Raw genomic sequence first — 144,179 nt, 5'->3', positions numbered from 1 at the left:
ATATTTCTTCCTGACATAATTAGCCACCCATTGATGCATGCGCAATGTTCTCTTTCTTCGAATGACGATGCATGTAATACGTATTTAGTTTGAGCAACCCTTATAAAGCCCACTGTACTTGTCCTCTGCTACACTAGGAGCTCAGTAACTGAAATGTTGCTGCCCCGATCGTTATTCAACAAAACATCTTGACTGTTGAATCTCAAGGTCAATTTCTCGTTTCAGTTCACCAAATATTATCAGAATACAAATATACGAAGGGACAAAATCGTGTTCTCTTCAGAGTGAGGGTTCATGATGCCGAGCATTGTCGAATAAAGTAATGATCTCTCTGGAAGGTAATAATGTCACAGCTATCAGTGGTGGCTGGTGATTATCCTGTAGGTAGTGTCAGCAAATTCGAAATCTTTCAAAGTTGCAAGTACACACAGTGCATATTTACCTATGTTATTAGTTACATGAAATCTGTGCTATTGTACAAGAGCGTTCTTTTAAAGTTTTTCTTAAAATTCTAGTTTTAATAAATTTATTAAACAATTTAACATCTTCTCTGGGAAAAAATGAAGAAAACAAAAGTGTTTGTTCCAAAATCTCCAACGACTCCTTCAAATGGACTAATAACAACGGTACTGAAATAAACGCGTGTTTACCTCACGTAGAAATACACTGACTGACAGAGCAAATGCAACACCACCAAGGAGGAGTGGTTCGAAAGGGATGAAAGTTGGGAAAAAAACAGAGACGGCACGGACGAATAATTGATGTTTATTTCAAACCGATATGCAGGTTACACAATGCGCACGGCATCGACTCAGTAGGATGTAGGACCACCGCGAGCGGCGATGCACGCAGAAACACGTCGAGGTACAGAGTCAATAATAGTGCGGATGGTGTCCTGAGGGATAGTTCTCCATTCTCTGTCAACCATTTGCCACAGTTGGTCGTCTGTACGAGGCTGGGGCAGAGTTTGCAAACGGCGTCCAATGAGATCCCACACGTGTTCGATTGGTGAGAGATCCGGAGAGTACGCTGGCCACGGAAGCATCTGTACACCTCGTAGAGCCTGTTGGGAGATGCGAGCAGTGTGTGGGCGGGCATTATCCTGCTGAAACAGAGCATTGGGCAGCCCCTGAAGGTACGGGAGTGCCACCGGCCGCAGCACATGCTGCACGTAGCGGTGGGCATTTAACGTGCCTTGAATACGCACTAGAGGTGACGTGGAATCATACGCAATAGCGCCCCAAACCATGATGCCGCGTTGTCTAGCGGTAGAGCGCTCCACAGTTACTGCCGGATTTGACCTTTCTCCACGCCTACGCCACACTCGTCTGCGGTGACTATCACTGACAGAACAGAAGCGTGACTCATCGGAGAACACGACGCTCCGCCATTCCCTCATCCAAGTCGCTCTAGCCCGGCACCATGCCAGGCGTGCACGTCTATGCTGTGGAGTCAATGGTAGTCTTCTGAGCGGACGCCGGGAGTACAGGCCTCCTTCAACCAATCGACGGGAAATTGTTCTGGTCTTGCACATGCTGAAGAATGGCGGTTGACGTGGCGTGCGGGGCTGCCACCGCTTGGCGGCGGATGCGCCGATCCTCGCGTGCTGACGTCACTCGGGCTGCGCCTGGACCCCTCGCACGTGCCACATGTCGCTGCGCCAACCATCTTCGCCACAGGCGCTGCACCGTGGACACATCCCTATGGGTATCGGCTGCGATTTGACGAAGCGACCAACCTGCCCTTCTCAGCCCGATCACCATACCCCTCGTTAAAGTCGTCTGTCTGCTGGAAATGCCTCCGTTGACGGCGGCCTGGCATTCTTAGCTATACACGTGTCCTGTGGCACACGACAACACGTTCTACAATGAATGTCGGCTGAGAAATCACGGTACGAAGTGGGCCATTCGCCAGCGCCGTGTCCCATTTATCGTTCGTTACGTGCGCAGCACAGCGGCGCATTTCACATCATGAGCATACCTCAGTGAGGTCAGTCTACCCTGCAATTGGCATAAAGTTCTGACCACTCCTTCTTGGTGTTGCATTTGCTCTGTCAGTCAGTGTAAATACCATAGTTTTCACCAACACACCCGCGAGCACAAGCACTTGATCACAATGTGGCAGTAGCTGCTAAACTGAAATTTGCAAAATACCTTACCTTCAGTTTCAATGCCACTTTACACACATATACAAATTTGGAAGGGATAACCGCTGCACCCTATAAGATTTCAAACAAAAATAATTTAACGACGCTATTCATAAACACGCAAAATAAATACCAGAAAAGTTATCAATTTTGATATTTTGTGATTGCGTTCTGGTAGGTAGAGGTAAGTGTGTCGCCAACCTACATTAATGATACAGAGGAAGAATTCATCGGAAAATTCCCTGAATGGTACATACAGTAACAAAGAGAAAGATTTATCTCTATAATTTATACGAATTTTAAGAAAATTCGCTAAGTGTCTATTTATCACGAGAGAATGAAAAATATCTTGTTAAGTAGTCGTCAAAATCGGAATATCGATAACGCTGGGTGTTGTGCTTCCCGTAGGGAACTATGGCGTTACGAGGGTATTTTCTTTTTAATTTTGGCTTTCGGTCTTAACGGCCATTTAGCCAGCTAGAATTTTGTATGTTTTTGATTATTAATTACGAACTGACAATTTTTGTATGTTTTTGATTATTAATTATGAATCGACTTTGATGAATTGAACTTATACATTTAAGACGAACACAAACAACCAGTCCCCGAGCCGGAGAAATTAATCAGACGAAGTTAAAATCCCCCACCCGATCGGGAATAGAACCTGAGACGCCAGTGACCAAAGGCCAGCACGCTAACCATTTAGCCATGGAACCGGACTTCCGAGTGGTTGAAATACAAGGCAGTTTTGACCTGCGTGTGTATTCTAGCGGATGAAATTGAAGCGTTGCGTCCTGCGGCCAACAACACACCTAAAACCCAAGCCAAACCGAGCCATGCAGTCGTTTGTGTCTTCTGTACGGAAGCGGTGCCCGTGAGATATGGCTCACATACGCAGAAAAGCGCCGTCAGAATGCATGTCAGCTTGCGAGCTCGTTCAAATGATTCACCTCACTCACCTCCTCCCCCTACTTACTCACATTGTCGGGCCTCAAAAGAACCTTGTTTCAATTAGAATGGCATGTATTATAAGTTACGGACGGATACTAACATCATAGTGGTGGTGGTGGTGATTATTTTTCGGGACAAAACAAAAGGATTTTAGAATTAACCTCGAACTTCCCATAAAGGGCAAAGGCCTCTTTCAAGTGATGAAATGTGGCTTGTTTGAACAATCTCGGGTAGTCGTTTCGGGAAATTTCAACCTATTATTCAAACAACGTTCTTGACATGTCTCTCTCAGTCCTTTTCCTGTTTTTCCTCTATTGACCAGAATTTTATAAGTATATTCTTCAGCTCGCCTGACCATTTCATCTTTTTTTCTTCCTACTTTCGTTCGCCCGATCCGTAGATCCCAGCCGGTGAGTCTGTGTGCCTCTCCTGACTGTGCCCAGCCCACCTTCATTAGGTACAACTTGCTGAAATCACAACATCATGAATACCCATCCTTTTTATATCTTCCGTGTTTCTTATTCTGTCCTTCAAGGTGGTGCCTAACATTTACCTCTCGCATATCCTCAGCGCGTCTCTGTCTCTTCGGTTAAGGGCTGAGTCGTTGAGAAGAACTGGCAGGGTGCATATATACAGTACTCTTCTCTTCCCAAAATCTCTCAAAGGAGTAATTCCCCCCGAAGAATGAAGGTGTAAGCTAAAGAAAGGAAAGGGTCATAAAAGTCAGGTTGTTGATTAGACTGGGTAAGTCTCATAATCCTCATGTTGGAGATGCGAAAAGAGAACAAGGCTGTAAGCACCTGAGTGAGTAGTCCTGTGAGATATAATATCAATATTTCACTACCTCCATCGCATTTAACAGTCAAGTTGTTGTGTTTTCTTCGTGCGTGACAAAGCAGTCTACCGTTCCGAATACTGAACGTGAAATATGTCTGATAACTAGCGTTGACGTAGTATCCACGGTGGTGTTTTCAAATCATTCTATCTCAAGATTCTCATCTCTAATGTTCAGTGAGCGGCCTCACGCAGTTACACGACCAGGACAGGTTGATATCCTTCTACCCAGTGGATTTAATAGCACCGAACTCTACAGTGTGACAATCTAAGATGTGCTCCTTGGAAGGAGTGATTTGATTCGTGCAAATATTTGACTTCATTCATTCTCCTCGAATCGATTGAAGATTCTTTCAGTGTTTAAGGTTTATTTCAAAGGGATTATTCTGGGACTACCGAGCTCGATAGCTGCAGTCACTTAAGTGCGGCCAGTAACCAGTATTCGGGAGATAGGTGGTTCGAACCCCACTGTCGGCAGCCCTGAAGATGGTTTTCCGTGATTTTCCATTTTCACACCAGGAAAATACTGGGGCTGTACCTTAATTAAGGCCACGGCCGCTTCCTTCCCATTCCTAGGCCTTTCCTTTCCCATCGTCGCCATAAAACCTATCTGTGCCGGTGCGACGTAAAGCAAATAGCAAAAATATATATATTCTGGGACTATAAAATTACCATGTTTATAGAGATCGTATTCATAAAACAGATTTTACTTTATTTTTGTATTTTTCTTCATTCTTCTAAACTTGCAATTCCCGTAAACAGTAACTTCTTTATTATATTTGCTTTACGTCACGCCGAAACAGAGGTCTTACGGCGACAGTGGGATAGGAAAGGGTTGGGAGTGGAAAAGAAGCTGCCGTGGACTTAATTAAGGTACAGCCCCTGCATTTGCCTGGAGTGAAAGTGGGAAAACACGGAAAACCATCTTGAGGGCTGCCGTCAGTGAAATTTGAACCCATTATCTCCCGAATGCAAGCTCACAGCTGCGCAAACCTAACCGCACGGCGAACTTCCATGGTGTGAACAATAACGCCATGGATCCAACCTTCGTTATATAATTCAAGAGATTTATTTATTTATTTATTTATTTATTTATTTATTTATTTATTTATTTATTTATTTATTTATTTATTTATTTATTTATTTATTTATTTATTTATTTATTTATTTATTTATTTATTTGCAGCCCTTTGTTGTTGGATATTGTGCTTGCTCTAACCTGGAGAGTATTGACCCTGACGGTATTAAAAGTGTGGGACCTAGGGTGCTCTTCGTGGGCCTTCCTCTTCTTTCACCAGTACCGTATTTCTTCGAAAGACCGGACATCTTCCAGTTTTCGTCTGATTTTTTTGGTATTGCTATTTGTTTTACGTCGCAAGGTTTCAAAACTCTTCATATATGGTTACGAGGATAATTAGGGGTTGTAGTAAGAATGTAATGGACAGGGCTTGTATGTTGCTCGCTGGTGAGATTAGAATTAGAGTGTGTGTGTTGTTTTTTTCTTGCAAGTTGTTTTTCGTCTTATGGCGACGATGGGACAGGAAAGGGCTAGGAATGGGAAGGAAGCTGCCATGGCCTTAATTAGGGTACAGCCCCAGCATCTGCCTGGTGTGAAAATGGAAAAACACGGAAAACCATCTTCAGGGCTGCCGACGGTGCGGCTCGAACCCACTATCTCCCGAATACTGGATACTGGCCGCACTTAAGCGACTGCAGCTATCGAGCTCGGTTTTCGTCTAATTAGCAGCAAAAGAGGGCGGGTTTCTAGTTGAACTTCGTCTTAAAACAATAAATCACCACCGTCACCACCACAATGTCATTGGTTTTATATTTCACTAACTATTTCTACGGTAATCGAAGACGCCAAGGCTATGTATTCTTTCCTTCAGGTTTTCTTGTACGTGCCGGTAAATGTACCGACACTAGGTTGGCGCTTCCTTCCCACTCCTAGGCATTTCCTATCCCATCGTCGCCGTAAGACCTATCTGTGTCGGTGCGACGTAAAGCAAACTGTATAATAATAATAATAATAATAATAATAATAATAATAATAATAATAATAATAATAATAATAATAATAATAATAATAATAATAATAATAATATTGCCTGCTGCCATTTCATGATGTATGCAGTACTTTTGTATTCATCTCTTGGCACAGGCCAGAGTAAAGTGTAGCTTTCACCGAAGTCCCAGTCTCATCCATGGCTGTGACAATATGGAAGCTGCTGGGGTATGGGTGGTGCCGAGTAATGACATTCAGGGCACGACTAGTGCATCTGAGTGTTATGAAAGGTGTTGCTCATAGGGTCACTTGTGCTGCAGTAGCACTTTCTGACCCAGTGAGGAAAGCAATGGCAAACTACCTCACTCCTCGTCTTGCCTAGTACGCCTCATTTTGGTGCTGCCATTGGTTTTTGCGATTTCCTTATAACCGCATTTCCTTTGGTGGTGCTATTTGAGGGTCCAACCAGCCTCTGGGCTGATGACCTGACAGACAGACAATAATAATAATAATAATAATAATAATAATAATAATAATAATAATAATAATAATAATAATAATGTCGAAGTACTAAATGGACCGTCACGTAAAAGTTCCACTCCTTTCTCATAGAGCACGCGCTGCACCGCTAGGTGACAGGTGAACAGGACTTTAATCCTTGAACCAACGTCAGGTGGAGCAATTTTCTGGGCTTGGTTGGACTGGGCTGCCCGCTCACTGGAGGATGACATACGATGCGGAGGAAAGTAGCGACACTTGGCTACTTTATTGGCTCTTCCTTCCTAGGATGGTTTGATAGCGTGCCCGCCGGCCACACGTTCTTAAATGCATTGCGATAGACCGCTCTTCCGTCCACTGGTCTCGCAAAAAATTACCGAGGCGTCCACTCTCTCGTGCTGTTTATGGAGCAGGGATGTCCAGGAAGAACTACCAGTGAGTTATAAAACTCGGATTATTTTTATCATGGGTTCACAACTACTGAGACATCTGTAGCGATATGGTCAACTCCTCTTCTGCAATCCTCCTGTCCAGGGCCGTATTAACACTTTGTTGGGCTCCCGGCCGGAACAGAAATATGAGCACCTCTAACACATTTTCTTATGTTAAATAAATAAATAAATAAATAAATAAATAAATAAATAAATAAATAATACAAACGGTTGAGCATAAGTTATGACAACAGTTTTCTTCCTCACATTTGCACGGTCCTGCCACACAATTGCACAGGTTCTACGCACAGGATGATGGGGCTGCAGTAATGAGTCAGAGTCCGTACATAATGTATGTGACGAGTTAATTTTGGGCCAGGACGTATGAACCAGAGCTCAGAATCCAGTGTGCAGCAGGGTGACATACAGGATCACCACGAGGAAAGAAGTTCCGGCAAAACCCTTCCCCCTTGAATTTGATGGCCATTGTGGCTTATGATGTCAGAGGTGTGACTGCGTGTCACTTCGTTCCACATGGCACAAAGGTCACAGCAATATACTACAGAACTTTCCTGAAGAGACATTTACTTCGTACCTTTAGGGACAAACGCCTGGATCTTCTCAACAATGCCATCCTTCTCCATGATAACCCCAGACTGTATACAACAGAAGCTGCATGAAGGCAACTTCAGCCCTGGGGTTGGGAAGCACTGGAAAACCCACCATACTCACCGGACTCGTCCCCGTGAAATTTATACCTCATTCCCAAAGTGAAAGAACAATGGCTTGGTGGACTGTTTGGGGCACGAGAGGACATCGCCAACGCTGTGAAACGTGAGACTGCAAAATTCACACTTGGTGAGACGACTGGTATCCGACGTTTGCTGCATCATTCGGAACGTGTTGTGGACAATCTAGAGGACTACTTTGAGGTTTACTGTAAAATTTACTGTACTCTCTGAGAATAAACTTTATGAAGGACAAGGATTCCATGGCTGACGATTTCCCCGCTTTATATCCTACACCTGGTAAACCTACCGGTATTATTCACACATTTCACAGCACCTGAGGCTCCCCACTCCCATATGTATTTTTCCATTTGTCGGATTGTTCCCGCATTCGTGAGGAAAAATAATAGTTGCTATGACGTTTCGCCCATCCCTCGTAATAATAATAATAATAATAATAATAATAATAATAATAATAATAATAATAATAATAATAATAATAATAATAATAATAATAATGCCGACAGTGTAGCCATGTTGGAATATCCGATCCCCTGAGAACTCCGAAATTAAACAACTGCTGTCGAACCTCCAGTGCCCAGAATTTCTCCACCCACACCCAAGTTTTCCTTCTGTCTGGCCTCCTATAATTAATTTTATCAGGCTGTAATTGTAACATTGGAAGTTGTATCCCTAAAAGGCTTCTTTCCTGGATTGTGTAACGCTTAAGAATTTACATGATTTTCCGGCACCTCCTCGTTGGTGACATCAATGATCAGCGTCCTGGCCTTCGACCCTCGGAACCCCGGATTCAATTCTCGGCCGGGTTGAGGGATATTAATTCTAAATAATTCTCTCGGCTGGGGTGACTAGGGACTTGTGCTGTTATCAGTATCCTTGCAATTAATATAGGCCTACCACACATAAAAGCCTACAATCTTCCACCATACTAACATGCAGTTTATTATTATTATTAAATTATTGCTGTACAGAAGAACTGGTTAACTTTTGAAGGTTATCCCTGTATCATTGTATCAACGTTTTATTGAGAGATTGATTAAATTTTTCTCCAAAAGCATGACGGAATATCGAACTTATGTCCTCCCAGTCGATGGGATGAACTTTACATAGAGTCAGTAGGAACTTGCAGAACACACGTGGCATCTGTACAAATAACGCTCATCTTTTATCCACCTCTGTTAGTTTACGGGTCAGCAACTGAGCGTAACTTCGGGCGATGTATATAGGAACAGCCCATGAACGTGTCAACATGCCTCATCAAAAGTTTTGTATAGTCCTCTCTCTGATTTGTTAGTAGTTATTTAAAATATCCTCTATTTCGGGATCACTAATGTGAGCAGACGATCTCTATATTCTAATCGATAACTTTACGAATGGGGTTTCCTAATTTCTGTAAAATTAACTTTCAAATGGAGCACATCTGACCTAATAAATTTCTGACAACCCATAGCTGTGATGCCATAAGTTATCACCTGAACTTCCATCTCTCAAAGTCGAACTTCTAAAAGCGGAATTAATTACAGCAATAAACCATGAACACCATTTTGACAAATCTTAGCAGGTGCCAAGAACTGCGTATTTTTCCTTCAAGGAAAGTTTCGTCTCAGAGTTTGACTTTCAAAATATTTATTATACACTCGCATAAACGTTTTGAGTGTCAAACTGATGAAAACAAGGTTAATCATTAGCTGGGTTGTCTCATAAAGTAAGAATGAATATATCAGTATTTGTATTTGTTCTAGAAATACTGTAAGTAAGAAACCATGAGAATGGAGTACAATTTTTCAATGTGTAAAAGCGCTGACCACTGCAAATTTTACTCAGTGAGTCAGGAAAAGGATTGGTTCAAGTGCTACTGTTGATCATATTCCTTCTCTATGACTTGCTATGCAAATTCTAGGTTATTTTTCCAAAGGTTACTTTTAGTTATTTTACTTTCCAAAAGGTGATTCATGAGCAGATAGTGCCACTTACGAAACTAATTTCTAAAGTTATTTAAAAAAATACCATATGAACCTGTGCCATATTCTCAATTATTACGAAGAATAATTTGGGTTCGTTTTGTAAATATATTTGTATTTAGTTCTGTTATTTGAAGGGTAAAATTAAATTAAATAAACTCTCAACAAATAAACCTAATCATTTGTGTTACTGGCTCTAGTTCTAAAACTCAAAATATGTTTTGAAATCAAAGATAACCACGACCGTGTAACTTAAAAAAATCATTTCCACTGTGTAAGACAACATTAATAATGCAACATGTTACTCGTGCATAGATTGGATATACATTGTGCAATTCATAATTTTCATTAATCCATAGCGTCGCCTACGAAATACTATTACGTAGGCGACGATCCATAGTTAAACATTTGAAAATATACGTGCGAAACAAATGAAGAATATAAAAAACAATGTTAAATTTCAGAACGCGAGCCATTTAAATAAAGGATTATTTGTGGAGATTTTATTTTACTCTTTCAAAGAAAGGAACTCAACAAAAAAGCTTTACAAACAACTTACAAATTATTTTAACAATGTACGCTAAGTATTGACAGCAGGATATAGGTACATGCTGAAAATTTCTTTAGCAATCAACTTCATAAGTGGCGGTAATGAAATGAAATGAAGTGGCGTATGGCTTTTAGTGCCGGGAGTGTCCGAGGACAAGTTCTGCTCGCCAGATGTAGGTCTTTTCATATGACGCCCGTTGGTGACCTTCGCATCGTGTTGAGGATGAAATGATGACGAAGACAATATATACACCCAATCCCCGTGCCAGCGGAATTAACCAATTATGGTTAAAATTCCCGACCCTGCCAGGAATCTCAATTTAGGACAAAATGTTCGGAACCACTTTAAAAAATATATTAGCTGCAGAGATATTAAATATATATAATTTTATTATTCTTTTTGTTCTTTCGTTTCACCCTCTTTGGGGTGAGTTGAATCAATCATTTCTCTGTATGTTGTTCTTTTCTTAGTGCCCAGTATGTCTTCATTCTTTCTGAACTGCGTTTCCTCTCGTCTTCCGAGATAACATGTTTGGCTTTTAATGTAGATATTCTTGGAACCGAATATTTCCGTCTTTAGTTGTTAGTTATTACTTTACCTGTTCGATGGAATCGTGAATTTTCTGGAATTTTTAATTCTACTAGGCCTTTTTTCAGTTTCTATAAATCAGTTGGTTTTTGTTTTGCGGATACAGAAGAAGTCAATGATTTGTTTGGTTGATCTATTAGAGTTCATTCTGAGAAGATGATCGTTAAATGTATTCTTTTTCTAATAGAATCTGAGAGTTTTTCAATTTTCCTGTAGATTGTTTCATTCTCGGTGTATATTATCCTGAAATTTTGGTCCTATGATCTTTCTTAAAATTTTCCTCTTTTAGCTCGAGTTTCTCCATCTGGCCTTTGAAATGCATGTTTAGTGTTTCTGCTGCGTATTTTCCTATTGCTTCTGGTTTAATCACTGTTTTTAATGTTTAATTTTGGACCCCCAGGAAAGGGATTTCTTGTTGGATGTAGCCTATTTTTTGTTAGTTGGAAGGTCAGTTCAAGTTTATTTTTCCATTATTATTATTATTATTATTATTATTATTATTATTATTTTAGTTGTTGTACTTCTTCTTATTATTACTATTATTATTATTATTATTATTATTATCTATACTTACTAATAATATTATAAAGAGGAAAAATTTGTTTGTTTGTAACGAATAGACTCAAAAACTACTGAACCGATTTTTAAACTTACTTCACCAATATAAAGCTACATTTCCAGTGAATAACATAGGCTGTTTTTTATTTTCAAAACAATTCAAGGTGGGGGCACGGGGGGAGATATAAAAATAATAGGCTAATGTAGGCAAAATATCGATTTTGTCGTATACGGAGGGGACAAAGCTCATTGTAATCCTCTTGACGCAAAGAATAAAAGTCGGTAAGCCCTACGGGACCGAAAAACATGTTTTAAGGCCCTAAAACCAACCGTTACGGATATATTGGCACCACACTACCCCTTCTCTAGGAATCGGATAAAGTAATGAACTGCCGTAACCATGGCAACGTCAGCTCCAGGATTCTACAGCAGCGAAATTATCTACAATAAATCACGAAAACCTAACATGTTATAGACATAAAAACTGATATTTGGAATCCCCTTTAAAAGTAAAAGAACACAAATATTCGTTGTCAGAAAATCCACTTAAGGGAGGGAGGGGGGGGGGGTGAAAAAAGTGAGGAAGGAGTTCAATTATTTATATGAGGATACACATAGCCTATCTTAAAAAATGAAGATATTACAGACTTTAAAATTGGTACTTGGAATCTCCTTTAAAAATGAACACACTCTTTTTGAAAAATCCACTTAAGGGGGTGAAAAGAATAAAAAAGAGGGTGAATTTTTAAAATAAGTATATTTTTCTTCTGTCGCTTTACCCCCACCTGTAGGGTTGCGGGTGCGAACTGTGTCACACATATGTGTATTTGACCCTGTTTTACGGCTGGATGCCCTTCCTGAGGGCAACCGTATGTGTAGGGGTGTAATCTATACTTCCATACTAATGTTATAAAAAGGAACAATTTCTATATTTGTTTGTAACGGATAGACTCAAAAACTACTGAACCGATTTTAAAAGTTACTTCTATAGGAAGCTACATTACCAGTGAGTAACATGGGATGTATTTTATTTTCAAAACAATTCGAGGGGGGGAGTTATAAAAATATTAAAATAATAGGCTAATATAGGCGAAATCGAATTTGTCGTAGAAGGACGAGACAAAGCTCATTTTAAGCCCCTTGACGCAAAGAACAAAACTCGGTAAACCCTTCGGGCCCGAAAACCGTTATGGAGATATTGAAACCACACTACCCCTGCTCTAGGATTCGGATAAAGAAACGAACGGCCGTAACCATGGCAACGTCAGCTCCAGGATTCTACAGCAGCTAGATTATGCAAGTACGTTTGGGCATAACTTCCAACCAAAATTGATACACATATGACTTACTATCTGGAAAAAATAAACTGTTGTGTAAGACGCTCATAGCACTCCTTTGGGCGGGGATGGAAAGGGAGTGAAGTATAAAAATAATAATAGCCCCGGAGATCTCCGTAGTACAGCGGTTGCCGACGGGCCTCCGTTTTTACCTACTGGCTTAGGTTTCAGCATTTTGCGGAGTCTGTTACCTATAGTTTAAACTATTTTCTATTAGATCATGGAGTAGCAGGATCACTGATGTTATTAGTGCCGATATTTGGTCCACTTTTACGATCACTGTAACCATGAAAACAACTGAAAAATTTCCCAACATTTATACTCAGATTCATTATATGATATGCGACATGAGTGACAAGCCCTGAGAATTATAATTCTAGATATTTATAGTAGTTTCTTTTATGCATCGCGTATTTCCTTGATCATTTGTAATAGTTACGAAATGTCGGATCAAACAAATACATTCAATAATATTTATATTTGTGGTACTATATAGCGGAGGTATACTTACACTAAACCTGCAGCTTTGTGAAAGGAGCAGGTATATCTAGGTGGGAAAAAAGGAAAAACATGGTAGCAAACGATCTTAGAGGTCGACACTAATTAGGAACTAATATTTAGAGGCCCCGTGAAGAAAAGAAGAAGAAAATACACTATAATTCCAAACATGACAAATAATTTCTACGTACTTAAGTAAATACACCAGTGATATAAATATCTAATGAAGTCAGTCACACCGATAGTATGAGTAACTGAAGCCATTTTCTGATAACCCGTACGAAGAACGGGTACTTCTGCTAGTTATTATTATTATTATTATTATTATTATTATTATTATTATTATTATTATTATTATTATTATTATTATTATTATATTTTCGTTTACGCCATTAGAGACCACGTTAGGTAACAATTACATGTTTCTGGAAGCCTTCTTCACAGCCCAAAATTTTAGCATCCTTCCTCTGGCAGCCTGTCTTCTTTCTTCCGTCATGGAATCCCTGGAATTTGTCGATCATATTATTATTATTATTATTATTATTATTATTATTATTATTATTCTTTCTTTCTTTCTTGCGAACCGGCCAAACTTAGGACCACGCCAATACCACTTCACTTCCTTCTAATCAATTATTATTATTATTATTATTACTATTACTATTATTATTATTATTATTATTATTATTATTATTATTATTATTATTATTATTATTATTATTATTATTATAGTGCTATTACTGCGTAGTCACTTCTGGCTGTCTGGCGAGAAAATTTAAGCCGGATAGAGAGGGGTGAATCAGTTACCTTCGTACAGAACACTAATGTATTCGAAGCGTCGGCTGCCTGTAGATAATGTACAGTCGCTTAAAAAAAGAATGACGGAGTAAGTGGCTGCGCGTTTCGAGTCACGTAGCTATCAGCTTGCACTCGGGAGATAGTGGGTTCGAATCCCACAGTCGGCAGCGCTGAAGATGCTTTTCCGTGGTTTCCTATATTCACAAGCAAATATCTCAATTAAGGCCACAGTCACTCCCTTCCCATTCTTAGTTCTTTACTGTCGTCTCCATAAGAACTATCTGGTGCGAAGTAAAGCAAATTTAAAAAAAATAACAATGGGGAGGGTTGAGTTGCTGAGAAAGTTAAAGCGTTGGCTTTCTGATCACAGGTAGACAAAAGATGTCTTATGGCGACGGTGGGATAGGAGAGGGCTAGGAGTTGGAAGGAATAGATTTACAGCAGACACCCAAGGTTGACGATATCTTCCTCGAGCTTTTGGTTGAGTAAATTTGTCAGCAAAGGACCTGACTGGTCCGCCTCTGTGATGTAGAGGTTAGTGTGATTAGCTGCCGCCCCCGGGGGCGCGGGTTCGATTCCCGGCTCTGCCACGAAATTTGAAAAGTGGTACGAGCGGGGTCCACTCAGACTCGGGTGGTCAACTGAGTAGATGGGAGTTCGATTCCCTCCTCAGCCATCCTGGAAGTGGTTTTTTGTGGTTTCCCACTTCTCCTTCAGGCAAATGCCGGGATGGTACCTAACCTAAGGCCACGGCCGCTTCCTTCCCCCTTCCTTGTCTATCCCTTCCAAACTTCCCAACCCCCCACAAGGCCCCTGTTCAGCGTAGCAGGTGAGGCGAGGTACTGGTCATCCTCCCCAGTTGTATACCCCGACCCAGAGTCTGAAGCTCCAGGACACTGCCCTTGAGGCTGTAGAGGTGGGATCACTCGCTTAGTCCGAGGTAAAAACCGACCCTGGAGGGTAAGCAGATGATGATGATGATGGAGAAGAAGGACTTGACTGTGAAAATCTTCCAAACTTAGTCGTTTCTCACTTCAACTCCACCAACCCACCTCAGTACTATCACCTCAGGAGCATGTAATTTATCCACATGTCGCTTCTTTTCAGACTGGCCGGGCTGAGTGGATCAGACGGTTGAGGCGCTAGCTTTCTGATCCCATTTTCGCAGATTCGATCCTGGCTCAGTCCGGTGGTATTTGAAGGTGCTCAAATACGTCAGCCTCACGTCGGTAGATTTACTGCCTATTAAAGGAACTCCTGTGGGACTAAATTCCAGCACACCGGTGTCTCAAAAAACCATAACAAGTAGTTAGTAGGACGTAAGACCAATAACATTATTATTATTATTATTATTATTATTATTATTATTATTATTATTATTATTATTATTATTCGTTGGGACCATCTAGACCACGTTAATTCTTATTACGTTTGACAGTTTACTTCGTTTCCTTTTTGAGCCCAGAATTCTCTCATTTTCTGTGAGTGGGCCAGTTTGCGTTTCTCTGTCCAGGTGGTACCTTGTCTTCCTTTCGGTTGCTTCTCTCGGTTTAGCCCACTACATTTTTGCGGAAGAGATCTCTAATGAAGGCATCTTAGGGTTTTATATGCAGCTTTTGGAGGCCTTATTTAAAAACAACGACATTGTGGTTTCGTGTTTGGAGTAAAAAAAGTGAAGGATCTGTTTAATCAGCCTGTTTCTGTCCATTCGTTTTTGAGATGACCGTAATATCGTGCCCGTCTCTTAGGGATTGTTTCTGTAATTTTCTCTATTTTGCTGTATACTTCCATGTTGGAATTTTTTGTAATGGGTGCCATTCTTGTAATTGGATCCCATGATTTTGCGCTCTTTTTTCTCCAGTACTTCGAGGAGTCCTTTTTTAGAATTTAGCGATAGGATTTCGGCTGCATACGTAACTATTGGCTTCAGAACATGTAGTTTAGTATTTTGAGATACGCATTTTTTGTTGTAGATTGAGCGCGAAGTTTGATAGACTTTTTCAAGTTTGTGTACTCATTCCTTAAGTGCTTCTTTGTCCAGTCCATTTTTCATTATGATCTCACCCAGATACTTAAATTTTTCTACTCGGTTTATCTTCCCGCATTCTATCTGGAGTTTTGCTGGAGCATCCTTAATATTAGTCATTACTTTGGTTTTTAAAAAGATATCTGCAAGGCAGTTTGTTCAGCGATTTCTTTTAGAAGGTCGATTTGCATCCTAGCAGTTTCTAAATCGTTTGCTAGAACGGCGTTGTAATCAGCAAACGCTAAACAGTCGATCATGATCCCATTAGATTTTGTTCCCATTCTCCGTGGATTATAATCAGGTTCTAATAATTTTGTTCGCCAGGTCCTAATGATCTTTTCGAGCACGTAGTTGAAAAGCATAGGAGAGAGCCCATCACCTTGTCTGAATCCTGTTTTGACTTTGAAGGAATCTGATCGGCATCCTACTTTTGATTTTGTGTCAGTCAGGGTGGCTCTAATTAATGCCAGCAGTTTCAGGTCAATCCCGAATTCGTTGAGGATGTTTAGCAGAACCTCGCGGTCTATCGAATCGCAGGCCTTCTTTAAAGGACTTTTTCTAGTAGACGGCCTATTAGGCGACCTGCATGTCTGTGAAGATGTGGGCCCTGCCTAGGATAATTTCTAATGTTGAATACGCCACACACACCCAGCCCCCCGAGCCATTGGAATTAACCAATTAAGGTTAAAATCCCCGACCCGGCCGGGAATCGAACCCGGAAAGCCAGTACAATGACCATTCAGCCAACGAGTCGGACTGGACCGAGATTACAACGCCTGATGGTCGTTTTGAGGTTGTGATGTGTTCAGCAGTTGAACGACCCTTCCTGAAGCCCCCTTGGTATTCGCTTTTTTTATGCATGAATTGGACTTCTAAATGCTCCAGTTAGCAAGTGAGAGAATTTTGTAAGTTGCCGGTACCAGGGATATTCTTATGCAGTTGTTGACGTCTTTCATGCTGCCTTTTTGTGTGTGTGTGTGTGTGTGTGTGTGTGTGCGCGCGCGCGCGCGTGTGTGTGTGTGTGTGTGTGTGTGTGTGTGTGTGTGTGTGTGTGTGTGTGTGTGTGTGTGTGTGTGTGTGTGTGTGTAACGGATGGATCAACGCCGTTTTCCACTCAGGCCTCGGCAGCTGGCACAATTCCTATCCTCGCCGCTAGATGGGGGCTTCATGCATTCCATTCCTGATCCGGGCGAATGACTGGAAACAGGCTGGGGATTTAAATTTTCACTCCGGAACGTACAATATAACTCGTTTTATTGCTGTTTTAAAAATATTTTGTTCATACAGGAATTCTCCTCTCGCATAATTCCCTAGACAGGTCTCTGCATTTCGTGTACCCAGCGTTCATGCAATATGTTGTAATGATTTCGTCTATGGGGATGACTGATCCGAGATATCTAAATTCTTCAGCCGAGCGAGTTGGCCGTGCGGTTACGGTCGCGTAACTGTGAACTTGCAGTCGGGAGATGCTGGGTTCGTATTCAACCGTCGAAAGCTCCTAAAATGGTTTTCCTCGTCGTCATAAAAACTATCTGTGAAGGTGCGACGTAAAGCAACTAGCAGAAAATAATATGGTTTTCCGTGGTTTCCCATCTTCACACCAGCCAAATTCTGGGGCTGTGCCTTAATGAAGGCCATGGCTGCTACCTTACCATACTTGCGTCGCCGGAAACCTCTGATGTATTAGTGTGAAAAACCCCTACCGGCAGCTAAAAATAATCTTCGATTTCTTCAAGCGGAGTTTTTTTAGGTGTATGTTACTTTGCTTAGGGGTGTTGGTAACGTTACAGCACATGCACTCAGTCTTCTGCGAGCTGATTTTCAGACCATTTGCTTTTAAAGACCATTTATATCCAAACCCGGTTAACTAGATGGATCTCAAAATGAATATTCTTTGCTACTGCTTGTGCTAGAGATCCTTCCTGAGCCATCGATCACGAAGCAGGTGGTGATATTCTTCAATGTCGTGTGGCTATTACTTGCCGCCAAGTAAAATGCCGTGATATAAATGGGAATAATTTGTATCCTAACAAAGACACGAGATAATCTGTGTTATTTCCCACGTCACTTCTCATGCGTTATGAGGTCATATCTAACAGCGTGGATGGAGGCCTGTCAGGGAGCGAAACAAGAAAGAGAGTTTGTTAGGAGGGCTGCGATGGTCGAGGGAGAACAGCAACAACATACATTGCGAGCTTTCAAGAGCAGTCGGTGCGTGCCCGAGATAAATGTCACCACCACCACCACCACCACCGCCCTGGTACAGTACAACCCCTGCCCCATTAGCAGCACCAGTCGCTGGTTGCAGCGACTGTGGTTTACTCGTTAACTCTCTGTTAACTGCAGCATTTGTCACCCCATTGCTGTATTAACCACCCTGTACCACGTGCTTCCCCTAATAATTAGAAGGATTAATGATAATAATATCCTTGTAGCTTATTGAATTTCCCCAAATAATTGTTCTCATTTTACCCATTCGAAATAAACTTTAAAAACAAAATGAAATTGAATGGTTTGCAAACAGTGGACCTCGAGCCGAATATGGTTCACTATGAACTAGCCTGCCGGTCATGGGTGTTTTAGAAAACTGTGGTTCCTTTTGAGAGAATAAGCAATTTGTATATTATGGTTGGAAGTGTGCTGTGTTGTGTATATATGAAGAATTTCGTACTGACAAGGAACATTCGTAAATAGACATAAATGATCCGCTATATGGCAGAAACGCAAATTTTAGCTGCCCGTACTGACTCGTTCATTTTTACTCTTCAATAAAATCTGTTCGTAATTCCGGATAAACACATACAGGTAAGGTTGCCAGGTGTTGTTGGGTGTCCCGTATCCCGAAGAAAAAATGGGACTTCATTAAGATAAGTTCCAGATATCAAGTACATAAGGATTTTTTTTTTTTTTACAAGTTGCTTTACGTCGCACCGACACAGATAGATCTTACGACGACTATGGGTTAGGAAGAAAGAGGCGTGGCCTTAACAGCTCCAGCATTTGCCTGGTGTGAAAATTTGAAACCACGCAAAGCCGTCTTCATGGCTACCGACAGTGGGGTTCGAACCCACTATCTCACGGATGCACGCGTACCAAGCTCGATAGCTGCAGTCGCTTAAGTGCGGCCAGTATCCAGTAATCGGGAGATAGTGGGTTCGAGCCCCACTGTCGGCAGCCCTGAAGATAGTTTTCCGTGGTTTCAAATTTTCACACCAGGCAAATGCTGGGGCTGTTAAGGCCACGCCACTTCCTTCCTAACCCATAGTCGTCGTAAGATCTTTACCTTAATTAAGGCCACGGCCGCTTCCTTTCAATTCCCAGGCATTTCCTATCCCATCGTCGCCGTTAGACATATCTGTGTCGGTGCGACGTAAAGCAAATAGCACGGATGCACGCTCATAGCTGCGCGCCCCTAACCGCACAGCCCGCTCGCCCGGTCATAAGTAGTTAAACAGAAATGAACATCAATATTTGAGTATGATTTGATAGAATCTGATGATTTTATTTTAAGAACGGGACAGTCGAAACTGAAAAAAGATGCCTTCAGATATTGCAAATTATTGAAAAATACACATTTTAAACTTTTTTTGTGGAAAACGAAACAACAAAATAATGTAATAAAGTTTTATGTCTACAATGCAATTATAGCACAGTAAATTATATCTCAGTGTTTTCTTGAATTAAATGTCGTTATGTGGTATTGACATGACCTGTCCCTTAATGGCATTTCAAAAACCTGGCAACCCTGCATACAGGTAACAACCACTCAACCTGGCAAGACCTTCCTTATTCAACCTCTGGATATATAGTTTTATTCTCAAGATAAGAAGTTTGTCAAACGTTTGTGTGAGAGAAAAAATGAAATGGCGTATGGCTTTTAGTGCCGGGAGTGTCCCAGGACAGGTTCGGCTCGCCAGGTGCAGGTCTTTTGATTTGACTCCCGTAGGCGACCTGCGTGTCGTGATGAGGATGAAATGATGATGAAGACGACACATACACCCAGCCCCCGTGCCAACGAAATTAACCAATGATGGTTAAAATTCCCGACCCTGCTGGGAATCGAACCCGGGAACCCTGTGACCAAAGGCCAGCACGCTAACCATTTAGCCATGGAGCCGGATTTCTGTGAGAGATTTTCAATCGATAACGTTGCTTTCGACCTCCAGAGCTGTAACATTTGTCATCAACCCTCATGCGCTTATCCATAAGAAGTTCAGTACCCTCGGTATTCAATCATACGATTAAGCATGCCTGCATGAAAGCTACATTTCCAGTTGAATGTGATCCATTTAATGATCCTGACAATGTTATCTGGGACACTGAAGATTCGAGTTGCTCAACTACTAGCTGCACAAATTCATCATTCCCCCAATGTGCTTATTGTCGTTTACATTTGTGCGTCTTTGCAGGGCGGCCGGGATGAGTGGCTCAGACGTTTGAGGCACTGGCTTTCTGACCCCAACTTAGCAGGTTCGATCCTGGCTTAGTCCGGTGGTATTTGAAGGTGCTGAAATACGGCAGCCTCGTGTCAGTAGATTTACTGTAAGGTGGAAGAAATCCTGCGGGACTAAATTCCGGCACCTCGGCGTCTCCGAAAACCCTAAAAGTAGTTAGTGGGACGTAAAGCCAATAACATTATTATTATTATTATTATTATTATTATTATTATTATTATTATTATTATCATCATCATCATCATCATCTGTTTACCCTCCAGGTTCGGTTTTTCCCCCGGACTTAGCGAGGGATCCCACCTCTACCGCCGCAAGGGCAGTGTCCTGGAGCTTCAGACTCTTGGTCGGGGGATACAACTGGGGAGTATGACCAGTACCTCGCCCAGGCGGCCTCACCTGCTATGCTGAACAGGGGCCTTGTGGAGGGATGGGAAGATTGGAAGGGATAGGCAAGGAAGAGGGAAGGAAGCGGCCGTGGCCTTAAGTGAGGTACCATCCCGGCATTCGCCTGGAGGAGAAGTGGGAAACCACGGAAAACCACTTCCAGGATGGCTGAGGTGGGAATCGAACCCACCTCTACTCAGTTGACCTCCCGAGGCTGAGTGGACCCCGTTCCAGCCCTCGTACCACTTTTAAAATTTCGTGGCAGAGCCGGGAATCGAACCCGGACCTCCGGGGGTGGCAGCTAATCACGCTAACCACTACACCACAGAGGCGGACATTATTATTATTATTATTATTATTATTATTATTATTATTTTTAATTCGTTAGGGCCATCTATGGACCACGGTGCTTGTGTTTTAGCTGTTTCTTGAAGTCATCGTCGTTGTTTGCCACAATTGGTGTTCTTAGCGGCTGGTTTGGCAGCTGTTTTCTTGTTGGTACCTCGAGCTTTCCTGATGGCCCAGTAGTCCTTCATTTTCCGGCTAAATTCAATCTTACGTTCCTCAGACCATTTCCTGGTCTCGTCTTTTGGTCTGTGGGTAACTTCTGTGAGGGATGTTACAAAGGATTTAGTTTTAAGAGTTGTATGATAGTTACTCCGATCAGCTATGTCGTTTTGATTTATGTGGAGTTCCGAAAGGTCCTTCTCCACTTGCTTCATCCACACGAACCCAGTAGCTTTGCCCTTGTTAACAGCCTTGAAGATCCTATGAGATAATCTATTTGAGTCCATTCTGGATAGGTGTCCGTAAAAAGCCAGTCGCCTTCTTCTGATGGCATCTATGAGATTTTCTTGGTGTTTATATAGCTCACGATTTGGTTGATACCATCGGCTTCCATCTGGTAAAATTCTTGGTCCCACTATCCGTCTCAGGAACTTTCTTTCTTGTACCTCGAGGGCTCTTAGTGGGGTCTTCTTAGTTAAATATAGACACTCTGCTGCATAGAGGACTGACGGTCTGATTACTGCATTGTAGTGTCTTAGTTTGACATTCATCGACAGATTTTTTGAAGCATACAGCTTTCTACAGGCATGGTAAGCCTTATCTAGTTTGAGTCTCCTGTGTTCAAGAGCCATTGTTTCGCTGAGGTCCTCTGAGAACCATTCCCCAAGGTACTTTACACTTTTGACTCTCTTGATGTAGATATTATCACTGACTCTCATCTTTCCAGGGGCATCTTTGATGTTAGTAACAAACTCGGTCTTTCCTATGTTGATCAAAAGACCCGTTTTAGCCGCTATTGAGTGCAGTGTTTGGAGCTGAGTAGTAGCCTCCTGTATGTCATTTGCCAATAAAGTCAGATCGTCTGCAAAGGCTAGGCATGGTATCCTCAGGTTGTCTGCTTTAATCCCCATCCGTAATCCAGTGTTCTCTGGAAGGAATCTCATTCACTCTCTAATTATCTTTTCCAGAACGCAGTTAAATAATATACATGAGATGCCATCTCCTTGTCTCACCCCTGTTTTAATGGCGAAACTCTCCGAGAGTTGTCCTCTAAACTTTACTCTGGCTGTGGTATTGTGCAAGGTTGCTTGTACCAGCCTGTTGATCTTGTCGTTAAGTCCTAGTTCTCTTAATGTATTGTAAAGAGTAATTCTATCTACTGAGTCGTATGCTTTCTGGAAGTCGACAAATATAGCTACCCATTGTCGAGCTCTTGATTTGCTGTATTGAAGGATGGTCTTCAGATTTTGTATCTGCTCGGTACAGGACCTCGATGCTCTGAACCCTGCTTGATATTCTCCTAACTCTTTATCCAACTGTCTTGTGACATGGCGTTCCAGAATCTTGGAAAATATCTTATAGGTAACAGCAAGGAGTGATATTCCTCTGTAGTTACTGGGATCTGTTTTGCTTCCCTTCTTGTGGATTGGATGGATAATGGCTGACGTCCAATCATCTGGGAGCCTCTCACTAGTCCATATGTCCAGAATTACTTTATGTATGCTCCTGAAGGTGTGTTCTCCGGCATGTTTTAGCATTTCTGCTACTATCCCGTCTTCTCCAGAAGCTTTATTGTTCTTGAGTAATTTAATTACATCTCTGACTTCTTCATACGTTGGAGGAGGGATAAACTCAGTATTGGGGTTAGTTGGTTCTGTAACTTGGAGACGTTCAATAGGTTCTTCTGCATTTAAGAGTCCTTTGAAGTAGTTAGCTAGGGTCTTGGTACAATCGCTGTCATTAAGACACAGCGATCCATCTGGTCTCTGGAGATGTAAAGCAGGGGAAGCGAATTTGGTTGTTTGTTGCTTGAGGCCCTTGTATAGATCTCTAGAGTTGTTCCTTACAAAATCCTCCTCTGCTTGCTTAATCAGTTCCTGGTTGTGCTTCCTCTTGGCCCCTCTTATGATGCTCGACGTAGTTTTCCTCTGTGCAATGAAGGCTTGTAAATTAGCTTCGTTCTTATGTACATTCCATTTGATCCACGCTAGCCGCCTAGCTTCTATAGCTTTATCACATTCGCTGGACCACCACGGATGCTTGTTCCCTTTAGGTCTATTGGGGATTGTTTCCTGAGCCGCTACTGTTATGGCATCCCTAAGTTGATCCCATTTTGTAGATGTGTTAATCCTGTTGGTATTATGAATCAGCCTCTCTTGGTAACTAGTGCTGTCTTCTTTGAGTTTGGTGATATCAAACCTAGGGATCTTCGTGTTTTTTGCTAACATACCCGTGGTCTTTATTAGTGGTTTCAGGTTCGTTTTAACCAGAGACAGGTAGTGATCAGAGTCAATGTTGGCTCCTCGTATCACTTTGACATTCATAATATCCCTGTGGTGCAGCTTGTCTATTGCTACGTGGTCAATTTGGAATTCACCCATCATGCTATTTGGGCATCGCCATGTCATTGCCTTTCTGGGAAGGTGTTTGAAAGCTGTAGACATCAAAAGTAATCCATACTTGGTGCAGACACTGATTAAGCGTTCCCCATTTTTGTTGGTTCTCTTATGGGCAGGGTATCTTCCGACAATCTTCCGGTATTTCTGTTCTCTACCGATCTGGGCATTGAAATCTCCTAACAATATAGTCGTATGATGATTTGGTACTTTATCAAGGGTTTCTTCAAGGGCATCCCAGTACTGGTTTGTCATTTCTGGGTTTTTCCTGTTAGAGTCATTGGTAGGAGCGTGGAAGTTAATCATTGAGTATCCCCTATTCTTGCATCTGAAGGAAAGCACCGATGTTCTATCGTTTGGTGATGAAAAGTCAAGTATGCTTTTAACCAGTAGATGGTGTACTGCGAAACCAGTCCCAAGGAATGGTACATTTTCCATTACTCTATTACCAGGTTTCCCTTTATATATTCTATATCCTTGAGACTCTATGGCTTCTTCGTCCGGAAACCTAGTCTCTTGGAGAGCTGCTATACTGATGTTCTTGTCGTTCAGTACATCAAGTGTATGCTTAAGCTTTCCGGTCTTGATCAAGGAGTTTATATTGATTGTGGCTAGATACGTAATATTTCGTTTCAAGTTTCGTTTAGATCCGACTGGGTCACATGAAGGTGTAGGTCCCCCAGAATCCGATGACCTACTTGTGGATCGTCTACCACCTGAGGTATTATGTTCATTAAGTTTGTACTTCATGTTTGATACAGTCTATCACACAAGTGATTAGGTTAGGTCACCCGAAGGTAACAAGTTTTTAACTATCAGGGTTGTAAGCCCTGAAGCCCCCAGCACTGATCGGTTCACTGACCCAGTTTCCGCTGGGATTGGTTACCCAACCTCCACTGGGTTGCTCAGTTTAGCAGGGACACCTCGTGCAGGTTACGTGCTGGAGTTGGAGTGAAAGAGGCTAGTTGGATTCTCTTGCTGAATCCAATATGTTATTATTATTATTATTATTGTAATGACAGCTAAAATTAGTAGAATAATCATGTTGTTGATTTTCCTGTCGTATTCATTATTATACCAATATCTTTCTAGGCTCATAAACATGGACAATTACCGCAAAGGGCAGCTAAAATTGGTACAACAAGCAGTGATTACACCTAAAACTTCTTTCCATTGTATTTGATTTTGTACCATTATTTGATTGTATACCATTATCAGTCAGGCACTTCGCTAATGTTCCTTGTGAGACAAACAAAAACACCCAGTGCCCAAGCCAGACGAATTAACCTAACGGGACTAAATTCCACACGGCTAAAATCCCCAGGACCGCCGAGAATCGAACCCGGATACCTCGAATTGAAGGCCGTGATGCTGATCATTCACCCATTGAGCCCGCCCGGATTAACAAACTGCTCAAATTTATTAAAGTAGGAGTTCTCTTCTCGTCTGTCACGTGTGCAAGCTCAGTGACTCTGCCGCTCATTTTTCGCTATTCGGACAAGTTTATATCCAGAGCAAGGTGTGCGAGAGTTTGAAACTTTGTCACTTCTACTTAATGCCGTCGTTCACATAGCTTTTTATTATAATATTTTAAAGTCGCATAAATCTAACAACGTAAGTCTTTCCAGCTGTTACCTAAACTTACCCAAAACCTTCGGCATTTTTCTTTTTCCCTCCATTTCTAAAATTCCTTATTACAGCTACAGAATGGTTTCCTTGTCACCTGATCTAGCACTCCAAAGTTTATCCAAGATTTCAGACATGATAATCTTTTGGGATATTCGGTGATGTCCAAGAAATAAGGAGCAAAAATTCTTTACGTTTCACAAAGTCTCGCCTCCGCGTCTTCAGAAGAGAACCACGTCTGTCCACGACTAAAAATTCTCCAATCTGCAAAGCGTAAAGGAATTCTACTCCTTGTTAACTGACCCTGTAACCATTAAGAGGGGAGTTCCTTAAGGCACTATTATTGGACCTTTATGTGTCTTATATACGAGCGGCGTACTATATTGTTTTAAACTTTGTTTCTTGCACGTCCGGGTATGGTTCACATTTCACTTTTGTATCTAGTGTCTTGTTCCAACGTCTGGTAGCAGCACACGCGCAGCGACCAACGAATCCACTCATCATAGCCATTTCGTATTCGCAACAACACTGTCAGCGTAGGAGCAGACAATATGGAAGGCAACCGTAAGGGACAGCGCTATACGACTTGCTTCCTATGGATAGAAGGCGCGACCACTGCAGAAATATATAGCGCTTGGTGGCAGTCTGTGGAGAACATGCCCCGTCACGGAAAATTGTTTACAACTGGGTGGAAGGTTGCAAAAACAGGGCGCACATCGGTGGACAGGTGAACCAGTTCTGGAAGGTATGTCACAGTGTCAAAACCAGCCAACATAGCCCGGGTCGAACAGGCCATCCAAGGAAACAAATCCATCACATTCACGGAAACGGAGGCAGCCACGGGAATTAGCCGAAACACCCTGCAGCGGATCGTGCACGGCCACTTAGAGTTGGGGAAGGTGTCATCGATGTGGGAGCCTAGACTCTTGTCTGCAGACGAAAAGCAGAGGCGTATGGACGTGTACAGAGAACTTTTGCAACGCCATGATCAAGATCCAGCCGACTTCATGGCTAGGCTTGTGACTTGTGATGAGACATGTCTCCATTATCATGAGCCACAAACGAAACAACAATCGAAGCACAGAGGCAGTCCAACGCCAAAGAAATAAAGAATGGTTTCAGGAAAGTCTGGAGAGACTGACAAATCGAGACAAAAGTGCATACAGTTACAAGGAGATTATGTTGAGAAGGTGGGCGTAACAAATGATACGTAATGTACTTCATTTGGGTAGAAAAAATAAAGAGTAAAACAATAGAGTACGCCCTTCGTATACGTATAAATGATACGAGTAAAGAACTGGAATCAGAGGTAAGGCTTTTTGCGGATTATGTTATACTATATAGAGTAATAAATAAGTTACAAGATTGTGAGCAACTGAGAAAAGACCAAAATGAAGTACATTACGCATATTTTGTTACGCCCACCTTCTCGACATAATCTCCTTGTAACTGTATGTACTCTTGTCTCGATTTGTCAGTCTCTCCAGACTTTCCTGAAACCATTCCTTCGGAGTGCTTCGTATGATTCCATTGTATGGGACCCTCACCAGGATTACTTGATTCGAGAACTGGAAAATATTCAAAGAAAAGCAGTTCGATTTGTTCTGAGTGATTTCCGACAAAAGAGTAGCGTTACGAAAATGTTACAAAGTTTAGGCTGGGAAGGCTTGTGAGTAAGGAGACGAGCTGCTCGACTAAGTGGTATGTTCCGATCTGTCAGTGAAGAGATGGCGTGGAATGACAATAGCAGACGAATAAGTTTGAGTGGTGTTTTTAAAAGTATGAAAGATCAAAATATGAAGATAAAGTTGGAATTCAAGAGGACAAACTGGGGCAAATATTCGTTTATAGGAAGAGCAGTTAGGGATTAGAATAATTTACCAAGGGAGATGTTCAATAAATTTCCACATTCTTTGCAAATATTTACGAAAATCCTAGGTAAAAACAGATAGAGAATCTGTCACCTGGGTGACTGCCCTAAATGCAGATCAGTGGTTCATGCCACGCAAATGCTGGGACTGTACCTTAATTAAGGTCATGGTCAGTTCCTTCCCATTCCCAGCCGTGTTCTATTCCATTGTCACCACAAGACTTGTCGGAGTGGGTGTTACGTAAAACCACTAGCAAAGTAAATTAATAATAATAATAGTAATAACAATAATACAAAATAGTATGGAGTGTACGCATGTATGTACACCCCTTGTACCGTTTGTTTACGGAGTCTAGTGTGAAGTGAAATGAATCTTCGTAGCGAGTTTTACGACCGGAAGCCCTTCCTGACGTCAACATTATTAGAAGAGTTAATGAGATGAAAATAATTGCTTGAAATCCGGTGCCGGCATATAGCCTACTCCTGTTGAATAGCACCAAGGGGTCTGCTCAAGACTTAATGTCCAAATCCGACGGACGTATCACCATCAGCTGAATCATATTCCCTCACTCCATACGAACATTGCAGTGAGTTTTGGAATTGAATCCAGGCTTTTGGCACGCACTCTAGTGATTAGAAATTGTACAGCACTACCTCTGCTACCCTGCCGGCCAATATTCCGATGAATTCTGGTGAACTTTTTCGACCGGCGGGAATCGAACCGGCTAACTATGGTGTTAGACCATATAGACTTAACACCTTAACGATCATGGCCACCAGGGCGGGCGTATAATAATCAATCATCCGACTGCCATAAGTCTTTTAATTCATGCTTTAAGAACTATTGGTGAATTGGTCAGTACTAGCCGCATAAGCTCAAGGAATGCCACAACTCAGCATATATTCATATCTTCGCACCAATCGCAACTAGTACCAAGTTTATCAGGACAGGATATTAGGGCACTCAGATGGTGACAATCGCACTCGATTTAGGATGTGACTGCTGGAACCTAGATTACGAATCGCATTCGACCGATAAAGCTAGGATCTTTGAGCACAAAGATAAGGTTGGGATCCCTGCAAAGAAATTTGAGCAGAAATTTGGACCAACAGGAAGGAAGGAAAGAAGGAAGGAAGGAAGGAAGGAAGGAAGGAAGGAAGGAAGGAAGGAAGGAAGGAAGGAAGGAAGGATAAATCACCATCCAGGTATGCTTCGGCAAGATTACCGGTAGAAATGTAAGCAGTTGATGTGGAAAAGATATATATATCATTTGTAGAAAAAAGTATGGATAGCCGTGCGGTTAGAGGCGCGCAGCCGTGAGCTTGCATTCGGGAGTTAATGGGTTCGAACCTCACTGTCGGCAGCTCTGAAGATGGTTTTGCGTGGTTTCCCGTTTTTACACCAACAAATGCTGAGGCTGTACCTTAATTAAGGCCACGGCCGTTTCTTTCCCATTCCTGACCCTTTCCTATTCCATCATCGCCATAAGATCTGTCTGTGTCGATGGACGTAAAGCAACTTGGAATAAAAAAGATGGATAAAAGTAAAGAGGGTGAGACCAGATGATCATAAACTGTGGTACATGTACCCTAGGGGTTCACAAACAGATGTCAAGGGTAAGTTTGAAGAAGAAAATGAACTTCACCTTCATGGTTCTATGAACAATGACTTCAAAGTGTATTATCTGGGTGTAACTATTACTATCTTCCTGAAAATTTGGACAGCGAATTCTAGATGCGAAACTCTTTTGCTGTAGTAGAAAACACCAGGTTGCCAGGCTTCTTTTTAACGACAGGAAAAGAAGAATGTATTGGACTGTCCTGTGATGAAAACCTCATGTCTTTGACAGACTTCTAGTTGCAGAGACTGAGTTAATTTTCTCTTATCGCTGACCGTGCAACCAAGTTTACGATACATTTCCGAACAACGCATATACGTAAGAGCGGGTTTGAATGCATGGTGTAACTAGGTATCGCAGTAAGCTAAATTTGAAGCCGAACTTCCGCTTGAAGACATCAGAAAACACTGTCAAGTCATGAGACACACCCATCTCATTGAAGAGTTTGTATATTCATCATCTCTGAACCCCAGAATTAGAATTATAACAATGCATTCTTAGTTACTGTCTAACCGAGCGGGGTGGCCGAGCTCTTCATTCGGGAGACGAGTGGGTTCGATATCCGCCGTCAGCTGTCCCGAGAATGGTTCTTTGCAGTTTCCCATTTTCTCTTCCAGGCAAATGCCGTGTCAGCAGTTCCTATTCATAGGCCACAGCCAATGCCTTCCATCTCCTTACCATTTCGTTCATCATTATTCATTTCAGCTTCATTACCTCCTCAACTGAGGGTATCTGACCGTCAAACACGTCATATAATTTCATCCTACGTCGTTCCCGACCCCGTATCGGGAAGCACGACTAGGGCTAGACATACATTCTTAGTTATTGTTCCATACTGGAGATAATACAGTGTGTTTTGTTAACGTTCATATAAACAGAGAATGCTATGTTACCTTTACATCACTTCATAAAACCTGATAAGACGCAAACACTTAAAACACCGAGCTCGATAGCTGCAGTCGCTTAAGTGCGGTCAGTATCCAGTATTCGGGAGATAGTGGGTTTGAATCCCACTGTCGGCAGCCCTTAAGATGATTTTCTGTGGTTTCCCATTTTCACACAAGGCAAATACTGGGGCTGTACCTTAATTAAGGCCACAGTCGCTTCCTTCCCAGCCAGCCTGAATGGCTCAGACGGTTGAGGCGCTGGCCTTCTGACCCCAACTTGGCAGGTTCGATCCTGGCTCAGTTCAGTGGTATTTGAAGATGTTCAAATACGTCAGCCTCGTGTCGGTATATTTACTGCCACGTAAAGGAACTCCTGCGGGACTGAATTCCGGCACCTCGGCGTCTCCGAAACCCGTAAAAGTAGTTAGTGGGACGTAAAGCAAATGACATTATTATTATTATTATTATTATTATTATTATTATTATTATTATTATTATTATTATTATTATTATTATTGCTTCCTTCCCACTCCTAGACTATTCCTGTCCCATTGTCGCCGTAGGACCTATCTGTGTCGGTGCGACTTAAAGCAACTTGAAAACACTCTTAAAACTATTGTAATATAAAACTGTACTTTCTTCCACGGCGTTGTTATTTACAATGTATATTTTAGAAATATCCTCATGAAGTAAAAACTGCCTTAATAATTTGCCATGTACTCTAATTTCTAAACCTGTCATTCAGCGATATTTCCGTAGGAGTGTGTTAAACTTTTAGTCATGACTGAGTACTTTCTTAAATTAGTTTGAGAACTTCTGTTTTAGGCCATTTAAGAGTTGTCAGAATCAAGCCTTTATTAAGTGTCAAGACAGTGAGAATTATTTTGAGAAGAATAGGCAGTTAGACTTATATTTTGTTGATCTAGAGACAGCATAAGACAGTTCTAAGAGGAAAAATGCGTTGAATATACAGTTGCTCAAAAAATTTGCGCATGATATTTTATAATTTCTCCTCAGGCACAATTTTTTTCAGAAATAATTGAACCTATAGATATTATGTTTGTTGTGTGTATTCACAGGGATTCTATCTACATTAGAGGTGAATTATACTTTGATAATAACTAAAATGAAGTCTGATAAAATGTGAAATGTGGGGAACATACAATACAATGTGCTAATTCTTTCACTTTTTTTCTGCGACTGTACGTGTTCGTCAGAATCACAAAATCGTGAGAGTAGACTTCAGTGCACTGATCACAAAAGCTTTCTCCGCATATTTCAAAAGTGAACTCCTTCAGAGCGTTAAAATTGTCAAGACGATGATTTGTGTGACCGCTGTTGAGGAACGCATATTACTGAATCACCACGCTGTACAAATAATGACCATCCCAAAAAGTCACTGACCGAGCTCGATAGCTGCAGTCGCTTAAGTGCGGCCAGTATCCAGTATTCGGGAGATGGTAGGTTCGAACCCCACTGTCGGCAGCCCTGAAAATGGTTTTCCGTGGTTTCCCATTTTCACACCAGGAAAATGCTGGGGCTGTACCTTAATTAAGGCCACGGCCGCTTCCTTCCCACTTCTAGCCCTTTCCTGTCCCATCTTCGCCGTAAGACCTATCTGTGTCGGTGCGACATAAAACAACTAGCAAAAAAAAAGTCACTGGTGTTTTAACACACACGCAGTGAGGAATCTCTTCGGGACCAAATGTAGAAATACGATGTTATTTGTGAGAGAATAATAGGCCTGATTTTCTGTTATGAGGCTATTAACAGTCGTAGGTATCTACAATCAGAATCAGAAACGTATGTCGAGTTCTTCGAATCCTGACCACCAAACAAACGAAAACCAAAACCCCATGACTCAACAGCCTCGAAGAGCCATGGCCTACTAAGCGACCGCTAGTCAGCCTGGTGGCCTGCAGATTATGAGGTGTCATGTGGTCAGCACGACGAACCCTCTCGGTCGTTATTCTTGGCTTTCTGGACCAGGACCCCTATCTCTCAGCCATATAGCTCCTCAATTGTAACCAATCACGTAGGCTGAGTGGATCTCGAACCAGCCATCACATCCAGGTAACAATTCCTGATCTTGCCGGGAATCGAAACCGGGGTGGGGGGGCATCGGGTAAGAGGCAGACACTCTACGCTACACCGCGGCCTGGCAACCAAATCAGTTTATTATGGTGTATTTGGTCATTTTTCATGCCGGTAGACAGTGCCTTATTTCTGGTACTGAACCAATCTATTCCGACTCAAAATTCCTTAAATTATACATCCTACAACGGATATAAAAATTACGTTATTTTACATGACTTTCTTGCATAGTAAAGTACAAGGGCCATGCTATTCTGTTATTTCCAGCCTTTCAGGTAACACACAACAACAAGAAGTCCATTCATTGTAGGAGGAGTGTTTTAACCCCCTGAGAATGTCACATGATAAACCATCAGTTATCAACACATGGCGATTCGTGACGAATTTGTTAAGCCCTATTTCCATTGTACGTATTCTCCCCTACTCGATCCTCACAGCTGTGTGTCTTTTTGTTCCCCTTTCTCCCCTTCTTTGGCTTCTCCACTCCTCACTCCACCCTCTTTTTCATTAGCAATGACGAATTTTTGAATTATGACTCTTTAGCCCTTCTTCCGAGGCTGTCAGATACGGATGGCCGCTCCCAGTATTGTCGGGTAGCTGTGAAGCGTTCCCTGCCGACTTGCTGACTGTTGGTATCACTGCTGGGAAACACTGCAGGGTGCAAACTGGGGGAAGTCCATGCTTTATTGTCGAAATACTGTTCAACATGAAAATATTCTGTCTTAACACCTTCATCAAAGTAAGAAAAATTAAGAAGGAAGAAATATTACTGGTCTGTCCTTCCAAATTCGAATTGTGTTATACGATCTAAAAACGTATTGTAAGAAGACTAAACAGTTAAAATCTAATCAGTGACTCCCTAATCACTGAGTCCATCGAGGGAGAATATTATTACAGGAAGCTTTATCCAGTCTCCGTGGCTCAGGAGGCAGCGCGTCGGCCTCTCACCGCTGGGTTCCGCGGTTCAAATCCCGGTCACTCCATGTGAGATTTGTGCTGGACAAAGCGGAGGCGGGACAAGTTTTTCTCCGGGTACTCCGGTTTCCCCTGTCATCTTTCATTCCAGCAACACTCTCCACTATCATTTAATTTCATGTGTCAGTCATTAATCACTGCCCCAGAGGAGTGCGACAGGCTTCGGCAGCCGGCACAATTCCTATCCTCGCCGCAAGACGTGGGCTTCATTCATTCCATCCCTGACCCGATCACTGACTGGAAAATAGGTTGTAGGTTTTCATTTATCCAGTCTCCATGCCAATCTACATCAGTTATTAGATATATTATGTATGTGCAGAAATTACGGGAAAGGAGTCGATTAAATCCCTAAACTATACCGTATATGAAATAACGACAGCATTAATCCTGAGAGATTCGTATAAACCGGTGCCTGCCTAACCGAGAAAATACAGACGTGATCATTTTAGCCAGAAGGACAAGAGATCTATGTCCCCGTCAGGACATCTGGAAATTTAGAAATGACATTTCCACTTCTGGAGGCCTATGGCTCTGAGGATAACTTTTCCTACACCAAAAATTACTACTGGATTAGTTTATGGGGCCAAAGGTGGCTGGCATAGAAATGACCACTCTATCCCACTTGGTGCCGAGGTAAATTAATTAATTAATTAATTATGGCCACCGGCGAGTCCTGGTGCAGGTCTTTCGAATTAAGCGTATAGGAGACCAGAGCGTCTGAGAGGAATTAATGAATTAAGGTCAGGAATCGAACCTAGGAACCTTCGGACCAAAGGCCAACACGCTAATAATTTAGTCATGGAGCTGGTCTGTATGTAAATGTGTATTAAGACGACCAAAAACACCCAACTATAGGATTAACCAGACGCCGTTAAAATCCACGGCATAGCCGCGAATCGAACCCGGAGTCATATCAACCGAAGATCACTACGCTGACCATTCATCCAAGGAGCAGGACTTAGCATAGTTATCATATTTACATACAGTTCAAGTTTAGATTGGGCACTTTTGATTCGGAGTTGATGACCAAGGTGCCTCGAATCTCTTACAGGAAACAAGAACAACACTTTTGCACCTACAGTTTGATTGGTAGCGAACAGTACAAAATAAAACGCATTTAATAATGAACGATTTTGTCGAATTACGATGATAGCATTATAATAAGAGTCTGTTAAAATGTCTTCTATTTTTGACAGTGATTATATCAGTTTATATTGTGTGGGGCTGACGACCTACATGTCAGGCCCCTTTAAACAAAAAAAGAATGTTTATATTATGCTGGGAGAACGAGGTTTTAAATAAATCGAATTTAATCTTCTAATCCAGGGCCTCTCGGGGTGCATGCGTGTGGTGCATGCACTGTGCACGGTGCATTTAAGACGACTTCGCTTGGTTGACCAGAGTGCAGACCCCCCACTCCTCGATTTGGAGCGATAGCGCTTGCTCTCTCTTTCCTCATGCCTGTCTTGCTCGCTCCCACTGCCTCCCTCTTACCCACTTGCCCCGTAGCGCTCCATTTCCGAGCTGAGTTGAGCCGAGTAGAGCCGAGCTTAGCCGAGTAGCCCAGAGACGAAGCGTTGGTCGGAGCCAGCCGAGCGGGACCGATGCACAGTGCACGGAGCTCTTGCGCCTCGATTTGCACCCGTGAGATTTTGGGCGTTTGAGAGGCCCTGTTCTTATCAAACAGCAACATGTCCTGTTATGAAGATATTATTATTATTGTTATTATTAATATTGAAAATTTAAATCCACAGCCTGTTTCCAGTCATTCGACCGGGTCAGGAATGGAATGAATAGAGCCCCAATCTAGCGGCGAGGATGGGAATTGTGCCGGCTGCTGAAGCCTGTCGCACTCCTCTGGGGCAATGATTAATGACTGACAGATGAAGTGAAATGATATTGGAGAGTGTTGCTGGAATGAAAGATGACAGGGCAAACCGGTGTACCAGGAGAAAAAAAACCTGTCCTGCCCCCACTTTGTCCAGCAAAAATCTCACATGGAGTGACCGGGATTTGAACCACGGAAACCCAGCGGTGAGAGGCCGGCGCGCTGCCGCCTGAGCCATGGAGGCTCATTATTATTATTATTATTATTATTATTATTATTATTATTATTATTTATTATTATTATTATTATTATTATTATTATTATTATTATTAATAATTATTATTATCTTACGGAGATTTCCGTGGTGGACAGAGGTGAAAGAAGGTGCGGGCATGAATAGGTCGGTATAAGACAATCAGAGACCGGGCGAGTTGGCCGTGCACGTAGAGGCACGCGGCTGTGAGCTTGCATCCGGGAGATAGTAGGTTCGAATCCCACTATCGGCAGCCCTGAAGATGGTTTTCCGTGGTTTCCCATTTTCACACCAGGCAAATGCTGGGGCTGTACCTTAATTAAAGCCACGGCCGCTTCTTTCCAACTTCTAGGCCTTTCCTATCCCATCGTCGCCATAAGACCAATCTGTGTCGGTGCGACGTAAAGCCCCTAGCAAAAAAAAAAAAAAAAAAAAAAAAGACAATCAGAAGATAATTTAAAACTTTATTATTAGAGCTATATTTCTTTCTCTGCTATCTTTTGGTTTCTTTTCAAAGTCTAAATTTCACAATTCAGGTACAAAAATTCATAAGATTGGGTAACAATTTAGAAAATCGAATAATAACTAACAACTTTGAGCTTGAAGCTCCCTGATTATACATTCCCCTTGAGCGCTGCTTCTCCTTTCAACAAACAGTCAAGAAGCAGAATCTCCCAATTTCTTTTACATCAATAGTAAGAACATAGTATCCAAAATATACAATCTTAAAAGAGCACCTTTGCTCCACTAAATTATCCAGGAGACTAGTCTCCGAACATTATAACATTACAGCCTTCCAAAGGCAACATTCAACCTTTACATTAATAGCAAGAGCTTCTTTGCTCTCCAAATGTACATTTGGGAAGCTATTTCCAGAAATGTCCAGGCCTATCAAAGGCACAACCTAGGTTAAAATATTCACTGTATTGAATGCTCAACAATCTGAAATCTTTAAAGTGAACGACACTGATTGTAACAGGGGTAGCACGTGCCCATACTACAAGGTCTTTGGTAAAAACAAAAGGTTAACTTACTGGCCCAAAAACCAAATTGGAAAGGAGGCGATCACTTGCACTCCTAGAAATTTAAAATAGAATGCATAAAATCCTATTTGGGCTTATGGCCCGACGTTATAGAGTCTAAGCCTATATTACTGAGGTGACTAGATGGCGAGAATATTTAAGTTACGGAAATGACAACGTAGAAAACATTACAAAATCATAGTCACCTCAAAAAAATTTTGAAAGGGAATTCGAGAGGGTATCTCACTGTCTATTCCCTGATTTCGGCTAAGTTCTTTCGACTTGTTTGAAAATTACATTTAGAGTTTGAAATTTACATTTTAGAAATTGAAGTTACATTAATAAAGGTTTGAAACCTTCCCCTCGAGCTAGTTTTGAAAGACTATAAGATTTTAATCAGGATCTGCCATTACCTTGAACTGGTGGACCTCTCTAAGATGGACCCGGTGCCCCGCCTCCTTTGCAAACACACACACTAGACTAGAGCGAAGAATAAGACAACCTAGTCCGAAAATGTGCCAGCTTTTATACCCGAGGGGAAAGTTCGAGAAAACCCTAGGCTAAGGCCTGACACACCCCCAATTCTTATTGTCTAATTAAATAAATACCAGACAATGTTGATTGGATGAAAAATAGATATACAAAATTTTCTATTGGTCAACACCTTAGGTTGGCGGGAAGAGACAGAAGTGTTGTAAACTTTAACACACCAAAGACAAAGAATAACCAGTTCAGTTTAAGAAACCTTTACATACAAAATTACCTTAGAATTTTAGCAGTTCATCTCCATACTAGAGGGCATAACTTAAGTTTATAGCAGCGAGATCTCTCGAGAAAAGTCCAATCTTGTTGTATTAGTTGTTGCAAAGTTCATATACTAGATGGGGTTCACCAAGGCGCTTAATTTAAGTGAACGGGGCGGGTGTACCTCCGGTACAAATATTATTATTCAATCCGAATGTAGCAAACTATGGAGCACACAGGTCTAATGGTGCCTGATCTATTTCTTCTTCTTCTTCTTCTTCTTCTTCTTCTTCTTCTTCTTCTTCTTCCGCGAAACTCTTCACTCTTTCGCCTCTGATCTTTCTCTGCTCTTCGGATATTATCAATTTGGGCCCACATTTTTGTGGTTTCTCTTCAAATCTGTTTATGCCAATTCGGCTTCTGAACTCATTTTGTTGTTGGTTTCATCTGCTGTTAAGTTCAATTTTTCTGCATCCCTCTTGACCTCTTCCACTCACTTCGTTGTGGTATTCAATCCTACCATGTACTTAAAGATCTTCGTCTATCGGTTTCCGTTATTCTCACCAGATGTCCACAGAATTTAAACTTCCGTTTCTGCATTTTGACAGTGATGAGCCTCCGTGGCTCAGACGGCAGCACGCCGGCCTTTCACCACTGGATTCCGTGGTTCAAATCCCGGTCACTCCAAGTGAGATTTGTGCTGGACAAAGCGGAGGCGAGATAGGTTTTTCTCCGGGTACTTCAGCTTTCCCTGTCATATTTCATTTCAGCAACACTCCAATATCATTTCATCTCATCTGTCAGTCTTGCTCTAGAGGAGTGCGACAAGCTTTGCAGTCGGCACAATTCCTATCCTTGTCGCTAGATGGAGGTTTCATTCATTACATTCCTGACCCGATCGAGTGACTGGAAACAGGCAGTGGATTTTCATGTTTTTCATTGGGACAGTGATATTTTCAGTGTGTCTCTCAGTCGTCCTAGTTCCTGCAGTTTCTCTTCTTATTCAGTGTCAGACACTCCGAGCCATACAGACCCTCTGGTTTTACAACTGTGATGTAGTAACTGAGTTAGTCTTGTAGGATATTGCTCGCTTGTTTTAGCTTTTAGCCTGTAGGTCTGTCTGTATTTCAAAAGGATCAGAATTTTCTCCGAAGAACTTGGCTTTCGAAATGGTGTCAGTCAGGTTTTATTTTTATTATTCCTCTTGTTTTTCTATCAATCCCAAACTCCTCTAAAGCCTTGAATAAAGTTAGAGTGTCAATTGAGTCGTGTACTTTCTTGAGGTCAACAAATATTACCATGCTAAGCTGGTTAAGAGGTAGGTCTTCGCGTGGAAAGATGTAAATTTTACTCGACATCAGGAAATACGACGCGATGGCGAACAGAATCATTCTAAAGCTATGTGTATTTTTCGACATTTCACGCTCTCTGGTCGCGTTTTGGTTCAAAGGTATATTGTCGGCCTCCGTATCCCAGTATCGCCGGTTCAGTCTCGACGAATGTAGTCGGATTTTTGAAAGGCTGAAAAATTATATTGGTACGCCATGCCGAACGATGTCGGCCTGTGAAAGATCTCTGGTGACACTCCTAGCGTTACCCAGACAAAATTAAGTAAATCTCTACCATAGGTCGTTCAGCAGAAGTCTAGTTTACTCCACCACCTGGTGGAGTAAAACGGGCAGCTTAGATGCCATCAAATTAAAATGCCTGCTCACGGTAGCAGAGGTCATGCGATGATGATGATGATGATTATGATTGTTATTATTATTATTATTTATTTCTCCGCAAAGGGTCCTCTAGGGACCACGCGCCAATTTTAATGCTTCATCCTTTGTTGTTGCTTCTTCTTCCTCCAATACTGCTTCATCTTCTCACTATGTCTCCCTTTCCTCTCCCAGGATCATTTTGAACCTGCTTTATTTCCCTTCCGAACTCGGAATCCTTTCATTTTTAACACTTAACACTAACACTAAAAATCTCCTTCTCTGTTGCTTCTTTCTCCCTTATATTGTTTCATTCCAAATAACTTTTCACTTTAAGAATTCACGTTGTTGTTGACTTCTTTTGCGATAGATACTTGAAGATGTGTTTGATTAACCTGTTGTCATCCATTCTGTAAATGTCAAAAGAAAAATAGCGATCGCCTCTTACGTATTGTTCCTGACATGTTTTCTATGTTCCGGTACATTTCATCATTATTTCCCGATTTCCTGAATTATGTAGTTCTTTCACAAGTTGCTTTATGTCGCATAGACACAGATAGGTCATTGGCGACGATGGGACAGGAAGGAGCTGTGGCCTTAATTAAGGTACAGTCCCAGCATTTGCCTGGTGTGAAAATGGGAAACCACGCAAAACTATCGTCAGGGCAGCCGACAGTGGGGTTCGATCCCACTATGTTCCGAACTTTAGCGATTGCAGCTATCGAGCTCGGTGTCTGTAGTTCTTAGCGGACCAAGTATTTTCCACATAATTCTTCTTTCCAGTTATTATTATTATTACTTTTTTATACATCGAGTTGAGCCTCTATGGACTGCGTGGTAACAAACAACTTCATTTGAGTGTCTAGGTCTTGTTTTTGTTCCGCTTTAACTTCCTGCCAGTATCTTCTGAGCTCAGCGACGCGTGCCTGTTTATGCTCTTCAGACAAAGGTCCTCTCCGTCTTCTGGAAGTTGATGCCATATTATTATTATTATTATTATTATTATTATTATTATTATTATTATTATTATTATTATTATTATTACAGTAGTAGTAGTAGTAGTAGTATCGGTCAGCGAATTTTTACAAATCCGATTAAGCAGTACCTGGTCGTGTTAACCTAAACATTTAAGCTGGTAAATCTTGATAGCCCCCAAGACGATTGTCTATGAGTGTTGATTTTCAAGAAGATTTATGTAGGTTGAGATTAATTATTGAAATACAGTAATTACTCGTTGTTTAGTTGACATCTGAATAATATGAGCTTCACTTTCACGTAGGAGATTGTTCCTAATCTTCAGTGACAAATAATTTTAAAGCAAACAGAAGCTACGAGAGTTTGCGAGCAGTTATTGTGGTTACATTATGAATAGATGAGCAGTGGTATCGTCAATCACGGGAACGCTCTGGGCAGGGAACTAATTTCACTCGCGATCTGGTTAGATTATGAATGATACTTAAACATGCCGTGTATGATTCATCTGTCGGAAGCTGTCTGTCAGTGCCATATGGCAGGGGGCCAAAAGAGTCTTACACCCACCCCACGCCACCATTACCAGCATACTCCAATTCGATCCTTCTGACATAATGGGGGACTTTGATGTGTATATCTTATTCATTTTCTTTGTGTGACTTCACTGCCTCAGGCGCCAGGCATGACCAGCTTCCTATTTACCGTCTTACTTTGAAGCAGCGTCTAAATCTTAAGGTTTGATTCTTTGAAGATGTATATGCCAGTAGCGATAATTCCATATAGGATGTGAGGATCATCCTACACTTCATAATTTATCGACATAATTGTTAATCTCATTTGTAACTTGACAAACAACAAACTAACATCATTTGACCAACAGCTTGGCGATAATTGTAATTTTAGAAAGAAAACATGTTCCACTGCGTTTATACAATCTGCTTTACGTTGCACCGACACAGATAAGTCTCATGTCGACGATAGGATAGGAGAGGGCTAGGAGTTAGAAGGTACCGAGCTCGATAGCTGCAGTCGCTTAAGTGCGGCCAGTATCCAGTATTCGGGAGATAGTAGGTTCGAACCCCACTATCGGCAGCCCTGAAGATGGTTTTCCGTGGTTTCCCATTTTCACACCAGGCAAATGCTGGGTCTGTACCTTAATTAAGGCCACGGCCACTTCCTTCCTACTCCTAGCCCTTTCCTGTCCCATCGTCGCCATAAGACCTATTTGTGTTGGTGCGACGTAAAGCAACTAGGAAAAAAAAAAAGGAGTGGGAAGGAAGCGACCGTGGCCTTAATTAAATGTATTGGGCGCTGTGATAAAGGCCTCCCCCCTATTTTATTAAATTCGGAATGAAAATGGCTTTAAAGTTAAATTTGGGAGCCACTGTAATCAAATTACAGAAAATAAACATCATTTAAATTGAGCATGATTTTTTTTTTCATGTCCCAGGGCGTTCGATCATGAGCTGACGAGAATCCAACTCTGCTGGTTTAACCTTACCTGACACTCATTAGACCCTGAAAATAATAGAGTAATATGCCAGGTATGACTTCCACTAATAAAATAAACCTTTGACTGATAACTAATTGCATTTACTCTTCTAAGAATACTAGTTGAAATAGCTCATAATTATCTCTCACAATCACACATACAGTATACAAATAACACTGTACATAAATTATAAACTCAGCGTGACACTCCCATAACACTGTTCTCAATACTTCCACACATCTACGTTACCCATCATATTTATAAAGAATAACGATATTTGTAAAAATGATTACAATACAATACAAGGAAAATAACAACTACTTCTTTGTCAGTACTTTTGTTTATTCTTCAGAACAAGGAGTTCTCAACTACCATAACCACTTAGGAGCCAAATATCTTCTCCTTTATCTGTTTACTCTCCAGGTTCGTTTTTTTTCCTCGGACTCAGCGAAGGATCCTACCTCTACCGCCTCAAAGGCAGTGTCCTGGAGCTTCAGACTCTGGGTCAGGGGATACAACTGGGAAGGATGACCAGTACCTCGCCCAGGCGGCCGCACCTGCTATGCTGAACAGGGGGTTGAGGAGAGATGGGAAGATTGGAAGGGAAGGAAGCGGCCATGGCCTTAAGTTGGGTCCATCCCGGCATTTGCCTGGAGGAGATGTGGGAAACCACGGAAAACCACTTCGATGATGGCTGAGGTAGGAATCGAACCCACCTCTACTCAGTTGACCTCCCGAGGATGAGTGGACCCCGTTCCAGCCCTTGTATCACTTTTCAAATTTCGTGGAAGAGCCGGGAATCGAACCCGGGCTTCCGGGGGTGGCAGCTAATCACACGAACCACTACACCACAGAGGCGGACGAGTCGAAATATCACCGCAGTATTAGTAACATTAACTTATTTGTCCTTGTCATTAAGCAAAATCATAGTCAACTCATTAGTCTCCGTTATTAATAATCACAGTCACTATCAGAAAAAGAAGAATCGCATCGAAACGACCCAAGCCGTTATGAAGCTCATCAGCCACGTGAACAGTCGTTTGATGGACATCATCTGTAACTAAGAGGACTATTAGCATATTACAATCTGCAGTATAACGTGCAGTTTCAAATTCAGATATCTTATAGCTCTAATTAGCTACTAAGACGTAAATATACAATGCGCTAGGCGCTACTCATTTGTTTCCCATTGATGAATACACATCTATAACATAAACATCGGAACATTTTCAGTTGTTGCTACGGGAGATGACGCACTCTACATGAAAAATCCAACCCAGCTAACGGTCATTCCAAATATACCTCGAAGCTTTCCAAATTTCAACATCTTGAGCAATACTGTATCCCATCAGACTTCCACGAACATGAAATATACTACCATATTATAAAAAAGTATTGTATGATATTCATAGAAAATCCCTTACTCTAAATTGTGTTTACATGCTCAAAATGTCATCGGCTAATATGATAACTTAACCTAATAAAATTATATCAGTTCATCGATAAACAAAAAATTAGTGGAATCTTTATATTTGTCAAATCTCGAAAGTCGTACTCTCATACGGTTATACATTCTTTATTACAATTTCATGAATGGCCCGGGCGATGTCTATCTGCTGCTGAATGGGTGTCTTAGAACTTTCTCTATAACCTGGAGACAATACTTAGTTTTTACTACTTGTTTAACGCTGCACTAACACATCGAATGTTTTCGGCGACACAAGGATTGGAAAGGACTAGGATTGTGAAGGTAGCGTTCATGTCTTTAATTAAGGTACAGCCCTAGCATTTGCCTGGTGTAAAAATGGGAAACCACGGAAAACCATCTTCATGGCTGCCGACGTTGGGATACGAACCCACGAATGCAAGCTCATAGCGACGCAACTCTATCCACGCGCCTAATATACTCGATAATGTATAAACGAAATTGTTCAGTAAATGATTCGGTGTTGAAGGGCTTTCTTGTTCTCGTTTGTTCTTTATATGTAACACAATCTTATATATATATTTGCAGACAATGCCTAGACATTATATAAGAACACAAATAGAGATCAGTGGAGTGAAGAAAGTCTCCATTGAACAATGGACCATGTAGAATCTGGTGGCATGAACAGTTTCCGAGCTTTTCAGGAGCACGACATTCCATATCGGACCTCGAAAAGGCGGATAGAGGAAAACAAAGGCAAATAACAAGGAATGGGACCTCAAAGTAAGACATTTCAACATGTCATTTATTTGTGTGTAAAACCATAAATAAATAAATAAATAAATAAATAAATAAATAAATAAATAAATAAATAAATAAATAAATAAATAAATAAATAAATAAATAAAAGTCAGAACTAATAATAATTAAGATCAAACAATATTACTTTTTAGCAATAAATATTGTGTTTTGTTTCGTAGGTTGCCTTGCAGCAGAAAATGAAAAACAATTTGTATTCTACATTAAGAGACTACAGACTTCCGGATTTCCTGCTACTGGAGAAGGTTTGCGAAAACTAGTATTTCAATTTGCCGAAGCGAATAATATTCCTTATCACTTCAACAAAGGATGCTTGCACGGCAGGCTGGGATTGTTTGCATTCATCCTTGAGACGTTTCCCTGATCTTGTGAAGAGGAAACCCCAAGGTCTTTCCATCGATAGGGCCATGGGACCCAACAGAGAAGACACTGTAAATTATTTCAAATTATTAGAGGATGTTCTCTTGCAGAATAATGGCTTTCAACAGCCTACTCGGGAACTGTAATTAGTGCAAGTGTTGCAGCTAAACCAGGGACCTCGTTTGAAAAGATTGCACCGATACCAATTTTGGAACCACTCGAGAAAAGAAGGAAGAAAACTGGATCTGTGCTGACAAACCAGAAAAAGCTAAAAAGGTTTGAAATAAGCACAACACAGAAGGACCGGCCCGAAATAAAACACTCCTACCAGCAAACAAGAGAGGAAAGGAAAATCGACTGCTGAAGACAATGACTGTGTTGTGTGCAAAATAAACTATTACGAAAGAAACGAACCACAAGTGGTCTGAATTCAGTACTTTCACTGTAAGAAATGGCTTCATGAAACATGCACAGATGAAGCAGATATGTGTAACGACTGCGCTGAAAAATGGCAAACATCAACCGTAGAAGGGTTGGTAATTACAATGTATTATTGTTATTTTGCATTATTTGACAATAAATCACATACTAAAATTGGTAACATTCATATATTTGTATTAAATTTATTTTGCCATCTTACCCCAGTCTTCGGGGTGAGATGCCTAGTACGCTGACCTGTAAAAAATATTGCGTCGTCCCACGTCCAAAGTAAGGACGCATAAAGATCCAGGCTAGCTTAATTCGCAATCATGACGGCTACCATATACATCTATATGGGCTATGAGTTCCGAATGATGAGAAGGGTACGTCAAATTATATCTAAGGAACCTCTAAACCGCGTCGAAGGACGTCTCCTACACTCTACTGTCTAGAATTCCTTACAATTAATTAAGTTGTTATGACATAAATACTCAAATCTAGGTCGCTATTCTAAAATACACATTAAAAGAAGAATTTATACTTTCACGTACCACATTTATTATACATTCATCTCATTCCATGAATTGGACATTATTTCATTCTCCCTTGAATTATAATTGAAAAATTTGTAGGCTTCATCTAGGTATTATACTCATTCTCGACGGGATAAGTTTTAAATTCTTAAAAATATTGCACATCACCTGTCAGAATATCTGATGAAATGCCTAAATGTCCATTTAATCTCCTCTATTACAAGTAATTGGCCTAGAACACCTTTGCTTCTGGTATGAAAGGAATTTAAGAAATGTCAGTATCGGACAAAAATGTTGGGTGAAGTTCACCACAGATGCTTAAGTGATTAATATGTCCGACCTCAATAGTGCCTACTGAAAAAGTTGCCATTCAAATTAAATTATTCATCAATAAGAATATTGAATCAGTAGTACATCAAATAATTAAGTCTTGAATGGTCGAAAAATTGATTGGATAAACAATTAAATTAAGCAAAGATCATTAAGGTAAGTAAGATAAATCGGATATTACTCAGTTAGGATTCTTAAATCAGAAATACATGATTATTATCATTAGATTAGCATTATTAGAAATATTAGATTAAACATATTAGATTAAAAATATTAGATTAAAAATATTAAATTAAAAGTATTAGATGCAACTAACGAGAAAACAATATTTACATTATACTACACTATACACAAAGTTGTAGATTGAGGGTGGTTTCAAATATGCAGGACGCAATTTCTATGTCTGGAATCAAATCTTATGAATTGGAATCAAAGTCTTCCTACTTTACATTGTGAAACCTTCGACTTAATTGTTCTCTTTCAGTTCAAGCTTATGTTGACCTACTGAAATATGATAATTCTCTTTTCTTTTAGTTCACAGTGTTAGGGATACACAATCAGATTAACTTGGGAGAATATTTTCATGGTATTATAACAAGTAATCGACATTATGTGGTGCGAATGTTTATGCTTCTTTATTTCACTGCGTGAATACTGATAAGTCCCTTTTTAAATTAATGTATACTTGCAATAAATGATTCAACATTTGTATCTGTAATCTTAAGTACACTACTCTTAACTTGAGCATATTTATTACTCTAAGTGAGTACTCGTGCGATTGCATTATGTTTCCTAGTGGATACTATCCTAATTCCATATAAAATATATTGGCCTGTGTGGTCTACTCTGTGAAGATTCTATCGTAGGGTCATAACTCATATACCTACAGTCAGCCATCAGTGATATTGGATATCGCCTAAGAAGTAACTCTACCATTCCATCCACCTGAGAATAATTTCAGAATCGGAAAATATCTGTGAAGGTGTGAACATAATCGAATTTACCCTCCTAGTCGGGAAATCATTGGTACTTTCGGGTATACTTGTCAACCAACAGGTGTCATTCCAATTATATACCAACCTATCTATGCTTGCTCGCAAGTGAATAATTTAAAGAGACACAACGGACTCACTAACATTCCGCAAAGCTCAACTTGGAAACAATTATGTCCACCACTACATAACCATGATCGTATTCACGAAGAAACGATAATTACTACTATTCCTATCCACCAACCTCATATCATCAGTTCTTTAAACAGCCATTATTTCACACATTAAACATATAACACATTGCATTTACCTTACGTATTTCATTCTCCTCTCACATAGAGTATCTATCACTTCTACCATGGCTTGTGGACTTATTCACTGCATTATAGTTTCGATTCTGTCATAACCCTAAATTAATATAAACACATGTATTTATCTGGCAAGCACTTCCTGCGGATGGTCTCTAATTTACCATTTTTTTTATCACAACCATCATACACACATACTTGAGTTCACCTTTGACGTCGTGTACGATTTACCAACACCTTAGAGAAAACAACTTTTCTCACACTACATTGACAATATTTCGAGCGTAGGCTTTAATCACTGACTGACTACCTACATATGGATCTGACATTTAGGATGTAAAGATTACCTGACCACCTTTAACCTAATTCGTAATCCACTATTTGCATCGTTTCATTATTTTCGCACAGCACAACTCAGTACGTTTCTAATAAGCAAAGAAATAAATATTATTCATTTAAACATTACTTTAAAAATAGACTTATCTCATTCCGCAGTTCTTGTAGTTGGTTTATGTCCGGGTGACAGGACATATGGATACGCCTCCTCTCATTTCCCTATGTATTTTGGGAAGGCTCGAGCACGTCTCCTCTGGACTCGGTCATCTTATGGCTGCCAATGACATCCTACAGCGCTCATTTGGGCAGTCTCGCCTTCCATCTTCTTAGAACATCTCGTACATATCTTGACTAGTTGGAACAGAATAACATGCAGTTTTAATTAGCACCGTCATCTTAGGAAAAGGTTGAGTTACTATCTGCTTATAGCGAATGGTTGTTCTTCTTGGAAGAGTTGATGTTATTGACAACTGGTAACCTGGGATAACATAATTGCTTATAACGTTCGAAATGAATAGATTATGTTTATATATTCTTTCTAAAGATTACTGTTGGAATTCCACTCCTTTGATTCTTTAAGTCTGTTGGTATCAGATAATACGTCAGCAGAGACTGTCGTGACGTATGCGTGTTGTAGTCTTTGTACTTGGGTTTTAGCGTATTTAAATTTCGCGGAGCGAAATAAAAATCTTCGGCTAATAATCTATAGTGTAGTTGTCAATAAAGTCCTCTTCTTGTTTCCGCTGGATGAATCTAATGTCGATACCTTCTTTTACGTAGTAGACGATGTCGCTTTTCGTATGTAATTAAATGAAAAGTAGTTCTCTTCCAACTTTTTTTTTTTTCATTAATTGTTTGTAACAATCCTCACACTTCGTTCCTTTTCACTGCCTTCTATACCTTAGTCCCTTTTACAAGCGCCTGATGAAAATACTGTCATCATAGCTCGTGGTATCGCCAGACGTTTTAATATTCCCTATTCTCGGAGGTTTGGACTCCATCTTCGCTCTAGTTCCGGACGGAACTTTACGTAACAGTGAAATGGCACAATATTATACTACAGGATACAGATATTATGCTTTTAACATATACAGTGGTTTTCAGTTTGAGAAAACCTTGTCAAACATATGCGATAAATCTCGTTTTGAAAATCTCAATATTTCCCGTCCTAATTTCATGTGGAACCAAAAAGTATGGCATCTTCCCCCGATGTACTGCTGCTTACAATTAAGAATACTTTCTAATCATGGAAACTAGTTTTTAATGTAATGGAAGTGTTCAGTTTATATGAATAAGTTTCAGTTATCTTTTACTGGCCATTTTGAAAGTTTCTATCATACAAAAATAGTAATAAAGAAAAATCAAATATATTCCACAAAAGATATGCACAAACAAAATTCTACTCTTGTTTTCCGTCTGGTTGGCTGTTCTTAGTCACTATCTGTCCGCCTCCGTAGCGTAACGGTTAGTGTTATTAGCTGCCGTCCTCGGGGGTCCGGGTTCGATTCCCGGTACTGCCAGAAATTTAAGAATGGCAGGAGGGCTGGTATGTGGTTGAAATGGTACGTGCAGCTCACCTCCAATGGGGGTGTGCCTGAAAAGAGCTGCACCACCTCGGGATGAGGACACGAGTTTGCTTGCAGTCACTATCTGATTCCTGACACACATCACACATAAAATAGACATTATCTAACACTTTCTGGCACTTCACATGGTACCAGGCATTACAAAACTGGCACTCGATCCACTCGGCTCCGTTCTTCTTCTTGGCGTCATCCGCATAGGAACCACCACACGCACCATAACCATCATCATAATTTTTCTGCGGTTTCGTTTTAGGCCTAGACTGATTTATTGTTTTTATGGATTTGCCCCTGACGTCGTTGGCTTGTTTTGGCTTGGCGAAATTACTTTCGGAGAAGGGTCACTTCTTCGTTCTTTACGCTCTGTTTGGCACGCTGGGTGTTTCAAAATGTCTTCTAGAGTAGCCGTCAACTTTTCAGATGATTCCTGTCTCTGTCCCTGCGTAACAAAGGAAGTAGCAAGTGCATCATCGGAAAAAGCATCTTTGTAGCAGGGAAATATCCTAGTCTTTGCGAAGCTGTTGCAGATATAGGTGGCCTGAAAGGCGTCTTGGTAAGCTGTAGCCGGAAGTCTGTTGAAATCATAACGAACTGGTTTCTCTCCAGGATGATCAATCAAAAATCTAGCCAACTCTTTCATCCGTGATCCCTTAAGAGGTTTATACACTCCGGCGTCCAGAGGATGGAGAAGGTGAGTTGTGTGGGGCGGGAATGTCACAATGTTGACATCATTCCCAGCTGCCAAAAGCAGAGTTTCTGGGGTCATATGGCTTGCATGAGAAGCCATGTACTGCACGGGATATGAAAACGTTCACTGGCCTTGTATTCTGCCCATCCTTCTTCCTTCAACAACCGCAACGCTTTTTTAAGTGTTTCAGCTGTGTAAGAGCGTACCACTTTATCCCGCTTTGGCGCCATCTCAGCGTCCAACCTAAGAAAAACGAACCCATTGCTATGCTCACACACCTTCAATGCGTGATACTCCGTGCACGCAAATTTTACATGTGAGTGATATGTATCTTACCTGTGATTGATGTTAAAATGAAACATACACTAGAATAGCTGTTTGTAAGAAACTGATATGGTCACTACTGATTTCACTGCCTGTGCACGACCTGCTCACTTAATAAACAATGGGAATAAATCCTTAAAATCTCTTTAAGCTGCCCAAAGATGGAGCGAGGGTTTTATTAGACTCTTGGATTCTTCTGCCATCTACTGGCAAAATTTTGTAACCTTTGGAACTGAAGCAACGTAGTGATACAGGAAATACGATTTATCACGGAGTTACTTGATATCACGGAGTAACTTGACTCTACCTCAGTTTGCCCGTCTGATATTAACCTACCAGCACACACAAGTTGAGACCGCAAAACACTAGTGTCTGTATTGTATCGTTTAGTGAACATGTCGAAGTTTGTGCCTGAAAAAGAACATTTGCAGTATGCATTCCTTTTCTTATTTAATAAAAGAAAGCTGTGGAAAGTCGGGTCTTTCATCGACCTCTCAGAAGTGGGAAATAAGCAACATGCCTCGACATTTTTTCGGCTGGGTGGCCCTCACCTGTATTCGCGATTCAGTCGGCCCAATAAACAATAAATAGGCAGACGCCTCATTGGAAGTCGTCTCCCCTACGACATGTTCTCCTGCATTATCTCAGGCGTGGACACCGCTCTTACTGAAAAGGACATTCTCAACGAACTCCGTATCACCGGCGCCCCAGTCCACGATGTCATCAGGCTCCTAGAACATTCCACTTACTCACCATCCACGCACGTACTGGCATCTCTACACAACCAAGAAGACGAGGTCAACATCGTAAACAACGGCGTCACCATCCAGAGCAGACGCCACAAAGTGGAGCCCACTCCGGAGTACATAGCGCAGCAGCTCTTCGATGACCCTAGCACCACTCCCTATGTCAATGAACACCAGCCACCACCACCTCCCAAATCCCTCCTTCAAACAACCACCACTACGACCACTACCACCATCACCACTTCGGCTTTTACTCCTTCTTATACGATCACCATTAGTACCACGTCCAGCCACCCTTCTCCTCTAATGTCATCCTACGTCACTTCCTTCAGTTCCACACCACCCAGTATACAGCAACCCCCTACCAACCTTACAGATACAACCAACGCAACACAACCAGCCACACAAGGAAACGCAGCCATCACCGCAACTCCGACACCTCAGCAACTACCACCACCGAGCTGTGTTCTTCGAGGCGTAGATCCAGCCATCACAGAATCAGAAATACTCCGAGAACTTCAAACAGCAGGAATACCAGCCCGCCGCGCATATCGCATCCACAATGTCAACGGACCAACATTCATGGTGCGGCTACAACTCCCCTCAGAAGAAGTAGTATGTCAGCTGATATCCACCGGCGTCCGAATTCGCAACCATCACCATCGAGTGGAACACTCTCGCTCCCCACCCCATTCCAGGCGTCCCCCTCCTACTAACTCGCAACGCCGCCCCGGGCCACCCACCGCACCCCCGCAAACCGTCTACCTACCTGCTCCCCAAACACCCCTCCTCCCACCCCATCATCCGATACTAGACCTATTCCGTCTTCTAGCAACCTCCATCGCTCACATCACAGCTTCCCTTCATTTCATCTTTTCCCAATCCTACATTAACAGTACCTACTATACCTTCCCACCGAACCTGTAAATTGCAAGAACGCCATAGATTTTTGTATTATATCTCTGCTCAATAAAGACTCATCTCTTTTGAAAAAAAAACGTAATCAAGAGGCCCCTATTTGCCCCACTCCTTCATTACACATCTCCTTTCCCCTCTCCTTCGTCTATCAAATCTCCTCCACCCCGCCCAAGCTAACGGCCAGAGGGAGGGCGTAACCCTTCAGGTGGCCCACCCCACCCCTTCAGGGTGAGGAATGAAAACGTTCTCGCACGCACGCACGGAAAGTCGGTCTTTCATCGACGTCTCTCAAGTGGACTACACAACTCGTCGCAGAAGACACTCCTGCTATTTTTGATCGGCCGGGTGGCTAAACATCTTTACTTTCCGCTCGCGCCGAGCCAACAAAGCATATAGGCCGACTCCTCGTTGGATGTCAGCCTCCCTACCACCAACCACCATGACGACCATCACCACTACCTTTGCGACCCCTGCTCACACCTTCTCCTCGCTTTCCATCACAACTGTTACGTCGTCCCATTCATCGCCGCTTCTATCCACCTCTCTCCCCGCGCTACCTCCTGTTGATCCACCTCGACTATTACGTATTCCTCCCCGCTACTTCACCCGCCCTTCTACGCTGTCTACATCTGCCTTGCCGACCACGACATCACCACCACCACTGTCCGTCGCAACAGCAACAGCCGTTCATCAACTTCCATCACCGTCAGACATATCAGCCACAAACGAAGTCTTCAGTTGCGTCGTCCGCGGCGTAAGCCCACTCATCCCGGCAACCGACATTCAAGCACAACTTCGCCTTCAAGCCGTACCCGTCAAGAGGGCGTTCCGTATCTACAACTCCACCGGTCCGACGTATTTAATCAGACTTCAGCTTCACAGCGCAGCAGCCGTCGCCCACCTGATCTCCAGCGGAGCACTATCCTACGGCCGTCGTCATCCCGTCGAACCCTCTCGCTCACCTCCCCGCCCTAGATATCACCACTCCACATCTCGTCGCCATACCCGGCCTGATCATCCTCCCTTCCAGCGCTCTATCTATGTCCGTCCAACTCCTTCTTCTGTTAATATCTCCATCCCACCACCACCGACCCTCGAACATCTCCGACACCTCATAACTGTCCTCTATCACATCGCTTCAACACTTCACCACCTTACACTTCCACGAAACTTCCTTCTCGACACTCCTGTATAAATCTCCATCCGTAGCCATCTCCCCCAACCAAGACGCCCCAAGATAACATCTTACTTACTCTTCACTTCGTCTTTCCCCTCTTCTTCGTCCTACAAATCTCCTGCTTCTCTCACTTCGCCCGGCCAGAGAGAAGGCGTAACCTTCTGGGTAGCCCGCCCCACCCTGCGGTGGGGAATGAAAACTTTATCAGCAGCAGCAGCTGGAAAGTCATCGTCTGCTGGCAGAAACATATGGTGAAAACGCTCCATCGATTAGAACGTGTGAGACATGGTTTCGACTATTTAAACGTGGTGATTTCAATGTGAAAGACATTGCTCGCTCTGGTGTATTATGAACTCTTGAAGCCCGGCGAAACCGTTAATGCAGAACGCTATCGTCAACAAATGATTCATTTAAATCACGCATTGCTCGAAGGACAACCGGAATGGGGCAGAATGCATGGCAAAGTGATTTTGTTAAACGACAATGCGCCGTCTCACACAGCAAAACCAGTGAAAATGAAATGGCATATGGCTTTTAGTGCCGGGGAATCCCAGGACGGGTTCGGCTTGCCAGGTGCAGTGAAAGACACCTTGAAATCACCTGGATGGGACATCCTTCCGCAACCGCCGTACAGCCCCTAGCGCCATCTATCACCTCTTCGCATCAATGAGACACGTGCTCGTAGAGTAGCACTTTTTCGAGGAAGTTGGAAAATGGCTCGACGAATGGTTTGCCGTAAAAGACAAGCAGTTTTTCTGGCAAGGTATTCATAACTTACCTGAAAGATGGGCGAAGTGTGTAAAAGCCGATGTACAATATTTTGAATAAACAAAAAATGAATTTCCTTTGAAAATTACGTGTCTTCTTTACCACAAAAACGGCAAAAACTTATGCATACACCTGTTATTTAGTACGTAAATAGGTAATATGTAAATAGAATAAATATTTTTAGTATTAAAGTAGAATGAGAATTTTCATCATTTACAACTAGCAGTTTCCCGCTGGCTCCGCCCGCAATGTACAAAGTATGGTGTTGTTCGTTACTATCCTCACGGATGTATTTGCAAAGTTTAGAGTTAATGAAATAAATCACATGATCTGCTGTGGTAATAAAATGTAATATTATGTCAACAAAACACTTGGAAATACATCACACAATGAAAATGAAACGTTCCTTGGAACAACACTACGCACCGAACTGTTAAAGAGTCTTTCAAAAATCTTCGTCATGGAGACAAATGTACTCATAACATTTATCAGAATCTACCAATTTAAGTACTTGTTACCTCAAAAGAAAGCGCTTAATCCACTGAGTGTTTTAGACCAAAACGAACTGCGTAGCTCAATTATTATTATTTTTTTGCTAGTTGTTTTACGTCGCACCGACACAGATAGGTCTTACGGCGACGATGGGACAGGAAAGGGCTAGGATTGGGAAGGAAGCGGCCGTGGCCTTAATTAAGGTACAGCCGCAGCATTTGCCTGGTGTGAAAATGGTAAACCACGGAAAACCATTTTCAGGGCTGCCGACAGTGGGGTTCGAACCGTATATCTCCCGAATACTGGATACTGGCCGCACTTAAGCGACTGCAGCTATTGAGCTCGGTCGTACCTCAATTAGAACGAAAGATGATTGCTTCAATGAGAAAAAAAGTTGAAGAAATGAGACGTCAAATTGAATGTGCACTCATAACATTCCTCAGTATCAACTAATTTAAATAGTTAAGAGCTGGAATAAAAGAGCTTGATCCACTGAGTGTTCTTAGGTCAAAACGAACTCCGTACCTCAATTAGAACCAAATATATGATAGCTTCAAGGAGACAAAAAAATTGAAAAATCAAATAATTTGAGGAAGGCGGAAGTTAAGTGATTTATAGTACCTGATGACAAATCTGTGCATGAATACCTTTCAGTTAAAAAAGAATGAAGGAAATCGACCGGATAGAATGGCAGGACTGACTGACTTTAGTTTTCATAAAAAAATTAAAATATAGATGTGTCAACTGTTTGTTTCTTTCCATTACTTTTCAATCACTGGTATCAATATCATAAAATACCATTTGAAAACAGATTATTTTGTTTTGCGCTAGCGTGAATACTCATGAAACGAATCGTTTCCGCAACATGTATGGTCTTTCCCATGCCCAGACTAATACGGAAACTTTGTATTGTGTATACAGATTAAACAACAGAAGGTGGATTCTGAAATGCTTCGCGGCTTCCGTCAACGTGTGTGAAATAATTCATCCTGTTCAAGAGTTGTGGAATGAGAGACGGTGCCAAGGCTTGCACTCGGCCAGGCCACATGGCGCCGTTTAGGATTAACCTTTCAAGCGCTTCCATTCATCACGTATGGCAACTGTGTTATCTGGGGGGACAAAGAGTATGCTGTTTTTTAGGACAGCTCAAGAAAACCGATCAATAATATTTCGCAGCACTCCTGTTAGTAACTGACTGTGTGTATCATACGAATGAGAACTTCCGGGACAAACTTTGGATCATCGTTTAAGTGACGGTGTCTGTCCTGTCCTCTCAAGATAGCACTATTTCTATGACTAATGAGCTCACAAATCGTTTCTGACAGGTTGCAATTTATCACAGTGTATGATAAATGGTGAATTTGTAGTATAGTACCGACATTATCCCCGTTCCCAGCCGGTGAACGAAATTCCGCAAACCACTTTAGGAAGCTACTTCCATTTGAAAGAAATTCCATAATGATTTTTTTTTCAACCTTACATGAATTTACGTGCTTGGCAAAACTGAAAGCAAACAAACTGTAGTCTGAGCTATGTTTTGCAGATACTACAGCTAAAAGCTGTGGTAACGGTGTTAGAGCATCTCTTCATAATAGAGCTAGACATAAAGGATGGGAGGTGGAGGGAGCATAAACTGATGTCTGTGAAAGAAACGCTCTGACCTTGTGTGAGAATGACAAGACTCCTGGACTTGACACAGACTTGCCATTGTGAATGCGAGCACTAAAATATGATTTTCCTCTACACTAGTCGATAATAATAATAATAATAATAATAATAATAATAATAATAATAATAATAATAATAATAATAATAATAATAATGCCGAGCTGAGTGGGTCAGACGGTTGAGGCGCTGGCCTTCTGACCCCAACTTGGCAGGTTCGATCCTGGTTCAGTCCGGTGGTATTTGAAGGTGCTCAAATACGACAGCCTCGTAAACGAAGATTTACTGACACATAAAAGAACTCTGCGGAACAAAATTCCGGCACCTCGGCGTCTCCGAGAACCGTAAAAAGGTAGTTAGTGGGACGTAAAGCAAGTAGCATAATAATAATAATAATAATAATAATAATAATAATAATAATAATAGTCTAATAATAATAATAATAATAATAACAAATATAGTCTACTCGTGTCCCCATCCCGAGGTGGGGTAGCTCTTTTCAGGCCCACCCCAGTGTACGTGAGCTTCATGTGCCATTTCAGTCACGTACCAGCCCTCCTGCCATTCTTAAATTTCTGGCAGTACCGGAAACCGAACCCGGACTCCCAAGGACGGCAGGTAATAACACTAACCGTTGAGCTACGGAGGCGGACGTAATAATACATACATACATACATACATACATACATACATACATACTTACATTATAGACCGTTATGCCTTTCAGCGGTCAGTCTGCAAGCCTCTGTGAATTTACTAAACGTCGCCACAATAATAATCCTTCGGTCATCTTAGCCCAGGGGAGTCCTTTTCCAAGTCGGCCCTGGAACTTTCTACTCTGGTTAATTCCTACGGCTCAGAGATTGGGTGTTTGTGTTCTTCTTAATATATCGTATAGTCAAAAAATATATAAAAAGCAAAGTCACCTCCGTACAGGCCATGAAGGCCCTTGGAGGAGTGGAAGGTAAAGGCTTCCACCATTGTTAACCTCAGCTCGTGATGAGGTAGAGTGGTTAGCTCTACGCCCGGCTGCCTTTGCCCCCAGGAATTAACCTGGTACTCATTTTGGTGTAGGCTGAGTGAACCTCAGGGCCATATGCACCTCCGGAAGTGGAAATCTCGTTTCTTAAATGTTTACGACTTCCTGACGGGGATTCAAACCCACGTCCTTCCGGGCGAACCGAACATGCCTTTACCGCCTCGGCCAGGCAGCCCCTCAAAAAATATATAGTCTATATAAAAAGAAACGATACTGAAATATTATTTAATAGTGAGGCCAGTATCAAGTATTCGGGAGATAGTGGGTTCTAACCCCACTGTCGGCAGTCCTGAAGATGGTTTTTCGTGGTTTCTCATTTTCACACCAGGCAAATTCTGGGGCTGTACTTTAATCAAGGCCACGGCCGCTTCCTTCCCACTCCTATACCTTTCCTGCCCCATCGTCGCCGTAAGACCTAGCTATGTCGGTGCGACGTAAAGCAAGTTGTAAAAAAAAAGTTATTCAATTGCATTGGTACAGTATGTGTTCAAAATGTGTAATGTGCGCCACACATTGTTCATAAGATTGTTTAACATCTTGACGAACAAAGATTCCAGTAAGAACACACACCCACAAAAGTTATCTTCTCATGTAATTTGGGAATATTTTTTACACAAGAAATTAGGCGATCTCCAACGTGTTATTGCAGAAGGCCCCAGCAGTGCGGGCTGTAGTTCCATCTTGCTGCAACCATTGTCGTTGGAAAGGGTAAGTTTCTGGCGCAACAAAAGCGGCGCAAATCCTGCATGAAAGGGGGCATAATGAGGTCTCTGTAGACGACGTAGTCCACTCTATTTGGAATCTGTGTAGCATCCTCGACGAAATAAGGGCCAATATTCCATAACACGGCCCACCAAACCGTAACCCGCACACAAATATGAGACCGTTCATACCCTAGAATACGAGTTGTTAGTCGTTAATAAAGCATCGAGGGGAATATGGCTTCCATCTGAAAACCGTATGTTGCAGAAGAAATCTGGATACTCATATGTCATGTACAACACTCGACTGCAATATCACTGTAGTCGGGTTAGCTCATCCCTTTCCGTTAGACCATGAGCAATTTGAATGCGGCATGCAAATCCACCGAGCTTTTTAAACATCCGCCGAACAAACTATCGCTCAAACCGAGTTTTCAGTTATGTTCGTCGTAGACTATGTTTTGGGGATTTTAACACCTGTTGAAGTCGTCCATGGTGTTCGTTTGTGATGACGGTTCCTTTTTTTTCATTTTTTTTTGTTATTTGCTATTATTACTATTTGCGACGATGGGACAGGAAAGGCCTAGGAATGGGAAGGAAGCGGCCGTGGCCTTAAATTAAAGTACATCCCCAGATTTGCCTGGTGTGGAAATGGGAAACCATGGAAAACCATCTTCAGGGCTGCCGACAGTGGGGTTCGAACCCACTATCTCCCGGATGCGAGCTCACAGCTGCGCGCTCCTGACCGCACGGCCAACTCGCCCGGTAATGACGGTTCTTGTGCGCCCTGTTATTCCCTTTCATTAGCATAAGACCGATCACATATGATGGAACTTGTCAAGGACGGCTAACACTGTTCTCTTATTTGATGCTTCGTTAAATCGTTTCTGGTACGATTCTTTAACGTGAAGCAAACTCGGCTCATTCTGACGCACAACTCCGTATGACCAGAAATAATAAACACCTTCTTCTCTGTTGAGAGAACAACAATTGCTGAAAAAGACACAGCACTGAATTCACAAAATGTCATATTATTTAGTTACAACAAATACTTCGTTGCTAGATAAACGTGGACAGCAGATGAACAATAACTTCAGAGACATTTGTTTTGCCGCATACCATACATCTCTTCATATAGGGCTGATGACCTAGATGTTAGGTCCCTTTAAATAAGAAGCATCATCATCTCTTCCTATACACACAACACAACAGAACACACTACACTACACTATCAGTACCATGGATGCATCCAATATTGAATACATCCCTCTATATAGGTTTGGCGGAAGAAAGTGCATCCGGTCGTAAAACTAGACCAAATACACATCAGTTGCTCATCCCAAAATAACTAGAAAAAGTGAGACAGAATGAGACGAAAGAGGTTTATTTGTTTATTTATTTTCCTTAATTAACCGATTTTTCTTTGTCGATTATAGAGCCTACCATGAATTCGTCTAAAATTATTTACCTTTGTCTGAATTTCTTCTTCTTCTTCTTCTTCTTCTTCTTCTTCTTCTTCTTCTTCTTCTTATGTTTACCCTCCAGGGTCGGTTTTTTTCCCTCGGACTCAACGAGGTATCCCACCTCTACCGCCTCAAGGGCAGTGTCCTGGAGCTCCAGTCTCTGGGTCGGGGATACGACTGGGTAGGATGACCAGTACCTCGCCCGGACGGCCTCAGCTGCTATGCTGAACAGGAGCCTTGTGGGGAGATGGGAAGTTTGGAAGGGATAGACAAGGAAGAGGGAAGGAAGTGGCCGTGGCCGTAAGTCAGGTACCATTCCGGCATTTACTTGGAGGAGAAGTGGAAAACCACAGAAAACCACTTCCAGGATGGCTGATGAGAGAATCGAACCCCTCTCTACTCAGTTATCTCTCGAGGCTGAGTGGACCCCGTTTCAGCCCTCGTACCACTTTTCAAATTTCGTAGCAGAGCCGGGAATCGAACCCGGGCCTCCGGGGATGGCAGCTAATCACACTAACCACAACACCACAGAGGCGGACTTGTCTGGATATCATTAAGTTAATATGACAGTTGATTTCCCAACTAGAAGTATTTATTTAACTATGAGGTCGTGTATATTGCACTATTAATAAACAAATGTAATGTAAGGCTTTTATTGAAATTATCTATTGATCTTGTGAATAGCACTTTATGTTCGTTTCGTTCCTCGCAAAACATCATACGGGTCAACTAATTCAGTAATTACTGAATTAGCAGGAAGCAGTAATTAGTTCTTTTACAATATATACAACACAGCGCTATCTGGCCATTCAGAAGTACTCTTGCTGAACATCTGAGGGCTTTGCTATCTGATGGAACTCTTTGTGTCGAAAGAACACGATCCAATAAACACTGTAATTTTGAATTGATACTGTTACAACGATAGAGCAAAATGGAAACACTCCAAAGTTCTAGTCCTAAAAGAGTGCACTTTTCAAAATGTTTTATTTTACTGTATTGCATTTTAGATGATCATCATTATCGGCATAAATGTTTCTGAACACCTTACCACCTGTGATGTAACAGGCTTTGAAAGTGATATGAAAGAAGATTTAAGATCTGCTAGATAAAGTCTCTAAAATGTTTAGAAAACAATCTTCTTGTGGGCTATGAAGGCCCTTACAGAAAAGTGAAGAACTCCACTAGCTCTATAACCAGCCGTCTTTGACACCAGTTGTTGACCTGGTACACATTTTTAACGTAGGCTGAATGAACTTCTGCCGGCCCCGTGGTGTAGGGTAGCGTGCCTGCCTCTTACCTGAAGGCCTCGGGTTGGACTTCCGGACAGGTCAGCGAATTTTACCTGGATCTGAAGGCTGGTTTGCGATCCAATCAGACTTCGTAATTACAATTGAGGAGCTATTTAACGGTGTAGAAGGCAAAGAATAACGGCCGAGAGGATTCGTCGTGCTGACCACATGACATATCCTAATCCGCAGGCCTTTTAGCTGAACAACGGTTACTTGGCAGGTTAAGACCTTCTGTGCTGTTGGAGTAATTGAGCCTACGTCCGTCTTGGTGAATCATACGCAGCTTTATCGCCTCGACTAAGCAACACTTGCGTAAACACTTTATCCGAACATTTAACTCATCGCAGTTTCAAAACGATATCCAGAATGGTGCAAATAACTACCAATATGAAGTAATAGGAATCTATTTGGAAGAAAATCTTCTGAGGATTGTTCTTTCTTTTTCAAAAGACACATTGGGCTTAAATTTTAGAGTGATTAATCTAGAATCCTGTTTTAGAGCGTACCTATTTATTTTTGCGTTACCGAGCAGGATAGCTCCGTGCGTTGTAACACACTCAGTTATGGTTGCCAGCTCTGTACTCGGGAGACGCGTGGGTTCGAATACCTCATCAGCCAACCTCGAAATAGTTTTCCGTGGTTTCCCATTTAAATTCCAAAAAATGCCAGTGTGGTACCTTTCTCAAGCCCGTACCATGACACCTACACCCACTGAGAACACCCTCACACAGCGGTACATGTAGCTCACCCCCATGGGGTGTACCGGGATGAGCAGCTGCAAACTGGCGAGCCGAAAATTTCCTCGGACATTCCCAGCACTAAAAGCCAAAAACAAAAACAAAACATAAATGCTTTGAACAAGCATTTAGACAAAAAAGGGAATGTTTCTGTCCCTCATACCTCGCAGAACATGTTTTCGTATTAATACTTCAGACTATAGCCTACAAAGAAAAAAAGTAGCCTAGTTCTTCATGTCCTGGATGCAGAGCGACTGGTTTCACCATATGTTTTCAAATATAGTACTTGCCTCCCATAATTTATATTTACCGAATATCCGTGGTGAATTCTACTTGATACAGGTGTTGATCTCAGAAAAGATCAAGCGCTCTAATTTTAATAGATTGTAATTTATAATTCTTCACGGATATTTATTTCATTACTCCGCAGCTTTTGCTTCACGGTTACCGTGCTCTAGGGTTAAGTAGTCCACTCAACGCCAGAAATGGAGCAGAATGGGCTTGGGAACTCTGATCATTCAGATGGAAGAGCAAAGATAAAACCTGGTAAGATATGGATTTCGTTTGTGACCTCGATAAGTTCCACTTAAACGATATATTAAATATTAAAGTTGATTAACTGCTCTCACAATCATGATACGGCAATAAAGATATACATATTATATGATAGAGATCATTGCAAATGTGCATCTAATAGCAATTTAGTATGGACTTTAAAAGAACTCCAGTTGATATTCTAGATCTCGACTAAGCCTGGCCTGTTAATTTCAAGTCTATGAACCTCGTTTTCGACCTCAGTAAGAACAGCGACCTTCTGCTTCCAGATATCAGATTTGTTCGTGATTGACTTCGGTAGCATCTAATGATCTTTAAATGCAACTAATCCTTGTCGTTTCCTTCTCTGTATGTTGAGTTCTCAGGCTGGTTGGATCCTCAACAAATCCACCGTTAGCTGTCACAGAATGCAACTAATCCTTGTCGTTTACTTCTTCTCTGTATGTTGAGTCCTCAGGCTGGTTGGATCCTCAACAAATCCACCGTTAGCTGTCACAGAATGCAACTAATCCTTGTCGTTTACTTCTTCTCTGTATGTTGAGTCCTCAGGCTGGTTGGATCCTCAACAAATCCACCATTAGCTGTCACAGAATGCAACTAATCCTTGTCGTTTACTTCTTCTCTGTATGTTGAGTCCTCAGGCTGGTTGGATCCTCAACAAATCCACCGTTAACTGTCACAGAATGCAACTAATCCTTGTCGTTTACTTCTTCTCTGTATGTTGAGTCCTCAGGCTGGTTGGATCCTCAACAAATCCACCGTTAGCTGTCACAGAAAGCCTAGGGATCGTTGAAGAGACGTACAGCGAAAATGAGGAGTGAAGTGATTTCCCGACTTTTTTCCCTCACCGAACCAGAAGGTGTAGTTACACATCACCCTATCTAGTCCACTGAAATGAATGCACCAACCGACGTTATCCGCAGCACTTACACACCTTTCATCGAGGAATTGGCCTCGTAAGAAATGGTGTTACTGGCACTGCTTGACACCTTCGCCAAAGCGGAGACTCTGAGAGAAAAATGAAAATTACAAACTTGATGTACCATTACCAGGAGACACATATCATTTTTCATCAATTATACAAATACTCCTGGACAAATGTTCTACAACCTGGTGGTAGTTATGACAGTTAACACAACAGACGTTAAAAGGCATTTTGATTATTTTCTTAGCTTTCATGAGGATCCGTATTTATCCCTCTACCTATATGATTTCATTTCCCACCTGAAGGGTCATGTGGTTCACATAGTGCGCAACGCCCACTCTGTGGCCAAGATATGAGTTGAATTTAGAGGCATAATAGAAAAGGCATTTGAGTAAGGTAAGAAAGTTTGTTTAATAATGACGGGGAATAATATCTTGGTTAACGGATTTTGATAAGATTTGATCTTGCAAGGAGATAGGAAGAGAGGGTTGCTGGATTATGTGTTACCTAATAAGATTTCTACTGTCTTTCTCTGTCTTTTAGATAAATTTTGATTAATGACATAGGACAGACACCGTGCTTTCCAATAATATTTCGCAACCTATCCAAAGCAACTGATAGTCAATTTGGTTCGATTAAGGGTCCATTCGGCGGGTGTTCCTTATCCGAAAGGGTATTCGACTGGTGGATAACCTTAATTGAGAGTAAATCAGGCGTTCTACCTGTTGAAGGTCAGATTTTCCAAGGATCGTGTGGATTAATTCTCAGTTATTGTTTGGATTAACAGGTACCCGATTTTTCAGGCTTTCTTTTTTTTCTTCTTCTTTCATTTTCGTCGTCCACTAATTTACGATATTCCTACTTTCACCGAAGCAAATTATTCAATATTGTAAAAGAAAATGCAATGTGACTGCGTTGAAACATTTCATAATTAATAACTAATTGTTGATCAAGGATTTATATAAATAATATAATAAATAATAAATAATAAATATAATAATTTTTTTGTACCATTAAGAATTTAATAAAAGTTAGTAAACACATCTTTGCTCCTCATTTCAAGTAGTTAGGCTCTCTTCTGAACCCCATCGTTTGGATAAGATCGTGACCGAAACATTCCCGCAACGACCCCAAGATTTAAGAGTTCAATATTGCTCTACTGTAGCAGCTGTGGCCGACCAACGATGGAACGGTAACTCAAGGGTTCAGTACTGGTAAATGTTTGTATGCATTTATTTATTTATTTATTTATTTATTTATTTATTTATTTATTTATTTATTTATTTATTTATTTATTTATTTATTTATTTATTTATTTATTTATTTATTTATCCGACTTTTAGTGCCGGGAGTGTCTGAGGGCTTGCTCGACTTGCGTGGTGAACGTTTGTCTATTTGACTCCCACGAGCAACCTGCGTTTCTGGCTGTAAGTTGATGCCGTTGATAATGGGGAAGGAAGAGGGTGAAACTCGGTGTTTACATAACACGAAGGGATCTGCTCAAGGCTTAACGTCCACGCCCAACGGACGAATCACCATCAACAACATTACATCTGAACACTGTGGAGAGGTTTGGAAGTGAATCCAGGCTTTTGGCAAGCAACCTAAAGATTGTAAATTGTATACCACAACCTCTCATACCTTGCCGACCAACATTCTGATGGTGATTTATTCTTCCACCGACGGGACTCGAACTGGCTTATAACGGTGTTAGACCATATAGACTTGACGCTTTAACGATCGCGGCATCAGGTTGGCTGCCATTACTGGTAACATTCAACAACAAAATAGACCTATGTATTAACTGCAGAGTATAACAGACTTTTTTTTTTTTTTTTTTTTTTTTGCTATTTGCTTTACGTTGCAACGACACAGATAGGTCTTATGGTGACGATGGGATAGGAAAGCTTAGGACTGGGAAAGAAGCGGCCGTGGCCTAAATTAAGGTACAGCCCCAGTATTTGCATGATGTGAAAATGGGAAACCACGGAAAACCATCTTCAGGGCCAGCGACAGTGGGGTTCGAACTCACTATCTCCCGGATGCAAGCTCACAGCTGCGTGCTTCCAACAGCATGGCCAACTCGCCCACTATAGCAGGCATGTAATCAATTCATCTATTTCTGCCACTGCTGCATCTTGCTCGTGCACTATCGTCTTCATACCGCAGTCGCTAAACTGATAGTTACTAAAAACCACGTGTGCCACTTTGTCCTTCTACACAACAACGCTGTCTGCAAGAAAATATATTTAAATTAATGTTCGTTTAATAATATTATTCTTTTGTGTGTGACATAATTTATATTCTTAAACAAATAGCATTCATATTATGCCAAAGATGTTTGATTTAAATGAAATATTAACCCCATGGCACTACAGCCCTTGAAGGGCCTTGGCCTACCAAGCAACCGCTGCTCAGCCCGAAGGCCTGAAGATTACGAGGTGTCGTGTGGTCAGCACGACGTATCCTCTCAGCCGTTATTCTTGGCTTTCTAGACCGGGGTCGCCATCTCACCGTCAGATAGCTCCTCAATTATAATCACGTAGGCTGAGTGGACCTCGAACCAGCCCTCAGGGCCAGGTAAAATTCCCTGACCTAGCCGGGAATCGAACCCAGGGCCTCCGGGTAAGAGGCAGGCACGCTACCCCTACACCACGGGGCCGGCGTTACATGAAATATACTTTATTTTAAATTACATACTTCTAGTCAGTTTATTTAATGAATGACATCCGATGTTTCGCACATGTAACCGCTGTCATTTTAGTCCATTTGTGCTCCAAACTACTTGCAAAATTAGTTATTACTCTTTCTTACTCAAATGCGGAAACCGCGAGAGTTTTTTCTGTGCTGATTGTCACCAAAACTAGAATGAGTAATAAAATGAGACCAGAACCTCTTAATCGACTCGGTTATTGGGACTTTTGACTTCACGGACCAGCACATCTCCCTCCACAACCGAAATATGTAGGCCTATAATTTTGGAAGACATGCTCAAATTCATGTGGTGCGTTCAAAAATACTTAATCAAACAATAGTAAAAGTAATTTGTAATCGAAAATTGATGAAGGAAATAAGTTCTGTATTTAATTTAATATAATATATTTTCAGGGGCATGGATCCAAGTGTAGGGGCATTCAGGTTGGCTCTTCCGGATACAACCTAATACGAGTTGGCAATACTGCTTTAAATATTGGCGTTACTGAGCTCGATAGCTGCATTCGCCAGTATCCAGTGTTCGGGAGATAGTGGGTTCGAACCCCACTGTCGGCAGCCCTGAAGATCGTTTTCCGTGGTTTCCCATTTTCACACCAAGAAAATGTTGGGGCTGTACCTTAATTAAGGCCACGGCCGCTTCCTTTTCACCCCTAGCCGTTCCCTGTCCCATCGTCACCATAAGACCCATCTGTGTCGGTGCGACGTAAAGCAACTTGCTGGATAAATATTGGCGAGATTTCTCACATTTGCTGTCAAATTTAATACTTTCTGGAAGTGGGTTTAGTGAGAGAAGAATAGGAACTCTGAAGTTTCTGTTCCGACGTAATTTACAGTGCGTTATTATCGAATGACAGGCCTGTAGTGTAGGCTTCAGGTTCGATTCTCGGCTCCTTCGAGAATTTCAATTATGCACTGCGGGCTCGAACGGAGCTCACTTATTCTCGTGAGATCAACCAAGGGGCTGTCAGGAATAAGAGACAGTGGAATTGACCTAAAAGCCAGGCAATAGATTGAGGATGTCGTCAAGCTGACCACGTACCTCTCGAATATCTAGACTGCAGTCGTCTGGTGGTGGTGATTATTGTTTCAATAGGAAGTACAACTGGGCAACAATCCTCTATTAACACTAAGCAGAGGGAGTATGGAAGAGGTCGGACACTTCGAAGAATGAAGGCATCGGCAAGCGAAAGGGAGGGGCCACGATGGGTGTGAAAATGAAAAATCCCCTAATATTCGCAAATATAAAACCTTCGGGGACCGGAGAGAGGAGGAATTGACCGAGGGAGGTCGGATAGGAGCCTGACACAATTCAGTGAGAGCAATACCAGTCTTACGAGATAATTAATGACTTAGTGGGAAACTAATTTTGGATTAAATAGTCGAACACTGGCTTGAGTTAACAAAATTTCTTATAATAATCGTATTACTAGTGTGGATTTATGCTTGTAGTGTGATTGATAAGAGTACAAATTTTGTATAAAGCTGGTTAGATTTTTGTTATACATTACAAGAGAGTCTTCCTGCTTTGTAAATTGACTGGTAAACATGTGTTGAAGTCTAACTTGTGTAGATTGAATAGAACCTGCAAGGACACAAGAAGAAGAAATGGAAATATGTTACAGCCTACTTTCAAGTATGAAAACTAGATTCCGCACAATTACTGTATTAGTTGTTCTAAATGAGATATTATAAAGAATAAATTCTTAAAAATAAATTGTGGTCCTATATGCCGGTATATACTATATTATTTTAAAGACAGCGTTAGAAAAATCCTACTTTCATACAAATTTGCAATTTGAACTTGTGTAAAAACTGGTGAAGTAACTCTTGTACATACAGTTTCTATTGAACAGGACGAGACTGTATCTATTGTATTGTATAATAAAATTACCTTAGTGGCTATTCGCTGCTTCAATGGCCCATCTATGCGATACTTTCTTTTCTTTATACTGTACGATCCCTCAGAAGTATGCAAGATGTGAAACACGCGTGTAGCGCAGGTTGCAGTTTGAGAATTACACAGTAATAAATTGAAGTCACTACGGCAGCCTATTGATAATTCTACTACATTTTATCTCTCCTAAGGACATACGAAGACTAATCTAGTTATTATTGTATATTTCAGTTCTGAGAGACGAGTTCCGGTTGGTGCCGAAAGACACACGAGTAGCTGCGGGAGAGACGGCACTGCTGGAATGTGGACCTCCAAAGGGACATCCTGAGCCAACTCTCCAGTGGCGGAAGAATGGCCAAGTTATCGATATCGACGCTTCCAAAAGGTATAGTCCACATATTTTACTTTACAGCACTTTCTAACAATAAGTATAAATATAGGGACGTAGACATTTATCTTTAACATTTTACCATCTTTATATTATGCCACTTACGAGGAACATATCCTTTTCGGATTCCTTGGCTGAATCGTCAGCATAGTGGCTTTCTGTTCAGAGAGACCTGGTTTCGTTTTCCAGTCGGAGTGCGGATTTCAGCCACGTTTGGTGTAATTCCTTCGGCTCGGGGACTGGGTGTTTGTGTTCACCTGAATGCACATGTTCATTTACACACACCAAATCACACTACAGTCATTACAGAAACACACAGTAGTGAATATAATTTACATTCGGTTGGTGTTACGACCAAATACAAACCAAACTCCATGGTGCAACAGCCCCGAAGGTTCTTGGCGTACCAAACGACCGCTGCCCAGCCCGAAATTCTGCAGATTGCGAGGTGTCGTGTGGTTGCCACGATGAATCTTCTCGGCCGTTATTCTTGGCTTTCTAGACCGGGGCCGTTATCTCACCGTCAGATAGCTCCTCAATTGTAATCACGTAGTCTGACTGGACCTTGAGTCAGCCCTCAGATCCAGGTAAAAATCACTGACTTGACCGGGAAAACACAAAAGTGAATATATCGCTCCACATTCGGTTGGCGTCAAGAAAGTCATCCTTTCGTAAAACTGCTCTTAATACAAATGTAGATCCGACCCCCAGTAACTGGGAAAAGGCCAATAAAAGGAAGAAAAAATACAGTGAACCTGTCCCACGTAAAGGTCAGAAAATCACAATGTTGTTGATATAGTTGAAAGTTTGTCATATTTGAAGCCATTTCTTTTCAGTTTCGACTAAATCAATTTATAACTGTTAGGTTCTTCAGTCTGACGAAACTAATTTATGAATAAATAAAGTTGAGAAACAGAAGTAGTTGTTATCAGGCATAATTCTATTATCATATGTTTTCTTTTTTAGGTGCCGTAGTTTCTAAATTTGTGTAGAATTACTATGTCTTCCTTTTATTTTCATGGTTATATTTTTAAAAGTTATTATTGAAAGTGGTTAAGTGTAAGAGAGGGCTGTGAGCTCTAACTTCGCCACAAATATAAATCAAGAGTAAATAAATAAAATAAATAAATTTTTATTCATAATATTAGTTTCGACAGAGTGAAGAACCTAACAATTATAAATAGTTGACAACACCACACCATACTAATTACACAATACTAGTCACAAATGGGAAACTTGTCTTTAGGAGTACAATAAAGTTTAAATCTGGGTCCGGCGAAAAGCATCTGCGTTTGGAAAGGAAGGTGATCAATACCAAGGATGAACAGGTTGAGTTCACCACCTTGAAACTATGACATGAAGCAAGTGTCACATAGTATTCCTCAGCACTGGAACGTATCAATCAGCTTGCATTATGATTGCATCCCGGATTTTTAAGCAGTTAGAGTTCCAACTAATATGGTTTTTAGGAACTGTCGTCTAGCTCGTTCTTCCGTCCTACAGCGAGAGTAACATAAATTCCAGATGTTCTGAAGGGCTGTACCCCTGAAATTCATGCAAACATCATACCATAACCGTTGAGCAGGATGGTCTATACTTGTAACAGGTTTCAATAAGTTTGCATTCTGACCTGTTTCTGTATTCGGGCTCTAATTATGACACAACGAAGCTCTGGCACTGACGCATCGTAACAAAACTTGTAAATAATTCGTAACGAAGTATATCTGTTGTTAGCATTGAACACACAAAGAAATACAGACAGGTACTTCGCGCGTTAAGCGATGATCGTTTCACGTCATAGTTTCAAGATCATTAATCCAACGTTGTCCGACTCGTTGGCTGAATGGTCAGCGTACTGGCCTTCTGTTCAGAGGGTCCCGGGTTCGATTACCAGCCGGGTCGGGGATTTTAACCTTAATTGGTTAATTCCAATGGCCCGGGGGATGGGTGTTTGTGCTGTCCCCAATATCCCTGCAACTCACACACCACACATAACACTATAGAAGTTACATTTCAAAAAGTGGTCATCGTCAGAGTTCAAAAGAATGTTCAAAGCAAGCTTTAAACTAGTACCAAGAAGACAGTGAATGAAAAAACGAGTCACTGTCTTGGTCACAAAAGTTCTCTTCATCTAAATCAAAAGCTAAATGCTCCGGCATGGTACACGATCCAGGAAAATGAACCCTCTGTGGAAGCATTACCTCAAACTACCAATATGAAGACAACAAAATATTCTCGGGTTTATTGAGCCAAATGGGAGAGATAACACTGACTCATCAGAATGGAACATACTAGAACATTAAGATTCATAAGTCCATTTTCAAAACAGGAAAATAGTGGGGCTGTACTTTAATTAAGGCCAAGGAAACTATCTTCCCGATTCTAGCCCTTTCTCACCCTTGAGTCGCCGAAGACTTTCGATATGTTAGTGTAACTTTAAACCGCTAGCAAAAAAAAAAAAAAAAACATATAACAAATAACATTACAACAAGAAATAAGATAAAAATGGCGTATAAATAAATAAAAATTAAATAAATTAATATTTTTTATTTAAAATGCTATTTGTTCTGGGCGTCGACCCATGTGGATCTTTTGCCCCTACTAGCACCATATTGTATGAACCTGCGTGTGATTGGAATGGCGGTAGTGTGGAATGTTGTGTGAGAGGAAAGGAAGATTAAGGTCGTCACAAACACCCAGTCCCCAGGCCAGGGATATTAATCATTACAATTAAAAAACCCTGACCCGGCCGGGAATCGAACCCGGGGCCTCCGGGTGACAGGTGGACGTGTTGCCTTCTACACTGCACGGGGACGGACTAAATGAATCTTACTCTCGGCATAAATTAACTGATATGATTACAGTAAAATACAATAGCATTCTGGGTGAGTACGAAAAGTTACAAACAGATGACCTTTGAAACCTATCAAAATTCTCCAAACCATAGAGGATTCCAGTCTGAAAAAACTTTTTGTGTATAGGCCTATCAACTGCATATTTTAATTACGTATTTTACTTGAATTAATCTTTTTTGTACTGCACCTTGGCTGAATGATCAGCATCGCAGACTTTGGTTCAGATGGTCTTGGGTTTGTTTTCCGGGCGGGTCGAGTACGTCGTCCCTATATGGCTAATTCCTCCGACTCACAAACTTGTTTATATCTGTCTCTATGCACATCTTCTGATATTCACACAACACATTTCTTCAGATTTTTGCTAATGTTTCCGTGTTACTATGTTACAGGATAAGAGTTGTGGATGGAGGAAACCTGATGATTAATGACGTCCGTCAGAGTGATGAGGGGAAGTACCAGTGTGTAGCACAGAACATGGTGGGAGTCAGAGAAAGCAATCCTGCCACGCTAACAGTACACGGTAAGAAAGGTTATACAAATATTTTAAGGGAAGAGTGTGTAAAAGAAAAATAGCTATTAACGAACACTTCACTTACATATAACGCAAAATGGAATCAGGATTTTTTTTCAAAAACATTGTAAATTTTAAGAAAATATCATGAACATAATTTTTAAAAATATGATTTAACCCTCGAACTGGCAGGGATTTTTTCAGGCTTTGGAGGATCTAGCGTATAAATTCAGAAAAAAGCATTAATATGTCATATATCCATATATACAGTAGGCTATATGCACCATTTATTCACAAAATTCCACGAAAGAACGACATTGATTCACGGAAACCTTTTGTATCCTCCAAAACACTTACATATTTAAGAACGATTGAAGTTGTTTACATTATTTGTTTTTGCAAATCATGTTTATGTTTTGTATAAGTTATGTTTAGGTAAAAATACTAAGATCTACGGAGGTCATTCTCGGTTTTTTTTTTGCTAGTTGTTTTACGTCACACCGACACAGATAGGTCTTATGGCGACGATGGGACAGGAAAGGCCTAAGAATGGGAAGGAATCGTCCGTAGCCTTAATTAAGGTACAGCCCCAGCATTTGCCTGGTGTGAAAATGAGAAACCACGGAAAAACCATTTTCATGGCTGCCGACAGTGGGGTTCGAACCCTCTATCTCCCGGATGCGAGCTCACAGAAGTCATTCTCTAAGTCATGGCAACTGTGGTATATCGTGCGAACATGTGGCATCACCGTAATCACAGTAAATACAGAGTCTTTATTTATGCTTGGCAGGGACTTTCCCGCTCGACCTTGGCCGCCAGTGACGGTTCAGTTGCCGGCTACCGCGCGTGCGTATGTACGGCAGAATACGGTGCTCAAAATCATTATCATGCATTTTTATCACCATTTTTATAGTTTATGCTCAAAATGTTCCCCATGCCGATGCCAAAATAATCGGCATCTCCTAATGAAGTTTTCGGTTACTTTACCAAGTTCTTCAGCACTGATGGATGCGTTTGCAACTCTTATATTGTCTTTAAGTTCATCTAGGGTGTGAGGGTTGTTCCCATTTTTTAACATTCCCCAAAAATAAATCTCATATGTCGCTAAATCTGGGCTACGAAGGGGCCACAAATTTTTACTTATGATCCTCGTACCAAACACGCTTCAGTAAGGAGATAACGACCTTTACGTCTATTTTTATTGTTTACTGAACCTGTAGGTTTGAGTCTCTTGGGCAGTTGTTTTATTGTCCGATTGATAGGAATGGACCTCCCTGGAAATTTCGCATGAAACTTTTGTCTTGTCCTAGCGCACGCCTTTCTGCACTTAATGTAAGTATTATGCAGATATACACGTTCACGTAACGAATATTTCACATACATTACAGCACTATACACAATCACAATAAAACATTATACAATACAATATACAGAACGCAGTAGCTTCATTGAACACCCTACTATCTCGGAACTCAGCTCTCAACAACTGAAGAAGTGCCGGGAACTGCGCGCGCCAGCGACCGGTGCCGGCCTGTCAACGGCGGCCAAGTTCGAGCGATAAAGTCCCTACCAAGCATAAATAAAGACCCTGTACATTCGAAAGCTGAGCCAAACAGTACCGAAATCAACCAACAGATTGCGACCGCATCTGAGGATGGCTTGGTACCAGCGCCTGAAACTTTCAGTTTGAGCTTGCTACAAGATGGATGTAAGTAGAGTGGAAGAGCGAGCATACATGATAATTGCCTTCCTCGCTAGCAGAAATGATACTCAGTGCCATGCGAAACTACGAGCAGATGTGAGTGATCGGGCATTGCAGTTGCACGTTGGGTGGAGGCTTTCCGACTGGAAGCGCAGTAATGACAGACTCGCCGCGAAGTGCGATTGATGAAACCTGGGCACGAGCGTATGAACGAGAATTGAAGACACAATCAGCAGAATGGCGTAATCCTCGTTCACCACGATGACACAAGGTGCGAGAGAATCCCATCACCTACGAAGGTCATGCTCATTCTGGCGTATGACTGTCACGGTATTCTGGAGTGTTACCCTGTTAAGAAGCGCCACACCATCAGTCTGCTGTATCATCCGTGACGTACACTTCGACACAAACATCAAGCACTACTGGATAATACAGTCGAACCTCCCTTCTGCAGACACCGTCGGTTTCGAGGAAAAATGTCCGTTACGAGAGGTGTCCGCTAAAACAAGTTTGTAAAAATAATCGAACATTTTAACGGCAAATAACATCCACCGTAAATATAAATATATATATATATCTTTATTTTTATTATTTTAAGCCATTTCTGTGTTAGCATTTCATAGAGAGTTATTATAAGTGATTTTACATCATTTACAAACATTACAGCTTCGTGAAGTAATCGTCAGCGTAAATTTAGCACATGCTTTCTTTTCTTTTCCTTCTCAAGTTGACTACCTGAGCTCGACCTCCTCAGAGACAATCCGAGTTATGAATAGAATGATGCAAGAAGAGAAGAAAATACCCAGATAACTTGTGAGTCTACAGACGCTGGCAGCATTTCTGGGCAATTAGAATTATCGGAATAGGCCTATACACCACTAGGTAGAACTGAATTCTGATGTACTTTCTCTCCCCTTGCACTCGAAATAGTACAGATATTCAAAAGGTATTTCCTCGTGTCTGATGAATGGTTTTAAAAGAAAGGATGACATGTGGTCCGGCGTAATAAATTGTCCTGCAACGTGTAAATTGTCCGCTTAAGTCAAGTGGATGGGACAAATGGCGATGTCCGCTGTCCGGAGTTCGAGGTGTCCGCTTAAATGAGGCCACTTTAACACTTGTCTTATGTAAAATAAAATCGGTTCCGAGGAAAATTGTCCGTATAGGGAGGTGTCCGCTGAATAAGGGTGTCCGTTAGGGCAGGTTCAACTGTAGAATCATACTCCATGATAACGCTACAGCCCATACTGGAGACGTCATCAAGAATTGTGTACAGCGGTGGGGATGGGAAACCGTAACCCACCCAGCCCATGCACCAGACCTCAACTGAAGAAACCATTGCGTGGGAGGCGCTTTGCAAACAGTGCGCATACCATCAGGGCATATCAGCGACAAGTGGCACACATTGATGGCGATGCCAATGACATTCAACGCCTTCCCCTATAGTTGTCAACGCTGTGTGGATGCGCTGGGGGACTATTTTGAAAGGCAGAAGTTTGATTCATTTTTGTTTGATTTGTACTCGTGCACAATAAATTTACACACAGTTCCAGTGCGTGTGTTGCATTTTAACCTTTGCCGTGACCTCTTGTACTATAACCCTATTTTATGTTGGCCACATAGTGGAATTCCCATGTTGCCGCATTATTGCAAGATAGGCTATACCATGGTTGTTGTGACTCTCGTACAAAAGGAGCTTGCCCTAAGGTCAAGTTTCAGACTTTCCAACTTTGTACAGGAAGTAATAATAGCTTTGACTGGCACATCCCATTTCGAGTACTTGTCACCATGTTGGTGTACCAGCAGGGATACTGCATTGTAATATAAGAAGTGCTCCATTTGTTCCATGCCTGAACACGTCGCCTCATTCATTGTCGGACACGTTCGAACGCTCTCTAGGCATTGCACGTATTCGATAGCAACCTTGTTCTACACGCTAGAGAAGTACTGAAATGCCCGTAAAGGCGTGACTTTTACCAAAACTAATCCTAAATACCAACTCTCTCCCCATTCTAGGTAATAACTAAAATAGACTTAGCTTGTAAACGATCGATGTTCATGGAAACTTTTTGTATTGTTTTGGGATGTTCTATCTACCCTCCGATTAATTCCCACTAGTTTCAGAACTCCATATATATAGCACCATTCTGAATTGAGGAACATATAGTTTATACTACAATTACACGCCGTAACTTCTACATCTCACTCAGGATCCGTAGGGCGAGTCTTCACTTTTTCCTCCACGATTTCAGGCCTTTCGAGATGTTCTAGCTTGACATAATAGCGCTTGTGAAGACCACTATTACACCCCGGAAGGAAATGAGAAGTCCTAATGAAAAATCCTCCAATTGTACTTCATTATCCTCGTCGATCACAAAATCAGACCCCTCATCATCACTGAAATCGGCCGCGAATATTTCCTGAATATCACTGGTACGATTCCGCAAATTATCAGCCATTTTAACGACATTTAGGCACTCATAAACTCGAAACTGTGCAGAACTCCATTACAATAACATTTAAAGACATAAACACATTAAGGAACATTATACAACACTGTCAATAAGGAAGGGTAAGATGCTTCCTTAATAACTCTTCACGAATCATTAGCACAATATTTTATAGTAAATCTATTTCTCGAAAATGACCGTACATTTCTCTTTCAACTGATACACAAGTAGTACAATAGTGGGGAAATAATAGTTTGATTATTATGGTGAAATATAGAGCCTGTCACTGGACGAACGGAGCTAAAGTCTGATATCAGGCGTTTGCCAGCTAGAGGGTTAAGCCATTGTAATAAAGACTCTCCTGATAGAATGAGGGTTTCACAATGTTGCAAAACAATGTTGGATTGATAGCCGATTATTTCTAGCCCCTAGTTATAATAATGTTGTTGATAAATAAGAACAAATTTCATCAACAACAGTGGCCGCAAAACTTCACAAATCAATGACGTATTGTATTACCCGCTTAACATACAATGGAGGATAAAGGTGAGATTCGTCCGTCGGCATAAAGTCTATTGTAAAAGAATATCCTATTATTACATCTCAAACTGAATTACTACCTTTACTATCAATTTTATTACATTTTCATGTGCTGATAACCAAAGATGTTCCAAGCCCCTGAATGAATTAGCAGGAATACACATTAAATAGTTAATTATCATTGTATTATAATTTGAGTATCAATAACATTCTATAATTTTATCTATTTTTTAAATTATTGCTCTTACCTTCCATGTAGTAGGTCTTTTGTCATCCACATTAACAAATAATCTTATTTTCCAGTAAAACCGTTCTTCAATAAGGAGCCCACTGATGTGACAGTACTGGAAGATCAAAACGTGCAGTTCCAGTGCAAAGTAGGAGGAGACCCGCCGCCTAACATCTTATGGCGGCGGGATGATGGAAAGATGCCAATTGGACGGGCCCAGATCCTGGATGACAAGTCCTTGAGAATAGAACATATCACACCAGCGGACGAAGGATTATACATCTGTGATGCTGAAAATGTGGTGGGCAGTGTATCAGCACGAGCATCGCTTACTGTACATTGTAAGTTGGAAATCATTACCATTACTTTTAAGAGTATGGTATGTTTGTATAGTGTTACTTACAGAGGTATAAAATAAAAAGGAATTCTATGAGGACCTAACATTTCCCCTCTCGTGAAAAATGAAAATCCACAGCCTGTTTCCAGTCATTCGACTGGGTCAGGAATGGAATGAATGAAGCCCCCATCCACAGGCGGGAATAGGAACTGTGCCGGCTGCTGAAGCCTGTCGCACTCCTCCGGGGCAATGATTAATGACTGACAGATAAAATTAAATGATACTGGAGTGTGTTGATGGAATGAAAGATAACAGGGAATACCAGAGTACCCGGAGCAAAACCTGTCCCATCTCCATTTTGTCCAGCAAAGATCTCACATGGAGTGACCGGGATTTGAGCCACAGAGCCCAGAGGTGAGAGGCTAGTGCGCTGCCGCCTGAGACACGGAGACTCTTTCACCCTCTCGTCTAAGTGGGAAATCAAGGATATAATAGTCTGAGCACTACTTTGTGGCTATGAGATCCTGACTATGAACACTTCTCAGGCAAATAATAGCTTGCTACCATACAATAATTGGATTTTGCACATGCTGGCTCCTCAGGGAGGCTTATGTGGAAGTGTTGGGTTCTCTGCAAAGTTTGGCATTAATTCTTCTTGTGCCATACTACTTCTGCTATTTTTCCTGCTCAATATCCTCTTGATTAATTCTTCCTTTCCTCAACTTGGTCCACATTGTGAGGCCTAAAGAGTCAATGTTTGTCACGCTTTTCACGCTTTTACCCATTACCTTCATTCTTCAAGGGATCACAATGATTTCTTGTTTATTCTGCAGTGCCAATAAACAATCTTCTTCTTGTAATCACATCTACATTCATATACAGGTAAGAAAATCTATATCTGTGTCCAATGGGAAGTGTTTTGGCCTCAAAAGACTACTCACTCAGAATGTCCAACAAAACAGCTGCTGTGTTGTCATATTATCTCATCCACTCAATGTGTTGTGCTCCACAAAATTTCACTGCATTTAATATCACTTGCGTCAGGCCAAAATATGTTTACTTAATAAAAACGACCACAACAGGAACAGCTTTCCATTTGGAACAGCATATACACAAGCATAATCTTTTTATTTTTTGTCTGTAAAGATGCCAAAAAGAAAAAAATAGGTTGGCATGGTTGTTATAGCATTTGATTTGTGGAAATTTTTATGGTCTCCTTGTACATTTTGAAAGGCTTGCCAAATTAATGGAGACATGCAAGAATGTTACTATATTTGATGTACACTGACTTAGCAAATGTCATGGGATAGTCACCCAATAGTGTGTGGGGCCTCCTCTGGCCCTGCGAGCTGCAGTGAGACGCCGTGGAAGTGAGTGGAAGTCCCTGGTAGTCCTCTGGACTCAGCTAACACCAAATCGTTTGCAGAGCGGCCGCCAATGCTGGTCTGTTCGTGGGTGCAGGATCCATGGCACGGAGCCTGCGCTCCAGGATATCCCAGATATGCTCGATAGGGTTCCTATTGGGGCTCCTGGGTGGCCATGGCATTCGTTGGACCTCCGTTGCATGTTCCTGGAACCATTCCCGGGCGACATGCGAGCGATGTGGCGGCGCGTTATCATCTGGAAACACTGCAGAATCGTCTGGGCGCTGGAAGGCCAAAAATGGGTGGAGATGGTCTCCGAGCAGCTCAACATACTGCGTACCATTCAAAGTCTCTTCCAGAACAACTAGGGGGCCCATTCCATACCAGGAAAATGCACCCCAGACCATAACAGAGACACCAGCGCCGTGGACTACACCTTCGAGGCAGGCGGGATCCATCGCTTCATATGGTCTGCGCCATACGCGGTGCCTCCCATCGGCATAGTGCAGTTGAAATCGTGATTCGTCCGACCATATCACATTACGCCATTGTTCCAGTGTCCATCCCTGGTGACTGGCGACAAATGCGCGTCGTTGTGCCCGATGACGATTGGGTTAACAGTGGCACCCGTGTGCGGCGCCGGCTCCCATACCCCATAGAACCCATGTTCCTACGGATTGTCCACTGAGAGACGTGTCTAGCACAGCCTGTGTTGAATTGAGCCGTGATTTGTTGCACGGTTGCCCGTCAGTCACTATTGACAATCCGTCTCAGATGTCGCCGGTCACGGTCATAGAGGGTGGCTGGACGGCCGGTCGTTCGTTTGTTGTGGACGGTGACACCCGCATTCAACCATTCACGATACACCCTGGACACGGTTAATCGTGTGAAGCCGAATTCCCTCACCACTTCAGAAATCGCACTTCCCATTCGTCCGGCACCGACCAGCATACCCCGTTCGAACGGTGTCAGCTCACGACGACGTTCCATGTTGTCACCTGTCACATGCACAGCCACTGCTCACAAGGTCTTCTATGCAACTGCCGCTGGTACAGGGGGCATGTGTTGCGCAGACAGCATACCTGCGCATCAGTGCTCTGCTATCCTATGACATTTGCTCAGTCGGTGTAGATAAATAGACACATAAATTTACATTGAGACAATGAGGCTAAAGGATTTCTGGACACAGTAATTGACTAACAAATTGTTAGCTAATGTGTAGGCTAATGGTTCCTTTGTACAGGCACAGCAAAACTAGGCACTAGCTGATCAATCACTTACAAATGGTTGTATATAATATGTTGTGAAACAAATCAATTTACTGCATACATTGAATGATGAAGGGAATTCTAAGTTCCACTGATTAATTTATGTGCCCAGAAGTGTACAGCTTCATTATATCACATTTTCTTTTTTCTTAGAAATGAATGCTCTGATTATCTGTAGATTAATTGATTTTATCAGTGTAACAATAACTTACAAATTGCTATTTTCTCGATTGCAGCTCCTCCTACCTTCGTCACTCGACCACAAGATCAAAAGGTTGGGTTAAATGGAATAGCAACATTTGAGTGTGTAGCAAGGGGAAATCCCCCTCCTTCAGTATTTTGGACCAAGGAAGGGAGCCAAATGCTTATGTTTCCTGGTAATGCATATGGTCATTATCATGTGACACCAGAAGGAACACTTAAAATTCAAGGAGTCCAGCGTGAGGATGGTGGTTTCCTTGTATGTTCAGCCCTTAGTGTTGCTGGTTCAACAACTGTACGAGCTTTCCTGCAGGTACCAAATATATACTGATAGCGTGTGTTCATATTTTGTAGTTACTAATGTTTCTGTAACATTTTTGGATCAGCAACATAAGCAAGACAGTTTTTAATTTGCTTAAATAGATAGAAGGAACAGACTTTCTAATGAAAGAACTATCCCATCCTGGTAGATTTAGTCTTGCAGTTTACCAAACTTTATAAGACTGTTTAGATAGAACAGAGAGATATTTTCAGTCATAGTGTATGTTGAATAAAGCAGACATATTTCATTTACAAAGTGCCATAGGTATTAAATTAAATAAAGATTTAAATACTTACACTTACTTCTTTGAAAGTAAAGATTTTTATCCCTCTGTTATGTACTCAAAGCATTTGATTTGTGGAAATAGTTGTAGTCTCCATGTACATTTTGAAAGGCTTGCCAAATTAATGGAGACATGAAAAAATGTTACTGTATTTGTTGTAGATAGTGAAACTGACAGATAACTTTACATTGTTTTGAAACCTTGCTTAAAACATGAAAATAAAAGTGGTTACCACCATTACCATTAATTTTTCTTAGTCGTAGCAACTGGTTAACAAGTACTAACTCTTGCACGACTGATATTGTTATTCCTTATGTTCTTTGTAATCCTTAGACATAATAATCACAACACAAATTACAAGTGACAGTACATACATATAATAATAAAAGGTAAAAATGTTCATGGGTAGAAGACTGAAAATAAAATTGAAACAGATGAATACTTAACTCATGAGAAATTAAAATGACACACTTCTAACGATCTTCATTAATCATTATCATTATTCTCACAGCTTACACATCTAATGCATCTTTTAGAGTATGCTTTACACACAAAGCTATGACACTGGTTACACTTCATTGTGGTGACTTGATTTTGTTTCCACTCTCAGTGAATGCATCATCGTCTCTTCGATGGCAATTTGTTTCTTCTAATGTTTCTTCCTGGTGGTGTGGGGATAACACTGCTCGGATATCCAGAGGCAGTGTTCCTATCTTAGCTCGTTCAACCAACCACTTATTCATGAGTTGAAACGAAAGATTTTTCAATCCTAGAGGTATCCCTTGAAAAGCTAGTGATGCACCACATTGTTTCGTCTTTCCCAAAGAGAAACTCCCTAGTTCGTTGTGTTCATCGCTACCAACTACACCTACATCACCTTCTTGTTCACTCTCACTGTCATGATCAATGTCTGAATAATTTACCACTTCATCTTCACCATCAGAAAAATCACAAACTTCAGCTCCCTCAGATCCTTCCTCCTAATCAGATAATTCGTGTAACAGCGTTTGTATGTCTTCAACCTTCACAAACTTCACCCAACAATAAAAATAGGTAGTTACTTTTGTTTCCTCTATAGTCTACATTTTAAAATAATGAAACTCCAAGAATGTTTAAGGTACAATTTTACTTACATTTACGGGCGTGGTGAAGAAAGTTCACCAAATGACGGCACGTGCGAGTCAAGGTCGAATAGCGTGACACGTACAACTTCCCGAACAGATACCTCTACACTGAGAGTATCGATAAGACTTCGCCGGAAGGTACTAGCAGCACAACGGCTGTAGCTCTTAGGAACTAAAAACTACAGATGAAATACGCAGGTTGGTGAACGAAATTCACCAGCGCGCCCGGTTTAGGGTTAATGAAAATCTACCACTTCTTATTATTTACTAACATTTTATCATTATATACAAACTCTGAAAACCAACACATTTGGCAAGTTTTCCTGATTTACTTTTGTTCATCAATCCCTTGTATTTTTTCTTCCACAGCCTAGAAAATGGAAGTTTACATATTTAGGTGATTTTAAAATAGTAATCAATGCAGGATATGTGAATACATTACAAATATAATAATTCTGTGTACTGTACTTTAAAAATAAATTTATAGAAATCAACATACGGTACTTTAATTTTAAATTATTTTCTCCAAACTTCTAACAGATCACTAAAGAAAGTTGATATTGATGTAGGTATTTAACTGCTCATTGTCAAATTTCAGAAATGACTTACACATTCTCTATACGTGATTTACTTTCCTATGCCTTGTACGTACTGTAACCAATACGATATTTGTAAGTCTACATTTCTTTTTCGTCTTGTACTCCATTGATTCTTTCCTAGGGTTACCATATTATTGCCTGTTTTTACCAGGAACCATCCGTTTTTAAGTCCCCTGTTCAGTATTGCTAGATCCCCTGTTTCCTTTTTTTCCCTATCATCAAATTATTTAATATATTCATCATTTTAATTTATTTATTTCCCTGGCAGTCAATACATGGGAATACAACTACCTACGGATGTCTAGCCTTCTAGCTAGTTCTTCACACTATGTATTTTATACTATTTTATTTTTATAGGTTTGAGCATAATTATTGTTATCATGTCTGCCTCTTAGTGAGTCTTTGCTCAAATTAGTTGACAACACTGAAGGCACCACTCAGTTCTTGTTTGTATCAAAATTGAAGTTTGCTTTACTACCGGTAGTGAACTGCATTAAGAAATAAATGTAATTTTAAAGAATTCATACAAATTTATTTCCTCTTCTGCTCCAAGATAGGAAATAAATAATGCAGATGTAGAGAGAATATTTTCTCTTCTAGATTTTCAGAGGACAGGCAAGCAAAATAAGTGCTCACAATTGAAAATGTAAAATTTGTTAACTGTTCTGTTCCAAAAATAAAAAAAATAAAAATAAAAAAATATGCAACATGTGTACAGGATTATGACAGCTTTGTCTCTAAAATGTTTTCCTAAAAAAAAAAAAAGTCCAAGCCAGTGAAAAATATGTGAAACAAACCAGTGGATATGATTCCCCATTTTTTAAACTTTACGGTATGGTAATCTCCTGGTTTTACATTTTCAATTATGGTAACACTATTCTTTCCTTTCTTTCTACCTTGTGCTTCTTTTTTCTTTCTTGTGTTATAAAATGGTGTTGCCATTGATAAAGTATTACAGAGACCACTAACAGTCTTGTATGACACTTTTGACAAGAATAACAAATATTTTTTAAACAGTTACTTATTTTTATCAGCATAATCCACATGATCCTAGTATTAGTTTAAACAATCTATTAAATTTACCATTTTTCTGTAGGTAACTTCAGTTGATGACATACCCCCTCCAATAATTCAGATTGGTCCAGCCAATCAGACATTGCCTCTCAAGTCTGTGGCTACTCTTCCATGCCAAGCTACAGGTTCTCCTTCTCCAAGAATAAAATGGTACAAAAATGGCTCTCCATTGACAAGTCAGGGATCAAGAATAACTGTCATGGATTCTGGAAATCTTCATATTGATGGTGAGCTTTTAATAATGTCAGTATTTTTTTATTTCAAATATAAAATGTGTTGAAATCAATCAGAATCTTTCTCTGCTGTGAAGCTCTCTTATTTTAATGTAGAATTCGGGTCATTTCAAAGGTCCCTATTGGAAAATGGCTGTCACGATTTCATGAAAGGTTTCAAATGCTAATAACTTCATCATGTACATCTTTTCACTTGTCATGAACATGCTCTTTCATTTGAGACCACTTCCACTCTCCTGTGACATTATCCGGTCTTGATAATGTATGATAAACACAACAGAATGGCCGCTCACAGCATGCTGTGAATTAGTACAGTTTCTGCTCTCGTTGCTAAGATACTGTTATTGATGTCAAACAACTCAGCTGGATTAGCTGCATCAATTGAAACCTGCATATAAATTGAGTATTACCGGATTTGCAAAACATGGTAACAACCATTTCAGAGTTTATGAAAGAAAACTTAGAAACTTGAGATGAGTGACAAATATATCTGAAGTTTCAAAAAAATGACAGTGGGAGAATAGAGCAGCTTGTGGCAATTCCTGAATGCTGCGCTTGAGTAGCCTATTGCAGAGCAGAAATAAGCTGAGAGGGAGCAAGTCAAAGCCTGGCGCACAGAGCCACAGCTTAATATTTCCTGAGCTCGTGAACTGCGTGGTGTGTAATGAAGTAAAGGGAATCCTGTATATTGTTTGAATATCATAGAGGGTCATAAGATGAAAAGTGAAGTTCGTCTGCACCATAGTTCCATAAGAACTGCCAATGCCTGGGAAATAAAATGGGTATTTGATTGTGGTTTGTAGCATCTGAGTTGATGGTCTTAGAACTGCTTCTACTGTAAAATTCTTTATCTTAAAAAAATTGAACCAAAGTAAGAATATTGAAAATGAACTGCATTCAAGATAACTAACACTAGAGAAATTATAAATCTGGATATGATAATAAAGCCAATGGGGCCATAATGTTCAATTTTGCTACTGTACGTTTGCATAGCCTTCTTGATTAGGGAGTCCAGAGTGCCCGATGTGAACGATTGAAAGTCGAGACCAACATGCCGATTCTCTTGATGGGAGACTTCAATTCTGATTCACCCCAACATGAAAGTTTCTCAGCCTTATGGAAACACACTATTGATCACGTATGTCTCTTTTTCCAGTAGCACAGACCGGTGATTAAAACGCTGTGCTGGGCATCACCATACTACTTGTTCTGTATGTTGAGAATTCACAGCCTACTGGCACAATAGTTTTGTAATGTGCCATGTTTGTAAAACTTTCTAAGTATGATTTGTCTAATTGGTAATATTTCCAACAGCATAATGTAAATATAATAATATGACAAATTGAATTCATGTCACAGTCAATATATCATTTCATTTTGTGTCTGACTGCTACAACAGACAGGTAGACATATTCCATGCTTAAAGCCCTTTCGCTCATGTCCCGACAAAGTTCCGGAATGGCTTTTTATCTTTTAACGTACATGTATTTCTCATGTCACACATTTTCCCTCCTTAATGTAACAATACATAAAATTTTGTATTTACATCTAACATTACAAATAATGATGTAGATGTTCACACTAACATTTTATAGAAAAATCCTCCAGGCTATGGTTACATTTAAAGAGTGTCACTATTTCTCCACAGGATGTAATGCTACTTTTCTTTCACTTGGCTTCTTTTATTCACCTTCCCATAAATGAATTTTCTCATCAATTAAATGTGATTTTCGATTTGTGTGCTTTCCAAAAATATAAATTAAGTTAGTAATTGAAATAATCATTAGGTCTTTTCTATTTTTTCCCCCTTTTGTTGTAACCAGTGTTAGCTATATTGTGTAACAAAGTTCGTAGAGGTCTATTAAGTTCACCTAAAAGTATGCAGATTCAGCTCCCAGTCAGAAAGACAAGATTTATAAGAATGAGACTTCATCTCCTGCAGAGATACATGACCCATTTGTTCATTCAGTCTACAACTAAATGAGTACAAGAATTTCTGGGTTGTGGTGGGAGAGAGTTTTAGACCTACAACTAACCAATATATACTTGGTGGTATGGTAACAATTACTGTATTAGAAGCCTATGTCTTCTACTGATGAAGACCTCTTTGGTCAGTAGGAGAATTGACTTTGCCATCATGACCATAGTGACTAATTTTGTTAAACGTTTTTGATATGATGTATTATCCCTTAACATACCGGTATTTCATTTCTTCCAATCTAATATAATATTCTGATTGTTTCTATAGATCTTCAGCTGACAGATTCAGGTCTATACACTTGTACAGCTTCTTCAGAAAGTGGAGAGACATCATGGTCAGCATCACTTACAGTGGAGAAGAACTCCTCTCCTACTAGCCCCAATTTACATCGTACTCCTGATCCTTCATTGTATCCAAGTCCTCCATCAGTGCCAAGAATTCTTAATGTAACAGAGTCTTCCATCACATTATCCTGGAAACAAGGTTCCAAAACCAAAGAAGGTACAACACCTCCAATTGGCTATACTGTGGAATATTTCAGCTCTGATCTTCAGACTGGTTGGGTTGTAGCAGTGAACAGGGTACCGACTGAAACCATAACGGTAAGTCACCTAAATATATTTCTCAGCATTTAGCAAAAATGAATAGGACTCTTTTTTGGACAATTTTATTTCTGTGGTCATTCTTTCAAGTAGACAAATGTGAGACTTCAATACACTGCTTATTCCATGCATGAGAATTAACACAAAGGTACAGTACAATTGGACATTCATTTTATGTTATTAGTATTTTTCCACAGTTTTTGGAATCCATCATTATTACAAAATAACTTTTAAGTTTTCCAGTCCCTCAAAATATGAAATATAACATTTAGGACACTAAAACACACCTGTAAAACCACACACTTATTACTGTATGAATGACGTTTCTTTTTTACAAGAAAAACCATCATTACCCTAGAAACCCATTTTTTGTATTTTCTTCCTAAAAAGCTATAATATGTTAAATGGATATAAAATAAATTATTATCCTGAGACACCACCTACACAGCACTGAAATTCTGCACTAATTGCTGTTTACCATATCTTCCTTATCATTTAGAGTTTTCTTCAATTAATAGAACTGTATAAATAAAATTTGATTCGTTTTATCTAGTTTTTATGGCAGCATGTAAATAGAGGAGGTTGTCCGTAAATAAATGGAAATGATATTTCTTCTTTTTCAGATTGGTGACCTAAAACCAGACACATCATATGTTTTCCTAGTACGAGCAGAAAACCCTTACGGACTCTCGGTACCCAGTCCAGTCTCAGAAAGAGTCCGTACTCTAGCTGCTGATCATCGAAATGTGCCTCAGTATGAACTTGATGAAGCACGAGCTCGTCTTAGTACAAAAGTAGTGCAGCTCCGTGATGTTCAGCCTCTCAGTTCTACCTCAGTCAAACTCATCTGGGATGTAAGTTAAGCATTGCTGTGATATCTTTCCATTGATAATGAGAACCCAAACCTAGGTATCATAACTTTTCTTTACTCTTTATAGATTCTGAATGGAGAAGAATACGTTGAAGGTCTGTACGTTCGTTTTCGAGATCTATCTGGAGGCTCTCAAAAGTACAATATGGTGACTGTCCTCAATGCAGGAGCCACAAGTTATATCGTCTCCAATCTTCGAAAATTTACCAAATATGAATTTTTCTTAGTGCCGTTCTACAAGTCTGTTGAAGGACAACCTTCTAACTCTAAGACTGGACAAACACTGGAGGATGGTAAGTGAATTCTTTTTAAAACGTTACTTTCAAAACACGAGTGATAAAAATTCAAACTCTCCAGTAAAAAATGTAGTTTCTATGGGAGATAGTTCATGTGTGTGAGAGAAGAAATATACCAGCCCTTTGAAGAAGGGATAAATGTGGATGCTCCTTACACAAAGACCCTGGGTTCAATGCCTGATCAATCAGAGAATTTTAATTCTAGACTGAGGTCTGGAAAAGGGTTCAATATTTGTGTGTGATTTGGCAGGGCAATTGGCTTTACATGCCATGAGTTTGTTGGTTTTGTTGAAATATTATCTCTCTCAAATAGGGCTCTGTAAATATATAACACAGGTGAATTACATATTTTTGAATTCGATAAATCTTAATATAATTTAATGAGAAACATAGGAAAATGGTTATAAATCATTGATGAATTGTGTAATTATCATCATATCAATTATTTTAAAATGAAATAACAAAGAAATAACAATAACGATAATATTCTTATTGGGATAATTGCATGAAGGAGGTTATAAATAAAGTTTACAGTTCTCGTCACTTAGTTATGAGAATTTAGGGGTTGTATTAAGAATGTAAAGGAGAGGGTGTATAAGTCTCTGGTAACACCCCAGTTAGAATATACTGCTACTGTATAGAATCCAACCCAGCATTACTTGATATAAGAACTGGAAAATATCCAAAGGCAAGTAACATGATTTGTTATGGCTGTTTTCTGACAAAAGAGTAGTGTTACAAAAATGTTGCAAACTTTGGTCTGGGAAGGCTTGGGAGTAAGGAGAGGAGCTGCATGACTAAGCAGTATGTTCTGAGCTGTCAGTGGACAGATGGCATGGAATGCCACTAGTAAACGAAAAAGTTTTAGTGGAACTTTTAAAAGGTAGGGGAGATCATGATATGAAGATAAAGTTGGAATTCAAGAGGATAAATTGGGACGAATGTTCATTTATAATTTTAAAAAAATAATTAGGGAATGAAATAATTAATCATCAAAGGAAATGTTAAGTAAATTTCCAAGTTCTTTGAAATCGTCTCAGTATAGACAACTGATAGAGAATCTGCCACCTGGGCCCTAAATGCAGAACATTGATTGATTGATTGATTGATTGATTGATTGATTGATTGATTGATTGATTGATTGATATAGGAATTTTATGCATGAATTTTCTAATGTATGATTATTTCAAAAGTGGAACAATGACTTAACTGTTTGAAGTTTCTAGAATCTCCTATTTTCAATCACAGCAAACATACACTATGACAGCTTCTCTCTACTGTTGTACTCCATTAGTATGCTAGCTATTACTGATAATTATCTTTGAAAATGATCAATTTTAATCATGGAATCGACTCAAATAATGTTTACATATTGTTTATTCAATGTAATCGGATGCTTCAAAAGCCATCAGAATCTAAGACTTGTTTCATATGATAAAATCTTTGGTCAAATAATTTTATAAAATCATTCCCAAACTCTTTATGTAAAGAGTTGTTCCTGGAAGTTGTTCCCTCAGTAATGTACAATGTTGCTGCTCTGTTTAGAGTATGCAAAAAATATTTTGAGAGAATATTTTGGATTTCCAACACTGACTAATTGTCATTTTATTTTTGAAATAGACTTTTAGCATGAAGTAGAACATGTAGTACATGCCAAAGAGATGTTTAAGTACAGAACGAAAATGGCCGAGTGGGAATTGAGCACATTGATTTTGATATCATGCCAGGCACTTTGCTGATTGAAATATGATGGCCCTGATTGTAATTGTTGTGTTGGAAGGGATCTGAGCCACATGTCTGACAATACTGTGAGCTCAACTGGAGAGTGTTATGGGCCAACTCAAAATCAGCTTTCACAGCTGTGTTGTACTTGAAATAAACTTCCAGACTGATACATAGGTCTTGTTGGGTATGTTTAGTACATGCCAAAGAGATATTAAATACAGAACAAAAATGGCCCAGCAGACACATCATCCTTTGGAAATACATGGGAAATTATCAAATTATGAATGCAGCATCATTTTTTTTTTACATTTATTCAAGTTTGTAGGACTGAATTTGATATTACAGCACTTTCATTCAGCAAATTCTTTCTCTGCTTTCAGAGAGAGAGAAAGAGAGAGAGAAAGAGAGAGAGGGGGGGAGAGTGTGCTGATCAAGCATTCCCTGTTGCAAAACACAATTATTTCATACCCTCATAATCCCCTCATTTCATCTGGGACAATCTGCAATCAAATAATTCAGCAGTTAAAGTTGGAACGGTATATCTTTCTATATAAATTCTAACACATGATTTTCAGAATATGATTCATCATTTTTTTCATAAACTTTGGAAAAAGTGTATTGCCTTTCAGGGATAGCACCTCCCGATATCCACCGTGAAGTTGCAGCCAAGAAAGAAAAGTGAAAGACATTGACATCTGAAGCCCACCCTTTGTTTGGGTATGAGCCACCGCGCCAGCACCTCAAGTCTAGGAAAAGCTTCTTGAGAGTAACCGAAACACTTGCAGGAACAGCGCAGCAAGTAAGAATTCAAGAATGGTGCTAGGAGTCAACATACGAGTATCAGTCAATGGATGACCCCAAAAGAGGAACTCCCTCCTGGCCATGTTACAGATTGGGTGAATTGGAGAGCACTGAATATAATGCGCTCTGGTGTTACACGGTGTAGGTTCAACCAGAAGAAATGGGGTTTCGAAGTGGACAGTACCTTGTGTGTATGTGGAGAAGAGCAGACCACAGCCTATTTGCTGCAATGTAGTTCATGCCCATTCAGTTGCACAACAGAAGACCTGGTTAAAGCGAAGCCAAATGCACTTGATGTCGCAAGGTTTTGGCCTCACATAGTTTAATGTGGCTCTTCGTCACTGAAGAATTTATATTTTGTTTTGTTTTATGTTTTATGTTCTTTTCTCATATTTAATTTAAAACTTATGTATGCTTCTGACAAGATATAAATGTAAATAAATAAACTCATTTTCTCCATTTGCAGTTCCTTCAGCTCCTCCTGACAACATCCAAGTGGGCATGATAAATGCTACAGCAGCCTTTGTTCGATGGTCACCACCTCCTCCGCAGCATCATAATGGAGTACTATTGGGCTATAAGGTCTGTAGAATTCTGTAGACCTATGTCATTATATGCCAAGGTATGATTAAAATCAATGAACTCAGTACTTAATGTTTTAGCTAAAGTAAAGGTAGAAATAGAGTGAAATGTTTAAATTAATCTATATATATAAAATAACTTGTCCTGACTGACTGACTGACTGACTGACTGACTGACTGACTGACTGACTGACTGACTGACTGACTGACTGACTGACTGACTGATTCATCATCGCCGAGCCAAAACTACTGGACATAAAGAAATGAAATTTTGGGGATATATTCATATTAAGATGTAGGTGCTCGCTAAGAGAGGATTTTTTGATATTCCGTCGCTAAGGGGGTGAAAAGGGGGGTGAAATTTTAAAAAGAGTGTATCTATATCTCAAAACTTTAAAAGTTTACAGATGTAAAAATTGGTATTTAGAATCTTCTTTTAAAATAAGGATACACGTATTTTTTTGTTTTCTGAAAACCCCAATAGGAGGGGTGAAAAAGGGTGAAAATGGGGAAAAATGGGTTGAATGCCTTCAATCAGGATACCGGTACTCATATCTCAGAAACTGAAGATATTACAGATCTGAAAATTGGTACTTTTGATCTCTTTTAAAAATAAAGAAACACGTATTTTTTTGTTTTTGGAAAATCCAATTAATGGGAGGGTGAAAAGGGGATGAATTTTTAAAATGAGTGAATCTATATCTCCAAACTTTTAAAGTTTGCAGACGCAAAAATTGGTATTTAGAATCTTCATTAAAAATAAAGAAACACGTATTTTTTTGTTTTCGGAAAATCGCAATAGGAGGAGTGAAAAGGGGTGGAAAAAGGGTTGAATGCCTTTAATGAAGCTACTTATATCTCAGAAACTGAAGATATTACAGACCTGAAAATCGGTGTTTGGGATCTCCTTAAAAGATAAAGAAACACGTATTTTTTGTTTCTGGAAAATCCAATTAAGGGAGGGGGTGAAAAGGGGGTAATATTTTAAAATGAGTGTATCTATATCTCAAAACTTTTAAAGGTTATATATGTGAAAATTGGTATTTAGAATCTCCTTTAAAAATAAAGAAACACGTATATTTTGTTTTCGGAAAATCCTAATAAGAAGGGAAGAAAAGGTTGAAGAAGGGGTCGAATGCTTTTCATGAGTCTACTTATATTTCAGAACGTGAAGATATTACAGACTTGAAAATTGGTATTTGGGATCTACTTTAAAAGTAAGGAAACACGTATTTTTTCGTTTTTGGAAAATCCAAATATTGGGGGTGAAAAGGGGGGGTGAATTTTTTAAAATGAGTGTGTCTACATCTTAAAACTTTAAAATTAACAGATGTAAAAATTGGTAGTTAGAATCTCCTCTAAAATTAAAGGAACACATATTTTTTTTGTTTCCTGTAAATCCCAATAGGAGGGGGGAAAAATGGGTTGAATGCCTTATATGAGGATACATATATCTCAGAAACGAAAGATATTACAGAACTGAAAATTTGTATATGGGATCTCCTTTAAAAATAAAGAAACACGTATTTTTTAGTTTTTGGAAAATCCAATTAATGGCGGTTAAACAGGAGTGACAAACTGGGATGAATTTTTTGAAAGACTATATCTACAGAATATCTTGGAATCGTAAAATGTTACAGACGTAAAAAGTGGGTGTTTGGAATCTCCTGTAAATGTAAAGAAACATAGGTGATTTGTTTTTGGAAACTCCACTTAAGGGGAACTCAAAAGGGGTGAAATTTTGAAATGAGAATTTTTACAGTATATCTAAAAAACTTAACATGTTACAGAAGTGAAAAATGGTATTTTTTATCTCTATTAAACACAAAGAAACGTGTATTTTTAGTTTTCGGAAATATCACCTGGGTGGAGGGGGGGTAAAAGTGACCTAAAATGGTGTTGAATTCTTTTAATTAGGCTACTGATATATCAAAAATGCAGATTTTACAGACGTGAAATTTGATATTTTCAATCTGCTTTAAAAGCAAAAATACACGTATTCTCTAAAAATCCAATGAAGCTGGGGGGGGGGGTGAAAGAATTGAAAAATTAATTGGCTTAATTGTATGAGAATACATACATCTAATAAAAACTAAAGTTATTACAGATGTGAAAATTCGTATTTGGATCTCCTTTAAAAACAAAGAAAAACGCGTTTTGGGCGGGAAACCATCTTGGAGGGCGGGAGTGTAAAGGAGTTGAATTCCTTTTATGAGGACACATAAATCAAAAACTGAAGAAGTTAGAGTCGTGATAATTGGTATTTAGAAGATCCTTTACTATTAAAGAAACAAGTATTTTTTTCGGGAAAGTTCACTTAGGGGGGGGGGGGAGTAGTGTGAAATGAAGTGAAAAAAGTAAATTACTTTTATGGGATACTTATATCTCAAAACTGAAGGTAATAGACGTGAACATTGATGTTTGGAATCTCCTTTAAACATAAAGAAACAAGCCTTCTTTTAATTTTTTTTGGGGGGGGGGGGTGGCGGTAAATATTAACGGCGGTGGGGTGTAGAAGGAGGTGAGACCAATTGATTTTACTGTTATTAATGTACTTATAAGGATCCTCCGTTGCTCAGGCGGCACCGCTCCGGCCTCTCAAAGCTGGGTTCCGTGGTTCAAATCCCGGTCACTCCATGTGACATTCGTGCTGGACAAAACGGTGGCGGGATAGGTTTTTCTCCGGATACTCCGATTTTCCCTGTCATCAGCCATTCCAGCAACACATAATAATAATAATAATAATAATAATAATAATAATGTTCCGGACCGTCGTCAAATGTGCGGACCGCGCTGGCAACGGCTCCTGGACGGGTAATGACTAAGAATGCAGTCCGGCCGCGGGTTCAGTGCCGCCAAATCACCCAATGACACCACGCCGGATCTCCTGAAGGATTTTATCCATATTAAAAATGATTAACAGAAAAGATGGCAAAGATTTACGGACCCAACTGACCAGGAGGAATACCTGAGCCTAGCCCGGGAAGTACGAAAGCGATTGTTGGAAAGGAATATTGAAAAATGGGAGGAAACGTGCTGTAAAATAATAGAAAACGAGTCAGATCGGGAATTTTGGAGGATTCTCGCAGAAAACGAGTCAGATCGCGAATTTCGGCGTATTATATATCTAAAACAATAAGCATTCAATTATAAATTTCAGTATAATACCGTAGCGAAGCACGGGTATCTTGCTAGTAATAATTATAAAATTATTGATACTTGTTATGAATTGAATGGGTGTTTTACCTGTACTGAGAATTGTTTTGTGTGAATACTGCTTGGAAAGGAAAGTAGAAGGATTATGATAGAAATAATTTACTTTAAACATCTGTCAGTGCAAGAAGAAAATATTCATTATATCTTCATCTTGATATGCTAATTGTAAGAATTATTTAAAAACATATTGCTGGATTATGTATGGAACTAAGGTTTTGATCATTCATTTCTTCACAGATCCAGGTCAAAGGAAATGGCAGTAAGATCTTGGCCCAGTTGACTCTGAATGCTACAACAACATCAGTTCTTCTAAATAATCTTACTACTGGCGGTTCATATAGTGCTCGGGTGGTTTCTTTCACTCGTGTGGGCTTAGGAACATATTCTGCACCAGTTCCACTAGTAATGGATCCCTCACTCCTTCATCAGTATCCTCACAGGTAGGATAACGTTTTGGTGTAGGAGAATTCATTTTCATTCCTAGGATTGCTTTGAAGTAAAAATATAAACATTTTTTTTTATTTCCTCATGAACAAACAAAAATCAAGGAAACAATGTTTGACCTGAAAGAAGAATGAATTCTTTGAGTTAATGTAGATTCTAACAAACATATTTTTAGTCAGTTATTATTGTTTAAAATTAAATATGAAAACACTAAACTTACACTGGATTCAAATTAATCCTTTCTGTTGTATCCATAATGTTCAACTAAGAAAATTAAAATGAGCGAAATATAACTTCCATAAGAAACAGACAGAGAGCATGAACTACCATGTAAGTATGCATGGATAGATACAGAGGAAAAACATGAAAATCTAGAAAATTAAAATGAGCGAAATATAACTTCCATAAGAAACGGACAGAGAGCATGAACTACCATGTAAGTATACATGGATAGATACAGAGGAAAAACATGAAAATCTAACACATTCAGCAGCAACTTTCATCAGTGGAGGATAGAATAAGAATGGTGCTACCATTGTTGAAAAGTTAACACTCTTACAAGATAAAGTGGGAAGGATGGAAGGATAAATGAGACAGGAGAATGACAAAAAAGGAATGATTAACTTTTAAGGTCAAGTGCTTCCCTACATCAGAACACCACTTGGTGTTGAAATTCAGTATCTCTAAGGACTCCAGTAGACTGCTGTAGCAGTCATATTTTGTTAGTTTTTCTATGCTTTGCTTTCGTAGACCACTGCAGAGTACTACAAGTGCTTTAGATTCATTTGAATAAATATAAGCTTATTGATGATGAATGAGAAACAGCATACAATCACCATGGCAGAATATAATAATCGTCGCCATAAGACCTATTTGTGTCGGTGCGACGTAAAGCCCCTAGCAAAAAAAAAAAAAAGAATATAATAAAATATTGTGCCATAGAAGATTATAAGGAGACTATCTGAAGTGATTTGAAGTGGTTTCTTATCAGTTTTGCATTTACTAATTCACTGAGTTGAAATTGGTGTTTGCTTGGTGGTCCTTCAAAGCTGACATTGCTAATAAAGTAGTATATTGCCTGATGAGTAGACAGATGATTCTGGTTCAAGTTCTAAGTAATTTCCAGGTCCAAAATTTACATCACCTAGCTCTTCAAAAACATTGCTATCCTTGGAGCTTATTTCTGGTTTATCTAGGAACTGAGAACAAGGCTAACATTAAAATATTTAAATTTGCATTGTGTGGATATTTTCTGCTAACATGTAATAGCAACATGAACAATTCATATCACAGTTTGACTGAGGTAAAATTATGTACTTGTTATCTTAACTTTAAAACATTTAACCATGCCTCATGTTTTCAGGAATGATCTCTATTTTATGATGTGTTACAGAGCTCGTCCCAGTGAAGGAAGTGACCACAATGTAGTACATGAAACGTGGTTCTTGGTGCTTATGGGAGCTATGGTGTTAGCACTGGTGCTTGGTTTTATTGGTATGTTTTATTTACGAAGAAGACAAGCACTGAAGAAAGAACTGGGACATTTAAATGGTGAGCGATATGATAAATATATCAATTCATAAATGTACTGCTTGTAAATATTCTTCAGTGGTATAGTCAATGTAAGATTTTGTAGTATACTGCAATCTGAATATAAACATAATTAACTTTTGTCAGGTTAGAACCCCACCACGTGGATATTTTACAAAGAGAAAATAGATAGAATCTGACAATAAATAATAAATTAAGTAAAAACACCAACAGATCTGTTGAATGTATTTTCTAAGAAGCCTTGAAAGTTGGATTTTAGATTGTAAACTGAACATACCATTCACTGCAAAACTGTAGGCCATGATCGTATTGTTCTTCTATATTTTATTATTATTATTATTTGCTTTACATCACACTGACACAGATAGGTCTTATGGTGACGATGGGATAGGGGAGGCCTAGGAATGGAAAGGAAGCGGCCATGGCTTTAATTAAGGTACAGCCCAAGTATTTGCCTGGTGTGAAAATGGGAAACCATGGAAAGCCATCTTCAGGGCTGCCGACAGTGGGGTTCAAAGCCACTATCTCCCGGATGCAAGCTCACAGCTACGCACCCCTAACCACATGGCCAACTCGCTCGGTCTTCTATATTTTAATGTAAGATTTTGTAGTATACTGCAATCTGAATATAAACATAATTAACTTTTATCAGTGTCCTTAAAATGACAAGTCTTGCATGTGCGCAATACACATGCACAAGCACCTTCATTTTGTCTATCATCATTTTGTAACTATAAATCCCTCCATAGGCTGATCCTGGCCACACTACCGATCTTCTTATATTCCACCCTATTATTACTAGGATCCTTTTGTATTCAGATTGAATACAATTCAACTTTCGTGATATCTAGCAGTTGTCTTCTCATTCTCTAGTTGCTAGTGGAGTCCCCAGAAGTCAAGGGCAATCAGTTCTTAGGTAAAGCTTCGAGTGACCTTCAGGCTCAATACTTGCCACCTAGTTGCAGTTCACGCCCAGTGTGTTAGTGCTTCATTCAGTAGCTACAGAATATTCTGGTACCTTATTCCATAATGTAGGAGAAACTGTATACGGTACTACAGAGGAAGCTCTCATCCTCACAGTGACTTTAAAGATGAAAATGTTAAGGATTTAATTTCACTAGCACAGTGTCCAAAGCCACTGATCTAAAAGGAGAATGGGAAGCTTTGCACGAATGAAAAATAACTGAAATTTACACAATGATATTTAACCAAACTCTAAATTTAAAGAAATTGATCAACCTGTCTTGTCTTAATGACGTGCGTACATGGAAGTGAGAAAACAGAAAGTGGAATGTATCCCGCACAGCAGGCAGGGCCAGCTGCCACTCTGGCTCTCATCCTCAAGGCCATGATTATGTTCTCGCTGTGCTGGAGTGAAAGATTGAAACAAAGGAGTTAAGGTTGCTGGTATAAAATGGACAAGATCTATTTTATAGATAAATCTCATATTTTTATTAAAACATGTTTCAGAACCATCAGGAGATAAAAATTGCCTGTTTTTCAATAAGTACCAGTTCTAGTGTCCATACTAACATACCATTTCAACACCAAATGCTCCATTATTCAATACAGTAATTTGACTCAAAATTCTGTAACACATTTGCATAACAACAACAATTTCTGAGCAATCATAGCTTTGTAGAATTACTTTTCAGCTTATAACAATTTTCCTCTGAAAAGCTCACCCTATCATTACCAGACTAAAAGATCTTTCTTTTTGTTAAAAGATAGGAGGCTTAGAAAGAGGATAGAAACACAATACACAAGGTTAAAAATAACGACAGGATTGTGCGGTCAGTGATAGCAACAAAAAGGAGGAAAAGGAACACGTAACTTATGGAAAAAGAACTGTTTACAAGGAAACAATTTTTGCTTTGTCACAATAAACTCATAGAAAAGGAAATATCACTTTCTCCCTTTGCGAAAATCAAATCATCATAATTGTCCCCCAGTCATGGCCATCCATCCACGGGCTGCTAATTTCAGATGGCAACCAGCCATAAGATATCGCCTGCACAGTTGCTAGGTAACATTGTCTTACTATCCATCCATACCATACATCACTGCCTGCATGCTTGCTATGGTTACAACTTCCAGGATACATTTTGTCATATTATGTTACACAAATTTGTGGATGAACCCTAGCCATGAGATATATTTATGTTAAAAAAAATGAAAGGCAACAACTAACTCCACATCTTTGTACTGAACCTTCTTCATATATTATCTGTCCTTTCTCCATTCCGAGTTCTACCAAATTGCTAACTTCAGTGGTGCAGTCAGCACCCGAGATACTCACCAATTCACAGTGGTCCAGAGACGCTGAAAACCTGGCCAAAACATCTTTCTATTTGTTTGAGATAAATCAGTCCTTCAGTTTATTTCAGGATAACATTTTTATCTTGGGCTGCTTTGTCTGCTTTCTCCTCCCAGAGAATTTGTAGCAGTCATTTTATAGGGCATATCTGTGAAACAGAAGAAAAACTGCACATAGTAGACACATATTTTCATCAAGAGCAAACATTTTAAAAAGTGCAAGTTTTGTTTACTGATTCTAAAAGAGGAGGAACTGAACTACTTTTGGAGAGAGATATCTGAGTAAGAGAAAGTGGCAGTCAAAGTAAAATTCTAATAGAAATGAAAATTGCATGGATGTTTTTGTCACAGCCTGCATGTATGTAATCATCTTCTTCTTCTTCTTTCACTTTTATGACTGCATAGGATCACTTCGATCAGTCCATAATCAAAGTCTCTTCGAAGGGACTGTTAAGGCCTTGCGGTCCTCCCCGAACTTTTTCATGTGTTCCATTCTCCGTGCCCTTTCTGGTGTTGAATATGTTTGTGTTGTGAGTTTCTTTCTTGTGAGTGTGAAGCAGATGTTTGTGTAACCATCTATAAAACAACACCATTGTCAACTTGAAAAACATGGATGAGGTTAATTGTGGTGCTTCAAACAGCATATAACTTCTGAAGTTTGTCAGACTAAAGGCTGCAAATTTCATACCCTGGTAGTTTGGAATACCCTAGGGCATTAACACCTAGAATTGTTAGCCTAATGACTGAGTTTGCATTTTGAGGTTTTTGCCAGGTTTTCAGGGTCTTGGGACCATCGTGCCGTGCAGATGTGATTTGAAAAGTGGCCAGTGGATGTGAAATTTTTTAAAAATAATATCAATATTTAGTAGTTTGGTTTCCTAATAGAATTGGACATCCTGTGGCTATGATCATATCAATATTTATGTAAAATTAAAGCTTGCATGTTTTATAAAATATTCTAAGCTTGTTGAACTGTAATATTCAGATTTTTCCCTTCCTAAATGATGCTGAAGTAGAGTGGTTGGAGTGGTTATGTTAGAAGCTATTTTGTTGAAGATACAACACTTCAAAAGGTGATATTTATAAATGTAACAATATACCTTTCTTGTAATTTCTTAGAATGCAAATTAATTGGAAAATCTCTATATTTGACATTGTAATTGTGATGTAACTTCATTTTTGCCTCCTGCATGAGTGGCTCAGATAGTAGAAATGCTGGCCTTTTGAACTCAAGTTGGCAGATTGAGTCTCATCTCAATCCAGTTTATTTGAAGATGCTCATACATACCAACTTTGTGTCAGTACATTCACTGACTCACAAAAGTACTTCTATGAGACAAAGTTCCAGCACCTTAACATCTCCAGAACCCATGCAAGTTGTTTGTGGAATGCAAAATTTATAATAATAATAATAATAATAATAATAATAATAATAATAATAATAATAATAATAATAATAATAATAATAATAATAATAATAATAATAATAATTTTTTTTTACGAGGGATTGTGGAAAATCTTCAAAAAGACACTTGTGAAGGGTCCGCACTCCACAAATGTGTGGGATTCTTACCCACTAAAAACCACACACCCTTTTCCCACGATGTGAGTCATCACCCTGGAACCGCTCTCGCATTACTTCAGGGTGATATCGTGCTTTGTCTTTCAGACGTCTTCTTTCTTCATTTCTCCTTTACGAACGTTTGTATGCTTCCAAATCCTTCTTCTTCTGACGAAGGATGTCCTCCACATGTACTGCCACGCGATCCCAGGATTCCTGATTTCGCAGCATCACCGAAATAACATTATCTGTTGTCAATTCTCCTAGTTCAGTTTCCACACATCTTCTCTGAATTGTCCAATGGCCGCATACAAAAAAGGTGTGATATACGTCGTCAATATCATCGCAGTATATGCATGCTGCGTCACTCGCTCTGCCCACTTTATGCAGGAATTTCCGGAAATATCCATGTCCTGTTAGAAGCTGCGTGAGGTAGTAATTTACTTCACCATGGACCCTTTCAACCCAGATATCCAAGCGTGGTATCAGTCGCTTGGTCCATTTGCCTCGAGGGTCACTTTCCCATCTGAGTTGCCATCGCCTCATCAGTTGACTGAAGGCGCGCTTCTTTGTACATTATAATAATAATAATAATAATAATAATAATAATAATAATAATAATAATAATAATACCTTTATGAATGCTAGTAAAAGTACAAATATTACCTCATTAAAGTGCTATTTCAGTTTTGAATGACATATTCAGCAACTCAGTTTGTCTCTCTTGTGCATTGACCATCCTAGAAAAGAGTTAGCACACCCATCCAGGTCAGGCTTGAGTCCTCAGGATAGTGACATTTTCAGTTCTTTCATCTGAAAATAACAAGCGCTTTAAAAGAAGTTATACCTTACAACCCTAAAAAAAGTTTTGAAATAATAATAATAAATTAATAAGCACATTGGTTTTACATTCCACTAACTACTTTTAGGGCTTCCCAGATACCAAAGCTCTGGAATTTGTTCTCTCGAGAACAAATCTTCCCAGTATCAGCCCATTAGCTTCGTCACTGTTCTGAACAATATCACATTGTCCTATTATATGAATATATGGACACATTTTATATGCAAATTCAAGTTTGGCTACCAAGAAGAAATTAGCATTCCCCCCTGTAACAAAAATTCCAACTTTTAGAAAAGCTCTCTCTCTCTCTCTCTCTCTCGCTCTCTCTCTCACACATACTTGTAAATCTACCATCACAAGCTGGCGTATGTGAGTTCCTTCAAATACCATTAGACTGAACCAGGATCAAAACCATTAAAATGGTATAAAAAAAGCCACCATTCTGTTGTCAGAGCAACTCAGCTTTACAAAGAAAAAGGAAAAAAAAGATATTTTTCAGAGACCAGAAATTCAGTAATTGGGCTATAACCAAGAAAAATTGATGAATGGAAAATTGTATTAGAAACCATAACTAACTTCAGTCTTCCCAATATCAGCCCATTAGCTTCGTCACTGTTCTGAACAATATCACATTGTCCTATTATATGAATATACGGACACATTTTATATGTAAATTCAAGTGTAGCCACCAAGAAAAAATTAGCATTCCCCTTTGTAACAAAAATTCCAACTTTTAGAAAAGTTTTTCTCTCTCTCTCTCTCTCTCTCTCTCTCTCTTATGTCTGTTGTTCCATTATTTTCTTCTAAATATCTTAGTCCACTAATATTCTAAATTTCAATGCTGCTCGTCCTCTTAAAGACAAGGTCATCCACATCACGTAAGCTACCCCTGATCCTATACCCATAATATTAAAAGAAGGATTTTGACAGATAAGGCTGGAAGGAAGACCATTGCACATGCCATTGTATGGTGTTGCTACATTCCTGCATTTCTTTCTCCTTCCATTTCCTTCTGGCTCACTTGTTCATTTGTTCAGGCTGCTGCGGTGTGTTGTACATTACTGTATTCAGAAGTGAGAGGTCTGGCAACTCCAAGAAACAGGAGCCAGCCAGCAGACTTATCTCCAGGGCAACTGCAGTGGGTTCACCCTCATTTCCATGACAACCATACCCCCTACTCCATTCTTCCCACCCAGGCAGTCAGTAAACGGACCTCTCTCTAAGAACTGTCAGAATGTATCTTTCAATATTACGATTAAAAGTTAGAGGAAAAATCCTGAAAAGTATATGCAAGTCCAGAGTTAAATCACTGGGTACCTTCCAGGTCACAAACTAAGCTTCATGGTGTATTTTCTGTCCTTGCAGTTCCTGTGGTAAATGCAAATGACATATCACAATTGAATTTAATGAATGGAAAGGAAACACTATGGATTGATCGAGGCTGGAGACCAGCAGATTGTGCTGATAAGGACTCAAGCCTCTTAGAAACTAAACTACTCAACAATCACAGTATGAGTCATGAACTGAGCTCCAATGCTACTGATTATGCTGAAGTTGGCACACAGAATCTCACCACCTTCTACAACTGCCGAAAAGAACCTGAAATTCCTGCACCTTATGCCACAACGACACTAATAAATTCAATTCCCAGGAGGGATAATATGGTATGTAAAGACTGCAAAATTTCCATACTTAAGTTTGAAAGTTTGAAAATAATTTTTAACTGCAAAACTCACTTGACAATATGAGGAACATACTGTATTGATAAATGTAGTATATGGGAGATGCATTTTAAATGTTTTAGGAAAGTGGTCATATGTTTGTACCACTCACCATTGGAGGACCTGGAGAGGCCAAAACATCTAATTCTAGTGATTCTTGCGTGAAACCAGATTTATCTAGTCTTGACACAAATCCAGAGACTGAAAAGAAATCCAGTAGTCCAAGCTCAGAAATTGGAAACATGTACATAGGTGAGTAAGAAAATGTTGGCTCTTGTTATTTTTCACATGGCAACTTGTGTAACTGTATAATTTGAGATAAACTGGAAATGTGATTGCTTTCATAACTGTAATCTGTATCAACTGCTCTTTCTCTTTCTCTCTCCCTCTCTGAATGTGACAACAACCCTAGCTCACTTGATTAACATGTCTGTCCAGAGAGCAAGGGATTCGACTACGGGTTCCAAGGACGGTCATATCCTTCAGCTATTTTACCTTGTAAAATGACTGTTTTAAACTATCTATAAATACTGAATATATAATTCAATTGTAATAGTAGTAGTAATAGAGCACACAAATTGTGCACTGATTTGAGAGAATCACTATCTGATATTGGGAGGTTTACTCTGTGTTCGTACAGAATTCTATTGTAGACTTTGGTAATTTTGTTGCACTTCACAGCATGGTAGTATTCACAGAGATTACCACAGAACTCACACTTACACTTGTCGCCTGGGTCGTGGAAGGATTTTAACTTGCAAGCCCTGTGGTGGTATCTGTGAACTGCCTTTGAATATCATCAAGGAGAGCTTGGCTGTACGTAGGAATACTAGACCACAGTGCTTCCACAGAGAAGGTTGAAAAACACCTAAGACAACTGGAAATCACAGAAAGGATAGAATGTGAACTTCTGTAGACAAAAGGTTCTCTGAAAGCTTTTAAAGTTGGGGTCCCTTTCAAAGATCTCAACAAAGTAACAATTCCAAACCTTTGGCCAGAAATGACCCTAATCAGACGATTTTGCATTTTTCAATTACATTTTGATAAATCATTCTTATGATCTAGTTATACTGATCAGCCCGGTGTCAATATACCCATGCTACGGAGCACCCAGCACTTCTTATCACTAAGTCACAGACACTTAAACCACGATGTTAGAGTACATAGTGACAAACTTTATCCTAAATGCTTGCATCTTTGTCGATAGAAAATTGCTCTGTAGTAACAACATAATTCATTTGAAGTTGACGTCATTAAAGATCGAATACGACTGATCACCTGTTATTTAAATTTACTCATGGTATTAGACCTGATAATCTTTTTGGTTTATGCTATGAAACAAACTGCTAGAAAAATTGACATTTCACAAAGAACTTGCTTTTCGTCCTGAGAAATAAATCATGTCATGATTTACTTTTGTAGATAGCAAACCAAACCAAATCAAACTCTGACACTTCAGACCTAGTTGATCTCTAAATGACCAAACGATCGCTGCACAACCCAAAGGCCTGCATATTACAAGGTGATGCATGGTCAGCACAACAATTTCTCTCGTTATTATTCTTTGCATTCTTGACTCTGGTCACTATCTCACAATCAGATAGTTCCTCAGTTGATTTCACATAAGTTGGGAGCACCTTGATCCAGCCCTGAGATTCAGTCAAATATTTCTTACCTGGCCAGAATCAAACCCAGGACCTCCAGGTAAGAGACAGGCAAGCCTGCTATCCCTAGACAATGGAACCTGCACTTTTACACTGCAACTGATGTAAATTGGCACAAATTGATTGATTTAAATTATCTCAAACTGCAAATATTTCCACATCTTTATGACTATACTACAAACCCAAAATACTATCATGTCCAAGCTGTGAAGACATGAATCAGATCACTCTGTCATATTTCTGAAAAGATTTGAATATTACACATACAATGTGTACATCTCATACAGGAGTGTTCTATTATATCAAAACATTATGATGACTTGTTGAGTTAATCTAGCATAAGTAACCATTGTAAGCGTGTAGTAGGTTAACTTGGATATTCTGTTCTTTAGTCACAGATGATACTGGTATTCAGCTACAGAGGTTGTCGCACCATCAACCTTTGGGCATACAGGGCAAGTTCCCTGCGCAGCATTCTTCCAGTGCCAGCAGTGATCAAGGTCAACAAACATTGCCTAACTGGTCTGAATTTTTGCCACCTCCACCCGAGCACCCACCACCGTCTTTCTTAGGAACAAACACTACCAACAACAGGCTCATGGCTCAGGTATTTATCTTTCCCAGTCCTTAATCCAGCAAGTAATAACTAAACTGATTTCACTACCTTTGCTGTTCGAGTAGAAAAGTTTAATTTGAGATATGTATTTCCCAAGTGGTTTAAGACAGAAAGACTCTAATTCACTAACATAGCGGCATGTCCTAGGTTCATTATTATTTGTGTACGAGTAACCCAAATTAGGCTTGCTGAACATAAAGGCTAAGTAAGTGGTTGAGGACATAGTAGCATAAGTTCAGTTCCCACTGGACATTTTCTGTAATTTTTGTCTATAAGTTTGTTCTTTGCAGCAGGTTTGTTTAACAAAAGTGAAGATAATTCAAGTGTCAATGGTTCAAAACCATGGAAGAGGCAGGAAAATGCTGATAATTATACAAAACAATTGGAAGCAAACTTGGAAAGGAAGGATGTCATTGTGCTGACTACATGGCACTTCAGTATCAGTTGGCCAGCTGGCAGGGCAGCAGTCATCCTGGCAGGCCAAGGTCCTAAATAGGCTGTTGCAACATAATTTGATTTGGATGTGGGGATTAACATGTATATAAAGCTATCCTTGCCACAGATCAGTATATCAATGTTCAGAAAATGTGATAAAATGAAAATGAGAACGGTGCCTGTGATAACGAACCAGAGTTTTGGAAGCGGTACATTTCAGGGCCATGAATGTCCTCCAACACTGTTATTATTTACATAGTTTATATCAGAGGTGTCACAAAAATGTATTTCTGTTTACCTACCCTCATTGTGAACATTTTAGTCAAATTTGCTTTCCCTCACATAGAACCATCAACACAGTCCCATTCAAGCCACTTCAAAAATCTCCTTACTAGCTGCAATATTTGTTAATAAATTGATGGATGTTGATCATTTTGTCTTTGAAGGCCTTCTTGATGAATTGAAACCTGACCAAACCCCAAACCCCATGGTACAACAGCCCTGATGGGCCTTGGCCTACCAAGTAACCACTATTCAGCCCAAAGGCCTGTAGATTATGAAGTGACATGTGGTCAGTGTGATGAAATCTCTTGGCCATTATTCCTGGCTTTCTAGACTGGGTGTCTAATATTTTTTAAAAGTAATTCAGGCTTGTAGGTTGTGGTTGATTGAGTTAGTAACTCCAAACATTTAATCAGAAAATGTGCCTAGCATTCTCAAGAGTCCCAGTCTCTATAAAGGCAAGTAGCAGCTTTCTTTGAACTTGAAAGGGTAAGAGCACTGTCTATTTAGGTAGTTTTTTAGAATGACCTATGATGCATTCCTTTTCTGTCACGTGAATTTAAAAATGTACCATATGAAACAGTTTTGTATATCATCCCCTGAGGAGAGTCCACAAAAATCAAGTACGGAATGGTTCCATAAGTAGACGCCAATGAGTTTAATATCTCAGAAATGCTAAAATAAACTTAAGCCACATGGGAAATAAATGGCTCAGTTAAGTATGACAAAGTCAGTTTAAATATTGTAATATAACAGATATCAGCATTATAATATTTTTCCAATATAATTCATGATATCTAAGTTGTGTGCTGTACAAGGTGAACAGATTATCTGTTAAACATGTGCACAGTAGGGAGCTAGAGTGACTGTCTCATAAATACACTTTATTGGCACTTAACAAGTCATTAACTTAAGAAATTTGGAAAATTTTCATCTGCAGGGAAATACTGTAAAGATCTTATTTTTAGGAGAATTCTTCCAGATGGTGCAATCCAGAGTTTCTTCTGTGAACAACTGTACATCATCATCTTTGCTTTTTATCTTAAATATTTCCCCTTACATAAAATTTATTAACCAAGTTATGAATCGTAGTGAACAATTGGGGATTTCTCTTGAAATCATCTCTTGGCAGCCCAGTTGTATTCCCTGTAGGTATATATATCTTGAATGAATACACTCTGAACAATAGATTGGACATTATTTTCCATTTCATTTAGTAGTTCAAGTAAACTTCATTTTTTTTTGCAGCTATGGGTAACATTTTTCTCAGCAGGCTATGAAGATTAACCAAGAAACATGTACCACAGTTGATTCTCATTAGAGACTATATACCTCACCACAGTATACAGCAGTCGCAACCGGCCCCTAAGGACTCCCAGGCGGTGTCCTCCCTAGAGAACGAAACGTTCTTTTATTTTTTCTTGACATTTGAAGTCAAATATTGGACTCAAATAATGCTAAAAAAATACATTTCATTGTAAAACTGCAAATTCTCATCGATAAGGAAGAGTGTTCAGCAATATCAAACTTAGGTGACTGACTTTCAGCACGCAGTTCACTGGTAAATGTTTTCAAGTTGAAGATAAGGAACGGACTCTCGAGCTTCCATCCGAGGATATAGTGTGGATGAGGGGGTTGAGATGTAAGGGGGAAGTGCGCTGATGGGCGGTTTCGCGGGGAGGAAGGGTGAGGGAAGAGGCCTTCACTTGGGCAGAGTCTGTAGCAAAGTAACAGAAAAGATGTCCTCACAAACCCCTATACGAGCATGCGTCAGCCAAATCTCCATGGCTGCATGCAATAAGTGTAAATAATAATTATGACCTTGTTTGCCCTATAATTTATATTTTAAGAAGAAAAATGGACTGAGTAGCTCAGTCAGTTGAGGCGCTGGCCTTCTGATCCCAACTTGACAGGTTCGATCCTGGCTGAGTCCGGTGGTATTTGAAGGTGCTCAAATACATCAGCCCCATGTTGGTAGATTTATTGGCACATAAAAGAACTCCTGCGGGACTAAATTCTGGCACCTTGGCACCTCCAAAAACCGTAAGAGTAGTTAGTGAGACGTAAAGCCAACATTATTATTATAGTAGAGTTTCCTTTCACAAAATATTTTCTAGAGTTCCGCTGTATACATGTTTCATACACCGTCTACTCATCCAGTATCATTTCAGTGCAGTACTTCATGACAGTGGTCCTTTAAGTATCATTTGGGAATATTTAGTTAACCCTCCTGTGTTTGATATTTTTATTGTTCTGGTTTGGTTCATCAGACTATAGGCTAGTTTCATGTTGCTGCCAGTGCAATGCTATCCAATGCTAATCTTTTCATCTCTACATGACCAGGCCTATAAAGGCCTTAGATCTACTCTAACCTGTTCATTATATTCGTATTTTGGACTCTCTTTACCAACTTTAGAACCCATCACACTTTTTTCTTTAGCTGCTTTACGTCGCACCAACACAGAAAGTTCTTCTTATGGGAATAATGGAATAGGAAAGGGCTAGGAGGTTGAAGGAAGCAGACGTGGCCTTACTTTTAGTACAGCCCCAGCATTTTCCTGGCGTGAAAATGGGAAACCACGGAAAACCGTCTTTAAGGCTGCCGGCAGTGGGGTTCAAACTCACTATACCCTGAATACAAGCTCACAGCTGTGCGCCCCTAACCACATGGCCAACTATCTCGGTCACACCTTTTTATCTGACCAGTTATTGTACAAGTTTCACTTCCTTATAATTGGATTCTCCACACAATTCTCTTTTGAAATACTCCATATTTCTATCTGCTTATCAGTGTTTGATGGGAACAATATTATAATAAGAAAAGAATTCCATATTTAGCTAGACTACATTGCTTCATGTAGTCTCTATAGGTTATTTAACTACCCTATTAGCAATATTCAGTTGCTTTATTTAACACATACTGGTACAGTATTTCCTAACCTGATATTTCTTGCATCACTCAACATTTCTCAGCAACATTCCATGGCATTTCTTTTTCACTCATTAATTTTTATCTTGTACTCCTTCATACTGTATTTATACCATTCATGCAACTTCAACAAATTTTCTACAAACTCAAAGAAAATAATATCTTTGACATGCCTTACAATTTTCATTCCCACCACCTGCAGAATCCCAAACAGCTTGAATCAGTCAGAATAATAATAATAATAATAATAATAATAATAATAATAATAATAATAATAATAATAATAATAATAATAATAATAATAATAATAATAATAATAATAATAATAATAATAATAATAATAATAATAATAATAATAATAATAATAATAATAATTTTTAACTGTAATGCCTTTTCAAAACACAAGGTAAAAAGAAATGAAAGAATCACTGGAGTATAAGAAAAAATGTGCAATTTAAATAACATACAGGTTGTAGTACAAGTAAGCAAGGAAAGTTATTATCACTTCTGGAAATTGTGTAAGTGATTTCTGAAATTTGACAATGGGCAGTTAAATACATAAATAATCGAGTTGTGAGCAGTTCACCAAAGAGTGGAACAATTTCAAAATGAAAAGTGTATTCAGGAATTCACGGCATTGTAACAGACTATGCAGATTTAAGGACTGTTCAAAGGCTGTATAATCAACGTTATCATAAGAGAACCTTGCTCAAAATCAGTATAAGCAAAGAAATTTATGTTCTACAGAATCTAATCTATGGATAGAAATCTGATAAGAAGGATTCCATGCAGGCATACAGTATTCAAGTACAGAATGTACTATGGATATGTACAGCAAGCCATAGGTAACTTAAGTACAAAAATTGTCTGGAATATTTAATAATGTAACCCAGTTTTGAAATGATTTCATACAAACAAGTCCAATATTCTCTTTAAATGTTAAATTATAACTGAATAATGCACCTTTGGCATCAAGTGATAACCCACTTTCTGTATGTTATTTTATATAATATGGCCATTCATGGCAGTTTCCGAGAGCGTAAGTGCAGATCTTCCAACATCATCATTCAAGAGTCCAACAAACCTGGTGACATGTAGACTGTGTCGGAAGAAATTTACTAAGACAGAAATAATATACACGTGGCAAGAAGACATATTGCACCACCTCTGACGTCTATACAGGACAGCAAGTTAGACACTGCAGATTCGGATAGTCTCTTGCAGATCTCCTTTTCCTTCCTATTTGGCCCTTTAAGATCAGTCATAGTGTGGGAACTATTGCTTCATTTAGGAACATCTTTCTTCAAGAACGAAAATTATTTCCCAATTCAACTTCAACTAATTCATCCATACATATGTTGACCCTTCAGCCTGAAAGCTGATTGGATGCTAAACAGCTTTACCATCAGCTGTCATTGATAGCCTAAGCATCACTAAAGAGGCATGCTAGGAAAATAAGAAAGTAGTATCCCCATTTCTTTCCTCATTGAATCAGAAAGTGGTGTTACGTATCAGTGAATCAAGTGCACTTAAATACACACATCAAAAAACGTTTTGCACCACCTTGGTGCTAAGAGGTCCTGAATATTTACGTACAAGTGGAATAGAGATATACACAAACAACATTTCAGCTCTCTTTACTGTTCATGAAAACCTCACATTGCAAGTTGTACAATCATACAGCTAGCCTTTCTGTAGTTGTGATCCAGATTGCAGCATACACCATACCTCTAATACCCAGTAGCACACCCTCTTACATTGATGCATGCCTGTATTCATCATGGCATACCATCCACTAGTTCATCAAGGTATTGTTGGTCCAGACTGTCCCACTCCTCAACGGTGATTCGGCATAGATCTCTCAAATTGGTTGGTGGGTCATCTCATCCAAAAGCAGTCCTTTCCAATGTATGTCAGGCATGTTTGATAGTGTTAATGTCTGGAGAACATGCTGGCCACTCTAGTTGAGCAATGTTGTTATTATGAAGGAACTCATTCACAAGATGTGTGCGATGAGGGTGAGAATTGTCGTCCATGAAGAGGAATGCCTCTCTGAAATGCTGCCGATATGGTTGCACTATAGGTCAGAGGATGTCATTTCTGTATCATATAGCCGTTTTGGTGCCTTCCATGACTACCAGTGGTGTACGTCGGGCCCACATGATGCCACCCCAAAACATCAGGGAACCACCACATCGCTGCACTCACTGAATGGTGTGTCCAAGACGTTCAGCCTGACCAGATTGCCTCCAAACACGTTTCTGACGATTATCTGGTTGAGGGCATATGCGACACCAATCTGTGTGATCCCAGTTCTTATGGGTCTATTCATCATGTTGTTGGGCCCATCTGTACCGCACTGTATGGTATCTAGGTTGCAAAGGTGGACCTCGCCGTAGACTTCGGGAGTGAAATTGAGTATCATGCAGCCTATTGCACATAGTTTGAGTTGAAACATGACGTCCTGTAGCTGCACAAAAAGCAATATTCAGCATGGTGGCATTGCTTTCAGGGTTCCTCCGAGCTGAAATCCATAAATAATGGTCATCCACTGCAGTCGTGGCTCTTGGGCAGCCTGAGCGAAGCATGTCATCGACAGTTCCTGTATCTCTGTATCTCCACCACGTCCGAACAACATCGCTTTGGTTCATTCTGAGATGTCTGGAAACTTCCCTTGATAAAAGCCCCTCCTGATACAACGTAACAATGTGGATATGATCAAACTGCGGTATTAACCTTCTAGGCACAGCAAAACTAGACTACACAAGCAGTATACCTCCTTCCTGGTGGAATAACTGAAAATGATCGGCTGTCGTATGCACTCCGTCTGATAGGCCCTGCTCTTGCATGGTTGTTTACATCTTTGGGCAGTTTTAGTGACATCTGGGAACAGTCAAAGGGACTGTGTTCTTAATGCAATATAAACATTCAGCATCGGTGTTCCGGCGATCTTGGAACTGAGGTGAGCATAACGTTTTTTGATGTGTGTACATTTTCACACCATTCACATCAGGGACTGGTTGTGTAAGGAGTGTTGTTACTAGCAGTGCTCATACCCACAGTAAGTCACTTTCACGTTGTCAAAGCCAAGGACGAGACTGAAACAAGTCAATGAAAGTAACAAATTTGTTCTAGCCCATACTAGAAGAAACAATATGTCCCACCAGAAGTGTATCTGAGCCTTCATCTATATTTAATTTTGTTTTTTTCAGTGATATTAAAAATTCATCTTAGTAATAAGATATTTATATCAGGACATATATTTTAAAATACTTATAAATGTGAGTATAAAATCTGATTATATAATATATTACTACACAATATGTATACATGTAACAAACATTGAATATGATTGTACACTGACATTCACTTTACCTGCACACTCACAAGCATAAATTAAGTAGGCCTATTTACCCATTTAAATACCATTTTAAGACAATTATTTCTTTATCTCATATTACTAGAAAGTGAATTGTTATTGCATTAGTCCTGAAATATCGTAATCATGATGTTCTTTTATAGGTGCCAAATTCTAACGTTAATGCTTCAAATAGAGGAGTTTCCCCTAACTTCCATCCGCATCAAAAGGGATTTAGTCCAAACAGTCCATTACTTGGCAAACGGAACAATTGTTCAAGAGAAGGCACTCCATCAGGTCAACTTGCCACATCGGAGAATAGCAGTGGTATGTATTTTTAATGTTAATTTGTTTAGTTTGATAATAATTAAATAGACAGAATGAAAAATTTCCTTCAGCTATTATTCAGCGTAATACATTGGTATGAGAGTCTCAAAATAATACTGTTTTATATATATAGCTGAAAAAGGAGAAGTGGAGTGTGTCGGGGTTATGGCCATAAGTTTTAATGTGGAATGTATACCATGTAATAGGTACTGTTGGGAAAGAGTAAAGAAACTTCCATCATGTGCAACCTTTTGGGAGTGAGCACTTATGGGAATGGTGGAGTCTGCGCTGATTGCATGTACTTCAGTGGATACTTAATTCCGTGGATAAGGAAACAGACGGGGACCATTGTACATTTCTAGAAGACAGGATCTTGCACTGCAGGCAGTGTATGGGGTTGAAAGAATTATTCTTACAAGCCTTAATGACTTGATAGAGAATATAAATAATGAGATATGGTCGAGGTTTTTATGTGTGGGCTAGTATCTACATCCCCCTTTGTTTTAATTGGCACTAAATGATATTCCTTTCAGTAGTTCATTTCAATTAGAATTCCAATGATACATTATCATTAAAGTGCCCAGGAATAAAAAATGCAAAGTGTTAATGGAACATTATGATTAACACGTTATGAATCATTGTTGTGAGAGGAAACTTATTCAAGAACAGTGTCATAGCTGCAGGTTTACACTATTGTCAAAATAAAGTTTCTGGTTAGTATGGGTTTGAAACTATTTTGTTGACATTTTATTTCTTAATTATGAACACATTTGCAGCAGTAGATGTACTGTGCTGTTGCTTCAGGAATGTGAAACTCGCTTCACGACGCTCAGCCGCCTTAACTACATGTTGCACCCGATAAAATTTTTGATACTTGACTTTGGTGATTTTGGAGTGTTTGGAATTCTGACAAGTCGTTCTTTTCTCTTGAACACATTCCTGATAAGTATGAAGTCATTTATTGCGCATGTACCATGATATTTTTCGAAGAAAGGAATTCTTCACACTTCTTATCATCATAAGTTTCTCGAAGGATTACTGTTGGAACTCCTTTTCTTCCGCCGTATACTTGCAGAACTCAACGAGGCTAATCAAATGGCACCTCTCATGAGGTGCAACCACACTCGAATTCAAGGGACTGCACCAACTGTTAGCCACAAAACAAAGTGACTTTAATACCTTCACATGGCAGGGCTGCTGCATCATCTGGTGACAGTTCCAAGGGCTCTTAACTTGGGAGTATGGGCTGGCAACCATGGAGCCCTTAGCTGAGTCCTGCCATTGCTTCCACTTACTTGTGCCAGGCTCCTCACTTTCATCTTACCCTATCTGACCACCCTTGGTCAACTTGTATTCTTTTCCGACCCCAATGGTATTAGAGCATTTGAGGCCTAGGGAGTCTTTTATTTTCATGCCTTTCGTGACCCTTGTCTTTCTTTGTCTGATAATCGTTTTTTAAAGTGTCATATCCCTTCCATTTTTTCTCTCTGTTTAGTGTTAAGAGAAAATAGTTACCTAGTTGTACTTCCTCTTAAAACAATAATCACCACCACCACCACATCATCTGATGACATCGTACCGAATTAGATCTTGCACACTGTCGTTGCACATAAATTGTCTAGAAATTATTTGTGCTACAGTTTCTCCCTTTAGTTCTCTTTCTAGTGAGTTTTTGAGAACACTAAAGCTGTTCTTAGACGGGTACAACAATAGTTCCTGCTCCCTCCCACTACTCTAGTTTTGACAGACTTCACATAGTATTTTACTGACAAATATTGCTGAATGTGTTCACAGGACGCAATATAGGAAATACGCCACCACTTCCACCAGTCAGAGGGGACAGCAGCTGTGGCAGCAGCAACAACGGCTATTCTAGTGCTTGGGCACCGAGCGCTCCAAACTCAGCTGAAGGTTGTGGACTATACAACAACCCTAGCATGTATAGCAACAATGGAACAAAATATGCTCTGCAACCTCCCCAGGAACATCCTCCTCCAGTAAGTTCAGCATAAATCGGATTATGTTATTAGTTTTAGCCATCTATTCATTCAAATTTGCTAGATGAAACAAACTATTGTATTAGAACTTGCAAATAATTTTTGATATCAGTATCCATTTCTGAAGAATGTTAGAACTTGTTGGTATGTTGAATCTTGGTCACATCACCTGAGATTAGTCTGTCATCAACTCCATTTAACACAACTAGTAACTCTGTCTATAGATCAGTGGAAGAGTGTTGGACTCTGAATTCCAAGAGCACGGTTTCAAAACTGGCGTTGGGAGTCAAATATTTTATGATTGAGAAAAGTATGTTCGACACTCCATATCATACGATGTTAGAATGTAAATGATCTGTGGTGACACACCGGGTGTTTATCTGATAAAATTAATTATAACTCAGCTATAGATCATGCAACAGACCCATCTGGTAGAGTGAAATTGAATTTCAAAATTGACATACAACAATTTAAATGGAGTCAAATCAAAATGCTTGCACACATTGTGCCATATTATTATTTTTAATATCATCACTGGTCAGCCCCATGGCTGATGATAATAATAATAATAATAATAATAATAATAATAATAATAATAATAATAATAATAATAATAATGCCCTCAACCCCGACACGGCGCGTCCCATATGGCTGATAGGGGAAGCTCCTGTAGATATGCAGGACAGGTGTGAATAAGGCTTAGCCAAATAAGCACCCGCGGATCATCTGAGGTAAACAGAGAAATGGTCAACGGCCTCGACGGCAGAAGAGGACATATCCCAATGGCAGAGAGGGCGGAGGAACCGAATCAAATCCACTTCGCGTCTGACTTGTAGCAAGCGGCAAGTGGTCAGCGTCTGATCACCAGAGGTGCGGCTGTAAATATGCTCCAGGAACTAACAATCCCTGGTTCTACACCACTAGCGAAAGCTAGAAGATTGCTTACAAGCAGACATGACTCGTACAAGTAAAGACAAAATTACCCCAGGTGGACAATCCACCCACTCTAAAGTGGCAACCAAGCATTCGGATTCTGGGGAGCTTGGGCGAATACGAGAGAGCAAGTCGGAGTGCTCTGATAAACTTCCACGAAAGACTCACACTTTCATTGGCACATTCAACATTCAGACACTGATTCAAACAGGAAAACTGCACAATCTCACAACAGAACTTACAAAGCAGAAAATCCAAATTCTGGCCCTGCAAGAAACACGCTTCAGCGATTCAGAAACGATGGATTACAATAATTATAGGATCTTCAAAAGTGGAACAAACAAGAAAATTGGTAAAGGAGCAGCATTGTTAGGAATGGCCTTCTGTGTAGACAAAAAAGTTTTGGATTCTGTAATAGAGGTGAAACCCATCAACAATAGGCTTATGACCTTAAGAATCAGGCATACAAACAAAAAAATACACCTTTATTAATGTGCATGTACCAACAAATGGAGACAATAAAAAGGAGCCTGAAAAAACAGAAAGATTCTGGGAAGAACTTGAAACAGAAATGGCCAAAATCCCTAAAAATGATGTGAAAATTCTACTCGGTGATTTCAATGCACAGCTTGGTAGGGAATACAAATACAGGAGGACAGTGGGAGACTATCCAGCCCACAGATTCACCAATAAAAATGGCACACGCCTCATTGAGTTATGCCAACAAAATAACCTCAAAATTATGTTAACATCACTCCGGAAGAATCCCAAAAAGCAAAAAACTTGGCGATCACCCATCCATCATTTAGGAGAATTTCAGATTGATCATGTGGCAATATCATATGATTACCAAAAGGAAATTCATGATGTGCAAGTGCGCAGAGGTGCTAACATCGATTCGGATCATTATTTAAGCAGAATCAAAATTAAATTCACACCCAAAGGGAAATTCAACAGGAAAACATCGGTGATTCCAAAATTTGATCTGCACAAAATCAAGGACTCCAAAATTTCAGAAGAATGGGAAAAACGACCTACAGAGAGCTGGGAGAATTTCCAGACTAAAATCATCGAAACGGCGAAGAAACCAAAACATCCTTGGTGGAATCAAGAATGTGAGACCGCACTAGAAGAAAGGAAAAAGGCATTTCAAAACTACATTTGTAACAAATCAGAAGAAACACAGAAGAAATTCTTCGAAGTTCGCAAGCATGTATCCAAGATTTTAAGACAAAATAAACGGAAATACGTCAATGTCCAACTGAAGTCAATTGAAGACAACTTCAAAAATTACAACACACACGATTTCTACAAGACCTTTGCGAACCAAATTAAAGGATATTCCCCACAGAACCTTTGCTTTCGGAAGCACGATGGTAAACTAGCCTTGACAAATAAGGAAAACTGCCAAGAATTAGCTACATATTTTTAACAGCTTTTAAATTGTCCAGAACCCAAAAAGAGATTCCTGAAAGTACAGCCAGAAATCATACCGGAAAATTCGTCACCACCAACTCAAGAAGAAATTTATTCACATATCAAGAAACTTAAAGACAGCAAAGCATCAGGGGAAGACGGAATTGTAGCTGAACTTCTGAAAAATTTAGGCCCAAATTCACTCAGAGAAATTACACGAATAATCCAAAACATTTGGCAAACCGAAAAGCTCCCGGATGACTGGAAGATTGCTCTAATCCATCCACTACATAAAAAAGGCAGCAAGTTAGACGTAAACAATTGCAGAGGAATCTCACTTGTATCAGTCACATACAAAATACTATCAGCCTGTCTCTTGCATAGAACACAACAACAATTAGAACCCAAATTATCAGAATTTCAAGCAGGATTCAGACCAAACAGGTCATGCCCAGAACAAATTTTCAACCTCAAAACCATACTTAAACTACGAGCCCTCAGACAAAAGCCTACAGTATGCACATTTGTAGATTTCAAAAAGGCATATGATTCAATAGACAGACCCTCACTATTCCAAATTCTAGAAGAGAGAGGACTAGATCCCAAAACCCTAGAACTCATAAGACAAACACTAACGGGTACAAAATCTAAAGTGAAATTTATGGGAGAAATTTCAGAACCCTTCGACATTCAAACAGGTGTGAGACAAGGTGATGGACTCTCTCCTATTCTGTTCAACGTCGTCCTAGACAAGGTTATGGAAGAATGGGAGAAGGAACTCAAGAAACGTGAATCTTGGAAACCGATTCGATTGGGCTTTCCCAAAAACAACCTCTACGTACCATACCTTGCATTTGCGGACGATCTGGCGATTTTAACAGAGGATGAGGAGACTGCCATCAAGCAGCTTGAGATACTTAAGGAATCTGCAGAAAAAGTGGGACTACAGATTTCATTTGAGAAAACTAAATTCTTCTGTTCAAAGACAGATATCACGAGCCTGAGAACAAAATACGGTAAAATCGACCGGGTCTCGTACTTTAAATACCTCGGAGAATTCATCGAACCGACAGGCCTTGAGAAGATCTCACAGCAAAACCGTCTCCAAAAAGTCAAGAAGGCATTAGGGTTAGTTCAAGACATCTACAACAAAAAATGCATGTCAAGACAGACAAAAATTCGGCATTACAACACAGTCATAAAACCAACAGTCCTTTACGCAAGTGAAACATTGTCACTTATCAGTAAACAAGAATTAGAAGAAATAAAAAAGCAAGAGAGGAAGATCATCAGGAAAATCCTAGGAGCAAGATATACCCAAGATGGTTACAGGCTACAATCAATCAAAACAACAGAAAAAGTTTCAAACATTGAAATTGACATTAAGAAAAGACGAATGAAATTCTTTGGACACCTCACAAGATTACCAGAAAATCGACTGTCAAAAAGAATATTAAATTATGTTAGCTCACTTAAGAATTCAACACCTTGGCTGGACGAACTTCGAAAAGACCTCAAAAACGCAAACATATGTGCAACAGACATTTTAGAAAGAGACACCTTCAGACACAAAGTCAACAAGTGGGAAGTTACATCAGAGCAACCAAAGCAAAAACAGTGCAGACCGAAAAGGTCGGAAGAACGTAAACAAGCCTTCTCAGAGAGAATGAAAGCCTATTGGAAGAACAAGAAGAACCCAAAGAAAGCTTGATTGAGTTGTTTGTTTAACGTCTTCCATTATTGGGAGAATACGCTAACAACAACAACAACAACCTACTAAACATCCAGCACAATCTACAACAAAAAATGCCTTTCCCAAAACACCAAGATACGTCACTATGAAACAGTTCTGAAGCCAGTAGTTCTATATGCAGCCGAAACCCTGTCTCTAAATGCCAACAAAGGACTCCTTGAAGAAATGGAGAAAAAAAGAGCGCAAAATTGTGAGAGGAATCTTGGGATCAAGTTCAGAAATGGAATCCATCAAAAGAGATCCAACAAGGAAGTCTACAGCAAAATAGAGAAAATTACCGACACAATCTGAAAAAGACGGGCATGGTTTTACGGTCATCTGAAAAGAATGGACAGAAGAAAGTTAACTAAAGAGACCTTTCACTTTTTTGATTCAAACCCCAAAACCTCAATTCCCTCGTTTAGAAATACCAAAGAAGACCTGCAAATGCTACATGTCTCAGCTGAAGATGCCCTTAACAGAGATCACTTCTGCATGAAAATATTGATGAACGGGCTAAACTGAGACAAGCAACTGAAGAGAAGACACGGTGCCCTTGGACGGAGGAGCGTAAGCAGGCCCACTCACAATGAAGGAGGGAAATTTGGGCTCTAAAGAAGGCCAAGTTCAGTGTCAAATGCAACAAGACTTAACGTGGTCCTTGATGGCTCCAGCGAATAATAATAATAATGATAAGAAGAAGAAGAAGAAGAAGAAGAAAAAGAAGAACTGGACTTCAAATTTCATTTGAAAAGACGCAGTTTATGGAAGGAACTAAATCAAGATTTGATAATCAACCATTAATCACCAAATGTGGAATAATTTCCCAAGTAGACAAATTCAAGTATCTAGGTGAAATTATTCAGCCATCAGGGTTAAATCAGGAAGCTAACAAAGAAAGAACTGCTAAACTTTAAAGGGCTTACATAATCACATGGAACAGATACAACAAAAGATATATATCAAAAAATGCAAAGTTACGACACTACAATACAGTCATCAAACCAGAGGCACTTTATGCATCTGAAACACTGATCATTGGCGGCAGGTCACAAATGAAAAGCGTTGAGAAACAAGAGAGGAAAATTCTCAGAAAAATCCTAGGACCAAAGTTCAAAAATGGAATTTGGATGAAAAAGAAACCACACGAAATTTTTCAATTCACAGAAAAAATCACAGATACCATCAGAAAGAGACAACTAAAATTCTACGGACACCTACACAGAATGGATAACAACAGGCTGACAAAGAAAATTCTAAATTTAGCTCTAACCCTGAAAATCCGCAACAATTGTTTAGCAGAAATTCATGAAGATCTACAAGAAATGGGTATTGAGGACGAAACCATTCAAGATAGAATGAAATTTAGAAGCTTAGTAAACAAACATAAATTTGCAGAGAAACCAACAAGAAAAAATACAGGCTGGACAGAAACACACAGAAAGGAACACAGTGAAAAAATGAAGAGATATTGGGAAGAAAAGAAGAAACATTGTGCAAAATAAGTTCAAACGTGCTCCACAGTTGGGCACAACGAATAAAAAATTTTTTAATAATAACAATAATAATAATGTTATTTGCTTTACATCCCACTAACTAATTTTATGGTTTTCGGAGATGCTGAGGTGCTGGAATTTAGTCTCACAGGAGATCTTTTATGTGCCAGTAAATCTGCCAACACGAGGCTGACATATTTGAGCACCTGCAAATACCACCAGACTGAACCAGGATCAAATCTGCCAAGTTGGGGTCAGAAGACCAGCACCTCAACTGTCTGAGCAACTGAGCCCGGTAGAAGCCTATTCATAATCAGTTGCCTGCTCTAGCATATCATCCTATGCCTTAGTATACCTGGCAGTTGACTTTATTTGAGAACCCCATTAAAAAATCTGATTTAAAATGCTTACGGATGCATATTCATGCTATCTCACATAGTCACTGTACAATGCTTGGAAAAAAGGAAGTTGTAGTGGTAACTTAATGGTGTACTGCGTATCCTGCAATGGGCTGTGATTCCAACTAACAAGACCACAGGAACCCAATGCTGAATTTATAGACTGAGAATCCAGTATTATTTAATTTTAAATATCATATAAAAAAATCAGGGATACTCTATGTTATCGTTGCATATAGAAAAACTGCAAGATGTAAAATTTCAGCTTAGAATTTTACCTGGTTAAAGTTCTATCATCTAAGGTTCAATATTGTGTTACATCGAGGAATCTTTGTTCTAAACTGGTTCAGTATTTCTCCAACAATACCATCACTTAGCAGTTATTTTAGGTACCTACAATGACAATAACTTATATTTGGCATAAAGGTGGTAAGTTTCAGACATCTATCATGATGGAAGGAGGTAATACATGGGATGTGAGGTTAGCTTATACACCAGCACATATTCTTAAAATATCAGCAGAGTAAAAGAAAAAATGGAAAATGTTGTCTTTGACATTTTATGACTGGGCAAGTTGGCCATGCAGTTAGGGGCACACAGCTTTGAGCTTTCATCCAGGAGATAGTGGGTTTGAGCTCCACTGTCAGCAGCCCTGAAGATAGTTTTCCATGGTTTCCCATTTTCACACCAGCTAAATGCTGCGGCTGTATCTTAATCAAGGTCACGCTTTCTTCCTTCCCATTCCTAGGTCTTTCCCATCCCATCATCACCATAAGACCTATCTGTATTGGTGCGACGTAAATCAAATTGTAAAAAAAAAAAGAAATTAAGAATGCAACATACAGAGAGTACACTGAGCAGAGTGACTGCGCATGTTATCTCGATATGGCTATGGATTATTCAGGCAATTTAAAAAAAAAAGCAAGGTAAAGGTAAAAAGAAAAAATGGCTATGGAGCCAAGCTCTGCATTCAGAAGATGAGTGGGCTAAAATCCCACCATAGGCTGTCGTGAGAATGGTTTTCTGTGATTTCCCATTTTCACTTCCAGAAAAATGCTGGAATAGTTCCTATTCCTGGACCACAGCCAATTCCTTCCACCTCTTTAGCCAATTTCGTTCACCATGATTAATTTCATCTACATTAGCTTCTTAACTGAGGTTGGCATTAGTAAGGGCATCCGTCCACAAAAACATGCCATATGATTTCATCTCACCTCATCCCCAACCCTGTATCAGGACTTGGGAGTAAGGGATAGACATATGGTACAGTAAGAAGACCCTTCTTACCTGGAAAACTGCTGGGTTGGCCTTTTTTATTACTAATTGAAATTAACAAACTGTGTGATAATAAGACAAAATTTTTGCTAAATGACTGCATTTGGTCATACTGTAGGAAAGGTTGTTCCATGAACCAGTGGCTGACTCTCAAATGTAACATGTTGGTATTGAAGAATATGTCATTCTACCTCCAATGTTCACCAAATTACATGTTTAGTGACTCAAAATTATAAGTAATTAAAATATTACATTCTAATTTATTAGTACTGATATATTTGAAGTCTTAGAACTATATGAACAACTGTTCTTTCTAGAACTCACAATTACATTTGTTAATCTAACTTCTGTATGGTTATAAATGTTCTCTTAGGTTCCGAATTTTCCTCTGGGATTTGGTGGCAGTTCGACTGGAGGGAGCAGTTCCCATAGAAATCAGTCTTCCTCATATGGCAATGGACACCACCATCACCATCAACATATTAGAAAGAGAAGCTCTTATCAGGATAGTCCACATGATGACTCCACCAGAGATGGTGGATCTTTGATCTACAGAGGGGTCACAGGCCATCCTTATAGTCAAGGGAATGTTCCAGATGGAGAATTTCAACTGCAACGTTCTGGAGGTATGCCAGTCTTTTTTTTTCTATAGACTGATCTTTCATTCCAATTTGTTCTAGAGCCCTTCAGAGCAGTTATCATTTTTCTAATTAGCATATAACTTGATAAATAACTTCATGAAACAACTATATGAAAGACAAAATAAATCCATCAATTGCTTTTTTCCTCAAACAATGGTTGCTCTATTATTTGCATTTCTATTTACCTCCATTTAACTATGATCCAACACATTTGTCAGTTTAGGTCCACAAATCAATATGTGACAGAAAGGAAGTAATAAATGACGGAGAGAGCAATAGAAAGAGGAGACAAATACAAACATGAAAATGCTAAAGGACAAGAGCAATTTCAACATCTTGATACACTGCCTCCAATCATGAGCTCTAGTTCATCAAGATCTACTTTTTCACAGCCTCCAATGACTTTGTTTTCTTTTGCTCACTCTCTCCTGTGTGTTCACATCTTCCTACCAAGCTGTCTTGATTGAAAAGAACTGTTGCTCTGCTCTATTAGTAATTTCCCATTTACAGCTCTTGTCCTTGCTCAATATGCTGTCAAGGTGCCATACTAAAATTGATCCACATTTTCAAACTGCTGATAGTTCAAGTAAATGGTTGGATGGACTTGTCTGTGTTTATAACTACCCATTTTGTTTGGCTAATTTTGAACTCATTCTCCCTTAAGAACTCATTTCAAGAATTTAGTTTTCATTGCACATCCGTTTCTGTTTCTCTTCAAATCATGACATCAATCATATGAAATTTGTCCGTATTGATGACTGACTACTTTCAACAGTATGGGCAGGTCCACCTATTCAATACCATATTATATTGAAAGAAATCATTACATCGTCAACTAATAAGTGTGTTTGTTTCATTACCATATGTTTCTCTTATGCGCTTCACTATGTTCAGTACCGAGCTCGATAGCTGCAGTCGCTTAAGTGTGGCCAGTATCCAGTATTCGGGAGATAGTAGGTTCGAACCCCACTGTCGGCAGCCCTGAAGATGGTTTTCCGTGGTTTCCCATTTTCACACCAGCCAAATGCTGGGGCTGTACCTTAAGTAAGGCCACGGCCGCTTACTTCCAACTCCCAGCCCTTCCCTGTCCCATCGTCGCCATAAGACCTATCTGTGTCGGTGCGACGTAAAGCAACAACAAAAAAAAAAAAAACCAACTATGTTCAGTCAATCAATCATCATGGATCTGCATTTAGAGCTATCACTCAGGTGACAGATTTCCTATCAATTGTTTACCTACTGTCATGGAAAAAAGTGTAGTTAATACGTTAACGAAAAGTTTATGCTTTGTTCCACATAGAAACAAGTTACACCAAAATTTAACTTATTTTATTCTATGTTTAATTATGTGAAGTAGAAATTTTTATCTTACCCAGTTAAAATTTTAATGCAGGTTGAACAAAAAAGTGCCAGTATTTGTTTTATTTCCAATGGAGAGCTCACTTTGAAAATACATAACTTTAAAATTATTGATCTCATCGTTACCAAACTTTAATACATCTTGAAGTAACTAATTGTTGATCTGTTTACCAAGATTTTATTTCATGTGCTATTTGTGAAAAAGGTTGTTGTACATTTTGTGAGACAATATTTTCTTGTTACTGGGTGATCATAGCTGTACATACAAAACTTTGGCTCATTATGGAGCTCACGAGAATGTCAGGCTAAAATTAAAACTGACTTTTGCGTGCATGCAATTGTTGACTTTATACTGATTTATATTTAACTAGCAAGATACCCGTGCTTCGCTACGGTATTATACTGAAATTTATAATTGAATGTTGTTTTAGATATATAATCAGCCGAAATTCGCAATCTGAATCGTTTTCTGCGAGAATCCGGCAAAATTTGCGATCTGACTCGTTTTCTAATAGATTATGGCAAGTTTCCTCCCATTTTTCAATCTTTATTTCCAGCAATCGACTTCGTACTTCCCAGGCTAGGTCCAGGTATTCCACCCTGTCAGTTGGGTCCCTAAATCTTTGCCATCTTTTCTTATAAGGATTTTTAATATGGAACAAATCCTTCAGGAGATCCGGCGTGGTGTCGTCTTGGGTGCCTTGGCGGTACTGAACCCGCGGCCAGACTGCATTCTTAGTCATTACCCGTCCAGGACCCGTTTCCACCGCGGGCCGCACATTTGACGACGGTCCAGAACATTATTATTATTATTATTATTATTATTATTATTATTATTATTATTATTATTATTATTATTATTATTATTATTATTATTATTATAGATGTTCTGGACCCCACAGCAAGATGCAAGACCGCTACTTGGCGGTAAATTACATCTGCTGCCATTGTTATTGTTGAGAATGTGACCAGCACCAATGTCGCGCGTAGGCAAGTGTGCGGGATTTCTGGCGATATGAATGACATACTTCCGTGCATTATTGACCTTATTATAGAGGTGAACAATTGGACGGTCAATCTCATTCCTATCGTTTATTTCAAATGTGTTTAAATTTTTATTCATATGCCAGGAGAATCTACTGTAATATAAGAACGTTCTCCGAAGGAAAAGTTGGCTGTTGAAAACGAACCCAGGAAAGATTAAAAAGATCGGTTTATGATCAGAATAAGTACATCGAAAATATACAGCCTGTTTCCAGTCATTCGACAGGGTCAGGAATGGAATGAATAAAGCCCCATCTAGCGGCGACAGTAGGAATTGTGCCGGCTGCCGAAGCACTCCTCTGGGGCAATGATCGATGAATGACAAATGAAATAAAATATTGGACAGTGTTGCTGGAATGAAAGATGACAGGGAAAAGCGAAGTATCCGGAGAAAAACCTGTCCCGCCTCCGTTTTGTCCAGCACGAATGTCACATGGAGTGACCGGGATTTGAACCACGGAACCCAGCTGTGAGAGGCCGGCGCGCTGCCGCCAGAGCAACGGAGGCTCCTTATAAGTACATTATGAACAGCAAAATCAATTGGTCTCACCTCCTTTTACACCCCACCGCCGTTAAGTTTACTTACCCCCCCCCCAAAAAAAAAATTAAAAGAAGGAGTGTTTCTTTATGTTTAAAGGAGATTCCAAACCCCAATGTTCACGTCTATTACCTTGAGTTTTGAGATATAAGTATCCCCATAAAAATAATTCGCTTTTTATACTTCCTTTCACACTTCTCCCCCCCCCCTTAAGTGAATTTTCCGGCAAAAAATACTTGTTTCTTTAATAGTAAAGGATCTTCTAAATAGCAATTATCACGACTCTAACTTCTTCAGTTTTTGATTTATGTGTCCTCATGAAAGAAATTCAACTCCTTTCCACTCCCGCCCCCCCAAGATGGTTTCCCCCACAAAACGCATATTTCTTTGTTTTTAAAGGAGATCAAAATACCAATTTTCACGTCCGTAACAACTTTAGTTTTTATTAGATGTATGTATTCTCATACAATTAAGTCAATTAATTTTAGAATTCTTCCCCCCCCCTTTTCATTGGATTTTCCGAGAATACGCGTTTCTTTATTTTTAAAGATCCCATATACAAATTTTTAGTTCTGTAATATATTCAGTTTCTGAGATATATGTATCCTCATTAAAGGCATTCAACCCACTATTCACCCTTTTACACCCCTCCTATTGGGATTTACAGAAAACGAAAAAATACTTATTCCTTTACTTTTAAAAGGAGATTCTAAATACCAATTTTTACATCTGTAAACTTTTAAAGTTTTAAGATATAGACACAATCATTTTAAAAATTCACCCCCCTTTTCACCCCCCCCCCATTATCCGGATTTTTCAAAAACGAAAATATACATGTTTCCTTTTTTTTTAAAGTGGATCCCCAATACCAATTTTCAGGTCTGTAATATCTTCGGGTTCTGAAATATAAGTAGCCTCGTTAAAGGCATTCAACCTCTTTTTCACCCTTTTCCACCCTTCCTATCGGGATTTTCCGAAAACAAAAAAAAACGTGTTTCTTTATTTTTAAAGGAGATTCTAAATACCATATTTTACATCTATAAACTTTAAAAGTTTTGAGATATAGATACACTCATTTTAAACGTTCACCCCCCTTTTCACCCCCATTATTTGGATTTTCCAAAAACAAAAAAATATGTGTTTATTTTTAAAAGAGATCAAAGGTACCAATTTTCAGGTCTGTAATATCTTCAGTTTCTGAGATATAAGTATCCTCATTCAAGGCATTCAATCCATTTTCACCCCCTTTTCACCCCTCCTATTGGGATTTTCCGAAAACAAAAAAATACGTGTTTCTTTATTTTTAATGAAGATTCTAAATACCTATTTTTACATCTGTAAACTTTAAAAGTTTTGAGATATAGATGCACTGTTTTTAAAAATTCACCCCCCTTTTCACCCTCCCATTAATTGGATTTTTCAAAAACAAAAAAATACGTGTTTCTTTATTTTTAAAAGAGATCAAAAGTACCAATTTTCAGGTCTGTAATATCTTCAGTTTCTGAGATATAAGTACCGGTATTCTGATTAAAGGCATCCAACCCCCTTTTTTACCGTTTTTCACCCCTCCTATTGGGATTATCTGAAAACAAAAAAATACGTATTTCCTTATTTTTAAAGGAGATTCTAAATACCAATTTTTACATCTGTAAACTTTCAAAGTTTTGAGATATAGATACACTCATTTTAAAATTCCAACCCCCTTTTCACCCCCTTAGCGAATGAATATCCAAAAATCCTTTCTTAGCGAGCACCTACATCTTAATATGAATCTATGCCCAAAATTTCATTTCTTTATGTCCAGTAGTTTTGGCTCGGCGATGATGAATCAGTCAGTCAGTCAGTCAGTCAGTCAGTCAGTCAGTCAGTCAGTCAGTTAGGACAATCTATTTTATATATATAGATTGGGTGGTTGTGTGAGAAAAAAGGAGCCTACCGGACAGTGAGAATGATGTACTTGGCCCTGGAAACCCTAGCAACGTTACCGGGTTGAACATCAATTGGGCATTCCCTGGTGTACTCTCTGTCAGACTCCGTTGCTGAACGGTGAGCATGTTGGTTGTTTGATACAAGGGTCCTGGATTCGATTACTGGCCAGGTCATTGAAATTATTCAATGTGCATCCTCTCTTCAAGGTATCTATAGTAATGGTGGAATATGTTTGAAATGTCTTGTATTTAAAGTTCCGGCTGATGGGGGGTGGGGGGAAATGCCACTTTTTGTCATCTAGCATGTTCACTTTACAATGGCGAAATAATAATATCTAGCATGTTATTCCCTTATCCCACTTTCTCACCCCACAACACATTCATTGCGACGTAGCTCTACATGACTCAAAGCTGATACAGAGCTGTGACAGAGTTCAGTTGGCAGGGCGAATAGGCCAACTGGGTTACACCGCTCGGCCGATATGCTGCTTGCTTCTCTCAAAACATATGAATCAATATAAAATCAACAATTGCATTGAGGCAAAAGGCAGTTTTAATTTTAGCCCAACATTCTCATGAGCTTCATAACAAACCAAATTTTTTACGGCTATGATCATGCACTAATGAGAAATGTACAACAACCTTATCCACAAATATCAGGTGGAATAAAAACTTGGTATACAGATCAACAATAAGTTACTTTAAGACGTATTAAAGTTTGGTAATGATCAGATCAATACTTTTCAAGATATGAATTTTCAAATTGAGTGCTTCATTCGAAATTAAAAAAATTACCGGCACTTGTTTTGTTCAACCTGCATTAAAATTTTAACTGGGTACAATAAAAATTTCCACTCCCCGTAATTAAATGAATAACATAAGCTAAATTTTGGTGTAGTTTGTTTGTACATGGGACAAAGGATAAACGTTTTATTAATGTATTAACTCGGGTGTCTATACCTTTTCCACGATAGCTGTCCTTTCTTAAAGAATTAGAAAATTTATCAAACATTTCCCTTGGTAAATTATTTCATTCCCTTACTCTTGTCATATATGTGAATATTTGCTCTAATTTGCCCTCTTAAATTCCAGCTGTATTTTCATGTTGTGATCACTCCTACTTTTGAAAGCTCCGCACAAGCTTATTCGTCTATTAATGTCATTCCACACCATCTCTCCACTGACAGATCTGAACATACCACTTAGTTGAGCATCCCGTCTCCATACACCCAAGTCTTCACAGCCAAAAGTTTGCAACATTTTTGTAACTACTCTGTTATTGGGAATCGCCCAAAATAAATTGTACTTCTTTCCTTTAGATCTTTTCTTGTTCCTGTCTTAAGCAATCCTGGTGTGGGTCCAATACACAGGAACCATACTCTAATTAGGGTCTTAGCAGAGACTTATACACCCTCTCCTTTACATCCTTACTAAAACCCCTATATACTCTCACAACAATATGAACCAATCTATGACCTTTATTTATAACCTCATTTATCTGATTTTCCTAATGAAGATCTTCCCTTATATTAACACCTAATTTCTTAATGTGATCCCCATGATGTTCCATCACACCATCATACTATTATCTGCTGCCCATCTCCATTACATTAATTTTGTTTCTCCTTTTTCTTGCTTTTATCCAGCTTTCTCTCATCTTCTACTTCCTGCATCAGTGAGAGTGTGTTTGCTTGCCTCCATATGAAACTGGGAAACAGAAACAAGCTCATTGATTGTTTAATTTGCACTGTACGCTTATTTGTTCCCTTTCCATTATAAGTAAGACACATACGTTTGAAACAAAAGAGTATCTACTATTTTTGTTGTGAATATTATTTCCATAAGTCTAATCATCCAGAAAATAATTGAGAATTAAGTTCCAATCTCTCTTTCCCTCAATTTATACACTGATTTCCAAACCTTTACATTTGACCATTTTCATTTTATGTCATAAAATACAGGAATATGACTGAGCCTAGTTTTGCCTTTGGTTTGCCTGATTCAAAGTAAAATCAATTCGATGTTTATTGACAAAAATTATAATTGAATATATTATATGCTTTATTGTTTTAATTGAGGGTATTCATACAAATCTGAAATGTAATACATTTCTTACAAAAAGAGTTAGACTAAAACAATGAACAGTCTTTAAAAGGAAATGACATTTAAAGAAGGCAAAAAAATGTTCATCAATTAGATATTATATTCAGAAAGGCAAAGTAAATTTCAAAATGATATTTACTTGTTATCAATTGAAAATAGTACAAATACTATTTTATTAGCATTGGATATTCTGAATTCTTTATTTATTCCTGCCTTTTTAGATTCTATTTACAGATTGTCTAAAAATTCATTCTTGTTTTAATTAGTGTATGTCTGTGCATCTCATTATGGCTACTATTACTTTATTTAGAGAGAAATTTATAGATGCCGAGTCTATTATGTATTGGTATACCTAATTTATTCTTGAAATTATATTACCACAGGCCCAGTGTCCCAACCCAATTGTGGAAATAACAATCCAATGGATAAGGGCATTCAGTCTTCACTTCCTAGTCTAGCCTCGGAGCCACATTGTACGAGGCTGCACCCCAGTGTAGCTGCACAGTTTGCATTGGATTTAGGTATGTTCTTTTTCTTTAAAGAATATCTATAGACAAGTAGTCAAACTAACTGTACATCCTGAAAGAAGAAATAGTTGTTGTCAACTCTATTAGACAAAGAAACAAATTTTTGTCACTGTTCTACACAATTTGAGTAAAATCAATATATTTATGAATGGTCCAGCATGTGTAAAACACTAGCAACTGGGTAAACAAATGGAACTGAGTGTCTTACCATCAGTCATTCAAATAATTGTCTGCAATTTTCTATTTCAACTTCTGACAAATATTACCGTACTACTATACTTTTTCTGTAGGTACCGTAAGTGTACTCTATCCATGTATGTGGCATGTCACTGCTCCCTATCTGTTTACTGTACATATATACTGTATTTCACTCCAATTCACTTTCATACCTGAACATTTGCTATACCTTTTCTCCAAACTGTTTTAATTTCCTTTCCAATTCCTTTCCTTATCTACCCATTTCCCCCCCACTTCTATCTGTTTAAGTTAATAATTATAATCTGCTCAACCTGATTGAAGAATAATATTAGGTACATTTTTTTAAGTTAAGGACTGACTTTTTTTCAAAGAAACACAACATTACTTTAAAATATTTACTTTTCTTTACATTTTATACACTTTAAACTACTTCTTCACATAGTCACCAACATTAGGCACTTGTCATAATGGGGGCCACACTTTGTATGCCTTTGTTGTACAATGCCACCACCTGTGATAAAATATCTGTACTCTTTCTTTGAGATCATCATCATCGCCACCACCATCATCATCATCAAAATGCTTGCCACAAAGGAAATTCTTCAGATGAAGAAAAAGATGGAAATTACCTGGTACCAAATCACGACTGTAGGAGTTTGCTGCCGTTGTTCCCACCCAAATGATGTGAAGTAGGAGTGTAGCCAGGATCGGCCGATTGGGGGGTGTTATAGTTACAAAATTATGGTAGCACACAAAGAAGTTGCTTGTGCATGTGTGGTGCATGCATGAAAGACTTGTCATTATAAGGACACTGATACAAGTGAATTATGTTGATATTCAGATTGCAGTAAACACAGAACAAGAACAATATGATAAAGGTCAACAATTTACAACAGTTTACAATTTAAAATTCAACTTTTGAGGTACTTAGAAAATATATTCAACAGATCTATTGGTTCTACAATTTTGTCTCTGAATGTTCATTTGTTTATTATTTATCATCAGTTTCTGTTATTCTTTTTTTGTAAAATTTCCATGGGGGTGGGTTCTAACCCCCAGTAAAGCCCCCTTGACTACGCCCCTGATATGAGGTCCTTGGTTTGACTGGCTGTGTGTGATCTGGAATTGTCATGAAGCAAAATGATTCCATGGGAATACATTCCTTGCCTTTTGTTCCAAATCGTGTGATGCAGAATTTGTAGCATCACATGGTAGCCATCTTTGTTGATTGTTGCATTCTGAGGCAAGAATCCAATGAGCTAAATACCTTGTCTGTCCCATAAAACTGTGCACATGATCTTTATAATAAATACCCCCTGTGGGTGGGGGACACAGGTGAAGACTACACCCACAGTATCCCCTGCCTGCCATAACAGGCTACTAAAAGGGACGTCCAAGGGATGATGAAATTAGAACCGTGAGAATAATTGTGATCAGTACCATTACGTGAGGAACACCATGGGTCGACGTTACTTGCGTCTAGTACCACAATGTCTAAGTTATATAAAAGCAGTACCATTATGTGAGGAGCCTGTGGATCTGAGTGTTGTTTATGATAGAGGTCATCATGTGTGCTCCACTGGTCGGTTCCACTGTGTTCAGAATGGGTCTGAGTTACCTATGAGTATATCAGATGTAAGGCTTTTCAGGCGTTTGCTCTATTAACCAGCGTTTTGTCTTAGTTCTGACACTAACTCGTAAGAGTGGGATGTGTCAGACCCTACCCACTGACGCTGGGGTGTATGCAGGTGAACTTATCAGAAGCCCTTATAAGAGGCACAGTCTGATAACTGCATATGGGAGATAAATCTCCACAATGAAATTATTGCCCGCCTAGCAATTCTGAATGGAAAATTCTAAATTCCCATGGAGGGAATTAGATATTTTTCGCCAATAGATCTGTCAAAAACATATCAGATGTAAGGCTTTTCAAGCGTTTGCTCTATTAACCGGCGTTTCGCCTTAGGTCTGACACTAGACTCATCAGAGTGGGATGTGTCAGACCCTACTCACTGACGCTGGGGTGTATGCAGGTGAACTTATCAGAAGCCCTTATAAGAGGCACAGTCTGATAACTGCATACGGGAGATAAATCTCTGCAATGGAATTATTGCCCGCCTAGCAATTCCGAATGGAAAATTCTAAATTCCCATGGAGGGAATTAGATATTTTTCACCAATAAAGCATGTCAAAAACATATCAAATGTAAGGCTTTTCAGGCGTTCGCTCTATTTACCAGAGTTTTGTCTTATAAGGGCTTCTGATAAGTTCACCTGCATACACCCCAGTGTCAGTGGGTAGGGTCTGACACATCCCACTCTGATGAGTCTAGTGTCAAACCTAAGATAAAACACTGGTTAATAGAGCAAACGCCTGAAAAGCCTTACATCTGATATGTTTTTGACATGCTCTATTGGTGAAAAATATCTAATTCCCTCCATGGGAATTTAGCATTTTCCATTACCTATGAGTAGTCCGGCTCCATGGCTAAATGGTTAGCGTGCTGGACTTTGGTCACTGGGATCCTGGGTTCGATTCCCGGCAGGGTTGGGAATTTTAACCATCATTGGTAAATTTCACTGCCAAGGAGGCTGAGTGTATGTGTTGTCTCCATCATCATTTCGTCCTCATCACAACGCACAGGTCGCCTACAGACGTCAAATCAAAAGACCTGCACCTGGTCACCCATCACTAAAAGTCATACGCCATTTCATTTCACCTTTGAGTGGTACCACTTTATGAGGAACACCATGGGTTTATGTTGCCAGTGGTTAGTACTAGTATGTGGGAAACACCATGGGTCTGGCTGACCCCCATAATCAGTACCAGTATTTGAGGAAAACCATTGGTCTGTGTTGCCTGAGAGTAGTACCATTATGTAGTACAGGCTTGTGTTGCCTGTGGGCATTACCATAATGTGTGATACACTGTGGGTCTGCATTGCCTATGATTAGTACCACTATGTGAGCGATGCCATGAGTATATATGGCCTGTGATTAGTTCCACCAAGTGAGGAACATGACGGGAATACCGGCGCCTGTGATTAGTACCACTATGTGAGGAGCAACATGGGTCTGCACTGCTTGTGAGTTGTGCCCCTACGTGCAAAACTCCATGGGTTTGTGTTGACTGCGAGTGGTGCCATTTTGTGCGACATACAATGGATTTACGTTACCTGTAATTAGTAGCACCATGTGAGACACGCCATGAGTCCACATTACCTGTGATTAGTACCATTGTGAGGGACCGGTGACCTGGATTTTGGACCCCTGTAGATAACAAGCATCATCCCAATGATTAAGACATTGTTAATTTGATCCACTGATTGTTTTTGTTTCACGATCATTTTCTCATCATCATTCGTTTTAGATTTTAGTCAGTGGATAAATTTTGAAGTTTTAATTTGCATTTTGTTACACCCCATACCATTAGGGGCCGATGACTTAGCTGTTAGGCCTCTTTAAAGAACAATCATCACCATCATCTTAATAATAATAATAATAATAATAATAATAATAATAATAATAATAATAATAATAATAATAATAACATTGTGGTTCTGTTGGAGTCATAGAATCAAGTTGCCCAGCTCTAAGAAGAAGCAAGTAAGGCAGGCCTACAGATCTCCTTTGAGAAGATACAATACATGACCAAGATCAAAACAGTATCCAGATGGATGAGAGTTGAGAGAGAAATGATTCAGAAAGTGGAGAAATTCAAACATCTGGGGAAGTGAATAGACAATAACCTGTCAGAAAGAGAGAGACTATTATCGAGAATCAACAAGATGAACTAGGCATATAAACTAACTATGAACACTTACAACAATAAGAATATCTCGATCAATGCAAAACTTGGACACTACCAGACAGTAATCTGCCTGGAGGCTTTATATGCAGCTTGAGAGTTTGAACGTGATAAAATCAGGATTGGCAAGAAGTTGGAACTAGTGGAGAGAAAGATTCTGGGACCGCAAAGAATAGAGGAAGGGTCATATAGAAAGAAAGGAAATCAAGAATTATATCCAAAGATGGAAAAGATCTCAGATACCATCTGAAAGAGGGGAGCCAAGTTCTTCAGACATATCTACAGAATGAACCCAGGAAGACTGACCAATCAGATAAGATTTTTTAAGACCAGGAAAACTACAGTGCGCTGGCACCAGGAGGTGAAGAAGGACCTGGACAGCAATTTTCATGGACAAGGAACGGAATTCAGCAACAGGGATGCTTACAAGTCGAGGATCAAGACCACGAAGAGATTTTAAGAAAACGTTAGATCCCGTACCCAAGTGCTGTGGACAGAAGAAAGGAGGGAATTGTTTAGATATATCCGAAACAACCTTCTGCATACTACCTCTATTTTGATGGTGAAGAAATTGATTTAATCACATGATCCACATCAACAGTTCAAACAACTGCAGGGTCCCTGCATTTATTGGTTTAGTTCAGAGATATCCCCCTCTGCCAATTTCTTACATATACTATTCACTGTCACTACAAGTTTAATATTAATCAAAGACAAGATTGATTCCACAATGTATCACATGGTTCTACTAATGCAACGAACATTATATTATGTATTATATTTGTGACAGTTGGACATAATGCCCATCATCAAGAATTTTCACCAAGGACTCATTACTTTTCATACCATCTTGTTCTATATGTGAATGTTGCTCATGACACCACGGTCAGTCTGTTATTGTATGTACAGTATACAGTTTGTGTTTTTCTTGCATGCTTCCTTCACATTTACCCGAGAAATATAATGAAATTAAATGTAATACACTTAAGGACTGATCATTTCAAAGCTTTAATTTCAGATGAATATTTGTAGCCTATTTGTGATTAATAATTTGAATTTAATTACGCAGGTAATATGTCACAGCATCACTGTGTACCATGTGATTCGGATATGGATGGTGCTGCAGATTACAGTGATTGTGAGCGATGGCGAAGTCCAGGGGGTGAGGACTCAACCACAGCAGGCTCTTGGGATGAAGATCGGGGCAGCTGCAGCAGTGGCGATGCCAGTGATACATGTTGTTCTTGTAGTGAATCAAGCTGTCTGTATGCAGAAGCTGCTGATTTGGTGCAACACACTAGGAACATGCCCTCACAAGTAAGATATTTAAGTCTTTGACCTTTGATTATTTCACCTGTAAAAGCACAGTTCAATGCAATTGTTTCTCTACATTTTAGGTTATGGATGTTGCAACCAACAGTGTTGGATTTACATAATATAAAGGACGCCAGGAAATGTTCTCTGCAGTGCCTATGTGCTACTGCATGAGGTAGCATCAGCAGTTTAGTTGGCAGCACAGTGTCATACCAGACACGCTCACTCAACAACAGGCAAAGGTAGACAGGATAGCAGTGCAGGGTTGTTGTGTATTGCATTCAGCAAGCGTTCAGATAGATTATACGAATAGAGCAACAGCGTACAAGCGGTAATGTTTACTATTGAAGAGAGAGCTTTTTTGGGAGAATACATTTTTTGCGAAGGCGATCGGTTTACAGAAAATGTAAAACTAAAATTTCAGGCACATTTTCCTCATTGAAAAAGTCCAAACCGGATACTGTTCAGGATTTGATCAGCAAACTTCGTGTGACTGGCTCAGTTCACGATGTACCGAGAACAGGCAGGCCTACGCTTTTAACAGACGAAAAACGATTCATGAACTTAATTATGCGCAGTCCATTACGCAAGAAACTTTAGTGAAAGTCTTCAACAATATGTGTAGACGTGTTGAAGTCTGTCTTCGAACACAAGGACAACACTTCCAGCATCTGTTATGAATTGCTGTGGTGAGTACAAAGTTTAATGTTTACTGTCTGTTGTTTGTTTGTTTTGTTTTGATACAAGCGGCAGCAGTCGTGATGTCAACTTAACTGCTGATGCCACCTCATGCAGCAGCACATAGGCACTGTGGAGAATATTACCTGGCGCCTGTTATTTCTACCTTAGACTGAAGTATTAGTTTTATGGTACTCTGCTGTCCGTTGGCAATCGTAAATGAAGAGGTTTTGTGTTTGAATCCCAAAAGCCTCTTGCCTTCTGAATATAATAGCTGATTGTTCAATGTGTCGTCAGCTACTGTCTTTTCCACCAAAGAAAAATTGGAAAAGACTTTCCTCTCTCTATATAAAAAGTTGGTAATTCTATCTGTTATTTACAGCAATGTTGAGAAAATGAGAATGTTTCAACAGCTGAAATTGGTACCAGTTATACATTATGTCTTATTTACAAGAATAATACAATGAACCTCTTAATACCATAACATTTGTACTTTTTTTCTTTTGAGAAAAATGTGTTTCTATCAGTGAAGTTGTTGTCACATATTCACCACGATGACCTAGGTACACAGCTGTATCTATTGGCATGATATCGAACTGCATACATCCTGGCATCTATTGCATTTCACAGATATACTGTATTTGAGAGAGTTAAACAGTTACCAGTACCAGTTAGGGATTACAAGAACAATGCAATGATGACTATCATACTTGAACTGTTCAGTGAAAAATAGGCTACTATCTTTGAGTGAAGGGAATGAATAATTTTTTTCCATTCTGGGGTTATCTCTATCGATAAGCACATGATAGAGCAGTCTACCTGGTGGCCATGGTTGTTAGTGCATTAGGTCTACTGTATATGGTCTCACACCGTCTTAGCAGGTTTGAGTCCCATTTATTGAAAATATTTCTACCATCAGAATGTTGGCTGGCAGGGTAGGGGAAAAGCCTGGATTAAATTCCAAACCTCTCCGCAGTGCTCATATGGAGTGAGGACATATGACACTGTTGATGGTGAACATTTTGGATATCTTACAAAATTGTAAAAGTTTATGTTGATATCTTTCTAGTCAATACTATGATATTTACATCCAATTAAGATGAAACTTTACATAGACATGTTTCAACCCAGCATACGTTTATCCTCAGTAAGACATATCATATATAATCAATTAAAAACATCAGACGCACAATATGAAGTGATAGTTAAAATGTTTTTTCTTAAAAAGCATGATGACAATTAAAAAATGTGAGGTGGTGATCGTTAAAACAGTCTTGAGCTGGAGACCTTTTGTTTAGATGTTTTTATTGTCACCTGATGTAGGTCAACTGATAACTGTACACTGTTGGCTTAGTTATTATTGCTGAACAACTCCGAGCTACAACTGCACTTCATATTATTTGTAAGGAAATATTATAATACCTGTTTTGATTCCATTTGAATGTCGTATAAAACCTGGAAAGTGTAACTTTTATTCATAAGATATATTAATAGTCCATTTAAGATTTCCAATTACTTCATAGAGAGTAATTTCAACTGTCAAAGGCAGGCTTATGTACTAGTTAGTGTTATAATTATCATCATCATTTGACCCATAATAATGAAATGCAAAAATAGCATTGTAATAAATAGGCACCCAAGTTTATTGTGTGACATATGCAGTATCTTGGAGAGATGGCCTTTGGATGAGAATAGTTTTAACCTTGAATGTAACATTATTCTGTAAAATCACAACTGAAATATGATAAATCAGTACTCAAAGTGCTGCAATTCTGATTTAAGTACAACTTAGTATTATGTATGCTTGATTTTTTACTTTATTATTTTTTGTTGATATTGTTGTTATCATCGTCTTTGTGTCTGGCTCCATGGCTAAATGGTTAGCGTGCTGGCCTTTGGCCACAGGGGTCCCGGGTTCAATTCCCGGCAGGGTCGGGAATTTTAATCATCATTGGTTAATTTCGCTGGCATGAGGACTGGGTGTATGTGCCGTTTTCATCATAATTTCATCCTCATCATGAAGCGCAGGTCGCCTACGAACGTCAAATCAAAAGACCTGCACCTGGCGAGCCGAACATGTCCTCGGACACTCGTGGCTCTAAAAGCCATGCGCCATTTCATATTTTCATCGTCTTTGTTATTCTCTGATTGAATGGGGGAGTTCCTCCAATTTTACTTCTGGTGGTTGTGACATTTGATGTTTAATATATTTTCAGAACACTGGAAATTGTTCTCATGCTCCAAGTGGGAACACTCGTCGCCACAACTGTCAACTTTATCAGCATCGAGGTGAAGCTCTCAACAACAATGGACGTCCAGTGTCTCCTTGCTATAGTACAGACTCTAGTTACAGCTGTGTTCACCCACCACACCACTTGCTGCCAAATCGAGTGCAGCATAGGAATAATGCAAGCGCAGACTCATCCTTCAATGACGGAAGTCCATATACAAGTCAGAGCGTCACCCCTCAACATTCTGCAAAAGGTGAGCAGAAGCGAGAAGAAAACCTTTGCATTATAAAAAGGAAATACAATAGTACCTTTGACTAAAATTATCCATTAAAATAATAGCTTTCAAAATTCCTCAGATCATCTAGTGGGTGATAAATTGCCAGATCAGTAATTTCTAGTATTGTTCTTAAAGGTAATAATTTAGAAAATTCCTATTCATTAAGTATTCAAAGTTTGAATACAGGAAATAAATCAGATTTGACGGGGATGAAGTGCAGCTTAACCTAGGCAGAGCTATAGGATTCTAATTACTGTTCTTGTTAATAAAAATGTAACACCACAATGTTTTTCTTTTCAGCCTGGGCTCATTATTGTCTGCGTGTGCCCTTTGCATCTTTGCTTAATTTAAGTTGCCCTTTGTTACATACTTTACCCATACACCTTGAATTATTTAATTACAATTTTAAGAAACTCTTCAAACCTTTGGACAGACTTTTGAAATGTATGAAAATGGTTAACCCATTTTTCTTGTTTTAAAAGGTCACTATATTTACTGAGGAGTTGGTTTTAACTTTCCCATTAATGAAAGTGTAAAGCTTTTTTGTCTGTTGAAAATATTAAGTGTAACACATATAACATACCTGTAAAATAACACACACTAATAAATAAAAAATGAAATGTATCTGTAGATGTTCTTGTAGAATCAAAAATGTCATTCTTTGTTTATTAGTGTGTGTTATTTTACAGCTATGTTATAGCATAATGCATATATTTAGTGTTTTAGAGACTGAAAATTTTTAAAGCTTCATTAACGTAGTCAACACTGAAAAGTATGGTTCCATTCTTAACAAATTTAACTCTCCTGACCCATAACTTTAAAGCTCTGTCTCACAACTATTGGTGCATCTTTATAGAAATTTCAGAATACATGGTAAGGATATTATTATACTTTCTAAAATTTTTTTCTGAAACATCATCACAAGTATGAGTCCTTTACATACAAAATTTAAGAAAGCATGAACATATTCCATTTTTCCTAAAGTGTGACAATCTGAGGTGAATTCTTAAATGTTTATGTTGAAATGAGGATTCAGGGAAGCACTCAGAATTGTTAATACTTTTTTTTCACCTCCAAAGTGTAACAACTGTCACTCCATAACAACCAGACTGAAGCTAGAGAGACCCTGTTAGGAATGTAGTTAGTTAGCATTATTAGCTACCATCTTCAAGTGCTTGTGTTTGATTTCTGGTAGCTTACTCCGAGAAATTTATTTATTTATTATTATTATTATTATTATTATTATTATTATTATTATTATTATTATTATTAAGGAAAATTGTTTCATTGTGTCCTCAACACCATATCTCCATACTTCACTCACCATTCTGTTCCCATTTGTTTCAATGTCCATGAGCCACCGCTGCTGTTTGGATGAATGATAAATATTTCAATGTTTTCTTTTTAATGATAGCCTAAAAGTAACGTGTGAGTCCTATGAAATTCATGTTTATGAGGATTTGTTGGAAGCTATAGAATTGTGCTCATTTGAAATTTTATATTATTGACAGATGATATTCCAGCATACGCAAAGCCCAACTATCCTACATCTCAATCATCCCACAGCAACACACTGGGAAGTACTGCAGGCAGTCAGCGGCTCAATAAGCTTTCGAACGTGTTCTCAAATGGACCTCCTCTTAATGCTGGAACTTCTACGACAAGTTCCAGTTCAGGTGAAACTAGTGACACTCGAACTTTAAATACAACTCAGCCAGTGCGATGAATTGTTCCTTTATAAAAATGTGACAAAACTGTGATGGGTAAATAAAATTTTTGAAGGTGCATTTTTAACACTGAGATAACCGACAGATTTTAAAAACTAACCTGTAGTAGCAATTTGTGAATAATGCCATTTATTTTCGTGTGTAATGAAGACAGCAAGATTATGGTCAGCCCCCAATATCGACAAATGGAGCTCTTCCACAAGAATTCTTAAAAGTCTAGGTACCTACCACAAGATTACATTTTTATACTTGTTGGTCTGACATACCAATGTTGTTTATGTTTTCATTGTCTCAGATTACTGTGGTGTAGTCTATGATGTCAACAGATGGTGTTTTTCAGTGTACCTAAGGAAAGAACTATTTCTACTAACTGTATATAGAATGTTGTATGACTGTGTATAATAAGAGAGATGTGAATATGACAACTATTAAAAATAACTGAAAAGTAATAGCTGTTTTAATAACCAAAATATATGGCTTTGAATAAAACCAAAAGGAATTACATACAGATTTCTATGGTACATGCATAACAAGTTTAAGACAAGACTATCAAAGAATCAATTTCCTTTATCCCTTCAAAGAAATCACAACCATCATCATCATCATCATCATCATCACCATCATCATCAATTGCCGTTTTCCAGCTAAGGTCCGGCAGGTGCAAATATGGTTCCTCTCCATTTTTTTCTATCATTCCAGCACTCCCAATCAAGTACTATGTTTCAATAGAGGTTCTGCTGTCTTACTGGTATGCTGTTTTGGGCTAAGTACAATCATCTCAGCTTTGGCATTATTTTGTCACTTTTTAACGTATTCAAACCAACTAAACCCACTTTCTCTATTTATCACTTAATTTTCCTGTTTTAATTTCATTCCATATTTTTTCCCTTCTTGTTTACTGTACCCTATTTCTCAAGAATTTAATTTCTGGCATATGTATTAATCTCTTATCTCTTTTTATTATTGACCAAGTTTTTGCTCCATATGTTGTTGTGGGTATGTAATAAGGCCAGCCTTATGCAATGGATTTCACATACAATCTGTGATTTTATAGTGTAAGAAGAGTATCTGGACCAAAAGGACAAGATTCTACAATATTTTATTGTAGAGAAAATACAACCTGCAAGTTGGATGAGAGTTTTATCCTTCACCATTTTGTAAAACTGGAGGTATTTTGGCAGACACAAAGTTCGAAAATTTTGAGAATATAAAATTCATAAAGAAATCTGTAGTTATTTTTGATGAAGAAGAAGAACTAAGGAAAGTAGGCCATTAACCTGTACATGTAATGTAGCAAGTGCAAGGCTTAATCAAAATCGCACTAAGTTCCTTTCTTATGTTCTTGCCTTTGAGAAGTTCATGTGGTATACAAATGCTTTCTGCATTATAAGTTCACAGCTTTGAAGTACTCATAAATAAATGAAGTTGATACAAATTCATTAACATTACTTTTTTATGATAAATAATGCTCCCATACATCAGCTGCACAAACAGGTAAACTATGTCCTGGTTTTGGACTACTGGATTATAGCAGTCCTTCATGTAATACATCTTAGATGCTTTTGTTTTCATTGACTCTCTCTATTCCATAATGAGTTTTGTACACTGTGAGAGAAACATCCTCTAGCTTGAATTGTTAATCTCAGTGTCCAGTCTTGCATTTTTTAATACTTCACTTCCCAAGTGCTCAAAATTCTGCAACTAATCCATATATTTACCCTTAGTTTTATAAGACCTTCCCTTTCTTTCTTTCCTTCTTTCTTACTTTTTCTTTCTTTCTTTCTTTGTTTCTTGTTTCCTTTTGTTTCTTTGTTTCTTTCTTTGTTTGTTTATTTGTTTGTTTCTTTCTTTGTGTCATCACTAGATCTTCGTCCCTCATTCTTCAGTCTTTCCATTCACTGTATCTAGCTGTTCTTGAAACTTTTTGTCATCTCTTCACTAAATCAAAATAATATAACATCTTCATTTATTAATATTAATTCTTATCTACATAACCTACAGATGATACTTTCCAAAATTGTTTTCACATAATCTGCTTATAAATAATGGACTATGTTTTTCAGCTGTACAGTATACACTTCATGGCTGAAGAATATAAAATCTCAGTTTAAATCACATAGAAGGGAAAAACAAGCAGACTTATGCTTGAGATCTGTATGATTCTCACAGATAAAAAACTGTAAATCGTATCTCATTCCTATGATTTCACATCATTCTTGTGAAAGAAGTACCGTTTTCACTAAATCAAAATAATATAACATCTTCATTTATTAATATTAATTCTTATCTACATAACCTTGAGATGATACTTTCCAAAATGTTTTCATATCCTCTGCTTATAAATAATGGACTATATTTTTCAGCTGTACAGTATACACTTCATGGCTGAAGAATACAAAATCCCAGTTTAAATCACACAGAAGGGAAAAACAAGCAGACTTATGCTTGACATCTGTGACATCTATGATGCTCATAGGGAAAAAAATGGAAATCATATCTCATTCCTATGATTTCACATCATTCTTGTGAAAGAAGTAGCCTAAGGTTAATTTCTTCCAGTGCAATACAATTACTTCTGAAGCATTGTTGTGTTCTTTTAATAGTTCAGGGAAAAGAATAGATACTAGTACTATTTAGAGATCTGTAAGAATTTTTTTATATTACAACCTACAATTAATTGATAATATCACATTTGATTTCAAATGTGTTAGGATTATTAATTTCCTAGATGTGATAATAAAATGCATTATATTTTACTTATACTTGGGCCCATGAGAATTGGGGTTTGACATTTGAGCATCAAAAGCAGTAACTACGAGGGGTGCTGCATTGCCAAAATTATCTTTGTGTACGATATATTGTCCTTTAATGCAGGCTGAGTGTTTAATTAAACTTTGAACCATGCCTGAGTTTGTGCTAATTATTTCAATTGCTGATAAGTTAAAATACAGTATAGAACACTCCCTACATTGTTATTTGTGTTATTTAATGCCAGTTGTTAACAGTGGTGCTGGTGGTGATTACTGTTTCAAGAGGAAGTTCAACTGGGCAACCATCCTCTGGTAACAATAATCAGAGAGAAAAAATAGAAGAGGTCCAACCCTTCGACAAATGAAGGTGTTGGCAAAAGAGGGAAGGGAAAGATAATAAAAGACTTCCTAGGCCCCACGAACCCAATATTGTTGGGGTTAGAAAAGAATAAGAGTTGACCGAGAGAGCTCGGATAGGACAGTTGAAAGTGAGGATCCTGGCACAAGTAAGTGTAAGCAGTGCCAAGACTCAGGTAAGGGTCGCATGGTTGCCAATGAACACTCCCAAGTTAAGAGCCTCTGGAACACTTTCAGTTGCCTTTTACGACAGGCAGGAGATTCCGTGGATGATATTCTACTGCCCCACCGACAGGCGGACTTCAAGCCAAGGACCATCAGCACTTCTTTTCATTTTAAAGTTGTAATGTCCATTAGATCCCCAATTGGGAGCCTTTTGTTTATTGGAACACTTGCTTTAGTCATGTAATACCCTTCAAAGCCATTAACGAAGCATGGCTGGGCTTCTAATTTCACATTGTTCATGTGGTGGAGCTCCACCTTCACACAAGAAAGTTCTGATATTCTTTCTGCTCACTTGACCTGCATTCTGATCACTCCATACTTCTGTCTCAGTAGAAGTTGGAGGGCTTCCAAGTAGGTGGGTTTCCAGTCTCCCTTGACTGGCCACTTCCCACATTTTTGTTTTCAAATCGCTCCATAACAAATGTGGATACATTTGCGTAAAAATCTGAAAGCGCTAAAGAGAGCTAAATACATTCATACTGCTTTTAGATACTTGGAAACGCTAACATCATTGTAGAGGTAACAGTACTTGTTTTGAAGAAGTCCATCTGCATCATTTAGAGAGTGGGCCTGCAAGGTAAAGATTAACCTTGTTTTGAAAACCTTCCTCTCACTTTAATGCCAGTAGAGAATTCAATGGACATGGCAACCATACATACTGTATGATAGCTGTTGTTGAGTGCTATTCCTCTACCTGTTCCTTGGTTGCTGTGTATCTGTGTTAGCAGATCTACTGTATTGACCCTAGTTGTACTCAATCACATATAGGGCCATGTTCAGGTGATGGAGCTCCTCTTTCACACAAGGAGGTTTCCATATTTGTTTTGTTCACTTGACCTACACTCTGATCACTCCATATTTCTGTCTCTGTAGAAGTTAGAGGGCTTCCAAGTAGGTGGGTTTCCAGTGCACTGTCTGTTTCAGACAGAGATTATCTGCCCTTTTAATTAGAACATTGAGTAAGGCAGGGTGGTTGTCTTCTTCTCTCTCTAGGTAAAATGAATTGGACTAGCAGATGCCCATTACAACTCCTTCAATTTGTTCTTAGAACTTGCTTGTCATTCCATTAGAAGTAGCTTGTGGTAAGAGTTTGATGATGTCCTTTGGAGAAATCTGAGTGATGTAACTAAAGTTTCAATATGGTTTCATTTTCCCTATATCTGACTGCAGAAATGCATCTGCTTGGAGTTCATAGCTGTCAGTCAAGCTACTGTATTTCTCTGAATCCAAGACAACATTATTTTTCTCAGAATCTCATGTGAAAAATCAGGGGCCGTCTTACATTCATGACCTAACAGTAATGAATACCACAGAAACCAAACTGCCTCCCTTCACTCCCCGTAAGCTCAAAACTCGTTAAACATCAACGTCCGCATTTTTAATGGACCTATACATCGCTAGCTGCGGCAACCGATTGGACAGTGCCCCTGTGTAACGTCATTGATTCTCGGGAAATAGTGAAGAAAGAATGACATTCTATTAGCCTCTACAAAAACATTTCTCAAATCCGCAGAATGGTATCAAAACACGCGAGCCTTTGAATTCTTAGAAGTGCCATAGCTACTCAGTGGCAGAGTTATAACACGTCTGCTGTACCTGAGACTTAGTAAAATTAACAGTTTTACAGACAACAGGAATATTTTCCTGATGGATCGTTGTATTGTAGAGACGTGGAACAGATACTGCCGGCAAATTTTCAACAGGTTCTCTTCGATATTATGATGCCAATTTTAATTTAACACTTATCAAACTCGTGGAAATAAAGAAATACGGCATAACTAAAGTACATACTGCATACTGTACAAGAAAGGCATTCATATGATTTCACAAAGCACTTTTTAAGCCTGATTTAATTATTTTGAAGGAAAAAGCAGGTGTTGTCTTGCATTCAGGATCCTCTTGGATTTGGAGAAATGCAGTACTTGAGTCTATAAGTGTATCTTTTCATTCTCTGTCACTCCCATAATGGCCTATTATACCATATATCAAGTGGCTTTCAATCCTCCTTTCGTAAAAAGTGAATATAAATTCATGCAGATATTTCAATCATGAACTTTAACCATGAATATGTTAATATCCTTTGTACAGTATACACTTCAGATTGTACTTTCAGTATAAGAGCACTTGAGACAATGAAGCATGTATAATATTACTATGGGGATGTAGTCAGTTACATTCCAATAGCAACACTTCCTCAGTCATGTTCATATAGAAATAATTGTCTATGAACATATGATATTTTGATAAAAATGAACTTTCATGTGGAAAACATTAGTATTATACATGTACTGTAGATACTAGCTTAAAAGTGTATGGTGTCCAGATTATTTGTTTACTATGCAGGGATGGGAGATCATTCATATATACTTGGGGACAGAACATGATGACCTCGCCTTACACCACTGCTCTCCAGCGGCAGACCAGTGAATGTTAGCGGCTTATAGGATTTACTACGTCTAAACTGTAGCCGGAGTTGGCAAACTGTTTACAGTACTCACCATGAAGAAAGGGTAAAGACTGAAGACAGTGTGAAAGAAAGTGGTTTGGCAACCTCTCCACACCAAACAAGGATCATTTAGAACTCGTTAAGTCAGCAGGGTGCAGGTTGTGATTGACTGCTGGCTTCCAGCTCGCTTCCAGCAATTGAGGTCATCTCATTTTGTCCCCAAGTATACTAACCCTTGATGAAAACAGCATGTCTTCTGTCCTCCCTCTTGTTTTAAACCTCATTTACAATGGAACATGGATTGTCACTATGACGGTGTATAATTTGCATTATGTATTGTCTATAATTCAGAGAAGGAAACTTGTGAAAGAATAACCAGATAAACAGGGAGAAATGAAACCTAATTACTAGTACAGTCAGCTCATGATTATCTATGATAACATGGATGGAAGATAACTTCTATTCACAAAAGTAAATTTAAGAATGATTAATTCCTACATACCATAATTACAATCTGTGAATAAAGTAATTTACGTTGCATTTGATACATTCTTCCCGCTAACCCCCAATCCATTCAGTGATTTTGAACTGTAGGCACCTAGGTATATTTGCTCAAAAAAGAACGAGTGCATGGTATTTTATGTTCCTTGCTTGTTTGGTTCCTTGTAATGGAATAAGGGAAAAATTGCCATATGTATTTTATGAAATTTTCTATCTACTGATTGAGGAATAGGTTTTAATGTACAGTTGTTGAAACAATGCACGAGTAAATGGTATTGTAAAAGTTCCTTTTAGCTACACTCGCAGGGATAGCTTGAACCTATAGATATAGTGTTTGTTGTGGGTTTTTTTCTTTGGGTTAGTGGCTTTACGTCGCAGCGACACAGATAGGTCTTATGGCGACGATGGGAGAGGAAATGCCAAGGAGTTGGAAGGAAGTGGTTGTGGCCTTAATTAAGGTACAGCCCCAGCATTTGCCTGGTGTGAAAATGGGAAACCACAGAAAACCATCTTCAGGGCTGCTGACAGTGGGATTCGAACCCACTATCTCCCGGATGCAAACTCACAGCCGCGCGCCCCTAACCACATGGCCAACTCACCTGGTGTTGTGGATATTCACAGGGTTTGTATCTACATGGGAGGTGAATTATTATTATTATTATTATTATTATTATTATTATTAGCCTGCCCGGTGGCCATGATCGTTAAGGCATTGAAGTCTAAG

At 39.4% G+C, this 144,179-nt stretch overlaps 1 protein-coding gene across 1 annotated transcript; it reads left to right on the top strand.

The window, feature by feature from the left end:
- The first annotated feature begins 62,797 nt into the window (after positions 1–62,797).
- On the top strand, positions 62,798–137,611 carry LOC136856969 (protein sax-3). Its single transcript, XM_068230016.1, has 22 exons — positions 62,798–62,920; positions 66,172–66,344; positions 69,592–69,722; positions 74,709–74,975; positions 77,840–78,117; positions 81,229–81,433; positions 83,688–84,022; positions 84,646–84,876; positions 84,961–85,186; positions 88,182–88,297; positions 91,750–91,952; positions 93,350–93,507; positions 99,591–99,889; positions 100,030–100,198; positions 102,003–102,217; positions 109,395–109,557; positions 111,352–111,554; positions 119,178–119,430; positions 126,801–126,938; positions 132,019–132,266; positions 135,158–135,425; positions 136,961–137,611. Exons 1-22 carry the CDS (start codon positions 62,798–62,800, stop codon positions 137,173–137,175), a joined length of 4,617 nt encoding a protein of 1,538 aa, XP_068086117.1. The 3' UTR covers positions 137,176–137,611.
- The last annotated feature ends 6,568 nt before the right edge of the window (positions 137,612–144,179 follow it).

The sequence above is a fragment of the Anabrus simplex genome, chromosome 1, assembly GCF_040414725.1.
Source record: "Anabrus simplex isolate iqAnaSimp1 chromosome 1, ASM4041472v1, whole genome shotgun sequence".
NCBI classification, from domain to species: domain Eukaryota; kingdom Metazoa; phylum Arthropoda; class Insecta; order Orthoptera; family Tettigoniidae; genus Anabrus; species Anabrus simplex.
The sequence above is the reverse complement of the archived record's forward strand: the minus strand, read 5'-3'. Positions and strand labels throughout refer to the sequence as shown.

Bases quoted from the DNA above. Each gene is read 5' to 3' on its own strand.
- LOC136856969 (XM_068230016.1), top strand. From the start codon at position 62,798: ATGGGGAAGGAAGAGGGTGAAACTCGGTGTTTACATAACACGAAGGGA. The intron at 66,345-69,591 runs GTATAGTCCACA...ACTATGTTACAG, and splicing joins GATATCGACGCTTCCAAAAG to GATAAGAGTTGTGGATGGAG. The intron at 111,555-119,177 runs GTAAGTTCAGCA...ATGTTCTCTTAG, and splicing joins CCCAGGAACATCCTCCTCCA to GTTCCGAATTTTCCTCTGGG.